The sequence below is a fragment of the Taudactylus pleione genome, unplaced genomic scaffold (genome assembly GCF_031769625.1).
Source record: "Taudactylus pleione unplaced genomic scaffold, aTauple2 ptg000734l, whole genome shotgun sequence".
NCBI classification, from domain to species: Eukaryota; Metazoa; Chordata; class Amphibia; order Anura; family Myobatrachidae; genus Taudactylus; species Taudactylus pleione.
The window spans coordinates 4,081,434-4,207,152 of record NW_028285136.1 but is presented as its reverse complement, the minus strand read 5'-3'; the positions used below and the strand labels follow the sequence as shown (position 1 = coordinate 4,207,152).

The window sequence follows — 125,719 nt, the reverse complement described above, 5'->3', positions numbered from 1 at the left end:
GTCAAAAAAATACGGGGATAAGCGGGCGCGCGCCCGATACTTTATCCCAGGTAAAATCTCCGATATGAAACGTAAACTTCGACAGCGAAGTTTACGTTTCATATGGAATTCCCCTCATAGACTCCTTGGTCTGGTGTAAAAGGCTTGTTCAGTCTTACAGTGTAACCCAGGATTGCTCAGGGTGCGGTGTACCAATATTTTAATTGATTTACGAGGCAGGGTTTATGATATTTTAAATTAATTTGAAAACAACTTCCCTTCAAAGTTTGTATCAAAACATCTGTCTCCTCGTAGAGATCGCATTAGACACCTGTAAAAATAGACACTCTTAAAAAGGACAGATCCGGTAGAGCTCCTGTCACCTTAGTTGGTGGGGGCCGCACTGGCGTATGCGTGGGTAGAGCTAGGCCGAGGCTTCCATTCAGGCCTCCAGTTTTTAGCAAGGTGTCTTTTTTTTTTCTGCCAATTGGTGCCGCCCACTTATTGGCCTTCCTGCTGTTTGGCCCCTCTCCAGGTAACAGCCTCCCTTTTACATTCGGAGCTCAGATTAGTCTTGTGCTGATCCGTCCCTCCACTTCCTTACTCCCACCCCCTCGTACTTCCATTAGATGGCAGGGCTGGGCAGCCCAGGAACAGTCAAGCACTGAGGATAAGTTCCGCAGTTTAAACAAGTTTGTTGGGGCTGTCCCAGCTGGCAGGCAAGCAGGGAGGACGGCCAGGCATCACAGAGGGTCTGGATACTGTGCTTTCATTGTCATTTTCTCGCCTCCCTCACTATTCCATACTAATAGACATTATACCCCCCTCCCTCCCATAGAATTCTTTCTATGGGCGGAATTCAATTAGAAACGTAAATTTAATGGGTGTGAAAAAGGGTGTATCGCTGAAGGCTATTCAATTAGAGCACATTTTTACTCGAGACCCTTTTTAATGCGTATCATATTAATGTGACAACTTCAGGGAACTTATGAGTGAACAGGATCCTATCACACGTTAACATGTTACTTACTGGACATTTCTTTTCGGGTCTGATAATACACCGAAAAAATATCCCTGTCACGTGCAGCCTTCGGGGCTAATTTAATAGCTCCAGGGGATTAATTAGCATGTGTGGTATTCCCCCCCTATAATTAATATATATATATATATATATATATATATATATATATATATATAGCGTTCCCGCTAGGCTGTTTTAGCGGGGCGCGGCGGCCTGCCCTCTTTCTGGAAGGCAAAAAGCGCCCTGCCCTCCAGAAGGAGGGCAAAAAGCGCCCTGCCCTGACAGCCTGCGGGAACCGTCTTCACCCGCGGGTCGCAGGGTCCCGCGGGTGAAGAAATGTGCGGTGACCCGGTCACCACCGGAGAATAGACACCCGGCATCTATTCTCCCTGTCTGCAGGGCTTGGGATCTGCCCGGCGTGTCCGTAAGTGCCGGGCACGCCCCCAAGAGTGACGAAAAGGGGACGCGTCTTATAGACACGCCTCCTTTTCGATGACCACGCCCCCTTCTCGGTCACACGCACGGGCATGCCCTCTCTAGCTCCGGCGCCCTGCCTCCCGCCGGAGCTAGAGGGAACACTATATATATATATATATATATATATATATATATATATATATATATACACACACACACACACATAAATAATACAATAATATACATTAGGGTATGCCAGGTCACCCGAGTTGGGCCCCCTATCAGCTGCAGTCTTTTCTTGCTGTTCCCTACATCACATTAAGGTGCACAGGAAACTTAGCCAAGATTCCTTCCTGTAATAAGAGGTAATATGTACAACAGCACATTGCGGAGAATTGAATTCCCCTCGCTATAGGTGTCGGTGACAAATACAAGGCAGTCAGGGTTATTTTATAATGACCGGTGTCGTGAAATGTGCTATAGAATATATGCGTTAAATGAGTACGCAACATAAATCCACAACCAGTGAAATCAAACACTTTAATAATAGTACAGCAGTTAAATGTACAGCATAGAAAATACAATGACCTAATGTATGGTGCGTTGCTTAATGGAAATTTCCCCCTACTGTGGACTCCCCCCCCCTCCCTCTCTTTAGGCAATAGACCCCGGCAGAGCCATTAGATACAGTCAAGCAGAGTTCATTGAAACTGATGATGAATCCTTTGTCTCGGGAGGGAGGGGGATCGTATCCATCCACCCACACCAGAGCACCATGACCAGTATTCAGATCAATGCCGTGTGTACCCTGGCAGATGGCACAGCAGTGTGGGCTAGGATCAATGCAGAGGAACCCATACGTCCGCATCGCTTTAAAGACCGTTTCGATAAGACAGGGGAACAGTTCCATAAAGATGGACATTTCCTATTGCAGAGGGGAATAAAATATATTTACTGTATCATTTACCCATTCCAGCAATGACGATGTTTTAACAACTAAACGATTTCCTTATGTAGTCAGCAAACCTGGTCTCCACTGCATTTGTGGAACTTCCATACCCAGATACTTCTGCATGTCATTTTTTGTTTGGGCATATTTACCAGGTGTATTTTATTAGAGGGGTTTAATGCAGTAATTGCCCTGAGTGCGTCATTAAACGTCCTAGCATTGGATCCTGGACAGGATAGGCTCTAAAAAATCTCCCATGTCAAGGATCACACAGGATAAGATCACTGAATATTACATCTGCCTTACAGACTAAATGGTAATTCCTATATTATCCTAATATTAGCACAAATCCTATATCTTAGCCTAAAATGACCCAATTCCTAGCAGTATCCCAACCTCCTCCCCAAATTCATACACAAAGTGCCATGTGCCCTATAGGATACTTGCCCTGGGAGCATTAATGTCTCCCAGCCTGTCCCATAGTCTCTTAACTGTCACTGCAAGTGTGGTCATGTTTTCAGGATATCTGAAATGGTGTATAAAAGGGAAACGGACTGGCAGATTAATTATCCAGTTACCAGCGGGCCGGCACGTGAGGAAAGTTAACCACTGTAATATGACTGTAATAAAACAGCAGGTGGGGAGCTATGTGATTTGAGGCTAACTTGAAACCATAAAATACAGGAATAGGTTTGGTCCCATAAAAGGTAAAAAGTATAAACCAGAGCAAATTCTAGAGTCTGTAGACTATTGAGGGTTCCATATGTGTGTGTGTAATTGTGCTTTTATGTCATACATATTACACAGTGCTGGCGCAAGCCACCAGAAGTGTTATATATAGTATATGTAATAAGAATTGGCCTATCCTATTGAACAGCGGGGTCAGGTCTCCTATACATCCATTACAGCTCGTGCAGTTTTGTAATATGGTTTTGCTACAAACTCTCCCAAAAAACCCAAAACCCATTGTCTCTGAGTTACGACGTGTTAAATTATATAAAAAGTCTCTGCCGGGTTTTCGCTCTTCCTCAAACATCAGTTGTGTGCACCCCTTCCAAAATAATATTACCCGCCTGCCACGTCTTACGCGTTCCCAAGGGTTTGCTAAATATCTGACAAAAGAAATACCCATAGACGGATGAATAGATACTAAATAACTATCTATCTTAGGGGAGATAACTGCAGAGTAAATTTACTTTTTTCCAGAGTAAACGATTTTTATCTATACTAAAAAAATAAAATAAAATTAAAGAATACCGAGCATTTTACCAACACTTTAATATGAACAATAGGAGACTACCCCACAGTGTGCAGGTGTCAGGATCCTGAGAATACACGTGTAAGTTCCCCAGTGTGCTCAGTGTGAACTTTGGTTACTATTTAGATTAAGGGGTCTATTTACTAAGCAGTGTTAGGAGACAGAGTGAAAAGTGATAAGAAAGTGATAAGGTGCCAGCCAATCAGCTCCCAACTGTCATCTCACAGGCTGTGTTTGAAAAATGACAGTTAGGAGCTGATTGGCTGGCACCTTATCACTTTCTTATCACTTTTCACTCTGTCTCCTAACACTGCTTAGTAAATAGACCCCTAAGTCTCTGAAAATGTTCTGTACAGTAATGAAAAGTCCCCAAGCATGCTCTGTGCAGATCTCCCGCCACCCACCTCCAGCTGTAACATAATCCCGGTGGGCTTACATGTAACCAGTGCCAGATCATTAACTCCCACTATTTGTTCCCCATGACGCGCCAGTTCCCATCTCCTGTTACTCTTTGTAGCTGAGCTCTGCTTTCAATCTTATTACAGATGGCCCAGACCATTGTCCTGTCTCTCTATGATCCTGTCCTACGCCTGCCCATTGGTCAGTGTGTGGTTTCAGCCATTGCTGACCTCATTCCTACGATTATTGCTTGTGGCTTGACTCCTGAAAGCTCCAGGGCCAGCTGGGCCTGGGAACACAGATACCTTTATCCTGCCAGAATAAACAGTATTTAAGTCTGGCTCCACCTGTATTCATTGCAGGACGGTTACTCCCGAAGAAAGACATTCATTTCAATTTAATGATACTCTTCAGACAAGTCATTATTAGCCTTCATTCTAGCACCCTGCACCTGTCATAACCCGTGCAGTTCCTCTTACCTGCCTGGGCTGTCGTCTGCTCTGGTGCTTCTAGCACACACAGTTGATGCAACAAACTGCTGAGATTCAGACCAGAGCGTGCTAGAAGCACCAGAGCAGAGAGCGACACTGATTGTGACAGGATGCTAAAATGCACACTAATTATAAGTCACGTTGATTGCAATAATGAGACCTCAGCACTGCGGGCTATGTCATCCATTCTATCCAACTTATCATACTTCCAGGGACTCTGGAATTAGGGCAACCGCAAGCGACACCGAACAGGAAACATTACCATTAGGCAATCATGTAACATGTCAAAATCCGGGTGTGGATCATGTTCAACCATTCCCTACCTACAAGTTGCATGTATGTATGTAAGGAGACAAAAGGGGTACATTTACTAAGATGGGAGTTCTATTTAAAAAGTGATGTTGACCATAGCAAACAATCAGATTCTACTCATTTATCTAGCACCTTCTAGAAGATAATACCTGGAATCTGATTGGTTGCTATGGGCAATATCACTTTTTAAATAGAACTCCCATCTTAGTAAATTGACCCTGAAATGTAGTCAGGTACATCAGTTAGGATTAAACCCATGTTTTAATAATAAACATATGGTACCGACTTTCTATAGAGACCTGTGACGTAGTGGACAGTAAGTCAGTAACTAGAGTCTTGTGTCATGTTCGGAGGCAGAAATACCCTTTTGTGAACAAGAATATGTATCGATAGATTGAAGAATATTTTCGGCAAAATAGATGTCAACCAACAGCAGACTGTGGCCCAAATGTAAGATTCTGCGGGTAGTGGGCAACAGCGAGATTTCAGCGATGTAGCCGCTAGATTCAAAAGGCAGGAATCTGTATTAAAGGCAAAAACCAATCTGCTTTTGCCATAAAATAAAAAAATAAAAAATACAAAACAAAGAAAAAAATGCAGCTTTTAAATCTAGTGACTAGACAGACAGCGGGACACTCGATGATGCCCAGACCTCGCAGACTATTACAGGTTACATGTGGCAAGGTCTTTTGCCTTCCAGTTTAGAAAAGGAAATTAGATCAGAGTCTATCCAGCTACCTGGTGGCCCATTTTCATAAATGGGCAGGTGTATAAATGAAATATTGCAGCATTGGTGTTAGACATCAATCATTTAACTAAAGTAAGGCTCTGAGGTTTAGTTTGATGATAGTATATAAATCCTCTGTGACTTCCTTTGTGTACTGAATTCCCATTCTCCAATAACACAGAAATATACCCTGTGCATTTAGCTCAGGGGCAGCGTAGGAGGCCTGACTGATGACCATTGGCTTGTGCAAGCTCAAAGTGAGCTTCATACTTTCACAACTAGAACACAATTGTCATGTAGCAAAACTGTCAGGTTTCGGATTTCTGTTAAACTGTAATCTATATGTGTAACATTTTACACTAAAACTCACAATCACCGCAGATTGCTTTAGTTCCCTGCCTTCTACTTTTTAGATTATTGTTCTTAAAAGTAGCTTAGACTTTTGAGAATATAAAATTAAAATATTAGTAATTTAGAACTAAGCCCACGTTGCCTTTTCAAATGTGACCACTAGGGGTCTCACTGTACTATTGTTAACAAAAAACAATCTCTTATTGCAAATTCTATATGGTGACAAATAACAGGTTTTGAATGATGTCCCTTTCCTGAAACCTATCAATGCATGGTAAGTGTCTCAGTCACTGGTTCTCATTCTCTGAGAAAGAGAAAACAATGAAAGGGGGAAATTAAATTTCGGAGGGATGTGCCACGAAGCATCACTTGGCACAGACGCTCTAATTCAGTACCCGCAACATCGCAAATTCTGCTGCGCACCCCTAAGGGCGTGTGCTGGACACGATATGCTGTTCAGAAACGGCACATTGCATATAAATAAATCGCCCCCCCTCCCCCCCACAAAATGCTACACTGGGCGTACAGATGAGTCTTTACTCAGCTTTGCTCTCGGTGCGACATATTCAATAGAATAGCGCCAGGTGGCGTGCTCCATTTTGCGAACCTGTAGCGTATATGTTAGCAATACATATGTTCAGACAGACACTGCTGTTACCATGGCCGTATAAAAACATAGCACTTTCAATTGCAAAAATTCACACAAAAAACAACAAGAGATTAGAATTAAATTAGCGCAAAAAAAAAAACCAGATTAGCAATTTTGCCACATACGTCTTAGATCATTGATCTTCCGCTTTTAGCCACATTGTTAAGGTGCGTACACACAGTACGATTAACATGGACGATATCGATCATATCGTTATCGTTCATATCCTGCATTTTTTGGTGCCCAACGACCTGCGATGCGCGGGCACGTATGGTCGTTATCGACCATCGCCCGTGCATGCAGTCCAACCTGGTCGATATCGACAAGGTTACTATAGGGACCCACGATCGTTGATCTCGGATCGCTATAGTTGTTGGTGAGTTGGCGGTGTGCTGGATGATCGATATCGATCGTCCAGCACACCCGGGAGATCGAACAACGATGTGATTATCGATCATCCTGTCTGCACGCACCATTAGTCTTATTGATTTATTTAATTTTTTTTGCTAATCTATTGCAAATTTTTGGATTTTCTTTGCACGGATTTGCAAGCAGGAATCTTTTGGGACAGCTGGCAGGTTACAAGCACACACTGGCGTTTGCTCTCTGCATTGCAGTATGGAGAGCGGCCCGTGGCGTTGTGTAAGAGTGGTCCTTGGCGCGACTTCGGCAAAGCTAAGTACAGACACATCTATAGAAGGAAAAAGTTCTCTAACGCCTGCAGCATCATTCCCCTCCCGTCTGCACGGTCATACGTCTGTTCTGTACAGTATGATGCACTAATTCCAAACTTACACGTATAAAAATAACGCAATGAAACAATATTGAACGTATCAAAGGAAGAATACAAAATACTGGAAATAGCTTGTGCCAGCACCCTGCTGCCAAATAATATACAGATGATATCAGGACCAGCTTGTTGTGAGGTCACTGCGTACACAAAATATAATCTAAACATTGCAGGGGAGTTCACGTGTCTTTACCATTTACTAAATCACTGCTGCTCTAAGCAAGTCTATTCCACAGGAAGCGCTCTCCAGACGGAACCCGAATCCTAACAAACAGTGAAATCGATTATCACCATCAAGGACTGGAGGACAAAAATAAACAAATTAAAAAACTATTTACATTTAAATAGAAATCTCTGTTAAGTAGTCATAGGTTCAAGAAAACCCCCTTTAACCCCGTCCGTGCCTGAGAGAGTCAGCATTGACAGGCGTCCTTCTGCTCACAGGGCATTCAAAAAACACATTCGAAAAACAAAATTAGTACGGGAGCCTTCTGTGCTTTGGTGTTTGGATTAAAAGGTAAAATAAAGGCGGGGAAAAGAAATCCCGTTAAAAAGCTCCTTGTAATTTCCTTATAAAAAAAAACACTGTATTGAGGTCTTATTTCTGGCAGAACAAGGTTTTCTGTAAGCTTAAAAAACAAAAACCTGTATTTGGCAGTGATCTTGTTAATACTGTATTTTGTGTCCCTTAATCAGCAGTTCCGCAGTCTCTTCCGGCCACAAAGGTTCCCGTCTCGTGTTCCAGCTGAGGGCGGACTGGTTATACTTTGGCAAAACATGTAAAGGGTCCATTCTGATGTGTGCTCGTCGCCCTGTGCAGTGCAATCTGTTTTCTGGCAGGGGAAGGTGGATTTTTCAAAGTCCCTTGTCCACGCCATTTTTTTTTTAGATGACAAACGAGGATTTGTGTCTGAAATCTCCCTGGAAGATAGAAGAATCCAGATTAGTCTAGTCTAGAAGTTCACAAACTCTGCCATTACAGGCCAGGTTTTAAGGATATCGATGCTGGAGTTGAGATGGTTAAATCATATTGACTGAGGTACTAAGCAAACCCCTTTACACTGGCATGATAGTTACGGGATTTTGCACGTGAACGCGCATCAATCTGGGATTTTTGTAAGTGTAAATGGATTCACCCGGGTCCAGTGACCCAGGGATCCAACACTGGTAGATTGCAGGGATGGGCACGGTTCGTTCCCGTGTCACCCTGCAGTGTAAACAGCACAATCCGGCAGACACTCCTATACAGTGTACAGCACACAGTACCGACAGACACTCCTATACAATGTACAGCACGCAGTACCGGCAGACACTCCTATACAATGTACAGCACGCAGTACCGGCAGACACTCCTATACAATGTACAGCAGGCAGTACCGGCAGACACTCCTATACAATGTACAGCACACAGTACCGGCAGACACTCCTATACAATGTACAGCACACAGTACCGGCAGACACTCCTATACAATGTACAGCACGCAGTACCAGCAGACACTCCTATACAATGTATACAGCACGCAGTACCGGCAGACACTCCTATACAATGTACAGCACGCAGTACCGGCAGACACTCCTATACAATGTACAGCAGGCAGTACCGGCAGACACTCCTATACAATGTACAGCACACAGTACCGGCAGACACTCCTACACAATGTACAGCACGCAGTACCGGCAGACACTCCTACACAATGTACAGCACGCAGTACCGGCAGACACTCCTATACAATGTACAGCACGCAGTACCGGCAGACACTCCTATACAATGTACAGCACGCAGTACCGACAGACACTCCTATACAGTGTACAGCAGGCAGTACCGGCAGACACTCCTACACAATGTACAGCACACAGTACCGGTAGACACCCCTACACAATGTACAGCACACAGTACCGGCAGACACTCCTACACAATGTACAGCACACAGTACCGGCAGACACTCCTACACAATGTACAGCACGCAATACCGGCAGACACTCCTATACAATGTACAGCACGCAGTACCGGCAGACACTCCTATACAATGTACAGCAGGCAGTACCTGCAGACACTCCTATACAATGTACAGCAGGCAGTACCGGCAGACACTCCTATACAATGTACAGCAGGCAGTACCGGCAGACACTACTGTACAATGTACAGCACACAGTACCGGCAGACACTCCTATACAATGTACAGCACACAGTACCAGCAGACACTCCTATACAATGTACAGCACGCAGTACCGGCAGACACTCCTATACAATGTGCAGCACGCAGTACCAGCAGACACCCCTACACAATGTACAGAACGCAGTACCGGCAGACACTCCTATACAATGTACAGCACGCAGTACCAGCAGACACTCCTATACAATGTACAGCAGGCAGTAATGGCAGACACTCCTACACAATGTACAGCACACAGTACCGGCAGACACTCCTATACAATGTACAGCACGCAGTACCAGCAGACACTCCTATACAGTGTACAGCACGCAGTACCGGCAGACACTCCTATACAGTGTACAGCACGCAGTACCGGCAGACACTCCTATACAATGTACAGCACAAAGTACCAGCAGACACTCCTACACAATGTACAGCACACAGTACCGGCAGACACTCCTATACAATGTACAGCACGCAGTACCAGCAGACACTCCTATACAATGTACAGCACGCAGTACCAGCAGACACTCCTATACAGTGTACAGCACGCAGTACCGGCAGACACTCCTATACAATGTACAGCACAAAGTACCAGCAGACACTCCTACACAATGTACAGCACGCAGTACCGGCAGACACTCCTACACAATGTACAGCACGCAGTACCAGCAGACACTCCTATACAATGTACAGCAGGCAGTACCCGCAGACACTCCTATACAATGTACAGCAGGCAGTAATGGCAGACACTCCTACACAATGTACAGCACACAGTACCGGCAGACACTCCTATACAATGTAGAGCACACAGTACCGGCAGACACTCCTATACAATGTACAGCAGGCAGTACCAGCAGACACTCCTATACAATGTACAGCAGGCAGTACCAGCAGACACTCCTATACAATGTACAGCACACAGTACCGACAGACACTCCTACACAATGTACAGCACAATCCGGCAGACACTCCTATACAAAGTACAGCAGGCAGTACCGACAGACACTCCTATACAATGTACAGCACACAGTACCGGCAGACACTCCTATACAATGTAGAGCACGCAGTACCAGCAGACACTCCTATACAATGTACAGCAGGCAGTACCCGCAGACACTCCTATACAATGTACAGCAGGCAGTACCGGCAGACACTCCTATACAATGTACAGCATGCAGTACCGGCAGACACTCCTATACAATGTACAGCACGCAGTACCGACAGACACTCCTATACAATGTACAGCACACAACAATTACCGTAGGCCAGAATGTGTGCACAAATAAATATATTGTGACATTCTGACCGGATTCTTGTCATTAACAGATCACATGAATGAATAGTAATCCACATTTAGATCCCTTTGCAATAAGAAGAGGGCACAGGTGAGAGACCAGGAGATGTCGGGGCTTTCTTACCTCATCACTTGTCCGCAGGTAGTTCACCCCGTCCGTCTTTGTTGCATTCTTGTAGCTGCACAAGGAGGGACAGACAAATCATTATTATCACTATCTTAAGAAAACGTACATGTAACGCAATGCTGATATTATAACGAATTAAGATCTGAACCAACCAATCCACAGCTCTGCTATAATGGGGTTTAAAGGGACTAAATTACTTTTACACCAATTTTAAAGCAAGCAAGAGAGAAACAATAAGGTCAGTGAAAACAACTGATGATCCCTCAGAAGCCCCAAAAACTTCTAGAGGACGGCGCCAAAAATATTCCTTAAGGGTATTCTCACCGACTCCCTGTCTCAGTGGCCGATTTACTAAACCAATCAAAAACGTGATCGCCGTTTACTATGGCAGGGAGTGTAGGAGATTGTTCAGTCATGTAACACTTGCACAGATACATATCCAATTGCTATGTGAAATCAGCATTAAAGACTCAAGGTCAGCTTCTGAGTATTTCCACCATGCTATAAATTAGGTTCTGCATACGTTACATATAGATACAGGTTTTATAAGACATCTTTTTGTACCACCTGACTTACAGTACTCGCAGGGGGGAACCTCTTATTGGCCCTTTCCCAGGCTCCCCCAAAACATGACCATGCAGAAACCCATTAAAAGGGGACGTCCAATGTTATATGTAGTAAATGGGGACTCCCAAGAGGGCGGCTATTCAGCTCTATTGAAGAGCCCTCGATGGATGAAGTGGCCCAAGTGAGAGCCGCAGCACTATACAGTCCCACCATTTCCTATATGGGGGAACAACAAATGGACGACCCCCTTTAAAGCCACGGGGGACTAACGAAGAATGGTAATGGCGCACCTCTGTCCATTGGGTCTGCTGTTACTGGCAAAGTAACCTTTCCGATAGGCACAGCAAATGCCTACTGTGATCAGGACAAGCACCACCACCACCACCAGGATTCCTCCTACGATGCCACCAATATTCAAGTCATCTGAGAAGATAGAAATACTTATTACTCCAAAGGAAACATGCAAAACAAATGCTAGAAACAAAAGAGAATCTAATTATTCAATGTACATAATATTAACGAGATAGATTAGGAAATATCAACTGGAATCACTGGTGGCCATTATTAAGTGGAGCCCTTGTCCAGTAACTGAGAAGATCCATCATCCATAAGCTGCACTGACGATGCATAAAACAAATGTTTGTTCCTTGGTTTCAAGGTTTCCTTGAGAGGTCTTGGGGATACATCACAATAGGGGACCTAGGTTGCATCATCTGCGCCTACTCAGATCCTGGTCTAGAACGGATAATATTTTACCGCTGAGGTGAAGCATGACGGACACAGGCAGCAGGAGAGGGGAGGAGGTTTCAGAAAAGTTTAGGCAAATTAATGAGCCACTGAACACAAGGCACAGCATGTATTATGTGGTCCCCATTCACAATTCCTCATCCCTGCCAACATTGAGAACTTACAGACTTCCAGCAGCTGAGCATCACACTGTGCCGAGCCGGCACCATTGCTGGCAATACAGTAATACTGCCCCATGTCGCCTTTGTTCACTGCAGAGAACACCTGCGGAAAGAGGAATAAAAGGATGAGCTCAGTGTCAGGTGCCGCAGTGCCAGCCTCGCAGCCCAACCACCAGGCACTTACCACGGTACCTGTATTGACATTGAGTTTGAACGACGAGTTGATGAATTTTGGGTTGTCTTTGGAGTCTGCAGGAAGAGAGTCACTGTAGCGGAACCAGCTGTAAACCGACTTGGGATAACCCTCATTCTCCTGGCAATGCAGAACGGCAGATTTACCCACAGGGACAGACTTGGGCACTTGGCATTTTGGAGCCACTGGTTTCACTGAGGAATGGAGCAAAATAAAAGTCAGCTCTATAGTGATAATATAGTTGGGTAATCTAGGACAGTTCCAGAAGGTAAAAAGTAGCCACTGACATACATGTACCCATATGTTAAGCCACAGTACGTCCAGGCTAACATTAAAGTTTCAGAAGCGCATGTGGGAGCTAACTGACCTAACCCAAGGAGCCTCCATTACCGCTGTCCTAAACACAATCTATACATATACATGGGCACTAACTGACCTAACCCAGGGAGCCTCCAGCACCGCTGTCCTAAACACAATCTATACATACATGTGGGAGCTAACTGACCTAATCCAGGGAGCCTCCAGAACAGATGTCCTAAAACACAATCTATACATATACATGGGCGCTAACTGACCTAACCCAGGGAGTCTCCAGAGCCGCTGTCCCAAACACAATCTATACATACATGTGGGAGCTAACTGACCTAACCCAGGGAGCCTCCAGAACCACTGTCCTAAACACAATCTATACATACATGTGGGAGCTAACTAACCTAACCCAGGGAGCCTCCATTACCGCTGTCCTAAACACAATCTATACATATACATGGGTGCTAACTGACCTATCCCAGGGAGCCTCTAGTACCGCTGTCCTAAACACAATCTATACATACATACATATGGGAGCTAACTGACCTAACCCAGGGAGCCTCCAGAACCAATGTCCCCAACACAATCTATACATACATATGGGAGCTAACTGACCTAACCCAGGGAGCTTCCAAAACGATGTCCCCAACACAATCTATACATACATATGGGAGCTAACTGACCTATCCCAGGGAGCCTCCAGAACCGCTGTCCTAAACACAATCTATACATACATACATACATATGGGAGATAACTGACTTAACCCAGGGAGCCTCCAGAACCACTATCCCCGATACTACATATGTGTGCAGGACCTAATAGATCACCATTTCTGACGCAATGTTCGTGTTGTGAGATTTACCTTTCACTGTCAGACTGATAGTAATCTCGGCAAACTTGCTTTCATCATTCATAGCGGTCACCTCACAGCGGTAATTCCCGGTGTCTGAGCGGCTGGCATTGAATATAACAAGCGAACTTTGTGACTCTATTTCAGCCCGATTTTTCAGGTCTCCTGAAGAGAGGTAAAAACAGTTTTAGCGGCCGGCAGAAGAGGAGTCTACAGACGGCATCATCACAACAAGAACAGTAACTGAATGGAACCCTACAAACCTGGTAAAATAATGGCAAAACATACAAATATACATAAATATTATAATTATAGAGCATAAATATTTTTATATACTGTACAAGGACACTAGAAGAAGGCGTTCCAATGTCAGTAATATTCTGCAGTAATGGTTTTACTCCATCGAATACATAGGGTTTACACTGAAATACATAAAAATGGTCTTCATTGGTGGAGCTTATCTGGTATTAATCCACACTGCGTACATTCCAAAAATGAGCAAACACAAGTACGGCTGCATTCAATTGCCATTCACACACAAGAAAGAGAGAGGAAATATCCTGCATGAGTATTTTATGTGATCCTAGAATAGATTTCTTCTAGAAATCCCTTCCCACGTTATCTGCATTGTTCATTATCTGAATACTATTGTGGGCTGTTACAACTGAACTCTAAAGAATATATTCACACAACGCCAAAAGAACAAAGCAAAAGTGAGATCATATATGTTGTACATTTGGGACTACTTATTTACTAAACATTAAAACTTATTAACTTAATTTCAAATTTTAACAGAAAAAAAATTTAAAACAATTTTTTTTTTTAAAAAATCACAATTTTTGAATTGTTAATTTTGGTGAAAAATTTAAAAACATTCCCCTCCATGGGCTTGCTGTATTTTTGCACATTACAGGTTGAGTCTCCCATATTCGAAATGCTTGGGCAAAGAAAGATTTTGGATATCGGATTTTTCCGTATTTTGGAATATTAGCATACCTGATGACGAGTTATTAAACTCGAAACGTTGACCCAGTGACCTGGTTTTGGCTATTTCACTGAAGTCCGGAGAGTGACACCCACCTGGTTTGTTGTCTACCCACTACGAGTGTGCACCACGGCGCGTATGCCTTTGTATTAGGAGTGTCTGCACCATGTGTGATATATATATATATATACACACACATACATACACAATCTTGCGTGTATATAAATGTGTGTGCATAAATATATTATATATACGTATATATAGTACAAGAAAAGCTCTTATCTTGCGCCAAAAATTGATAATGCTGCACCTCTAAAGGTGCCTACACACTTAGCGATATTTTACACGATTTACCCGATTCAGACGCACTGTGATGACAAATCGTGTAAAATATGCCAAAATCGTGAGCGTCCATTCACGATCACGATGCCGATGTGCGTCCCCCCAGGTCGTACATCGCATCTTCAGATCTGCCGTGCTGTAGGGCAGATTTGCCAATCTGGGACGATGCACTGGAAAAAGTTAAGGATGCACGATCGATTGTCATATTGGACAGTTTTTACACCAAATCGTGCCCACGACTGCCAGGGAGCTGCTGGGGAGAGTTCAAGGGAAATCGGACACAATGTCGGATCGTGAGCACATCGCCTAGTGTGTAGGCACCTAAAGAGGATCCTCCGTTAGCCGAACCCCACAAAACAATATAAAACCAATACTGTCAGAGGGCGCTAGAACAGTAATGAAAATATTATATTTTTGTTTGTACACAATGTTTAGTCCGTAACAGCATAGTGTGGGCTGCTTAATTCTCTTGATGCCATCAATCAACTCCAGAAGGATGAGCTTGATTACATCACAGTCATCTGTAATTATGCCCACTCACCAAAAATAATTCACCCAAAAAATGAGGCCAAATATGAATACACACCAATAGAACTTCTTCCAGTGTAAAATATTTTTAATATAACAATAATTGTTCTTACATAAAATGATGTCAAGCTTAAATGTCACTTTGTAGATTATCGAAATTTGTGATTCTTTGGACTTGACACTTTTTAAAAAGTAGCCATTAGCTTCGGCATAAAACCCGAAGCGTTTTGTCCCCTTGGGGACTTCATCAGGGGTAATCAAACAAGATCACAATCAGTTCATATTTGGTCACACTGGATCTTGTAAAAATGGCTCACAGATCAATGGAGAATAGATCCTTTATACAGCCCTTAGCCAATAAGATCACAACTGATTCATATGCAAAGTCTCAGAAAATAAAGAAGGGCCTCCAATTCAGTGTAGATTAGGTCCTTTGTGCAAGCTTTAGCATAGAACTGGTCCAGCTCACTAGTACACCATGGGGAAATTACACCGTTCAGCTGCTACAGAGGTATTTCAAAATACAGTGACATACAGTAGTTAGGCTTATGGTCACAGCCTCCTTGGTAGTAACACGTCCAGCAGCATGAAGTCAGATGGTAAAAATGAATACTAGGTAACACACGTACTATGACACATAAATGCAGATGCTGATAACGTACCTTGTATTGTATTATCCAAGTAGACAATCGTAGTGTCACTATTTTTTAGCTTCTTCCATTCTATCCGGGGTTCGTTCGTGCTGGTGTGTTGAATGATACATGAGAGCTTAACTCCTGGGATAAAAAGAGACAACTATAAATTATAGATATGCTCCAGGGAGTTCTTATGAGTAATCACTGGCAGGTGAAGAGTTAATAAACCTGATGATATGATCTGCTGACTGATACTGAAGAAGCGAATGCTACAATACAGAGGTGTCCTCACCACCTAGCCTCAATAAACCATGCGGTGAGAGTGAGGCCCCAGGTTCTGCGCTGATTCAGCCTGCGCTCTTTTTCGCTCCCAGAAAAATGCGTCATAGTCGCAAACTGATGCAATAACCCACTTAATGAGACTGCACCAAAAACTTTGATATGCTACACTTGTATATCTGTGTCTGGCTGAGTCTGTATAGGAAGCGCAACGGAGCTTGGCGTGGAAAAAATCTGCGGTCGCTGCATCGCAGCACTTCCAATACAGATTCATACTCCGTCGCACACAGATATAGAGGTGTCGCATATCAAATGAATCATCGCAGTCTCATTAAGTTAAGCGGTTTATCACATCAGTTCGCAACTTAAGCTCCGTACACACGGAGCGACGTAACGATCATCGTCCTGCATGTGCTGGATCGAACATCCAGCACATGCAGTAACCCCCCAACTACTTTAACGACCCGCGAACAACGAACACGGGTCCCAATAGTAAACAGGCTAAAATGTTCAATATCAACCATGTTGGCCTGCATGCACGGCAATGGTCGAAATCTATATCGAACATTCGTGCCCGCGCATTGTTTGAGGGGGCCAGAAACAGGACGATATGAATGATAATGATATCGTTACCGTTGATATTGTCCTGTTTAATTGTACCGTGTGTATGCAGCATTAGACGTATTTTCAGGCAAAAAAGATGCTCGGCGTAAGCCAAGTCAGACAGGATCCGGCAAGCCGGAAAGGGCTGTTTGACGCAACTTCAGCAATAGCGTATGAGGACACATCTGTAGATAAAGGCTTTATGGAGACATGTTTAACTGCTAACAAATATTTAGCGACTCAGAGATCCTTAAATTTGGTTCCTCCAAACTCGAGCATACGGTCTGCTTCAGATGCTGGCTAGATAAATTCCGAAAAAACCAGAACAAATGTATACTATATATTCGACTCACAAAAGGGGACAACCGAAAGAGAGCTCTGCTAAGTCTACTCTCTGAGAACTGCGGCTGGGTAACCCGTCCCAAGGACAACAAAATGGCGGAGGGATGGTTGCACCGGGGAGTGTAAGAATGTAAAAATAATAAACATTTAATGGAACTTCTATGCACCGCAGCCACGGACCTACCAGCTGCGGCACTCAGCACTGCAGGCGGTTAAGTGTAAACGGCCAAGGATGTACAGTAATAGCATGGTCACGGGTAAATGTATGTGGACTGTGGTGCTGGATAATGTCCGGTGCTGCATCATGATAAGGGGAAAATTTATTTTCTGTGCATTCTTTTTGGTCCTGTACCACCCAAACTAATTGTTCTGCCTAATACAGACACTCCAGATATATGTTTTACTTTCAGTGGCACGTTGTAACTTTTTATTAGACTTTGTATTGTGTTTTGTTTAGTTCACCTTGAAAATGTTTCAATAGTCTTTCACAATTTAAAAAAAAAGTGCACCACCTGTGGTCCGCTGCGCCGTACAGAGGGCAAACAAGACAGTACATGTAGTAACAGTACAATACAGTAAACCAGGCCTGGTCAACCTGTGGCGCTCCAGCTGTTGTGAAACTGCAAGTCCCAGCATACCCTCCCATTGATCAGCTGGTAAAGCTTGCTGGCACTTGTAGTTTTACAACAGCTGGGGAGCCACAGGTTGGCCAGGCCTGCAGTAGACAAATCACAAATAGCACTACAACTTACAAAACAGCTATTGATGCAAGGGGTAAATTCCGTGCAAGCTGAAACCTGTGCCCATTATCGTGGGTGCAACTGACAGATTTAGAGCCATTGAGAGAGGTGCAAAGACGAGGAAAGAGTGGGGCCAGGGGTTAGCGAGCCCAAGGAGGAGGTGTAGCGTGTAGCTGGTGTGCAAGGGTTGTAGGTGATGAGAACAGGAGGGAGAAGCTTACAATCTAATCTGCAGAGCGCTGGGGACTGGGAGAACTAGACCTGGTTAATATTCCACAATGGTTGTAACACCTAACAGAAAATCATCTAGATCTGTTTTAACGGGATGCAGACATAATCCTGGCGGTCGGGATGGCGACGATCTGAAAGCCGGCACTGGAATCCCGACACTAGTCAGAATCTCGGTGCCGGCATCTCGACAGTAAGTAGTGGGGTTAGTGGGAGGGTTAGTTACTGGGGGGTGGTGGGGCAGGTTTAGGGTGCAGGGGGTTCGAATTAGGCACTAGGGGGAGAGATTAGGTTTAGGCAGCTGGGAGGGAGGGTTAGGGGTAGGAGACTGATCGACAAGTGTCGGAATCCTAACCCTGTCGGGATGCCGGTGCCGTTATTTTGACCGCCGGGATGTCGAACGGCGGCTTCCCATACTCAACTAGTTTTAACATTTCAATACAAATTCTCTAAACATTTAATACTTTATCTCTCTCTCTAATATATATATATATATATATATATATATATATATATATATATATATATGCAGGCAGCACAGACTTCGGGATGGTTAGCGTTACTGCCTCGCAGCAATGAGGTCATGGGTTCAATTCCCACCATGTCCCTGTGTGGAGTTTGTATATTCTCCCTGTGCTTGTGGGTGCTCTGGTTTCCTCCCACACTCCAAAAATGTACTGGTAGGTTAATTGGTTCCCCACAAAAATTAACCCGTGTGAGTGCGCATGTGGTAGGGAATATATAGTGTAAGCTCCACTGGGGCAGGGACTGATGTGAATGACCAAATATTCTCTGTAAAAGCGCTGAGGAATATGTGAGTGCTATATAAATAACTGGTAATAAATAAATAGTGTATATATACACACACTCACACACAGAAGGAGAGAGACTCATGGAATTATAACTTTATGCCAATGCTACTCACGTAATAACTATATCTTATAATGCTCAATTTTATATTGATCTTTAATTGCTTTCGGAAATGTCAGCTCCTCGTCCCCTTTGGCATGATACCAATTTCTCTTGGATTGAGTTCTTTTCAACTAATTAAATATAAGCTAAAACTTCAAGGACAAACACCTAGCAATTTGTATCAGCAATTCAGAGCAGACAATGAGAAATATGAACAACAAAATGTAATTGTGCTCATAAAATATCTCATGTTTGACACCATCTATTCTCCGATGAGCTAGAATAAAGACAAAGACATCGTCTTACAGCAGAATATGTACAGCAAAGGTATTACATTACCATATAGACATATGAAAACAAGATGGAGTCTATAATGATTAAAAACTTTTTGTATTCAATTATACAAAATGAATATGTTCATTTTATGACACAAATCAGACACCGACTGTTTATTAACTAAAGATAAATAGGTAAAGCAGAGAATAGGGAAAATATTCGTCATGCACTCAGCAGGCCCTAGACCTAGTGATAAAAACTGAGGAGCGTAGTTGACAGACACTTTAGGACAGAGGTTCCCAAACTACGCCATGTCACTCCAGGTTTTAAGGATAACCATGCTCCAGATCGTTCAATCAAATTGACGGAGTCACATGTGCTCAAGCACGGTATCCTTAAAATGTGGACTGTAATAGCGGAGAAGAGAAGTGTATAACACCCAGGGAGGGGTTTCCTAGCTAGTGTTGCAGTACTGATTGCCATTTCGCTATTGGATGGTGGGCAGTCAATTTAACAAAAATATGAGATATGGTAAGAACTTAACTTTGTTATCTCTATTTCTACGAAGTCCATAGGGTTCCACAGGACACCTTAGGGTATAGGTGATGTCGTCAGGCATCGGGCACCATAGAGTTAAGTTTTCAGCCTCCCAGGATGCACCAGGGTCCCTCTCCTATACCCCGCCCCCGAGCCAAGGCATCTCAGTTACGTACCAAGCCATAGGCAAGAGGAGGAGAAGGAAGAGAGAGAAGAAAGATCTGGGCACACACAAGAATCACATTCTCACCAGAGGGAGGCGGAAAAAAAACGGTGACCAGAGCAAAGCCCATCTGCAGCACAGGTGCAACAGGGCGGGAATCCTGTGGAACCCTATGGACTTCGTAGAGATAACAAAGGTAAGTTCTTACCATATCTCATATTTTCTACATCAGGGTCCATAGGGTATCCACAGGATACCTTGGGGATGTCCCAAAGCAGTATCCTTTATGGGTGGGGACGCTCCTGTGCTGAAAGGAGAATCCGCCACCCGAAGGAAGCATCCTGAGAGGCAAAGGTGTCAAAGGCGTAATACCTCACAAAGTTATGGACAGAGGACCATGTGGCAGCCTTGCAGATCTGGACTGCAGAGGCACCACGTCGAGCAGCCCACGAAGGACCCACAGACCTAGTGGAATGAGCCCTCACAGAGGATGGAACCGGAAGGCCTTCATGAAGATAAGCTTCTGAAATTGCCATACGAATCCAACCTACCAAAGTTTGCTTTGAAGCAGGCCAACCCTTTTTACGGAAGCCACAGAGGACAAACAAGGCGTCCAACTTCCTAAACGAAGTGCGGTCAACATAAATCCTTAAGGCCCGCACAACATTCAAAGTGGCCTCACCCACTGAAAGATCAGGTGAGTTAAAAGCCGGCACAACGATTTCCTCGTTGATATGGAAACTTGAAACAACTTTCGGAAGGAATCCAGGACGAGTGCGCAGCACCGCCCTGTTCCTATGAAAAATCAGAAAAGTGGGTCTATTGGAGAGAGCCCCTAAGTCACAAACACGTCTGGCCGAAGCAATGGCCAGAAGGAATATTGTTTTAGCTGTAAGCCATTTAAGGTCCACTGAGCCCAGAAAAATAATTGTCCGCAAACGGATAAGCCACAGCTAAGCGCCTCTGAGGCGGATACCGTTTACCAGGGTGTTTCTGACCCGAAAGAGGAAACACTGTGGCGTCACCCTTAATATCATTGAAAAAGGCATATTTGGTCTTGGACATCGGAGGATCGTCATCCTCAATAACTAAAGCCATTCGGACTGCCCGAATAAGGCCAGGAATATAAACCTTTGACTTAGCATCCGACTCTTTAGTTCAGAGAGGTTCTTGGTCAGATAGATCCAGAATCTCCCCATCATCGGACGTCACGTCGTCATCCTCATAAGGAGCAGACAGAGACGCCACGGGCCGCTTATGTGGCCGCAACACGGACTCCCCGCGCAGGTGGCGGAGCTAACTGGCCCACTAGGGTTGTAAGCGCCTTAGCGAAACAAGCCAAGGGAGGTTCCTGTACCGGAGCCGCGACAGTAATTGGCCACACCAATAAATAACACATCCGACATAGCCGCTCTGCGCTACCCTCCCCCTCAGCTATTGGTACATTGCACTTAGTACACATAAGCTGGAGAGGAAATTCACTCCCAGACATGATGGTAAGTATGTGACCCCTCTCACTGATACTCGTTAGTATAGTGGGAGAACCACCCTGCAATCACCACACCGCAAGGGCTTTAGCAGAGTAAGAGCAGGGACAGTAAAATGGCTGACAGTAGAAAGTGAAAGTACAGGCAGCAGCTCTAGCAGAAGTCACATACAATGCAGAAGAAATTAATCCCTGCACTATCAGCGCTGTTTCTCAACTACACAGACAGAGAGTCTGGTAGGACACAGTGCTGCATACATAGACCTGTAGTCAACGGAGGAGAGGTTTGCCGGGGGACCCAGACCGTGATGCCACCGATCAGCAGCTCCAGCAGCGTTCACCATACAAAGATGGCCACCGAGGAGCAGAGAGGAGGCCGGCCTGGGGGAGGAGTGCTGCCACAGGACCAATCGGCAGCGCAGAGAGGGCTGTGTGCAGCGGGGGAGGCGCCGGCTGTGTAAAGGGAAGGCGCGCTCCCCTGGCATGCAATTAACCCCTGGGGCACCGCAGCGCTTGCCGCTCAGCTGCGGCCCGCTGTCCCAGGGGGGTAGTGGAAGCGCAGGTTAGTACCTGGCTCCACGCTGCAGCCAGTCCCCAGGGAGCCCCCTGCCTGGGGATTGTGGACCATGTACTCAGCAGGGACCCACCGCGGGACCCCCGCAGTTTACCTGCTCCCCTTGAATCCGGCCATGGGCTAGCCGTGACCCCAGATGCTTACAAGCATCAGTACCGGCGGTGTAGGGGAGACAGCATGGACGTCAGCAGTGACTGTCCATGCTGTACTCCCAGATGTGCAGCCACAGCTGCCTTGAAGAAACTTCAGGGGCTATTCTTAGCCCCCCTCTAAACATGTGCTCCAACTCCGAGCTGGGCACCAACAAAACTGATATGCCTTGGCTCGGGGGCGGGGTATAGGAGGGGGACCCTGGTGCATCCTGGGAGGCTGAAAACTTAACTCTATGTTGCCCGACGTCATCACCTATACCCCAAGGTATCCTGTGGATACCCTATGGACCCTGACGTAGAAACATTGACTATATTATTATTTCCTGTAAAGGATTGTAAGCTCCTAGGGTCCTCCCTCCCTCCTGTTCTCACAGCCTTCACCTTCCCAGCTGTATTGTGGACTGAGAATTGTGCTAATTGTTACTTGTGCTCTGTTTATGTTCTGTTACTGTATTGTAATGTAATGTTATCTGTACACATAACAGTCTGAAAAATCAGACTGCCACCTCCTTAGCCTTTCTCCACGGTTTCTACCTGCAGTTTTTTATAGGAGGTCGCCCCACCCCTTGCGTTTTAGTTTGTCCCCTCTGTAATGCTGATCTATAGGTTTACAGGTCTAGAGATTTGATCACTTTGATACAGATGGTGTAATGATTAGCATTACTGCCTCACAGCACTGAGGTCCTGGGTTCGATTCCCACCACAGCACTGTGTGGAGTTTGTATATTTTCCCCATGCTTGCATGGGTTTCCTCTCACTATTCAAAAATATACTGGCAGATTACTTAGCCCCTGACAAAAATTAACCCTAGTGTGTATATGTGTGTGTGTGCGTACACGCGACAGGGAATATAGATTGTAAGCTCCACTGAGGCAAGGACTGGTGTGAGTGGCCAAATAGTCTCTGTAAAGTGCTGCAGAATGTGTGCGCTATATATAAATAATGGTATTTATTGTACGGTTTTCACACTGACTAGAATTTGCTTTATTGCATATTGCTTTTAGAATAACTGATTTACATATAAGGGCCTAATTCATGCGCCGGGCGCACCTGCTGACACTTACGTACAGCCGTAGCAGATAGCTTAGTACTTTATACTAAGAATCAGCCCGTCTGTGCCAGTCATCCGCCTGTGGAAGGCTGCACCACCCACTGTTTATCCTTCCGCAGCCGTCATCTATACTACCATGGCTTACGCCCATCCCATGCCAGGTGCAAATAGAAAGTTAGAAACTGGGGGTCCCGCTCCATATGGGCGTGTGTTAGCCAGCCTGCAACTCCCATGCCAATCACACCAGGCGGATCTGTGGCGTGCAGAGACAAGAAAACAAATCACAGATGCACAACTCCAATTACCTACCCTACAGAGGTTACCTGGATATGGTGGGTAGACCCATAACCTTGGCCATGATTATGCCAAAAACCTCTATTGTTTGCAAAATTTTATTGCAAATGAGTTGTGCATCTGTGATTTGCTTTTTGTGTGTCTGCATTAACAGTCTCAACAGGTAGCACCTCCCATTATATATATTCAGGGTGTGCAGTCTAGGACCCCTTTCCCACAGGATCTGTGGCGTGCTTCCGCGTAGTACACGTTCAGTTGCCACCCAGAGAGAAGGCCAAGATCCATCAACGGACGGGACAATCCGTACATTACATAGTACAGTCGTGCTGTCCGACTGAGCATCTGGTGCCGCAAGACCAGGATCTGGCACCATCATCCCTCCCGTGTGGTGCTGCATGAACTTCAGGACCTTTACCTCACCCAGTCTGCGGCAAATTAAAAAACATTAGCAGAGACGAGGCAAAGGAACTTTGAGGTCCTGGGCGGAGCTTCAAACACCTTTATGTTACCACATGCTCCTAAATATTCTGCTGCAAAATACAAAATATATCACTGCAGTGTGATCTGTACACGTCTGCCTTTAAATAAACAGTTGGGAGAACAGGGGCTCCTGTTCTCGCCTGCTCACACGAAGACTTCTGAGGAACGGGGAGTGTAGCTCTCCTCCCTAGTATTACATTTAAAACGTCAATTTACCTTACTGTCACTGCTTTCCTGATACTACACTATGTATTCAAAAGTGCTTGGACAATCCCGCACAAGTGAAATGGTTCCATGCATAGCGTTGCACACGAGTTCCAAATGGTCACTAATGCGGCGGTTTCGACAACACCACTTGGTAGGGAGGTCCATGCACTTGCAGTTCTATGGAAACAACAAATGTTTTTATCGGGACAACAATGCTACCTGTCATGTTTCCAGGGCGACGCTGGACTGGTATAAAGAAAATTTGGTAACCCGGATGGGCTGGCCAGCTCAGGGTCCAGATCTTAACCCCACTGAGAACCTCTGGGACGAATTGGAGCGACGGTTAGTTGGTCACTGTACGTAAGGCGGAATGGCAGAACATACCGCCTGGTGCTGTCTAGGAACTTGTGGACAGTTTGCCAAGAAGGGTGTCAGCAGTGATCACTGCACGAGATGGACGTACAAAGTACTAACGTCAATAAAATATTGTTGATTTATTTGCCGTCGGTGTCCAAACGCTTTTGTCTACATAGTGTATGTCACTGATTAATCCATCTTATTGCACATAAAAGATCCATATGAATGCCCGGCCCCAAGCAGAACATCGCCCAGAGCATCACACTGCCTTTATCGGCTTCTCTTACTCTCATAGTGCATACTGATGCGATCTCTACCCCAGGTAAACGACCCACGCACACGGCCATCCACATGATGTAAAAGAAAATGAGATTCATCAAACCAGGGCACCTTCTTCTATTGCTCCATGGTCCAGTTCTGACGCTCACATGCCCATTGTAGGCACCTTTGGCAGTGGACAGGGGTCAGCATGGGCACTCTAACCGGTCTGTGGCGACACAGACCCCATAAGCAGCAAGCTGCAATGCCCTGTGTGTTCTGCCATCTTCCCATCATAGCTAGCATGAACGTTTTCTGCAATTTGTGCTACAGCAGCTCTTCTGTGGGATAGGAGCAGAGCGGCTAGCCTCCCCCTCCCCACGGGCATCAATGAGCCTTGGGCACCCAATACCCTGTGGCCGGTTCACCGATTGTCCTTCCTTGGACCACTTTTGGTAGGTAGTAACCACTGCATACCAGAAACACCCCCCTGGCCCAGTCCCCTAGCCATCGCAATTTGGCCTTTATGAAAGTCGCTCAGATCCTTACGCTTGATCATTCATCCTGCTTCCAACACATCAACCTCAATAACTGAGCGATCACTTGCTGCCTAATATATCCCAGGCCTTGGGCAGATGCCATTGTCATGAGATAAATCTTCACCTGTCAGTGGTTTTAACATTACGGCGTGTGTGTGTGCGTGTGTGTGTGCGTGTGTGTGTTTTTATGGCCTAGGAAAGATTCAGTAAAGGTCTTACTCTGATATTCGTTCACCTCCGGATTTAGATTATCAGTAATCAGCTTCACTGCCAGCACACTGCAACCTGCAAACAGAGAACACACGGTTTACACTTATTGTACATTAGTTGCACACAATGACATAATATAACACTGTAAACGGTTTCACTCATAATACTTTTGCTCTACTTTTTATGCTGCCATCTATGTAGAGAAGATTGGCACAGATTAGTTCTATCACACATACAGGCAGAAAATACCACCTTATCCTCTGTCCTAAGTCAACTGCCTGCCTGTATGTCATCCTAATCTGTGCCCTGTCCTACATCCTCCATATTCAGGCCCTTTCCCAATCTTGCCACTTGCACCTTCAGAATCAAGAAAAGGGCCTCCACAGTAAGAAATCCCGGGCCTGTCTCACCTAGATTACTGCAACCATCTCCTTAATGGCCTCCCCCCTTCTTTAGCCCATCTTCAACACCGCTGCCTGCTTAACTTGTATCGCTCATCAGTCCACATCTGCTGCCCCCACACGCTCTCTGTTTTATCCAGAACCAAGTTCAAACTACTCACTTATCCACAAAGCCCTCAACCATTGTTCTCCTCGCTACATCTCCACCCTCATTTCCCCACACACTCCGGACCTCATTCAGAGTCGGTCGTAAGCGACTGCTCAGTCGTACGCATCCGATGTTTCCAAACCACGCATGCGTACAGTTTGTTGTGCGCATGTGCGTACGAGACCTTGCGATCCAAAATGCTGTCGATCGTACGGCTTACGAGCAGGAAGTGGCTTCCGAGAGTTGATTGACAAGAAAGGCCGTTTGTGGGTGGTCTAAAAACGCAGGCGGTCCTCACCGTTTTCAGGGCGTACATATATTTCCTGCTACGACCGACTTAGAAGGCCAGAAGTAGTAAAACGTAACTCTGCGAGCAGGTTAGAGGCCTGGCTGATCGTACAGCTTGAGGTTGGGTACGTGCTCTCGCAAGCCCCAGAGTACAATCGATACTATCGAATGTGACTGATGTTAGGAGTGATGTTTCTCTTTTGTGCCACACAATGCAAGTAGCTAATAATCGTTTGTTGTTGCTAATAACACTGCTAATTGGCATGTAATTGATTCAGTTGCGTTTGCATTAGAGAAGAATAAATATATTTCATGGGGATGGCTTATTCTATGCGTTTTTTTGTTAGGTTTTGGTGTAATCTGCACACAACACAAGCGGCCGCAACCATCAGAAGAAAATTAACATACAGCGACTGACAATGACTGACAACGATTGACTCGATCGCTAGCTGCTATCACTCGCTAGCTAGAGGAGGTGCATTGTTCACGTATGGGCGTCATTTTGGTTGCGGCCGGCCGTGCGATTGCTTCCTTTTTCAGTTTTGCGGTCGTTAGGCGTATGACCGAGCGGCCGCTTACGACCGACTCTGAATGAGGGCATCCATCCTTCTCACTTCTCTCTCCCAATGAGTTCCGCCTCTCCTCTTCCCTGACTACGGCTTTCCACTCCCGCCTTCAGGATGTCTCCCATGCTGATTTTATCCTCCTGAATGTCCTGACCTCACCCAATAAGACTTTCACCCAGCCTCCTAGCCTTGAAACGTGCCCATAATACTCATCTATTCATTCAAGCCTACTACCTCTGAGTTTCCCGACTCTGCTCCACTCTATTGGTGTCCACCCACATTCCTTCTAGAATGCCAGTAAGGACCTCTCTCCTTTTGTCTCCTCTACGTTATTAAGGAACTTACCGGTTAAAATTATGCCAACGTGTATACTTGTAAAGATACAAAAACATGACAGCGCTACTGTCCAAAACCTATACAGGTTGTATACACAAGAAATCTATTAACCAATGAACCTTGACGTCTTTGTAAAAGTCCCACATACAATAACGAAACACGTTGGTCTATTACAAAGTGCAATAGCATTGTACTCCGTATCGCATGGCGGAGCTGCAACTTTGTGGCTCATACTAGACAGGTCTGGACCAATAACATTCTTTACTAGGGAACTACTACTAACCAAACCCTAGCAGCTTAGACACAGTGCTTACACGTGCAGGAGCCTTTGATTGAAAGCCATCACTTACTATACGGATCCCTTTGCAGACTCCCGGCGGACATATGATACAAGTGTATGATTACACTCTAACATTTAACATAGGTTTCTACCAAATTCAGTGGTTATTTGATTTCTAGCAGAGACCACCTATACAGACCACTGGCACGGTCATCTTTCTTTATATTTGAGGAATGGTGACCTCTGATGACTGGTCACTCTTACAGTCATTACTACTTTTTGGGATTCTCTGCTGTATTTTATTCTATATTAGCGGCCCGCTCGTATATTTTTCCTTATCAATGTATACGTATAAAATTGTCGGTAGACGTCTAATGTACTTAAATTATTTTGTTGTATGTTCTATCACTTATGTACTATGCTACAGAACCCTAGTGGTGACATATAAATACAAGATAACGATAAAGTAATCTATATAATAAAACTAAGTGGTGATAAAATTGATGTCTTCCACAGCCTCGAGGGTTAACGGGGCACGGCAGCTACATGCAGAAGATCGGGGCACACTTCAGTGCACTATTGGGTAAATCCCATTAAACTCTGCAGTGGGGTCAGAGGTAGGTTGGGTCATTGACCAACAATGATTAGAAACAATCAATGGTTTATGGCAAATGTTAGATAGTTTTGCCATTGATAGCTACTTAGACACGCCAAAACAGAGATGTTGCCCATAGCAACCAATCAGATTCTAGCCATTATCTTCTAGAAGTTGCTAGTTAAATGTTAAGTAGAATCTGATTGGTTGCTATGGGCAACATCTCCACATTCCAGGAGAGATTGCTGCATAAAGACGCCCACCGTGGCGAGTCTGTTTTACTACGCCTAATACCGGCTTTTATGTAAAGTGCACTCTGCACATCAGTGACATTTTGGATTAGAAAAACATAAATTAAAAAATACATGTTTTGAAAAAATCCAAGGAAACAAGAGACATAGCAGCCAGTAACAAAAAAACAGTAGGAAGAGAAGCTGGATAGGTCTGGAAATATCACTACAGCAACGTAATAAAAGTTCCTTACTTCTGTTTTTCTTGCATGTCAAGAATGACGTCTAATATTTCCTGTGTATAACTAATCTGCCTCTGGCACCAGGCTTTATGTTGTACAGTGTCCATTTCACGATCTGCACATACAGACCCATTACACAGTATAGATATTTATATACAATTGGCCTTTTAATTCGCTTTTTTTTTTTTGGAGATGAACTTGAGGTAAATTCCAGTCACACGCTTTGTATTTGATTTTGTTTTGTCCTGCCATGCGGTTGGATCTATGCGCATTACTTGAATTCCAGATGAATACACGCCACACCCCAATATGATTCAACTACTTAAAATGGCGATAAGACAGCAATGGCAGCAACAATCGCAAAGCCAGCATTGGATGGAAACATTTCCATAGAATCGGGACATCAATCGTTGCTAAACATCGGTTTCTGATGGCCGTTGCTAATACGGAGGATTACAGTCAGCATACAGAGGAACACATTAAGAACAGACAGAGAATTACAGCAAGCATCCAAAATAGCCACTATCTATACATACAGACTAAGGGCTTGATTCACTACGGATCGCTATTGCGATCGCAACTACGAGGACATACGCAGACCTGCTGCGTAAATGTGCTAAAGTTTGCAATCGCAAAGCCAGCATAGAGATGCCCACTACCGCTTTCGCACATCCGTAAGACCTCAGTCTTGCGTATACAACGGGAACATAGAGTAACATCGGCCCCTCACGCACAATTACAGCAGCTCTGACCTAATTCAGAAATTGCCAACATCGTCACATGCAGTGAGTACACAAGCTGCGTATGCTGTCGCAGTGGCTAATTTATGCGCGCCCAGGAAACAGCGTTCAGATGGACAGGCATGTCTGCATTTCTCCTACCACTCCTGACGTCCCGTCCCTTGATCTGCCATGGCTTTGTATGTGCGTAGGTGATCGCAGTGCGATCGCTATGCCAACTTACGCATGCGCTCTGCGGTGCATACGCAATACACACCATCGGCAAATTGCGTACGCCGTTACAGATGCGATCTGTAATCAGACCTTCAGAAAAGATACTGAGAATTAAGCACAGGGCCGTTTCTAGGGGCAGGCGACCCGTGCAATCGCACACCCCATTTTTTGAGCGCGCGCCTCCTGTCTATCTTTTGTTTAGCTACATATATTTTTCAGCGCTTTGCCTCTGACAGGTTAGACACCCCTGTACTCAGTAGTCACGGTGGCTGTCATTCTGTGGTCTTTCTAGATCACGCTCCCTTACTGTGATACCACACCCCCTCACGATGACGCCACGCCCACTCCACAATATTACTGCTTCGAGGGGGGGGGGGGGGGGCGCATTTTGACTGCTCGCACTGGGAGCCTCAGACCCTAGAAACTGCCCTGATTAAGCATACAGAGGAGCTGTGGTACCGTGCCACTATCTATACATAGAGAACAGATACTGAGAATTACAGCCAGCATACAGAGGAGCTGTGGTACCGTGCCACTATCTATACATACAGAGGAGCTGTGGTACCGTGCCGTTATCTATACATACAGAGGAGCTGTGGTACCGTGCCACTATCTATACATAAGAACGATACTAAGAATTACAGCCAACATACAGAGGAGCCGTGATACAGTGCAGTTATCTATACATACAGAGGAGCTGTGGTACCGTGCCGTTATCTATACATACACAGCAGATACTGAGAATTACAGCCAGCATACAGAGGAGCTGTGGTACCGTGCCACTATCTATACATACACAGCAGATACTGAGAATTACAGCCAGCATACAGAGGAGCTGTGGTACCGTGCCGTTATCTATACATACACAGCAGATACTGAGAATTACAGCCAGCATACAGAGGAGCTGTGGTACAGTGCCGTTATCTATACATACAGAACAGATACTGAGAATTACAGCAGCATACAGAGGAGCTGTGGTACCGTGCCACTATCTATACATACACAGCAGATACTGAGAATTACAGCCAGCATACAGAGGAGCTGTGGTACCGTGCCGTTATCTATACATACACAGCAGATACTGAGAATTACAGCCAGCATACAGAGGAGCTGTGGTACCGTGCCACTATCTATACATACACAGCAGATACTGAGAATTACAGCCAGCATACAGAGGAGCTGTGGTTCCGTGCCACTATCTATACATACAGAACAGATACTGAGAATTACAGCCAGCATACAGAGGAGCTGTGGTACCGTGCCACTATCTATACATACACAGCAGATACTGAGAATTACAGCCAGCATACAGAGGAGCTGTGGTACCGTGCCACTATCTATACATACATAGCAGATACTGAGAATTACAGCCAGCATACAGAGGAGCTGTGGTACCGTGCCGTTATCTATACATACAGAGGAGCTGTGGTACCGTGCCGTTATCTATACATACACAGCAGATACTGAGAATTACAGCCAGCATACAGAGGAGCTGTGGTACCGTGCCGTTATCTATACATACAGAACAGATACTGAGAATTACAGCCAGCATACAGAGGAGCTGTGGTACCGTGCCACTATCTATACATACACAGCAGATACTGAGAATTACAGCCAGCATACAGAGGAGCTGTGGTTCCGTGCCACTATCTATACATACAGAACAGATACTGAGAATTACAGCCAGCATACAGAGGAGCTGTGGTACCGTGCCACTATCTATACATACACAGCAGATACTGAGAATTACAGCCAGCATACAGAGGAGCTGTGGTACCGTGCCACTATCTATACATACAGAGGAGCTGTGGTACCGTGCCGTTATCTATACATACAGAGGAGCTGTGGTACCGTGCCGTTATCTATACATACAGAGGAGCTGTGGTACCGTGCCACTATCTATACATACACAGCAGATACTGAGAATTACAGCCAGCACATTCTTCTAAACATACAGACCTCCAGCCGGTGACAGAAATGCAATACGCAGTCACCATAACAGCATTATCATCCCCTAATTATGGGTGAGTATCGCTGTGCAGGGTGTTTGTGTATATGTCTGTGTTCATACTTTGTGCATATTTATTACACGACACATAAGAGACAGGATAAATATAGGGACTATGGGCTTCATTCAGAGGCGGCCGTACGGTCTACAACCGCACGGCCGCCTCGTTGTTTGTCCAGTGCGCATGCGCACGAGGGAGCCGGCTCCTTCGTGCGCATGCGTGAGACAGCTACGACCGACAGAGCCGGTCGTAGCGGGTCTCTTTCCAAAGGGGGCGAGCTGTCGATGTTGATTGACAGCTCGCCCCGTTTGGAAGGCGGGCCAGGGGGGTGGCAGCCCAAACGGAGGCGTTCCCATGGGAACGCCTGCCGTTGGGGGAGGCCCCACTGACATCACTAGTGATGTCAGTGGAGAACTTACGGCTCTGACAGAGCCAGAAGCTCTCCGGGGCTTACGACAAGTGAGACCCTACCCTAGGGTCTCGTCGTAAGCCCCGATGGTCGCGATGGTCTATGACCATCGCGACCATCACCCTAGCGGTCATTAGAGCTGTGGGTGTAAACCCACAGCCTAACGACCGAAACAGAGGCGGCCGGTCAGGATGCAAGTGGCCGCCCAGTTTCTGAGCGACCGCTTGCATCCTCCGACCGCCTCTGAATGAGGGCCTATATCTGAACTACGCATATGTAAATTCATTAAGTAGGATGAGCATATTTAGAAGAGGATTATACAGCAGCCCCATTCATGTACTGTATATTACAGAGCCAGTGTAAGAGTCTATTCCTTGTACAAAGGAAGCAGAACCGCACAAGCTGGAATAGAACAGCCAAAACATATTTGTAATAATGTATATTAAGTTATACGTTCCAGCTGCAACGTCCCTGTATGTCCCAGCATGCCTTGCCAGCCTTGTAGTTTTACCATAGCTGGAGACCTCCAATGTTGCCACCTTCTAGTTTACTAAATGTTGAAACACATCCACAAAAGTTACCGGTCACAGCAAATATGAAATAACCCATAGATGTACATTATATATACAGTCAGTAGTACATGTGGTGGCACGGTAAATGTAGCCGATTGGCCTAACCCCGGAAACTTTAGGGAGTTTCAGAAGTTTAAATTAAAATTCAGCCCCAATTTTAAAATCTCTTTAACACTATTTAATAAGATATAATTGCATTCTAAATGTTGGCGTTAGCACTTAATGGGGTTGATTCAATTAGTCGCGAAGGACTGAGTTGATGTTTCCCGACGACGTGGACGCGCTGGCAAAGGCACGTTATCTTGCGGTTTATTGTACGCAGCCCTGTGAGGACCACAAGGGAAGGACCTGTAGGCACAGCAGCTCTAAGGGAACCAGAATAGTGGTGTTCTCGCTGGAAAAGTAAACTACAGAACCTGGGATTTTCAGTTATCTTATGTAATTAGATTGTGTACCTAACCTAAACCCCCCCTTCCCCTAAACTTCCCCAGGGGGTGCCTAACCCTAAGTAACCCCGAGGGTCCCTAAACCTAACCCCTCCCCCGGCTAAGTGTATACTCATCCCCGGCAGAGGACGATCGGGTCGGCGTCCTCTCGGCGTTCCGGCGTCGGGGTTAACATAGGCATCGGTATTTCGATGCCTATGTTCAATCCCTTGCTGGGATTATAGTGTCGGGTAGAGACCGGATAACTACGTCCGTGGAGAGGGTAAAAGATTTGAAATTTCTGGGTATTATCTCCAACGATTTATCCTGGCAATCTAATGTGGTGACCAGATCCAAGTGATGAAACGGTAGCATAATTCCGCTGGATGCGCCTCGATCCCCAACTGGACCACTTGGAAGAGGGGAAGGTCCCACCAGAACACCAAATCTAAGGGATGAAACGGTAGCGTAATGCCGCTGGGTGCGCCATGATTCCCAACTGGACCACTTGGAAGAGGGGGAGGTCTCAACAGACCACCAGCTCTAAGAAAACCAGAGAGCCAGACAGTTAACCCAAACTATGTCCTGTTTCACGTGCAGGGAGCAGGAAAAGTACCCATCCACACAGGACAGTATGAAATGAGCAGGATATCATGGAGGGAGGGGGGGCCTTCTGCGGTAGGACGGTAGATATATATTCCAGTAGGACAATTGTCCAATGCATATGTCAAACAGGAGCAGCTTAAATATGAAAATAAAAATAATATAGTGTCCCTGGAGTTACTCAGCCCACAATTTAAGTCCATTGATCATAGAGAACCTTCTATGTATAATGCATGGTTTTCTTAATTCCATGAATTGAATACAAAGCTGTAAACCTGATCTTTTATTGCTTTATGACAAGGTACAGTATTGTGTGTTGATCAATGACAATCCTTCCCAAATAAATCAATCATTCTCATACCAAATACTAAGGAGCGGAGTACTAGTTACTGCGGCTGTAGCCCAACATGTGGTGATGTAGGAGATGCGGAACAGACCTAAAAAGGGTGATCATTATATCTGCAATAAATCTACTTCTTTCCAATTATTAGCACACTTGGATTTGTGGTTCCACATCAGCCACCTATTGCATATATGCTATACAGGATATACAACGCTAGGGTTGTCAGGAAGCCTATCCGGCTGCTCCAGACCTGTGTGACTGAATAACGGCAGCTGTAAGAGGACGTCCAGCACTGTAAGGAAACTGATAGCCTGTGTGTTTCATCTCATGCCTGGTACCAGTAGGCAGGAGAGACATAGGATGACCTGTGGGGTGGGAATTTCAGTCCAAGGCACTTCCCTGCAGCCGTCTACTCTTGGTGGAATTCCCTGTATGTTATAGAGTCCGGGCGTTGAGCCTGATTCAGAGCTGTACGCCATTGTCCCCGCAGCCACGATACCGTAATCAGCTACTGCGCAAAATTATGCAAATGTCGCAGACACGGACTTGACTTCTGTATTGAGACGCCCACTCGTTCAGTCATTAATATGTATAGTGCCGCATGCGATATTGTGTGATTGGACGTGCAGCCAGGGGCGTATCTATAATGGGTGCAGGGTGTGCGATGCACACGGGCCCCGCACCGTACACCCTGCACCCATATTATCCAAAACTCACCTGTCCGTGGTCCCGCGTCGGGTGTCTGCGCTGCACAGAATACCGGAAAATGGCCGCCGCGGCCATTTTTCCGGCGTTCTGTGCATGCGCTGTAGACTCTGCCCAGAGTCTACTGACTCTGCGGTGGCCGGCCTGCCGCGTCAGTCGGCTGCAGGCCCGCTCGGGAGAGAGGAGGGGGCCCGGCCCGGGGAATGCACACGGGCCCCCTCCTCTCTTAAGACGTCCCTGAGTGCAGCACAGCCAATATCACAATATCGCATGTGACCGCGGGAGGGCGCAAATTTTGCATACACTGAACGATATGCCAGATTTGTTCAAATCTCTCCAGTGTGTACCCAGCTTAGCCTCATTTATGCCTTGCCCTGCAATTTTCCGTTAATGTCTCATTTTGAGATGATTAAAAATAGAATCTAATGTCACAATTTGTCACCTAAGACCACTTAGGGGCCTATGTAATTAGCAGCGATGTTCGGCTGCGCACATATCTGCTTATCAGAAATGCCTATATCATCTGTCTTTAACTACGAAAGACTTAACATCGCTACTTTTCCTGCACCCTTTTTACCAGGAAAAGCACAACACAGACAAATTAATTGGCCACTTAGTGGAATTCAATTGTTTTTTTTTTTGGGTAGTGATAATTAATGGGTGCCCGACGCAGAAATTTAATTGTTCTTTGCGTCCATTAATTATCACGCCCCAAAAAGACCGGGTTTAGCCCAAACCACTGACTTTTTGCACATTTCTGCATAGCACCCCCATCATCTCAAACACATGCCCTCATTAGTACATGGGGGAGAAGCGGTATTAGTGCACATAACGTGCGCTGATACCACTAAACCCCATAACACCGGATAATACACCCCCCCATCAGTCCTGAACAGTATCCTTTGTGGTCTGTTATTTACATATTTTTGTATATGTATACAGGAAGTAACTTACAAATACAACGGTCGCATATCAAATGAATCAGTGCAGTCTCGTGGTGCATCATAGTTGCACAACTTTTTGGACAAAAAAAAAAGACGCTTTGAGCTAGCAGAGTCCCACAGGACCTGGCACGCCGAGAGAGGCCGTTTGGCACGACTGCAGCAATAGTGCGCGAGGACACTTCTGCAAAGTGGGGCTGATGGCCGGTCCAAAATTGAATGCGCACTGCATAGTGGTCATTTTGTGCTTGGCCGGTGACCTTCAGAGTAAGCAGTCTCCGGTCATGCACCACACACATGTAATTACATATTACATCAATAAGGGGACAGTAAACATAAATGTAGTCTATGAATATAAATTATTCGGGACGTGAAGCACAAATCAGCGGTGTAACGCTGCGATTCGTCGAGTCAGAAGAAAACAAGGTCATGCCCTGCTGGCCCGGATACCATCCTGATGAGGTTGTCATGTAGGGCAGCGCTGCAGGCGAAACAGCGATCAGCAGCCACCTGCCGACCTCTTTCCCTTCATTCATACTGTCAGGAAAATGTGTGGCCGGAGCTTAATGGGGATCAGTCAGGCGTGCAGCCTTTTCACCAGGGATCCTACCAGGATAATTCTCTGTCTGTCCATTAATCCTTATTCTGCACAGTAGGAAGAGGGCAGAAGAAGCTAAGGGAGGGGGGCAACCTCCTTAGCGTTAGGTGGGAACCGTGGTCTGACCCTGTAACAGCGCAACAAGAGAACACAAAACACAACACTACCATTAAAGACAAGACTACAGGAGTGACTGTGTAATATAACATGATGCGAGGCTTAGGTCTTACATACTGTCATGAACAGGTGCAGGAATAGCAAGCTCGAGGGTTATACCATAAATGTGGTACAAAGACCAGAAGTTCCGTTTCCATCTCCGTTGTTCTACCAGTCCCACTTCTGTTCCCATTTACCAATGTATGAATCCCCCTGCTGCATTTGCGATCCCAGCACTGCGACCGATGTCGCAGGCTGGGATCACCAGCGCGACCATAGGTCTCCGCCCCTGCACATAAAAGGGTCTGCGTGTGATCACGCCGCTGTTCTACAATTTCGCAGAACGGGTTCTGTGCATGCGTAGGTTACCGATAATCGGGATTCTGATTCCCACTAACCGGTAATCTGCGTGCGATGCTGACTCAGGCCCTCTCTTAGGTTCCCCAGAAGGTTTATACACTGATTCGGAGTCACCAAAACAGACAAATCAGCCAATACTTTTCTAGGAACTCTTAAGAGGGCAATAAAAACGTTTTGAACGCTCTTTGGGAATGAAGGAATAAATAATCGGTGTACGATGCAGGCGCCAGCATAAAAAAAACCTGAATTGAATAAAAAAATAAACTGAGCAATGATTTTTTAATAATTTTATTTAAATCTTGAAAAAAAAAAATTATCCAAATGTTCTTTATTTGTAACACATGTAGGTTACAGTTCAGGGATGGCTGTTGTTGTCGCAGTGGGATCATCACTAATCAGTATCTTATCCCCCATCCCACCCCCACCCCGCAGTCACTGCTGTCTCACATGTAGGATGTTCCCACGCTCCAGTGCAAGAATGATGAAGATATACAACTTTACAGGCCTCCTGATTGGCTAACAAAGTATCTAGCTACAAAGTTTTAGAGCAGTGGTTCTCAACTCCGGTCCTCAAGTACCCCCTAACAGATCATGTTTTCTGGATTTCTTTTAATCATACACAGGTGAGCTGTTTCGCTTTGTCAGTCATTATCCCACAGATAGAAATCCTGAAAACATGATCTGTTGGGTGTACTGGAGGACTGGGGTTGAAAAGCAACTATTTACAGGGAAGCACAAAATGCATCTCGTTAAACAGATGCTGGAAACCTCTACGGTGTAAAAGGAAGTTAAAATCCTGCATAACATGTCACTGAATTTTACAATATAGCAGGCGTGAGCATATAGAGGCCGGGGTCCAAGATGAGAGAGCGAGAGATGAGAAAATGAGGGAAACAGAGCGAGATGAGGGTATAGTGGCAGAGAGATGGGGAGGAGAGGGAGGATGAGGGGGAGAGAGAGGGAAGACATGGGGAAGAGAAAGGGAGATTATAGGATGAGGGGGAAAGAGATGGGAGAGAGGGAGATGGGAGGAAGAGGGGGAAAAGATGGGGGAGAGGGAAGCAGAGGGGTAAAAAGAAAGGGCGATGATAGGAAGAGGGGGAAAGAGATGAGGAAGAGGGAGATTGAGGAAGACGGGGGAAAGAGAAAGAAAGATGGGGGAGAAGAGAGAGGAAAATAAATACTAATATAGCCGGGCACAGTTGCTAGCGACTCAGTAAATGACAGGTCCAAAAACTAGAGAGTGTGGTTTGTGTGTGGTGTGTGTGTGTGTGTCTGTGGTGTGTGGTGTGTGGTGTGTGGTGTGTGTGGTGTGTGTGTGGTGTGTGTGGTGTGTGTGGTGTGTGTGTGGTGTGTGTGGTGTGTGTGGTGTGTGTGTGGTGTGTGTGGTGTGTGTGGTGTGTGTGGTGTGTGTGGTGTGTGTGTGGTGTGTGTGGTGTGTGTGGTGTGTGTGTGGTGTGTGTGGTGTGTGTGGTGTGTGTGGTGTGTGTGGTGTGTGTGGTGTGTGTGGTGTGTGTGGTGTGTGTGTGTGGTGTGTGTGTGTGGTGTGTGTGTGTGGTGTGTGTGTGTGGTGTGTGTGTGTGGTGTGTGGTGTGTGTGGTGTGTGTGTGGTGTGTGTGTGGTGTGTGTGTGGTGTGTGTGTGGTGTGGTGTGTGTGTGGTGTGTGTGTGGTGTGTGGTGTGTGTGTGGTGTGTGTGTGTGTGTGTGGTGTGTGTGTGTGTGTGGTGTGTGTGTGTGTGGTGTGTGTGGTGTGTGTGTGTGTGTGGTGTGTGTGGTGTGTGTGGTGTGTGGGTGTGGTGTGTGTGGTGTGTGTGTGGTGTGTGGTGTGTGTGGTGTGTGTGGTGTGTGTGTGGTGTGTGTGTGGTGTGTGTGTGGTGTGTGGTGTGGTGTGTGGTGTGTGTGGTGTGTGTGCGTGCGGTGTGTGTGTGTGGTGTGTGTGTGTGGTGTGTGTGTGTGGTGTGTGTGCGTGTGTGCATGTGTGCGTGCGGTGCGTGTGTGCGTGTGTGCGGTGCGTGTGTGTGCGGTGTGTGTGTGTGGTGTGTGTGTGTGGTGTGTGTGCGTGTGTGCGTGTGTGCATGTGTGCATGTGTGCATGTGTGCATGTGTGCGTGTGTGCGTGCGGTGTGTGTGTGGTGTGTGTGGTGTGTGTGTGGTGTGTGTGGTGTGTGTGGTGTGTGTGGTGTGTGTGGTGTGTGTGGTGTGTGTGGTGTGTGTGGTGTGTGTGGTGTGTGTGTGTGGTGTGTGTGGTCACAATAAATAAAAATCTCTCACCATGGGTCTAGCACTATGGGCCATATTCTATTTGAGGCGAAAAGCCAGAGGTCGGACGTTTCGCTGTCAGTGCCATTTTTCCTGGGGGTAAAGTATCGGGCTCGTCCCTGCATTCAATTAGGAATTGGCGACAACGGGACCCGGTGGAAAGGTAAGTATCGAAAAGTCCTGTCACTTTTGGGGAAATCAGCCTGTCACCCCCCAAAAGATGGTCTGACATTGGGGATCACTATGGGTACCCCCGAATTGGCCTGTTAAAGGTATTTGGGTCTTTAAACGGTCCCGGCAGGTGCTTTTATGCGCCTTGAAAGAAGTGGTGAATAATAGCATTTAGCTTCATTTAAAAAAAAAAAAAAAACTAGTCCCATCAAATTTGGGGTACATGAAAATGGGTGCAAGCATATTTTTAAGTCCCTAAAGTGATTTTTTTTATTTTTTTTTTAATTCTTTCAAATCCACCTGCCGTAACCACCCGCATTCTAAAAAACACCCGCCGCATAATTGGGAACCCCTCCAGAGTCAATATCGCTAGTTTAGAAGTACGTGCCCCAAAATTTTTTTGACCTCCCCAAAAATAAAAGTACCTTTTTTGGGGTGTCCTGTGGAAATTTTTTTTGACACAGAATACCTTTAGGGGACATTCCAAGGGGTGCAGGGTACTTTTTTTTTTATGTTTGCACCCCAAAACCGCCCTATTTTTCACCACCTATTCAGTGGTGAAAACATATTCCCGTTTTTTAACAAAGGCTTTTTGAACCTGAATATGGGGATAAGTGAAAATGGCGAAAATGACGTCATTTATCGTCGATAACTAGTTTTCGCAGCCTAATTGAATTCGGCCCTCTATCTGAATGAACTTCATTGTTTCAATGTTCTTCCTCTAAGTAGTCTAATACATGTAATCTCACAGAATTGCTACACCACTTATCTCTATTTTGGTGATCCATTTATAGAGTATCACGATCAGCTTGTCCCCAGATAATTCAATCTGAAACAGCTGTCAGTGACTTAATAGTTAAGTCAAAAAGTTCAGTGAATAACCTGTTTCGGCTGCCACCATTATACATTGCCCTTAAGGTGCGTACACACGGTGGGACTTTTTTAAACGATATTGCCATTTTCGACGGATTGGAATGACAAATCATTTGAAAAGAGGCATGTCTAGGCACGATAATGATGCCGATTCGCGTTACCACTGGTTGCTAGTCTGATCTCTTGAACATGCAGAAAGATCATGACCAATTTTACACCATTTGGCAGACATCGTTCCGTGTATACACACGATGAACGATTTCATAAGACGACGAACGATTTGTTGGCACTGTTCCTGCCCACTCCCCTCCACTATTGTGCCAGCCGACGGGGAGACAGAAGATGCATCATGAGGTTGTCTGCTGCCAAACGATAACGATGTATCGTTAACAACCAATCTATAGCGGTTGCAAAACCGCTCCATATTTCTGTACAATATCATTTGTCCGGCAGTGTTCAGGAGTTCAGGGGAAATCGTTAACAAGATTTTATCTTGGCCAAATCGCACTGTGTGTACGTAGCTTTAGATTCTTCTTCACACAATTATTAATTTACAAACAATATTGTCCCACGTGTAGTGTTCACTCTAGGTCCGGCGCCGGATCTACAGGAAGGGTTTGTGCCAAAAAGGGGACGTGGCCAATGAAAAGGGAGCATCTTTAAAACGCGTCCCCTTTCCATCGCTATTGAGTGCGTGCCCGGCACTTACGGACATGCCGGACAGCCTGTGCCTGGCATCCATTCACCGGCACTGACCGCTGCACCGCCGTTTTCCCCATCCGCGGGACACTGCGCACCGGAAGGGACAGAACCTGCAGGCTGTTTCAGCGGGGTGCAAAAAGCACCCTGCCCTTTAGAAATAGGACAGGGCGCGGCGCCTCACTGAAACAGCCTAGCGGGTACACTACACATGTATGTAGCATGGATCTTGACAGGTTCATCAAAAAAGACTGAGAAAATTATCAAATTAAACATGTAACTTGAAGTTCATATTTCCAGGACAGAGGGGTCTATTTACTAAGCAGTGTTAGGAGACAGAGTGAAAAGTGATAAGGTGCCAGCCAATCAGCTCCCACCTGTCATCTCACAGGCTGCGTTTGAAAAATGACAGTTAGGAGCCGATTGGCTGGCACCTTATCACTTTTCACTCTGTCTCCTAACACTGCTTAGTAACTTAGCTACAAAAATACCTTAAATAAACTGACAGATAATAATGGTGTCAGTGTGTAGGAACCGCCATTATCAATACGACCAGGGGTTAGATGACAGAATGCTCACCAAAATGGCTATTGCAGCAACACTCGACACAGGAGACCTGGGTTTTGGGAATTTACACTAAAGGACACTGCAGCTGCAGGGGTCATAACCCAAATCCACAATTATGGGATCTGAGGGCCAGAATGCCCGTTTGAAGTAGCTCCTGTGTCAGTACAAGTGATTTCAATCACCCTCTGTTACAACCCATCATAAAAGGTGCTGGGCTTGCAGACATGTCGTCTCATCAGACCTGTCATTAGGTCAAATACTGTACAGTGCATCTGAGCACATAAAATAGGACACACACAGATCAATAGAATACAGGTATTACACACAAGTTATAATGTGAATGATCACAACACAGAGTATCTAACATTTAGCAATCATTTTCTGGGATACTGTTCTACATTCAGGTGCATCCATCCAAGCACGAGTGTAACAGCCGCAGTCGGTATTGGCGTATGACAACCCCCATCTCGGCTTAAAGGCCCCCATACACGGTGCGATACAGCAGCCGATCTGACGGCTTGGTACAATATCGCTGATATATCATACCGTGTGTGGTTATGATACCGGCCAGAGCGCGCTCCCGTGGGATCGTACATCGCACTTCCAGATCTTTCGGCATGTTCAGTTGCTCTGGGGGAGCGATGTACGATCTCATGCAGCGCTATGCGGGTTGGGTGATGGGGGTGCCGGCAAATCGGGGCGGTCGGCCACCTGATCACTGCGTGTGTGGGGACCGCCTGATATATCGGCCATCGGATCAACTGTCTCATATCGCACCGTGTATGGGAGCGTTTACATATTGACAATGGTTATAAAGTAGCGGTTTCATCATTGGTCTATTTATACTCACAGTTTTCAACTTAATATTTGTGAAGATTATGAAGCGTACACTATAATTGCTATACCTACTTCACGATAACTGGTGGATTAGAAACATCTGACAATTTTCTGGACCGTGCACACTTAAGGGTGTGATGGCTTTTGGACATACTACACTATAGGGTAAATTTACTAAAGTGAGGGTGTTTAGAAGTGGAGATGTTGCCCATAGCAACCAATCACATTCTAGCTATTATCTTCTAGAAGGTGCTAGTTAAATGTTAAGTAGACTCTGATTGGTTGGTATGGGCAACATCTCCACTTCTAAACACTCTCATTTTAGTAAATATACATTTGTGTCTTTTTTTTCTTCCATATATGAGGGGGCTGCAATGAAGGACGTAGAACTGACATATAACTCCTTGGATCAATTTGGATGGACTAAGCATCATCTATTTCGGACATTGCGTTTTTCCATTTTGCCTCATCTGGTACTGGGCAGTGCGCCAGGCCTGTTATTTTGTTTTGTTGCCAAAACAAGGGCTCGTTCCTACTAGGTTTTGATGAATGCATTACATGCAGATGAAAAACAGTGAAGTAAAAAAAAAACATAAGAGGTCTCTGGATATAAATGCGAAAACAGTAAAGATTTTCTTTCGTGAAAACTTACTTATACCACTTTCAGACAGAAAAATCCCTAAAACCTGGGTTTTTCCCATATCTTTCACCCCGGGAAGGACCCGGGAATTTGCTCCTAACCCCCTTTCACACAGCACATAATTCCCGGGTCAACCCCTTTCACACAGAACACAGACTATCCCTGCAATATACAGTATGTCATAATAAATGGACTGCTTTTATGGCACATAGAGATGAGGTCATGAAAAGTGCAGCCCGTGCACCGCCATCTCAGCCAATAAGCGCTGCTTACTATGCCCGGAGTAGAAAAACCCGGGTCGGCACCTTTCAGACAGCCGCCAACCCGTGTAAGACCCGGGAAAAACCCAGGTAAATACCTGGGTCGAAGTACCGGGAATTAGGTCCCGTGTTGACCATTTCAGACAGAAAAAAAACCCGGGTCGACCCGGAAAATTACCGGGTTCTTTTCTCTGTCTGAAAGGGGTATTATAAATACCTGTGGCAATGGCAAGAACACTAACCGCTTCGTCGGACAGTCCCGGTCCCCACTGCGCATGCGTGAAATGGTTTTGCCTGTTCACAAATGCACAATGCACTGGAAACCCGGACTAGGCTGTCAGCTGCAGAGTCATTGAAAACTGAAAAATTATTTTATTAATTAAGATTTTTTTTTTTTCTTTCCGGATAGTTCATCTCATGCAGAAGAACATAATTGAAACATAAACAAAGTTTATTGGACCAGCACTTTATTTAGAGAAGCCTCCACATAAATCGTGCCAGGTTTTATTAGAAATTGCAGCTAACTAGAGGCCTTTATCTTGCCAAACGTCACATCAAGAGTGATAGAAAAATTGCCGGCAATCATGTAAATGTCAAAACCTTGCCACAAATATTTTGAAGCGTTTAGTGGCTGAGACCCACGCGTTCCAGTGTTAGGTGACGTCTCTCTCTGTCTCGATATCTCTACATCAGACAGAGGTCTCTCTAGCAGGAAGGTTTTGTTTCCCTGGAAAAGCTCAAATTGTAATCAGACAGAATCTGACAGACAGGCCAGAAATCCTCTAAATCCTTTCTAATTCCCAGGCCCTGTTTTACTGTACCTAAATCAGAGGGCTAAGCTGTATTTGGCACTACATTGGGACTGACATATGTACGCTCATAGTCGGATATACAATATACCCCCTTCTGATATACAATATACCCCCTAGTGTTCCCGCTAGATGTGGACAGGGAGCTGGCTCACGAAAAGGGGGCGTGGTTGTCCAGGGAGGGGTGTGTCCTTGTGACACGCTTACATTTTGTCACAGTTTGGAGCGTGCCCAACACTTACGGAGGTGCTGGGCCTCCTCCAAACTCTGCCCTCACGTTGAATAGACAGCTATAAAATATATCCCCATTCCACTAGACAGCTATAGAATAATCCCCATTCCCCTAGTCAGCTATAGAATAATCCCCATTCCCCTAGTCAGCTATAGAATAATCCCCATTCCCCTAGTCAGCTATAGAATAATCCCCATTCCCCTAGTCAGCTATAGAATAATCCCCTAGTCAGCTATAGAATAATCCCCTAGTCAGCTATAAAATAAATAATCCCCTAGTCAGCTATATAATATATCCCCATTCCCTAGTCAGATATAGAATAATCCCCATTCCCCTAGTCAGCTATAGAATAATCCCCATTCCCCTAGTCAGCTATAGAATAATCCCCATTCCCCTAGTCAGCTATAGAATAATCCCCATTCCCCTAGTCAGCTATAGAATAATCCCCATTCCCCTAGTCAGCTATAGAATAATCCCCTAGTCAGCTATAAAATAAATAATCCCCTAGTCAGCTATAAAATAAATAATCCCCTAGTCAGCTATAGAATAATCCCCTAGTCAGCTATAGAATATATCCCCATTCCCTAGTCAGATATAGAATAATCCCCATTCCCCTAGTCAGCTATAGAATAATCCCCTAGTCAGCTATAAAATAATCCCCATTCCCCTAGTCAGCTATATAATATATCCCCACTCCCCTAGTCAGCTATAGAATAATCCCCATTCCCCTAGTCAGCTATAGAATAATCCCCATTCCCCTAGTCAGCTATACAATCATCCCCATTCCCCTAGTCAGGTATAGAATAATCCCCACTCCCCTAGTCAGCTATAGAATAATCCCCATTTGCCTAGTCAGCTATAGAATATATCTCCATTCCCCTAGTCAGCTTTAGAATAATCCCCATTCCCCTAGTCAGCTATAGAATAATCCCCATTCCCCTAGTCAGCTATAGAATAATCCCCATTCCCCTAGTCAGCTAGAGAATAATCCCCACTCCCCTAGTCAGCTAGAGAATAATCCCCATTCCCCTAGTCAGCTATAGAATAATCTAGGGCTTGACAAATGTTTCTAAACTCTAGGATCCTGGATGAAAGTGTAGGAGCGAGACTCCCCCTTCCCCCGGGGAAGCATTACTGAGCACCTACGCCCCGGCAACCAACCCCCATGGCCACACCACTAATGGGGTTCCCCAGGTAAACCACCCTCCCACAGCCACATTACTCTGCAGCCAAAAATCCCCGGGCAAGCAAAGCCACCGCCGGCCGTGGCCGAACTAGAGAGTGGTGGGCCCAGGTGCAAGAATATGCTTAGGGCACTCTTATGCAGTGCCCACAGTAATGCCCCATAAACAGTGCCCCTTATAGAGTGCCCCCCGTAGTGGTCCCCCCTATGCATTGCCCCCCAGTAGTAGTCCACACTATGCACTGCCCCTAGCAGCGGCCCCCCCATACAGTGTCTCCAGTAACGGCCACCCCCCCTATGCAGTGCCCTTTACACACACACAAAAAAAAGAAAAACAAAAAAGTTACCTGATTCCTGCTCCTGCTGACGACTGCCGCTGTTCACTCCTCCAGGCTCGCTCTCGCTCTGCACTATGGGATGGGAGAGACGTCATGACGTCTCTCCCATCACCCGCTGCGGGGGGAGCCTGAAGGCGGAGCTCATGAATGAGCTCCAGCCGGCTCCCTCCGTGGATGCAGCAGCCAATGAGAGTCTGTCTGACCCTCATCGGCTGCTATAACTAACACACAGCTGCCGCTGGCGCCTCTGTGTGTTTGTTCTGTAGTGTGGACCGCGGTCTGCACTACACTAGCGGCGGCAAGGGGTTGCCCTCAAATCTGGTCGCCATGGCGACCTGGTCCCCCGGGGTTTTGTCGAGCCTAATCCCCTAGTCAGCTATAGAATAATCTCCATTCCCCTAGTCAGCAGGAGACGTTTGTAGAGGAGATAAAAAAATAAATATCTATAATTGGGTTATTAATAGAAATTACAATCTCTTCAGGCAAAGAGACAATAGGAATATGAGAGAGAGAAGAGAGAATATATACACACACGTTCTCCAGGTAGTATTATGACACCGCTCGCAGCTGTCCTCCATACATCACAGAACACACTGTGGAGTACCTTTGTATACAGAAGTACTAATGACATGTCTGCCATCAAAAGCACCCGACGTACAGAACACTGGCTGCAGCGCTGATCAGGCCGCGCTGGAGACCTGCTGACAAATCCTATGTGGCAGCTTTGGACTTGCTGATTTTCATGCACATAGGGGATGTAGTCAGTATCCCGGCATGTGGGATGCAGACGGTCTAAATCAGTGGTATCAAACTCGGGCTCTTCAGCTACAATGGAACTACACATCCCAGCATGCACTGCCAGAGTTTTGCTATTAGGACTTGCTAAAACTGTGGCAGGGCATGTTGGGATATGTAGTCCCACAGCAGCTGGAGGGCCCGAGTTTGACACCACTGGTCTAAATACCAGTGCCAGAATCCTGACATCATTGGGATGCCGGCTCCAGTATCCGGACTGCCAGCATCCCGAAGGGAAGTATTGGTGGTTAGGGGCTAGGACTAGGCTCTGGGACTAAGGGAGGGTTAGGTTAGGTTTAGGCACCCCATATAGACATAATGAAATGGTATAATTAACCTCTTGGGTGCTGGACAGAATCACACTTAAGGAGTCTTGAAACTTGTGCATTAGTAGTTGGGAGATCTACAGATGTCAGTAAGAAAAGTTTGGGGAGAGAAATACAGTATTCTGAACTGAATGGAAGATTATATTGGGCAGCACTGGTACACTATAAACACACAGATTATATTGGGCACCACTGGTACGGTATAAACACAGATTATATTGGGCAGCACTGGTACACTATAAACACACAGATTATATTGGGCACCACTGGTACAGTATAAACACACAGATTATATTGGGCACCACTGGTACAGTATAACCACACAGATTATATTGGGCAGCACTGGTACACTATAAACACACAGATTATATTGGGCAGCACTGGTACACTATAAACACACAGATTATATTGGGCAGCACTGGTACACTATAAACACACAGATTATATTGGGCAGCATTGGTACACTATAAACACACAGATTATATTGGGCAGCACTGGTACACTATAAACACACAGATTATATTGGGCACCACTGGTACACTATAAGAACACAGATTATATTGGGCACCACTGGTACAGTATAAACACACAGATTATATTGGGCACCACTGGTACAGTATAAACACACAGATTATATTGGGCAGCACTGGTACACTATAAACACACAGATTATATTGGGCAGCACTGGTACACTATAAACACACAGATTATATTGGGCAGCACTGGTACACTATAAACACACAGATTATATTGGGCACCACTGGTACACTATAAACACACAGATTATATTTGGGCAGCATTGCTACACTATAAACACACAGATTATATTGGGCAGCACTGGTACGGTATAAGGACACAGAATATATTGGGCAGCACTGGTACGGTATAAGGACACAGATTATATTGGGTAGCACTGGTACGGTATAAGAACACAGATTATATTGGGTAGCACTGGTACGGTATAAGAACACAGATTATATTGGGTAGCACTGGTACGGTATAAGAACACAGATTATATTGGGTAGCACTGGTACGGTATAAGGACACAGATTATATTGGGCAGCACTGGTACGGTATAAGGACACAGATTATATTGGGTAGCACTGGTACGGTATAAGAACACAGATTATATTGGGTAGCACTGGTACGGTATAAAGACACAGATTATATTGGGCAGCACTGGTACGGTATAAGGACACAGATTATATTGGGTAGCACTGGTACGGTATAAGAACACAGATTATATTGGGTAGCACTGGTACGGTATAAGAACACAGATTATATTGGGCAGCACTGGTACGGTATAAGGACACAGATTATATTGGGTAGCACTGTTACGGTATAAGGACACAGAATATATTGGGTAGCACTGGTACGGTATAAAAACACAGAATATATTGGGTAGCACTGGTACGGTATAAAAACACAGATTATATTGGGCAGCACTGGTACGGTATAAGAACACAGATTATATTGGGCAGCACTGGTACGGTATAAGAACACAAGACAGTATTCTGATGTAGACAAACAGACAATGGTTATAGTCTATGCACCAAAAGTCAATATATCAACTAATAAGCGAATCAGGAGCCCCCAGCTCTATAGGTCTACAGGAAATTACCTTAGGAATTGGAGATCGGCATTATTATTATGTGTCACAACTCCTCATCGGTGTTTTAAACATTCGCGTGACTATTAGGCTTTTTACCCACAGCCTTGCGCTTTACTGGTAGTTTTATTCCTGCGCAGTGGTAAAGTCACAGACAAGTGTGCACACTACATGCAATTACTAACATGACTCCAGTGTTCCCCCACCCCCTCCCCCCCGGCAAACTACAAGTGCAGGCGTAGATTACCGCCACATGTCAGACCTGACTGCGTATGACCTGGGGGTCACTGGCGTTTATTTTTAACACCGGCCTTAGGAAATGGGAAACTTCCGAGCGAGAAGCTACCGCTGTAAAAAGACACGTGGAAGGATTATAAAGCATGTATAGGTATGTAAAGTATTTATAAATAATATGAGATATGGTAAGAACTTACCCTTGTTATCTCTATTTCTACGAAGTCCATAGGGTTCCACAGGATACCTTGGGGTATAGGTGTGACGTCAGTCGCAGGGCACCAAAGAGTTAAGCTTTCAGCCTCCCAGGATGCACTAGGTCCCCCTCCTATACCCCGCCCCCGGGCCAAGGCACCTCAGTTAGTTACCAAGCCATAGGCCGGAGGAGGAGAAGGAAGAGAGAGAACAAAGATCTGGACACATACAAGAATCACATTCTCACCAGAGGGAGACGGAAAACCGGTGACCAGAGCAAAGCCCATCTGCAGCACAGGTGCGACAGGGCGGGAGTCCTGTGGAACCCTATGGACTTCGTAGAAATAGAGATAACAAGGGTAAGTTCTTACCATATCTCATATTTTCTACTTCAGTGTCCATAGGGTATCCACAGGATACCTTGGGGATGTCCCAAAGCAGTATCCTTTAAGGGTGGGGACGCTCCTGTGCAGAAAGGAGAATCCGCCGCCCGAAGGAAGCATCCTGAGAGGCGAAGGTGTCAAACCTGTAATACCTCACGAAGGTATGGACAGAAGACCACGTAGCAGCCTTGCAGATCTGAACTGCCGAGGCACCACGTCGAGCTGCCCACGAAGGACCCACAGACCTAGTGGAATGAGCCTTCAGAGAAGGAGGGACCGGTAGGCCTTCATGAAGATAAGCTTCAGAAATAGCCATACGGATCCAGGCTGCCAAAGTTTGCTTTGAAGCAGGCCAACCCTTTTTACGGAAGCCAAAGAGGACAAACAAAGCGTCCGACTTCCTAAACGAAGAAGTGCGGTCAACATAAGTCCTTAAGGCCCGCACAACATCCAAAGAGGCCTCACCCACGGAAAGACCCGGTGAGTTAAAGGCCGGAACAACTATTTCCTCGTTAATATGAAACTGGGAAATAACTTTGGGAAGAAACTCGGGCCGAGTGCGGAGCACTGCCCTGTTCCCATAAAAAACCAAGAAAGGGGGTCTACAAGAAAGAGCCCCTAACTCAGAAACACGTCTGGCCGAAGCAATGGCCAGAAGGAAAACAGTCTTAGCTGTTAGCCATTTAAGATCCACTGAGCCCAGTGGTTCAAACGGCGGTCCTTGGAGAGCCCTCAGGACCACAGCCAAATCCCAAGGCGCCACAGGTGGAACAAAGGGCGGCTGAATGCGGAGAACACCCTGCATAAAGGTGCGCACATCCGGGATTGTAGCAATCCTACGGTGAAACCAGACAGATAGGGCCGAAACCTGTACCTTCAAAGAAGCAAGGCGAAGCCCATGATCTAGTCCCGCTTGCAGGAAGGCGAGAATCCGAGACAGACGAAACTCCCGCGGTGCATAACCTCTCGGTCGACACCACTGGAAGAACGTATGCCACACGCGATGGTATATCCTCGCGGAAGACGGTTTCCGAGCTCGTAACATGGTACGCACCACAGAGCTGGAAAACCCCCGGGACCTCAGCATGGCCGTCTCAACAGCCACGCCGTCAAAGACAGCCGAGTCAGGTCCGGGTGAAGGCAAGGACCCTGAGACAGAAGGTCCGGTCGTAGCGGCAACCGCAGAGGAATGTCCACGGACAGACCCTGAAGGTCTGAGAACCAGTGCCGTCTGGGCCACGCGGGAGCTATCAACAGGAGCGTCCCTCCTTCCTGTTTGAATTTCCGGATTACCCGTGGAAGAAGGGAGACCGGAGGGAACAGGTATGCGAACCGGAACGTCCACCGGACGGACAGAGCATCCACCAGAGACGCCCCTTCGTCTCTTGTGCGAGACCCGTACACCGGCAACTTGTTGTTGTGCCGGGACGCCATGAGGTCGATTTCTGGAAGACCCCACCTGTCCACCAGTAGTTGAAAAACGTCCGGGTGCAGGGACCATTCCCCCGGATGAACGTCCTGGCGACTTAGAAAGTCCGCCTCCCAATTGAGCACTCCCGGGATGAAGACCGCTGATATGGCCGGAAGATTGCGCTCCGCCCAAACCAGGATCCGAGAGACCTCTACGAGAGCCGCCCGACTGCGAGTTCCTCCTTGCCTGTTTATGTAGGCCACGGTGGTAGCGTTGTCCGACTGGACCTGCACCGGGCGACCCTGGAGAAACCGCTGTGCCTGCTGGAGAGCATTGAAGACCGCACGGAGTTCCAAGATATTTATTGGAAGCTCCGCTTCTGTCGGCGTCCACCTGCCCTGGAACAAGTGTGGACCCGAAACTGCTCCCCAGCCCCGAAGACTGGCGTCCGTTGTCAACAGGACCCAATTTGGAACCCAGAACGGACGTCCCTTGTTGAGGTGGGTCGTCTGTAACCACCACGTAAGGGCCGGTCGAACCTCCTGGGTGAGCACAATCGTCTGGGACTTCAGAGACTGAGTCAGCCCGTTCCACTTGGACAGGATCAGGTGCTGCAGAGGTCTGGAGTGAAACTGGGCGTATTCCACCATGTCGAACACCGACACCATGGAGCCCAGTAACCTCATCGCCGAGTGTAAGGACACCCGGCGGCTGTGCAGACAACTGCGCACCCTTGACTGTAAAGCAGAGATCTTGTCCTCCGTCACGAAGATCCTTTGCTGTCCCGAGTCCAATAAGGCTCCAAGATGCAGAATCCTCCGAGACGGGATTAGAGTGGACTTCTGCCAGTTGATTAGCCAGCCGTGCCGTTGCAGCAGTGCAATGGTCAGGTCCAAGTGGCGTAACAGGAGCTCTGGAGATCCTGCCACCAATAACAGGTCGTCCAAATACGGCAACATGCGGACTCCCTGCAGCCGCAGAGAAGCCGCCATGACCGCCATCACCTTGGTGAAAACACGTGGTGCTGTTGCCAGGCCAAAAGGTAACGCCCGAAACTGGAAGTGGTCGCTGCTGATTGCAAACCTGAGGAACTGTTGATGGCGCCAAAGAATAGGGACATGCAGGTAAGCGTCCTGTATGTCCAATGACACCAAGTAGTCCCCAGGTTCCAGCGCCAGAATGATGGACCGTAGGGTCTCCATCCGAAACTTCGGGACCCGCAAAGACTTGTTGAGTGCTTTGAGGTTGAGTATCGGACGATATGACCCATTGGGTTTCTGTACCAAAAATAGATTTGAATAGAAACCCTGGCCCCTCTGGGAGAATGGAACCTCCACTATAACTCCAGCCTGGAGCATAGTGTGCAATACCTTCCGCAGCTCCGTAGCCTTGTTCCGGTCTGATGGGAGACCCGTGGTGAAGAAGCGAGCCGGGGGTCTGTGCCGGAAGGAGAGGGCGTATCCGTGGGAAACCACCTCCAGAACCCAAGTGTCTGTCGTAGTGGTCGACCAACACTGGGCGAACTGTAGCAGGCGGCCTCCCACCCTGGGATCCCCCAAAGGGAGGCCCGGACCGTCAGGCCGCAGGCTTGTCATCTGGCTTGGGGGCCGGACGTCTGGTACTCCATGCCTGCTTCCGGGGCTTGACCGATTTCTTAGGGCCAGCCTGTCGAGGAAACGACTGTGGTTTGGGCCTGCCCTGGGCCCTAGATGACCGAAAGGACGATGGTCCCGAACCAGAAGGAGCAGCGGCCGACGGGAGACAGGCAGATTTGGCTGCCGCCAGCGTGGCCACAATCTTATCCAGATCCGGACCGAAGAGAACTTCTCCGGTAAACGGCAACGCTTCCAGACCTTTCTTGGAATCTGCGTCCGCCTTCCAGGATCGCAGCCACAAGGTGCGACGAGCAGCTACCGCTGCTGAAGAAATTCTAGACACCAGAGTACTAATGTCTAGAGCCGCCTCGTTGATGTAGGTGGCCGAATCACGGAGATTGCCAATCAACTCCGCCTGATCGGCCGGACAGTCGGATTCAAAAGAAGCCTCTAATGAATCCGCCCAGCGCTCCATCGCTCTGGCAACCCAGCAAATGGCCATAGCCGGCCGTGCTGCCCCCCCTGCAAGGGAATAAGCGGACTTCAGGCAGATTTCTACCTTGCGGTCCGTAGCATCCTTAAGGGAGGACATGGATGGCATCGGCAATGTGGCACTACGGACAAGACGGGTCACGTGAGAATCCACCTGTGGAGGGGATTCCCACTTAGCAAAATAATTATCCGCGAACGGATAAGCCACCGCCAGGCGTCTCTGCGGCTGGTATCTTTTGCCAGGTTGTTTCCACGCCTCCTCTAAATGGTCCACCAACTGACCCGAAAGAGGAAAGACTGTGGCATCGCCCTTCACATCTTTGAAAAAGGCATACTTAGATTTAGCCGCTGGGGGAACTTCGTCCTCAATCACCAAGGCTGTGCGGACCGCCCGAATAAGTCCAGGAATATATACTTTGGACTTAGCATCAGCGTCCTTAGTATGGAGAGGTTCCTGATCGTAAGGATCTAGAATCTCCCCATCATCAGACGTCCCTTCGTCATCCTCATAAGGAGCGGACAGAGACGCCACCGGCCTTTTATGAGACCGCATCACAGACTCCCCTTGCAACACATCCGACAAGTGCTGTACAGAACTTGTCAGGGAGTTAACCCACGCTGGCTCCTGAGAACCCGGGAGCGGGGAAATAGGGAGACTGTGGGGTACCACCAATTGTCGTGGGAACCCCTGCATGGGTGACGACACCACAGACTGCTGGGACAAACCCATCGGAGTAAACGCGGGCTGCGGAGCTAACTGGCCCACTAAAGCTGTTAACGCCTGAGCGAAACAAGCCCAGGGCGGCTCCTGTACCGGTGCTGTAACCGTAATAGGCCGCGCCATGGACAAACACTGCCGGCAAAGGCCCTCCGCGCTACCCTCCCCCTCCGCTAACGGTACTTTGCACGTGGTACACTGTAGCCGGAGGGGAAAATCACTTTCAGACATGATGGCACCACGTATGTGACCTCTCTCACCAATTAAGTATTAAATAGGCGAGAGACCACCCTGCAGCACCGCACCGCAAGGGCTTTAGCAGAAAGAACAGGGACAGTAATAAAGCTGACAGTTTAGAGAAGAAAAGATTACAGGCAGCAGCGCTAGCACAGTCACATACAATGCAGAAAAATAACAATTCCTGCACTAACAGCGCTGATCACTCAACTACACAGACACAGGGCCTGGTAGGACACAGCGCTGCATACACAGACCTGACCACAGCGGAGGAGAGGTATGCGGGGGGACCCAGACCACGATGCTTCCGTCCAGCGCTTCCAGCAGCGTTCACCATGCGTTCTGGAGAAGATGGCCGCCGAGGAGCAGAGAGGAGGCTGGCCTGGGGGAGGAGCGCTGCCACAGGACCAGTCGGCAGCATGCAGAGAGGGCTGTGTGCAGCGGGGGAGGCGCCGGCTGTGAGACAGGGAAGGCGCGCTCCCCTGGCATGCATTTAACCCCTGGGACGCCGCAGCGCTACCGCTCTGCTGCGGTCCGCTGTCCCAGGGGGTAGTGGAAGCGCAGGTTGGTCGCCTGGCTCCACGCTGCAGCCAGTCCCCAGGGAGCCCCCTGCCTGGGGACTTAGGACCATGTGATCAGCGGGGACCCACCGCGGGACCCCGCTGCTTACCTCTGTCCCCCTTGAATCCGGCCATGGTCCGGAGCATCTGGGGTCACCGCTAGCTGTGACCCCAGACGCCCACCAGCATCCCCGGATCAGTACCGGCGTTCTGGTACCGGCGGGGTGTAGGGAAGACAGCATGGACGTCAGGACTGACTGTCCATGCTGTTCATCCAGATGTGCAGCCACAGCTGCATGAAGAATAAGCTTCAGGGGCTCTTCTAGACCCCACTCCAACAGGTGCACCCGACTCCGGCCGGGCACCAAACTAAACTGAGGTGCCTTAGCCCGGGGGCGGGGTATAGGAGGGGGACCTAGTGCATCCTGGGAGGCTGAAAGCTTAACTCTTTGGTGCCCTGCGACTGACGTCACACCTATACCCCAAGGTATCCTGTGGATACCCTATGGACCCTGAAGTAGAAAATAAGTATTTCAACTGCTGGAAAGAGTTAAATCATAACATGAACAGCAGATGTAATAGGCTCTGTGAGACGGAAATATTAATCATATTCAAACAAACCCTGGAAATCAAGAGTCTAGGGAATGCGGAGTAAGGAGAAAACAGATTTAGGAACTAGGATTTATGGCATATTGTATAAAGACATATATATATATATATTTATACACACACACACTGCAACACAAGGAGGCATGACCTCATTTACTGGCTTAGCTTGTGTGCAAGTTATATCCCCCGTACAGTCCCCACCGCAAGGAGGGAAGTGTCCCAGCTATGATAAGACTTCCGCAATATGTACATGGAAGTAAACAAACGCAGTCTCCTGCTGTCTGCCGCGGAATCTCTCATAGAAAATACATAAACATCATATTATTCATGTACACGTAAAGCAAGCTGCAGCCATTCACATGGCACACACAGAGTTTTGTGGGGGCTGAGAGAGCTGGTCTTTGGAAAGGTAGTGACCTGTCCAGTCCTTTATGTTATGCATGCCACTACTATAGGAAAACACAATGTGTGTACATAACATCACTACAGACTGCGAGCAGCTCATCGGTAGTAATACCCAGTCTGGTCAGTCCCCAGCTGTAAGGCCTGGCAGAGTACGGCAGTGCTATGTAAATACAGCTCTGGTCTCTCTGGGGGAATTTAATTGAGCACGATGAGCCACGACGCCCAGTCGCACAAGTAGGCCATATATGGTAGGGCACGTTCTCCCTCGCACTTCTATGGGGAAAAACCTTGTGATGCTGGCAGGCAAGATGTGCCATTACGGAACAGCACTCCGCGTTGAATTAAATTTGCCCCACAAACCTTAGGAGATATAGGGGGGAATCAATTAAGTGCGATTATCTTGCACCTGAGGGGATTATTGGGGGTGGGGGTTAAGAGTTGCCATCGTGGCAGCATGTAAACAACGGCATCAGGACTCACCCCCTCACGCCTTGGACTCGTTGCTGTGGAACTACAATTCTTAGCATGTCCTGCCACTGTTTTGCTGTTAAGGCAGGGCATGCTGGGAAATGTAGTTCCACGGGTTGCCTATCCCTGATCTAGTAAAAAAGAGATCATGCGGGTTCCCACCAACCTACCCGGAGGCCTATGGTGACTGACATGTGTCCGTGTGTCCTGGGGCCCCGCTGGTTCTGTTACCCAGATTCAGTAAATTAATTCTACTCTCCATTTTAAAATGGTGGCGGAGTGAGGTTGGGCAGAGGAGGTCCAATCACGAGCAGAAATCTCACCCCCTCCCAAGTTTTTGCCCACCAATCCATCAAAGGAGAAGTCCCTGGAGACAGTCACCAAGAAAACAAATAGACTGTTCTAATTTGGCATGAGGCTTTGTTGCCAGTCTTCAGTTTGGCAAGGGACTGTGATCCCCGAGTTCTTCTACACTTAGCGATGCTCTTCATTATTTCATCACCTTGTATTGTAGAGTCAGCGTGTGCTTTCTGCATGGCAGGGTGGCACATACTGGGCAGGAGATACAAGTGTCCAAAACAATCTCCTGCTCAATTTTCCACAAACGTGCGATGACATCATTGCACACAGGCGGCTGTATTACGTGTATCTGATTGGGTCATCAAACACACGACTGGTCACATGCTAGGCATCCATATGCCACAGCACAGAGCTCTGGGACTGGTCTCCGCAATCTGACCTCCAGCCCCCCCCCCCCTCCTACTCTGCCTGACCTGTTCCTCCATACAGACGGATCTGTGCACGGAAACAGCAGCTCATATACTCTATTCTCTACACTCCCTGCAGCACCCATAATAATGAGCAACAAGACAAAGATAGGACGCGGCAGACAGAAGAGAAATGCAGGTAAATATGCATATAACACAGACTGCAAATGATATAGTATGTGTGCTGTGTGTAAGACTAGGTACTGATGATATGTTCTTGAAGTAATCTTGTAATTCTAGCGCTCCTGCTAGGCTGTTTTAGCAGGGTGCCCTGCCTGATTTCAATAGGGCACAATGCACCCCATGCCATTTTGTCGGCACCCCGCTAAAACATGGCCGGTGTCGTCCCCACCCTGTGGGCCGCAATGTCCCGCGGGTGGGGAAAAATTGTGGTGCAGCAATCTGGGGAGCACTCTGGTCTCTCAAGGTTCCAACACTTTGTCTCGTAGCACTGCTTAGTAAATAGACTCCAGAGTGAAAAGTGATAAGAAAGTGATAAGGTGCCAGCCAATCAGCTCCCAACTTTCATTTTTCAAACACAGCCTGTGAGATGACTGTTGGGAGCTGATTGGCTGGTACCTTATCACTTTCTTATCACTTTTTTTACTCTGTCTCCTAACACTGCTTAGTAAATAGAACCCATTTATTTTTCACTGATCCCCGTAGAAATAAAAAGCAGTTTAGCTATAATAGATGAATAGCTGCAATACGAGCACAGCAGACGTGTGAGTGACGGCTGTTTAAGGATTAGAGCATGTGAGCACAAGAGGCAGATTTTATACTCTGTATAACACACTATCTGCCTGTAGCTTTATTCTAATCCAGGAACACAGCCGTCTACACATCAATCATCTCACATGATAAAAGCAGCAGCGAGTACAGTATACACTACGCTGGGAAATATCCTGCCTGCAGAAATCCGGATCTTCATCCTGCCAGGATGACGTCAGTCAGCAGAATGTAACCAGTTTCTAAAGATAAATCCGTGTTGATTAATGTAACACCTTCTCTGACAGCAAAGTACTAGGAAAAGTGCTAAAAACTTAGCAAAGGCAGCATTATATAAAGGGCTTGTTTTCTTTATAGAGGGGAGAGGGGAATCAGTGGGATTACAAAGTGGTTTATGCGGAGCTGGATGGAATTTGCATCTAAATCACAAGCTCAAAAATGGAAGACGACAGCATTGGCCGCAAAATACGCCCAGCAATGGAAAGTTACCGTATGCGCCCGATTTACACCACCTGTCTGCACATGGATCATTAGTAGATGCTGACAAATACTGTGCACAATATAGGACGGGGGAGTGCAATAAGCATCCCTCCAGATACTGTGGCACTACATATCCCAGAAATACCTGCCACAGTTTTGCTATCAGGGAATGCTAAAACTGTGGCATGGCATGCTGGAATCTATAGTTCCACAGCAGCTGGAGGGCTGCTTATATCCCACCCCCGATACAGAGCATCTGTACATAGATATTAATACTTAATAAAGTTATATTTACCATGCTAATGGAAACTAGAGGTAAAGACAAAACGAAAGAACGACTTGTATCCCAGACCCGGGCCTTCCGGTGTTGTAGTGGATGCTTGGAGGTGCCGTAATCTCCAAGCGCCAGTAATGCCGACCAATCGGGTAGCATGTTTACACTGCAGGGTGACACGGGAACGACCTGTGCCCAACCCTGCAAGCTACCCGTGCTGGATCCCCGGGTTGATCCGTTTCCTCTGACAACAATCCCGGTTTGATGCGTGTTCACGTGCAAACACTAGGGACTTTCATGCCAGTGTAAAAGGGGTATTAATTGCTTAAGAGACTGAGTAGAGCCAGGATGATCATCTAAATATATTAAATAAAAATATGAGATATGGTAAGAACTTACCCTTTTTATCTCTATTTCTACGAAGTCCATAGGGTTCCACAGGATACCTTGGGGTATAGGTGATGACGTCAGTCTTCAGGCACCACAGAGTTAAAGTTTTCAGCCTCCCAGGATGCATCTGGGTCCCTCTCCTATACCCCGCCCCCGGGCCAAGGCATCTCAGTTACGTCACAAGCCATAGGCCGGAGGAGGAGAAGAAAGAGAGAAGAAAAAATCTGGACACTCACAAGAATCACATTCTCACCATAGGGAGACGGAAAAACCGGTGACCAGAATAAAGCCCATCTGCAGTACAGGTGCGACAGGGCAGGAGTCCTGTGGAACCCTATGGAATTCGTAGAAATAGAGATAACAAGGGTAAGTTCTTACCATATCTCATATTTTCTACTTCAGGGTCCATAGGGTATCCACAGGATACCTTAGGGATGTCCCAAAGCAGTATCCTTTAAGGGTGGGGACGCTCCTGTGCTAAGAGGAGAATCCGCCGCCCGAAGGAAGCATCCTGAGAGGCAAAGGTGTCAAAAGCGTAATACCTCACAAAGGTATGGACAGAAGACTACGTAGTAGCCTTGCAGATCTGAACTGCAGAGGCACCACGTCTAGCTGCCCACGAAGGACCCACAGACCTAGTGGAATGAGCCCTCACCAAGGAGGGAACTGGAAGACCTTCATGAAGATAAGCTTCTGAAATTGCAGGCCAACCCTTTTTACGGAAGCCATAGAGGACAAACAAGGCGTCCGACTTCCTAAAAGAAGAAGTGCGGTCAACATAAATTCTCAATGCCCGCACAACATCCCAAGTGGCGTCACCCACTGAAAGTCCAGGTGAATTGAAAGCCGGCACAACAATTTCTTCATTGATGTGAAAACTGGATACCACTTCGGGAAGGAATCCCGGACAAGTGCGAAGCACCGCCCTATTCCTATGAAAAATCAGAAAAGGGGGTCTACAAGAGAGAACCCCTAAATCCGAAACCCTTCTGGCCGAGGCAATGGCCAGAAGGAATATGGTTTTAGCTGTAAGCCATTTAAAGTCCACTGAGTCCAGTGGTTCAAAAGGCGGTCCCTGGAGAACTCTCAGGACCACAGCCCAATTCCAAGGCGCCACCGGTGGAACAAAAGGTGGCTGAATGCGAAGAACACCTCGCATAAAGGTGTGTACATCAGAGAGCGCAGCAATCCTACGATGAAACCAGACTGACAGGGCAGACACCTGCACTTTGAGAGAAGCCAGGCGAAGCCCATGATCCAGTCCAGCCTGTAGGAAAGCCAACACCCTAGACAGGCGGAACTCCCTAAGGGAATACCCTGTAGGTCTACACCACCGGAAGAAAGTATGCCACACACGATGGTATATTCTTGCCGAGGAAGGTTTACGAGCTTAGTATGGTTTGCACCACGGAGCCAGAAAAACCCTCTGGACCTTAGCATGACCGTTTCAACAGCCACACCGAGTCAGGTCCGGGTGAAGACAAGGACCCTGTGACAGCAGATTCGGTCGTAATGGTAACCTCTGGAGGTCGGAGAACCAGTGCCGTCTGGGCCACTCGGGAGCTATCAACAGTAGCGTACCTCTTTGTTGATTTGAATTTCCGTATTACCCGCGGAAGAAGGGAAAACGGAGGGAAACGGTAGGCAAACTGGAACGTCTACTGGACGGACAGGGCATACACCAGAGACGCCTTTTCGTCTCTTGTTCGAGACCCGTACACCGGCAACTGGTTGCTGTGCCGGGACGCCATGAGGGCTATCTCTGGAAGACCCCACTTGTCCACCAAACTCCGAAAGACGTCCTGGTGTAAAGACCACTCTCCCAGATGCACGTCCTGCCTGCTGAGAAAATCCGCTTCCCAGTTGAGGACTCCCGGGATGAACACTGCTGATAATGCTGGGAGACTGACCTCCGCCCAGACCAGAATACGGAACACTTCAGCGAGTGCTGCCCGACTTTGGGTTCCTCCTTGCTGGTTTAAATAGGCCACCGTGGTGGCGTTGTCCGACGGGACCTGCACAGGGTGACCCTGGAGAACCGGTTGTGCCAGCTGGAGAGCTCTTGACACCGCATGGAGCTCCAAAATGTTTATTGGAAGCTCCGCTTCCGCCCGAGTCCACCTGCCCTGAAACAAGTGTGGACCCGTGACAGCTCCCCAGCCCCGGAGACTGGCGTCCGTTGTTAACAGGTCCCAGTTCGCCACTCAGAACGGGCGACCCTTGTTGAGGTGGGTCGTCTGCAAACACCAGGTTAGAGACAGGCGAACGTCCGGAGTGAGCCCCATCGTCTGGGACTTGAGACACTGAGGCAATCCATTCCATCTGGACCGGATCAATAGCAGCAGAGGTTTGGAGTGAAATTGGCCGTACTCCACAATGTCGAATACCGACACCATTGAGCCCAATAACCTCATTGCCGAGTGTATCGACACTCGACGACACTGCAGACAACTGCGCACCCTCAACTACAAAGCAAGGATCTTTCCCTCCGTCACAAAGATCCACTGCTGCCTGGAGTCCAATAAGGCCCCGAGGTGCAGGATCCTCTGAGACGGGGTGAGAGTGGACCTCTGCCAGTTTGTCAACCAGCCGTGACGTTGCAGTTCCGCAATTGTCAGATCCAGATGGTGTAAAAGAAGCTCTGGAGACCCCGCTATCAACAGGAGGTCGTCCAGATAAGGCAACAGTCGGACTCCCTGCGTCCGCAGGAGAGCCGCCATGACCGCCATGACCTTGGTGAATACCCGTGGAGCAGTCACCAGGCCAAAAGGCAGTGCCCGGAACTGGAAATGTTCGTTGCAGATTGCCAATCTGAGGAACTGCTGATGGCGCAAAAGAATAGGGACATGCAGGTAAGCGTCCTGGATGTCCAATGACACCACGTAGTCCCCAGGTTCCAGTGCCAGAATAATGGACCGCAGGGTCTCAATCCGAAACAGAGGCACCCTCAAGGATTTGTTGAGGGACTTTAGGTTTAGTATTGAACGGTAAGACCCATTGGGTTTCCGCACCAAAAATAGAATGGGATAGAAACCCAGTCCCCTCTGGGAAATTGGAACATGCACTGAAACTGCGGCCTGGAGCATAATCTGCAAAACCTTCCGCAGTTCCGAGGCTTTGCTCCGGTCTAGCGGAAGGCCTGTCCCGAAAGGAGAGGGCATACCCGTGAGAGACCACCTCCTGAACCCAAGTGTCTGTCGTAGTCCTCGACCAGCACTGGGCGAACTGAAGCAGGCGCCCCCCACTTTGGGGTCCCCCAAAGGGAGGCCTGGACCGTCAGGCCGCAGGTTTGTTATCTGACCTAGGAGCCGGACGTCTGGTACTCTAGACCTGTTTCTTGGGCTTGGACAATTTCTTGGTCCCAGCCTGCCGTGGAAAGGACTGTACTTTAGGCTTACCTTGGGCCCTGTGAGGCCGAAAGGACGACCCACCAGCACTAAAAGGAATCGTAGCAGACGGAAGACATGCAGATTTTGCTGCTGCCAACGTAACTACAATTTTGTCCAGATCTGGACCAAATAGTAGACCTTCTAATCCCTTTTTGGAATCCGCGTCCGCTATCCAAGAACGCAACCATAAGGTGCGACGAGCAGCCACAGCTGCCGAGGAGATCCTAGAGGTGAGCATACAAATATCTAAGGCCGCTTCATTAATGTAAGTGGACGAGTCTCGGAGATTGCCCACCAACTCGGTCTGTTCAGCCGAACAGTCAGAGTCCAAAAACGCCTCCAAATTATCCGCCCAGCGCTCCATAGCTCTGGCTACCCAACACACGGCCAGAGCCGGTCTGGATGCTTCCCTGCAAGGGAATAAACGGATTTGAGGCAGATCTCCACCCTGCGGTCAGTGACATCCTTCAAGGATGACATCGAAGGCATAGGCAACGTGGCACTTTTGACTAGGCGTGTGAATCCACTTGCGTAGGGGATTCCCACTTAGAAAAATAATTGACCGCAAACGGATAAGCCACAGTAAAGCACCTCTGGGGCTGAAACCGTTTACCTGGATTTTTCCACGCCTCCTCTAAATGATCCACTAATTGATCAGAAAGAGGGAACACCGTAGCCTCACCCTTAATATCCTTAAAAAGGCATATATGAATGTGACCACCGAAGGATCAATATCCTCAATAACTAAAGCCGATTGGACCGCTCGAATAAGACCAGGGATATACACCTTGGACTTAGCGTCCGGCTCTTTGGTACGGAGAGGTTCTTGGTCAGATAGATCCAGAATCTCCCCATCATCTGACGTCTCATCGTCGTCCCCATAAGGAGCAGATAAAGACGCCACCGGCCGTTATGAGGCCGCAACACAGACTCCCCCTGTAAAACATCGGACAAATGCTGAACCGATGTAGTTAGAGTATTAACCCACGCAGGCTCCGGAGAAACCTGGGAATGGACAGGGAGACTGTGGGGTACCATCAATTGTCTCGGGAACTCCCGCACGGGTGATGACACCACTGACTGCTGGGACAAACCCGTCTGGGTAAACGCAGGTGGCGGAGCTAGCTGGCCCACAAGGGTTGTAAGCGCCTTAGCGAAACAAGCCCAGGGAGGTTCCTGTACCGGGACCAGGACCATAATCGGCCGTGACAGTGCCAGGCACTGGGGGCATATCCCCTCCGCGTTACCCTCCCCCTCCGCTATTGGTACCTTACATTTAGTACACATGAGCTGGAGAGGAAAGTCAGTCTCAGAGATGATGGTAAGTATGTGACACTCACACCTATACGTATTGGTATAGTGTGAATAACGTCCTGCACACCGCGCACCGCAAGGGCTTTGAGCAGAGCAAGATCAGGGACAGTAATATGGCTGACAGTAGAAAGTGAAAGTACAGACAGCAGGCTAGCAGATTAGTCACATACAATGCAGAAGAAACAAATCCCTGCACTATTAGCGCTGGTTCTCAACTACTCAGACCCTCAGGCTGGTAGGACTCAGCGCTGCATACACTGACCTGTGACAAACAGAGGAGAGGTATGCAAGGGGACCCAGACCGCAATGCCACCGCTCACAGGCTTCCAGCAGCGTTCACCATGCTTCAAAGATGGCCACCGAGGAGCAGCGGATGAAGGAGGCCGGCCTGGGGGAGGAGTGCTGACACACTATGGCCAATCAGACAGAGCAGAGAGGCTGTGTGCAGCAGGGGAGGCGCTGGCTGTGAGACAGGGAAAGCGCGCTCCCCTGGCATGCATTTAACCCCTGGGACGCCTCAGCGCATGCCGCTCAGCAGTGGCACGCTGTCCCAGGAGGTAGTGGAAGCGCAGGTTGGTCGCCTGGCTCCACGCTGCAGCCAGTCCCCAGGGAGCCCCCTACCTGGGGACTCAGGACCATGTGACCAGCGGGGACCCACCGCGGGACCCCGCTGCTTACCTGTTATCCCCTGGGATCCGGCCATGGTCCAAGACATCTGGGGGCACCGCTGGCCGTGACCCCAGATGTCTACCAGCATCCCCGGATCAGTACCGGCGTTCTGGTACCGGCGGGGTGTAGGGGAGATGGCATGGACGTCAGTACTGACTGTCCATGCTGTACTCCCAGATGTGCAGCCAGCGCTGCCTTTAAAAGAAACTTCAGGGGCTCTTCACAGCCCCCCTCTGCACAGTGCCTCCGACTCCGGCCAGGCACCGACGAAACTGAGATGCCTTGGCCCGGGGGCGGGGTATAGGAGAGGGACCCAGATGCATCCTGGGAGGCTGAAAACTAACTCTGTAGTGCCTGAAGACTGACGTCATCACCTATACCCCAAGGTATCCTGTGGATACCCTATGGACCCTGAAGTAGAAAAAAAGGTTTCAGCATTGTGACAATAATCCTGCTGCAGAGATGAATAGATTCCGCAGACCGTTACATGCAATGTGGTCATACAATAACACAACACGCGTAGCATGCATGATCTAACGCAATGATCTTTCCGTTATGTAATCAGAATATGTAAAAGTTGCTCCATGCACGTATACAAATAAAAATGGACCTATGCCGTACCCTGGCTTCTAGTGAATATTTCCCTAATATTACCCAGCGCACATTCAGTGATCAGCCCATTCCTTCCAAATCAGGACAACAGTTACGAGTGCTGGTGGCTACACGGCTTCTTTATCTGATCCGACATTGCTGCACCGTACAAGTAATCCATTGTGAGAACATTAAACAGCACAGGAACTGCCCCATGAATTCCAGCAGCGGGGCCACCATCAGATTTCAATCAGCTGCTGCATCCTCCTTCATCAAGGCATGCCCTGGGACGTGTCTGATCCCAGGATAGCAGTACGGCAGGCAGCTGGTGTGACAGTGGCATCTGTCGTTCTATACAGCGACAGGTGTGGGCCAGCTGAACAGACCCCCGAGCACATCAATGTCACCTGTCCTCTCATCGTGTGCAGCAAACTATTCTCACTACACCAGTGTCACTGCTGTGTTACATGTAACCATCGCAGTTACAGTCACTTATACCCCTTTCACATCGCCAAAATAACCCGGGCTATTCCCGTGTTGTTGCCGGGTCAACGTGAGTTTTAAATGCACCAAAATGAATAACCCGGGTCGACCGACCCGGTATTTCAACCCGGGTTAAACACGGGTCGGACCCGGGTTATTTGGCTCTTAAATGGTACAGACCCGGGATATTCGACCCAGGTCTGAGAAAATAGTGCTGATTGGCCTTTTTCCAGTCAACTGACCAGCCTGCACACAGAGCACATGTCTCTGTATTTACATTACTGTCCTGCACTGCACACTTTGGGGAAAAGGCAGCTATTAATAAGCTATATACAGACAGCACAGTGTACTATACTGCACTTTACTTTCACTGGAGGAATCATGGGAAACTGGAGTGATGAAGAAGTAATGGAGTTGCTGCGGATCAGGGATGAGGAAGAAATATGTAAACAGATAACTGGCACTGTCAGGGATGCGATAACTTATCGCAACATCAGCAAAATGTGGGCTGCATCTGTGACATGTGTTCTGTCGGCCATGATTGCTGCACTGCGAGCATTCCCCAGCCCCTCCTATTTCTTTACTGAAAACGTCATCATAATTGTGAGCCAATAAACTCCTTTAAAAATTACATCACACTGTTTTAACATGGGCAACCCGGGTTGAGTTAAAAGACACCAAATCTGCAATAACCCGGGAATAACCCGGGTTATTAAGGCGATGTGAAAGGCCCTGACACGGGTCTGACCCAGGTCGGACCCGGGTTCAAAACCTGGGTCCGACCCGTGTTTGCGATGTGAAAGGGGTATAATAGTAACAGGAAGGTCATTAGACTGCATCTATATTGGATGATTAGTTGCAAATGATAGCTTCAGGAGCTGCAGTCATTTCTGCCAAGGTTAATGGACGAGCATCTTCCTGCTGGCTCCTTAATTGTACATTATTGTGTGAAAATTTCTTTCCCTTTATACAGACACATTGGGGGGGGAAATTCAATTGTATATTCACATCCAATCTCCCATCAAATGTGACAGGAGAAAGAGGAGACAAATGTAATGGTTCTGGGAGCAAGTGACTTTTTGCGCAAGTCGAGCTTAAAAGCTCTGGGCTTAGACACGTAAAGCGGCCAATCCTGTGCAGAGTCCTCGTTGGCGCATCGTTGCGGAGTACAAAAAAAACCTGACTTTTCGCAGATTCCTGCTCAATACCTCATGAGGGTGCGAGCAGAAATCCTGTCGCCCGCGGCATTCGCATCCATTCAGAGCAAAAATGTAATTGCTCCGTCGGGCGCCCATTACTAACAACCGCGTGCAAAAACAACACGGCTAAGCCCGTGCATTAGGGCACGAGAATACGGTCGTCGTGACCAGTAAAGGGCTGGTCACACAAACAATTGAATAGTTCCTGGTCACTTTAGATGGGAGCAATAAACAAGTGAATCCCCCGCACAATCTCAACATATTGAATGCCGACACTGGGGGCGATACAATACATTGCAATGTGAATAGCGCCGGAAGGGAGCTCCCGGAGCTATACAATTCACACCGATGTTAAGTCCAACTAGAAGCACTTAAGTAGGAGAATGCCGGTTCTCGCGACTTAAGCAGTGTGTTTAGTCGCGAGAACCGGCATTCTCCGACTAAAGTGCCGGCCACGAAGACTATAGGTGGTGGAGAGGAGCTACCCTGTGAGCGGAAAGAGTGACTGTAAAGACATTCCAAGAAAAGGTATCCAGACCTGGGCCGAACATCAAGGAATACTATTACCTGTGATATCCCTGTTTTTTTATTTACTCTGTTCTGGTACGCAGTACGGCACACCGGTGTTATGTTCTGGTACGCAGTACGGCACACCGGTGTTATTGCACAAGCCTTGTTGATGTGTATGGCGATTGAATGATGTTATGCCGTGAGAAGCACCTTTTCTGCTCTTTTTGAGGTTCAAGGTCAAACTGGCTCAAAAAGCACTTGGAGGACGAATACTACACCATTAATGGAATTGTTTATTTATGAAGTTGGGACTTTGGGATTTATCTCGGGATGGTACTTTTTTTATGTCTATAAATTACTTTGTTGATGTTTTCCCGATAACGAGCGCATGTCCTTATTTCTCCCTGCCGATACCCCCAGCTCTACCCCAACAGCTGCTTGTCCTTAACCCCCTCTACCCCAACTGCTGCCTGCCCCCAGCACTGTCCCAACTGCTGCCTGCCCCCAGCACTGTCCCAACTGCTGCCTGCCCCCAGCACTGTCCCAACTGCTGCCTGCCCCCAGCACTGTCCCAACTGCTGCCTGCCCCCAGCACTGTCCCAACTGCTGCCTGCCCCCAGCACTGTCCCAACTGCTGCCTGCCCCCAGCACTGTCCCAACTGCTGCCTGCCCCCAGCACTGTCCCAACTGCTGCCTGCCCCCAGCACTGTCCCAACTGCTGCCTGCCCCCAGCACTGTCCCAACTGCTGCCTGCCCCCAGCACTGTCCCAACTGCTGCCTGCCCCCAGCACTGTCCCAACTGCTGCCTGCCCCCAGCACTGTCCCAACTGCTGCCTGCCCCCAGCACTGTCCCAACTGTTGCCTGCCCCCAGCACTGTCCCAACTGCTGCCTGCCACCAGCACTGTCCCAACTGCTGCCTACCCCCAGCACTGTCCCAACTGCTGCCTGCCCCCACCTCCTAGAATATGTGATGGGACCTAGAAACTGTGGCGTAGGACCCCAATTTTTCTTTTTTTTTTTTTTTTAAAGTGAGGGGTCCTTGGGACCCACAATTTATTTTGCTCAGAGTATAATAATAGACAATATTTTCCTTACGGGCTCAACCTCCCGACAAATTAACAGGCCCCGGTCATGGCGGAAGCAATCGCACAACTGACAGACCGAACAGGTAGATAATGTCCAATTTGGCCACCTACAAATGTGGAACATAGTTTCTTACACACAGAAGAACACTTCTGGGAGGGGGGGGGGGTCAAATGTTTTTTGGGCACCCAAAACGGAACTATTCAATTGTTACTCTGAACAGGCGCAAGAGCGCGTTATCACGCTTGTCGGGGCCAAAAGCACCACATTAAAATGAACTAGACCAGTCCAAAGTACTGTGCAGCGCGGCAAAACAGCAGTATGGCCGACATTACGTGGATTTCTGCTTACCACCTCAGGCGGTGCAAACAGACATCTGGCTAAAACAAAAAAACAATGAAATTCCCCACATCATGTACATAAGCCCAAAGAACACTGGGGGGAATTCTATTAAAAGCGATGTTGAACAGAGCTGGGAATGAGTGCCTGGAGCTATTCAATTGCCCACATATCGGGGTTGGCACTTAAGTCGGAAAATTCAGTTTAGCGCGACTAATGCCCGCGGTTTAGGTGCGGTAAACAGCATTTTTCTACTTAAGTGCCGGGCACGATACGGTTAGTGCACCCGGTAAGCCCGCAACTAGCATCGAGGCACTAGCTAAGTCGGATTTCCGCTTCCACCTCAGTAGGGTGCGAGCAGAAATCCGCTAATCGGGGGTTTACAGTGCGGCCAATCAAATAGCTCTGAGCGCTCATTCCCGGAGCTAAACATCACGTTCAATTGAACTCTCCCCCCACTGAGGCCAGATGGAAATAGCTTTTACTCCACAAATGTTACTGCAATGTTGAATATCTAAAGTTCTGTCATGATATGAGGACGTTTACACATATTTGTGAATGTTGTAAGTATTACTTTTATATAATGAAACTTGTATTTTAGTTTTAGTGGCTCCGATTACATCCTCTAGCATTGTTTCTTACAGAAGAAAACTCTGACAATAAATCATTGTGAATCATATATACAGTATAGTGAATAATATGAGATATGGTAAGAACTTACCCTTGTTATCTCTATTTCTACGAAGTCCATAGGGTTCCACAGGATACCTTGGGGTATAGGTGATGACGTCAGTCTTCAGGCACCACAGAGTTAAAGTTTTCAGCCTCCCAGGATGCATCTGGGTCCCTCTCCTATACCCCGCCCCCGGGCCAAGGCATCTCAGTTACGTCACAAGCCATAGGCCGGAGCAGGAGAAGAAAGAGAGAGAAGAAAAAAAAAAAAATCTGGACACTCACAAGAATCACATTCTCACCATAGGGAGACGGAAAAACCGGTGACCAGAATAAAGCCCATCTGCAGTACAGGTGCGACAGGGCGGGAGTCCTGTGGAACCCTATGGACTTCGTAGAAATAGAGATAACAAGGGTAAGTTCTTACCATATCTCATATTTTCTACTTCAGGGTCCATAGGGTATCCACAGGATACCTTGGGGATGTCCCAAAGCAGTATCCTTTAAGGGTGGGGACGCTCCTGTGCTGAGAGGAGAATCCGCCGCCCGAAGGAAGCATCCTGAGAGGCAAAGATGTCAAAAGCGTAATACCTCACAAAGGTATGGACAGAAGACTACGTAGCAGCCTTGCAGATCTGAACTGCAGAGGCACCACGTCTAGCTGCAAACGAAGTACCCACCGACCTAGTGGAATGAGCCCTCAGTAAGGAGGGAACTGGAAGACCTTCATGAAGATAAGCTTCTGAAATTGCCATACGAATCCAGCCTGCCAAAGTCTACTTTGAAGCAGGCCAACCCTTTTTACGGAAGCCATAGAGGACAAACAAGGCGTCCGACTTCCTAAAAGAAGAAGTGCGGTCAACATAAATTCTCAATGCCCGCACAACATCCCAAGTGGCGTCACCCACTGAAAGTCCAGGTGAATTGAAAGCCGGCACAACAATTTCTTCATTGATGTGAAAACTGGATACCACTTCGGGAAGGAATCCCGGACGAGTGAGAAGCACCGCCCTATTCCTATGAAAAATCAGAAAAAGGGGTCTACAAGAGAGAACCCCTAAATCCGAAATCTGTCTGGCCGAGGCAATGGCCAGAAGGAATATGGTTTCAGCTGTAAGCCATTTAAAGTCCACTGAGTCCAGTGGTTCAAACGGCGGCCCCTAGAGAACTCTCAGGACCACAGCCCAATTCCAAGGGGCCACCGGTGGAACAAAAGGTGGCTGAATGCGAAGAACACCTCGCATAAAGGTGTGCACATCAGAGAGCGCAGCATTCCTACGATGAAACCAGACTGACAGGGCAGACACCTGCACTTTCAGAGAAGCCAGGCAAAGCCCATGATCCAGTCCAGCCTGTAGGAAAGCCAACACCCTAGACAGGCGGAACTCCCTAAGGGAATACCCTCTAGGTCTACACCACCGGAAGAAAGTATGCCACACACGATGGTAGATTCTTGCCGAGGAAGGTTTACGAGCTCTTAGTATGGTTTGCACCACGGAGCTAGAAAAACCCTCTGGACCTTAGCATGACCGTTTCAACAGCCACACCGAGTCAGGTCCGGGTGAAGACAAGGACCCTATGACAGCAGATTCGGTCGTAATGGTAACCTCAGAGGAACGTCTACTGACAGACTCTGGAGGTCGGAGAACCAGTGCCGTCTGGGCCACTCGGAAGCTATCAACAGTAGCGTACCTCCTTCTTGATTTGAATTTCCGTAATACCCGCGGAAGAAGGGAAAACGGAGGGAAAAGGTAGGCAAACTGGAACGTCTACTAGACGGACAGGGCATACACCAGAGACGCCTTTTCGTCTCATGTTCGAGACCCGTACACCGGCAACTTGTTGTTGTGCCGGGACGCCATGAGGTCTATCTCCGGAAGACCCCACTTGTCCACCAGACTCCGAAAGACGTCCTGGTATAAAGACCACTCTCCCGGTTCCTCCTTGCTGGTTTAAATAGGTCACCGTGGTGGCGTTGTCCGACGGGACCTGCACAGGGTGACCCTGGAGAACAGGCTGTGCCCGCTGGAGAGCTCTTGACACCGCATGGAGCTCCAAAATGTTTATTGGAAGCTCCGCTACCGCCCGAGTCCACCTGCCCTGAAACAAGTGTGGACCCGTGACAGCTCCCCAGCCCCGGAGACTGGCGTCCGTTGTTAACAGGACCCAGTTCGCCACCCAGAACGGGCGACCCTTGTTGAGGTGGGTCGTCTGCAAACACCAGGTTAGAGACAGGCGAACATCCGGAGTGAGCCCCATCGTCTGGGACTTGAGAGACTGAGGCAATCCATTCCATCTGGACCGGATCAATAGCAGCAGAGGTTTGGAGTGAAATTGGGCGTACTCCACTATGTCGAATACCGACACCATTGAGCCCAATAACCTCTTTGCCAAGTGTATCGACACTCGACGACACTGCAGACAACTGCGCACCCTCAACTACAAAGCAAGGATCTTTTCCTCCGTCACAAAGATCCACTGCTGCCTGGAGTCCAATAAGGCCCCGAGGTGCAGGATCCTCTGAGACGGGGTGAGAGTGGACCTCTGCCAGTTTGTCAACCAGCCGTGACGTTGCAGTACCGCAATCGTCAGATCCAGATGGTGTAAAAAAAGCTCTGGAGACCCCGCTGTCAACAGGAGGTCGTCCAGATAAGGCAACAGTCGGACTCCCTGCGTCCGCAGGAGAGCCGCCATGACCGCCATGACCTTGGTGAATACCCGTGGAGCAGTCACCAGGCCAAAAGGCAGTGCCCGGAACTGGAAATGTTCGTTGCAGATTGCCAATCTGAGGAACTGCTGATGGCGCAAAAGAATAGGGACATGCAGGTAAGCGTCCTGGATGTCCAATGACACCATGTAGTCCCCAGGTTCCAGTGCCAGAATAATGGACCGCAGGGTCTCCATCCGAAACAGAGGCACCCTCAAGGACTTGCTGAGGGCCTTTAGGTTTAGTATTGAACGGTAAGACCCATTGGGTTTCTGCACCAAAAATAGAATGGAATAGAAACCCAGGCCCCTCTGGGAAATTGGAACATGCACTGCGACCAGCACCGGGCGAACTGAAGCAGGCGCCCCCCACTTTGGGGTCCCCCAAAAGGAGGCCTGGACCGTCAGGCCGCAGGTTTGTTATCTGACCTAGGAGCCGGACGTCTGGTACTCCAGACCTGTTTCTTGGGCTTGGACAATTTCTTGGCCCCAGCCTGCCGTGGAAAGGACTGTACTTTAGGCCTACCTTGGGGCCTGTGAGGCCAAAAGGACGACCCACCAGCACTAGAAGGAATCGTAGCAGACAGAAGACATGCAGATTTTGCTGCTGCCAACGTAACTACAATTTTGTCCAGATCTGGACCAAATAGTACCTGTCCAGACCTTCTAATCCCTTTTTGGAATCCGCGTCCGCTTTCCAAGAACGCAACCATAAGGTGCGACGAGCAGCCACGGCTGCAGAGGAGATCCTAGAGGTGAGCATACAAATATCTAAGGCCGCTTCATTAATGTAAGTGGACGAGTCTCGGAGATTGCCCACCAACTCGGTCTGTTCAGCCGAACAGTCAGAGTCCAAAAACGCCTCCAAATTATCCGCCCAGCGCTCCATAGCTCTGGCTACCCAACACACGGCCAGAGCCGGTCTGGATGCTTCCCTGCAAGGGAATAAACGAATTTGAGGCAGATCTCCACCTTGCGGTCAGTGACATCCTTCAAGGATGACATCGAAGGCATAGGCAACGTGGCACTTTTGACTAGGCGTGTGACATGTGAATCCACTTGCGTAGGGGATTCCCGCTTAGAAAAATAACTGACCGCAAACGGATAAGCCACGGCTAAGCGTCTCTGGGGCTGAAACCGTTTACCTGGATTTTTCCACGCCTCCTCTAAATGATCCACTAATTGATCAGAAAGAGGGAACATCGTAGCCTCACCCTTAATATCCTTAAAAAGGCATATATGAATGTGGCCACCAAAGGATCAATATCCTCAATAACTAAAGCCGAGCGGACCGCTCGAATAAGACCAGGGATATACACCTTGGACTTAGCGTCCGGCTCTTTGGTACGGAGAGGTTCTTGGTCAGATAGATCCAGAATCTCCCCATGATCTGACGTCTCATCGTCATCCCCATAAGGAGCAGATAAAGACGCCACCGGCCGTTATGAGGCCGCAACACAGACTCCCCCTGTAAAACAATCGGACAAATGCTGAACCGATGTAGTTAAGAGTATTAACCCACGCAGGCTCCGGAGAAACCTGGGAAGGGACAGGGAGACTGTGGGGTACCATCAATTGTCTCGGGAACTCCCGCATGGGTGACGACACCACTGACTGCTGGGACAAACCCGTCTGGGTAAACGCAGGTGGCGGAGCTAGCTGGCCCACAAGGGTTGTAAGCGCCTTAGCGAAACAAGCCCAGGGAGGTTCCTGTACCGGGACCAGGACCATAATCGGCCGTGACAGTGCCAGGCACTGGGGGCATATCCCCTCCGCGTTACCCTCCCCCTCCGCTATTGGTACCTTACATTTACTACACATGAGCTGGAGAGGAAAATCAGTCTCATACATGATGGTAAGTATGTGACACTCACACCTATACGTATTGGTATAGTGTGAATAACACCCTGCACACCACGCACCGCAAGGGCTTTGAGCAGAGCAAGATCAGGGACAGTAATAAAGCTGACAGTAGAAAGTGAAAGTACAGACAGCAGGCTAGCAGTTCAGTCACATACAATGCAGAAGTAACAAATCCCTGCACTATTAGCGCTGATTCTCAACTACTCAGACCCTCAGGCTGGTAGGACTCAGCGCTGCATACACTGACCTGTGACAAACAGAGGAGAGTATGCTGGGGGACCCAGACCGCAATGCCACCGCTCACAGGCTTCCAGCAGTGTTCACCATGCTTTAAAGATGGCCACCGAGGAGCAGAAGATGAAGGAGGCCGGCCTGGGGAGGACAGCTGACACACTGTGGCCAATCAGGCAGAGCAGAGAGGCTGTGTGCAGCAGGGGAGGCGCCGGCTGTGAGACAGGGAAAGCGCGCTCCCCTGGCATGCATTTAACCCCTGGGACGCCGCAGCGCATGCCGCTCAGCAGCGGCCCGCTGTCCCAGGGGGTAGTGGAAGCGCAGGTTGGTCGCCTGGCTCCACGCTGCAGCCAGTTCCCAGGGAGCCCCCTGCCTGTGGACTCAGGACCATGTGACCAGCGTGGACCCACCGCGGGACCCCGCTGCTTACCTGCATCCCCTTGGATCCGGCCATGGTCCAACACATCTGGGGACACCGCTAGCCGTGACCCCAGATGTCTACCAGCATCCCCGGATCAGTACCGGCGTTCTGGTACCGGCGGGGTGTAGGGGAGACGGCATGGACGTCAGTACTGACTGTACATGCTGTACTCCCAGATGTGCAGCCAGCGCTGCCTTTAAAAGAAACTTCAGGGACTCTTCATAGCCCCCCTCTGCACAGTGCCTCCGACTCCGGCCAGGCACCGACGAAACTGGGATGCCTTGGCCCGGGGGCGGGGTATAGGAGAGGGACCCAGATGCATCCTGGGAGGCTGAAAACTTTACCTCTGTGGTGCCTGAAGACTGACGTCATCACCTATACCCAAGGTATCCTGTGGATACCCTATGGACCCTGAAGTAGAAAAAGAACATTTTCACACACTTATTGAAATTCCAGGCGTTTGTGATGTACAGCCAGAAATCAAGACAAATCCTGGAGGACATATTCCATATTTAATGCAACATGGACACCAACAAAATGCACGTGAAATACAGAGGGGGCCGATGCAATTATTTTGTAAAGCGTGGTAATTAATGGGCGCCCAATGTTACAATTCAATGGCTTTTGGGTGGCCCATTACTTATCGCTCTTGTCACACCCAATTAGATCGAGTTTAGCCGCATAAAACGGCTACACCAGTCTAAAGTCTAGGTTAGGGCACCCAAACGCACAGATTTAAAGGTGCGTACATACGGTACGATTAAAATGCACGATATGAACGATAATTATATTGATCATATCGTGCATTTTTCGGTGCCTCCAACGACCTGTGATGCGTGGGCACGCATGGACATAACAATATCGTCCATCGACCGTGCATGCAGACCACCCTGGTCGATATCGATCAGGTTACTATAGAGAAAAGTTGGCTGACGTTGATGGTGTGCAGGATGATTGATATCGATCGTCCAGCACACCCGGGAGATCGTTAAATGGTATAGTTATTGTTGAGGATCGTCCCGTATGTATGGCACCATTATTATGACACAATTCTGCTCAGTACCTCAGGAGGCTGTGAGCAGAGTTGCCGGCACCGACGGCTATTCGCACCTGAACGGACCAACAATCGATTTGCTCTGTCGGGCACCCATTAGTAGCAACCGCGGGCGCTAACAACTGAATTCCCCCCAGAGGCACCTGATATCACTAACACAGGGACGAACAAATAGCACCAGCACACTAGTCACTAGGATGACTCACAATGCTCTGGCCTGCGGTTTGAAGCAGATAACGGGGCAATCTGTCTTTGTCTTGTCTCTCTGTTCATGTACTCGCATTCACGTTGGTGTATTAGTTGGCATCTGCCAAGTAATCTAAGCTTGGGGGGGGGGGGGGGGGGGGGGGAGGGGGGCTAGGTTGTCATATAAAGAATAACAAACAGAAAGGCGATAATACTTTATCACTCACACTCAGGTATCCTGTCGCCATGCCCCTTCCTTCCGGGATAGGTATAGACAATAGCTGCCACAGCAGTTGAGGTTTTATTGTCCGGACATGTGAAGGTGAAAGGGTTAAACCCAGGTGCTGTGCATAGGGATATAAACAATTTAAGTGTTTTTTTTAAAATGCTAAACGCTTGTACTGTGCAGGAATGGTTATGATGTACCGTCGGACACATGGAATCCTGACACCAGCATCCCGGCAGCAGTGGAAATTCTGATCGTCCTCAAGTATTAGCTAACCTAATTCTACCCCCTAACCCTAACCCACCGTTAGGGGTGCCTAACCCTAACCTCCTCCCCCCCCCAGTACCTAACTCTAATCCCCCCTCGAAGTGCCTAACCCTGACCTCCCCCCCAGTACCTAAACCTAATCCCCCCTCTAAGTGCCAAACCCTAACCTCCCCCCCCAGTACCTAAACCTAATCCCCCCTCTAAGTGCCAAACCCTAACCTCTCCCCCCAGTACCTAACTCTAATCCCCCCTCTAAGTGCCTAACCCTAACCTTCACCCCCCCAGTACCTAACCCTAATCCTCCCTCCAAGTGCCTAATCCTAACCCCCCCTTCCCCGCTGCCTAAACCTAAGTCCCCTAGGGGGGTGCCTAACCCTAACCTGCCCCCGGGGGTGCCTAATCCTAACCCCCCTTCCCCTAGCCTAAACCTAAGCTCCCGGGGGGGGGGTGCCTAACCTAAACCTAACCCTCCCCCCTCGCCCAGCGGCTATCCGCACTCGGCGTCCCTTCGATCGGAATGCCAGGCGTCGGTCTCCCGGCGTATGTCTAATGACAGGCGTATAAATACATTTTTTTTTTTTTGCGCTTTATTTCATATGTTTCAATATGATTGTTTCTGATTTGCTATTAACATATTAAAATTGGTTGACAATTGTGTTGTATGACACCATCATTTTCGCCGATTTTACTTATCCTCGTATTCAATTGTAGCGTCTTTTCGCCGGTGCAAAAACGCAATGCAAAGTAATAGGTGATAAAGTTTTGCCTATGAATACCCGGCGGAAAAAAGTGCAGAATTGGGGTTTTGGGGTGCAGAAATCACTCTGCACCCTTTGTACACCCCCCATGACACTAACTGCGTCAAAAAACACTGACAAAAAAAAACACAAAAGGACACCTCAAAGAAGCACTTTGAAAATGTTGGTGAAAAAGTTCAAGGTGGGGGTACAAATTCAAAAACTAGCAAAATAGCCTTTGGGGGGGTCTGCAAGTATGGGGGAGGGTTTTTTTTTTTATTGCAGGTGCTTGCTGAATGTGTGTTTTGTGGTGCACTTTAAAGCTTGACTTTAGTGATTTGGAACTATGGGCCTGATTCAGACCCGGTCGCAAGCGCTGTGCGCTTGCAACAGGGTCGATGGTGGCCCAGAGCGCATGCGCACGACGGAGCCGGGTCCGTCGTGCGCAAGCGCGAGACAGGGATAGCGACGGGCAATCCATCGCTCCGGGTCTCGCACCAAAGGGGGCGTGCTGTCGATGGTGAGTGACAGCACGCCCCCTTTGGTGGGCGGGCCGGGGGGTGGCTGCCCAGACTGAGGCGTTCCCATGAGAACGCCTGCCATTTGGGGGCGGCCCCACTGACATCACAAGTGATGTCAGTGGGAGAGCTTTCGGCTCTGTTAAAGCCGAAAGCTCTCTGGGGCTTGCGGCCACGAGACCCTACCACAAGGGTCTCGTCGCAGGCCCGATGGTCTTGACCATCGCGACCATCATCCTGGCCGCTCGCACCCATTTTCATGTACCCCAAATTTGCTGGGACTACTTATTTTGGCCAAAAAAAGTTGCTAAATGCTATTCTTCACCACTCTCCCAAAGATGCTAAATAGCGCCTATTGAGACCATTCAAAGACCCCAAATACCTTTTGCAGGGCTATTCGGGGGTACCCATAGTGAACCCCCATGTCAGAGCATCTTTAGTGGGGTATCAGCCTGATTACCCCAAAAATGACAGGACTTTCATCGATTAGCTTTAGACGGCAAAACCTCCGATGACTGCGAAAAGTCCGGCAACGGATTTTCGCTCCAAATTGAATATGGCCCATAGTGTATTTATTGGTGCTATGTTGTACAAGTTTTGCACTGGTTTTTTTTATCCATTTTGGATTTTATGTCTAAATAAAAAGATTAAAAAATAATTCAAAAATGTGCCCAATGCATGAGGGTAAATAGGTGCTGTGCAGCCAGGAGCATTAAGTCTCAGGCCGCAATAGTGTGTCCTGCAAAGGCTGCTCCAGCAACACGTGAATCAACTGGCAGCCAATCAGAGTCCCAGCCAACAGCAATATGAGGGACTAACAATAGCGCTTCCTGTGTTTGAATGACCTCAGGAGGTGCGGTGCCTCAGGGGAGTCCCAGCTAGCTAAGCGCTACACCCACCTTAGACCGGAGTTATACTGCAGTCCAACAATTTGGCTGTCTTTCATCTGGAGCCCATTTTCGGCCAAAGGGGGAACCAGACCCTGCAGTAGAGCCTCCTGGGGGTATATTTAGGTGGAAATCGAAAGACTATAGCTTTACAGATGCCCTGGAGTGAAAAAGAGACTGAGCCTCCTCTCCCTGACAGCTCTGAACAGGTGTGAGGTACATATCCCTGTGGATCCAGTGGCTGTGGGTATATGCAGCTGCACACAGGTGAGTGTGACACAGGGCTATATGCAGCTGCACACAGGTGAGCGTGACACAGGGATATATGGAGATGCACACAGGTGAGTGTGACACAGGGATATATGCTGATGCACACAGGTGAGCGTGACACAGGGCTATATGCAGATGCACACAGGTGAGCGTGACACAGGGCTATATGCAGATGCACACAGGTGAGCGTGACACAGGGCTATATGCAGATGCACACAGGTGAGCGTGACACAGGGCTATATGCTGATGCACACAGGTGAGTGTGACACAGGGCTATATGCTGATGCACACAGGTGAGTGTGACACAGGGCTATATGCAGCTGCACACAGGTGAGCGTGATACAGGGCTATATGCATATGCACATAGGTGAGCGTGACACAGGGCTATATGCATATGCACACAGGTGAGCGTGACACAGGGATATATGGAGATGCACACAGGTGAGTGTGACACAGGGATATATGCTGATGCACACAGGTGAGTGTGATACAGGGATATATACATATGCACACAGGTGAGTGTGATACAGGGATATATACATATGCACACAGGTGAGTGTGACACAGGAATACATATGGAGATGCACACAGGTGAGTGACACACAGGGATATATGCTGATGCACACAGGTGAGTGTGACATAGCAATATATACAGATACACACAGGTGAGTGTGACATAGTAATATATACAGATACCCACAGGTGAGTGTGACATAGCAATATATACAGATACACACAGGTGAGTGTGACATAGTAATATATACAGACACACAGGTGAGTGTGACATAGCAATATATACAGATACACACAGGTGAGTGTGACATAGCAATATATACAGATACCCACAGGTGAGTGTGACATAGCAATATATACAGATACACACAGGTGAGTGTGACATAGTAATATATACAGACACACAGGTGAGTGTGACATAGCAATATATACAGATACACACAGGTGAGTGTGACATAGCAATATATACAGATACACACAGGTGAGTGTGACATAGCAATATATACAGATGCACATAGGTGAGTGTGACATAGCAATATATACAGATACACACAGGTGAGTGTGACATAGCAATATATACAGATGCACATAGGTGAGTGTGACATAGCAATATATACAGATACACACATGTGAGTGTGACATAGTAATATACAGATACACACAGGTGAGTGTGACATAGCAATATATACAGATACACACAGGTGAGTGTGACATAGCAATATATACAGATACACACAGGTGAGTGTGACCTAGCAATATATACAGATACACACAGGTGAGTGTGACATAGTAATATACAGATACCCACGGATAAGGAAAAACCCTGACAAGCACATTTTAGGTTTGCATTTGATGCAGCATACTGACATTGAGCCCTCAAATTCCTCTTTGTGTTTCTTAAGCCGAATACATTAGGGCGATGTCGGGCCGATATGCCTTATGACATTTCACCTACATCGCTCAGTGTGTACTGCACATTAAACCTAGCGATATCACTAGCGGCCAGTGCAATGCTAATGAATGACGAAACGGTGATCGTTCCGTTCATTAAAGTCATCCAGTGTGGACGCACAATCACTGTTCCGACGTCGGAACGAATGCCTTCGCTCCAGTGTGTACCCAGGCTTAAACAATAAGCAGATTACTGAGTGCATGAGCTATCCTGCGGGGACTGTAATAAACATATTTTCCATAAACTTTATTTTTGGTTACTTTACTTACAAGCAAACAAAATAAAAATGCACTGTAGAATCCGGAAGCCCCCGCACGCGTTACCCATTCCTGCACTACACACATGTACACCACATATAGTGATACATGACAAATGCCAGCCGGGAATCTAGATGAGCGCTGACAGGCAGGTAATAGCTACTGGCCATCGCCTTCTATTAGGCATAATGTGGATGAATATGTGGATGGTCCTGAACCCAGGCAGCTGGGGATGTGCGACCGTAGTGGCTGTCTGTCCTTTTCCAGCAATTGCTTGGTGGCCAGTCGTTTAGCCTGTGCCAGACGATCCAACGTCCTGTAGGCCAAGCTGTACAGACACACGGCATTTCATCGCGGATAGAGAGCTTCCTGCCCAGCCCAGCAGCTTTGTAAGTTAGTTAGTTTTAGCACTTCAGGGGTTAACCCAGCTCTATTGTCTCCTTTATCAGGTCACTTCCTCCATTAAAGTCCGTTTACATTTAAACCCACATTTCGGTCCCACTAATGAGTCCGTGGGACGCACTATCCCAGCATCCTCTCTGCCACTGAAAGGACAGACTGTCATGCAATTAAAGGGGACAATGTTTGTGGGAAGAAGCGCAGCCTTTGTTTGCTTGGCATGGACTAGAGCTGGCATCTAACACTGCCAGCACATTCCTAGCACTCTCCTGCCCGGGTATAATGCAAACTTGTGCTCTTAACCCGCGCCATACAAGGGCATTACACAAAACAACTATTTGCAACACTAAAGCAACACACTAGCTTTGTTACATGTACAAAACATGTCAACGCCGGGTATACAGAAGAGCACGCGGGGTAGCCGGCTGCCGCAGAGGGGGCGCTGCACCAGTCTGCGGAGAGTATGTTGTGCGAGTTCGTAATATTACATACAGAAAAGTATTATTGCCGGTGTGCACTGAACAAGCCTAACATCCATTCACCACCGCAGAGACACCATGGACCATATGTAATAAGGTTTATAAATCAGTACCAGCGCCAGGGGTTCTTCTTGTACCCAGAATTAAAGAAGCAAAATGACTTACGTATAGAAGAACAAAAAACGTGTGTATCTATTTGTAAGTGAAATCACACTGATATTAAAGTGACTAAGGGGGAGATGTCTCATTGGCGAAAATGCGGTAAAACCCCCGAAAATGCAGTTTTCAGGGGTTTTACCGCATTCCCTGTATGTATTAAGCAGCAGAATGCAGCTTCGCGTTGCTAGGTAACGCCACCTTCAGGTGGCGTTACCCAATAGTAGCCTATGGGCTTCTTAGCGTGACGCTCGTGGCTGGGAGGGATCCGAACGGATCCCTCCCATGAGCCCCCGCAGCCCGTGTCCTTCTGCGCATGCGCAGAAGGACTTCTAGGTGTCAAACCCGGAAGTCCCTCTGCCCTGCAGCATCGCAAAGGACACCTCTCATCGAGAGAGCTGTTCTTTGCGATATTCTTGGTACTTACCGCGGTAATTAACCGCAGTATGTATGCGAAGTTGGGGGGGATGTACCGCATCGGCGATGTCGCCGATGATACATCTCCCCCTAATACTGTACATATGCTTATGGGCACTTTTAAAAATACAACAAGGGGAATTAAATTGTTTTTTCACGGACACAGCTCCTGTGTAAAGTGAATGGGGCTATACAAGTCAGTGTTCTCCCCAGGCTGTTTTTTGCGGGTGCACCACACGGCACTTTGGGACTCTGCAAGTGGGGACAGTATCTGGGAGCTGTATAATAAGGACCAGATCCTACAGACTTTGCAGCTTTTTCATAAACCAGACGACTGGGCCTCTAATAAGAAGAGGAGAATTCATCTAGAAAATTTTATTTCAAGCTTTAATCATTATAAGGTCAGGGTTTATAACATTTTATGACTGCGAAGGCCCCCACCCGGCTACTTCTCAATGCCACATGGCTGGAAATAATTTCTGGGGAGAACACTGCAAGTGTTTGTGCCACTGGGCATGTGTGCTGCGGGCGCCCAGATGTTGCGCTCAAAATGCAAGGGATTAGACGTGTAAATAACCAGCGTCCTCTATAATCACAATTGTGAGGTAGATATTTAGTCAAGTGTCCTGAATATAGTTCATAAGTTGGTGCTCACCTGGCGTACTTCAGGCGAGTGTGCGTATATTATGGCAAAGCAGTGATCAGCCAAGCTCCTACTTCCAGGATGGGCACTGCCTCTTTGGAGAATGGGGACTAGGGGGCTTATTTAATAGGTTGTGAGCTGCAGCCGCTGCGGGAACGGTCGTGCTCCGGGGTAGCGTGCGCCCCCTGACGGGCACACAAAACCACTTTCATGTTTCTTTACCCTTCACAATCCCATCTGTGAGGACGAAATTCACATTTATCCATCTCTTACTATGACTCTCGATCTCTAAGCCTGATTCACTACCGACCGCAATTCAGCTGCGATACGCCAAACCTCTGCGTCACTCCTCATATGCAGTCCCACTAACAGGCCTGTCACCTACTCCTCCGCATGATTACCACAATATCTTCCTTCCTCACTGGGGGCGGGATGTACTAAACGGAAAACGCGGTAAAAACCCTGTTTCCGGGGTTTTACCGCATTTTTCGTATGTATCATCAGCCGGCCGCCGGGTCTCCGATGCGGAGGGTAACGCCAGCTTTCGCTAGCGTTACCCTATAGAAGCCTATGGGCTTTTACCGCATCGCGCTGCTATGAGGGATCCGATCGGATCCCTCCCAGCATGCCCCGCGTCACTCTGCGCATGCGCAGATGGACTTCCAGGGCATAAACCCGGAAGCCCACGGCACAGAGCACATCGCAAAGAACAGCTCTTATCGGAAGAGCAGTCCTTTGCGCTACTGATCGCATATATTAGTACATATGCGGTCAGTAGGAATGCGAGGCATGGCGGGATGTACTTCGCAAGGTTAGTACATCCCGCCCTGGGTAAGTAATTAAAGTCCTGCTGTAAAATGTAAGCTCTCGCAGGTAGGGTCCCCTTTAGTCTTCGGGTGAGCTGGACCAAACCTTTAAAAGAAGAAGAAAAAAAAAAAAAAAAGGGTACAGGTGGAGAAGCTGCCATAGTAACCAATCAGCTTCTTCTTATCATGTTATAGAATGTACTTGATAAATGATAGCTAGAAGCTGATTGGTAGCTATGGCAACTTTGTCATTTGCCCAGTACATCTTCCCCTATGTGTCATGTCAGCCATAGGGGGGAGATGTATGAAGCGTTGGAGCGGTATCAGCGCACGTTATGTGCTAGCGCCTCGGTAAAGAGGCGAAGCGGGAAGCGGGACTTAACGTGCCGCTATAATACATCTCCCCCTTAGCCTCTTTGTCTCCATCATATGTTACGGCTCGTGCTGAATGGTATATTCTGTTAGTTACTTAATCTATACACAATATGAGCTTTTATTTGTGCTACCTGTAATTGTTCTAGCATGTCACTTACTTCACTGTTTTATATGCGGACTGTACGGCGCTCCGGAAATTGTGGCGCCATATAGAGATTAATGATGATTCCAATATATTGCAGCCTTAATACATGAACGCCATAAGAGTCAGACATAGGTGCAGTATTTTATGTTCACAAAGACAGATGAGAAGGATTTGGAACATTTCCGTATGCCTGGTTATTATTTAATAGGTTTTATGATTTTTTTTTTTCATGATTGTTGAGGAATCCAGAAGGAATCATAAATGACAGTAAGATGTGCATTATTCTTCATAAAACACAAAGTATTTAAATAGAAGTCATCAGAGAATTCTGCCGCCATATATAAGAGCAAGGCTGTAGTGTCGGCGCTTCTCTGCAGGTCACGTAAACAATATATAACGCCTGCGGCACTAACACCCATCAGCAAATCTAAGCTTGAATTTAGCCAGCCACAGAGCCAGTGTAATTCATATATGCCCTGGATTAAAGGAATATTATGGCAATGGTCACCAGGCATCCACAGACAGACCCAATACACCCTTTATAGTCACCAGGCATCCACAGACAGAGCCAATACACCCTTTATAGTCACCAGGAATCCACAGACAGAGCCAATACACCCTTTATAGTCACCAGGAATCCAAAGACAGACCCAATACACCCTTTATAGTCACCAGGCATCCACAGACAGAGCCAATACACCCTTTATAGTCAGCAGGCATCCACAGACAGAGCCAATACACCCTTTATAGTCACCAGGCATCCACAGACCCAATACACCCTTTATAGTCACCAGGCATCCACAGACAGAGCCAATACACCCTTTATAGTCACCAGGCATCCACAGACAGAGCCAATACACCCTTTATAGTTACCAGGCATCCACATACAGAGCCAATACACCCTTTATAGTCACCAGGAATCCACAGACAGAGCCAATACACCCTTTATAGTCACCAGGCATCCACAGACAGAGCCAATACACCCTTTATAGTCACCAGGCATCCACAGACAGAGCCAATACACCCTTTATAGTTACCAGGCATCCACATACAGAGCCAATACACCCTTTATAGTCACCAGGAATCCACAGACAGAGCCAATACACCCTTTATAGTCACCAGGCATCCACAGACAGACCCAATACACCCTTTATAGTCACCAGGAATCCACAGACAGACCCAATACACCCTTTATAGTCACCAGGCATCCACAGACAGAGCCAATACACCCTTTATAGTCACCAGGCATCCACAGACAGACCCAATAGACCCTTTATAGTCACCAGGCATCCACAGACAGAGCCAATACACCCTTTATAGTCACAAGGCATCCACAGACAGAGCCAATACACCCTTTATAGTCACCAGGCATCCACAGACAGAGCCAATACACCCTTTATAGTCACCAGGTATCCACAGACAGACCCAATACACCCTTTATAGTCACCAAGCATCCACAGACAGACCCAATACACCCTTTATAGTCACCAGGCATCCACAGAGCCAATACACCCTCTATAGTCACCAGGCATCCACAGACAGAGCCAATACACCCTTTATAGTCACCAGGCATCCACAGACAGATACAATACACCCTTTATAGTCACCAGGCATCCACAGACAGAGCCAATACACCCTTTATAGTCACCAGGTATCCACAGACAGAGCCAATACACCCTTTATAGTCACCAAGTATCCACAGACAGACCCAATACACCCATTATAGCCACCAGGCATCCACAGACAGACCCAATACACCCTTTATAGCCACCAGGCATCCACATACAGAACCAATACACCCTTTATAGTCACCAAGCATCCACAGACAGACCCAATACACCCTTTATAGCCACCAGGCATCCACATACAGCCCCAATACACCCTTTATAGTCACCAGGCATCCACAGACAGACCTAATACACCCTTTATAGTCACCAGGCATCCACAGAGCCAATACACCCTTTATAGTCACCAGGCATCCACATACAGCCCCAATACACCCTTTATAGTCACCAGGCATCCACAGACAGACCTAATACACCCTTTATAGTCACCAGGCATCCACAGAGAGCCAATACACCCTTTATAGTCACCAAGCATCCACATACAGACCCAATACACCCTTTATAGTCACCAGGCATCCACAGACAGACCCAATACACCCTTTATAGTCACCAGGCATCCACAGACAGACCCAATACACCCTTTATAGTCACCAGGCATCCACATACAGACCCAATACACCCTTTATAGTCACCAGGCATCCACAGACCCAATACACCCTTTATAGACACCAGGCATCCACAGACAGACCCAATACACCCTTTATAGTCACGAGGCATCCACATACAGACCCAATACACCCTTTATAGTCACCAGGCATCCACAGACAGACCCAATACACCCTTTATAGTCACCCGGCATCCACAGACAGACCCAATACACCCTTTATAGTCACCAGGCATCCACAGACAGAGCCAATACACCCATTATAGTCACCAGGCATCCAATGACCGAACCAAAACACCCTTTATAGTCACCAGGTATCCACAGACAGACCCAATACACCCTTTATAGTCACCAAGCATCTACAGACAGACCAAATACACCCTTTATAGTCACCAGGTATCCAGAGAGGAAATGGGTATGAAATACCGCCGGTTCGATACCCGTCAGCGGCAGCCCGACAGGAGCAGAGTGTGAAGCAGCGGAAGCCCGACAGCGCTGGAAATTCCGATCGTGGCTAAGTAAGTATCTGCTAACCTAACCCCCTAACCCTAACCCTCCTTAGGGGTGCCTAACCCTAATCCCTCCTCTAAGTGCCTAACCCTAACCACCCCCTTCCCCGCTGCCTAAACCTAAGTCCCCCGGGGGGGGTGCCTAACCCTAAGTCCCCCCCGGGGGTGCCTAACCCTAACCCTCCCGGGGGGGGGGTGCCTAACCCTAAGTCCCCCCCCCGGGAGCCCTAAACCTAACCCTCCCCCCCCCCCGCGGCTGTCCGCTAGCGGCGCCCGGCATCACTACGATCGTGATGCCGGGCGCCGGTCTCCCGGCGTCGGGGAAATGCGGGCGTCTACATCTAGACACCCGGCATTTCACCCATGCCGGGATAAGACAGTCGGGAAGCCGGCTGTCAGTATTTAGGCAGTCAGCTTCCCGATTGCTTCCCCCAGACAGACCCAACACACCCTTTACAGTCACCAGGCATCCACAGATAGACCCAATATAGTCACCAGGCATCTAATAACAGACAATACAAGATTTTAAAATAAAATAGAACCATGGACCATGAAATGTATTTACCGTTATTGCTGTGTAAAGGTAAAATACTAAATGCTTTCAGCACTGGATTGTTACTGTGCTGACATGAGCCTTGTAACATTGGGGAAAAGTTCAGACAGCTTCGAAACAACCAATAATATAAAATCATGGACTTGCTAGAATGTAACTCTCCCACTAGGCACAGGTCTTGCTCATAGAAATAGCAAAGCATCATATAATGCAGAATAAAGAGGGCAGAGCGGCAAAGAACTGGCTGCTGTCATGAGACAGAAGGTGCTAACAAAGACCCCTGTATCCACAAGTCCAGCTCCCAAACTTCCCTCACACAGAACATATCCAGCTGTATTATGTGCCACATGTAACCAGCTCCCATACAGCCAATATTGCATAATATGTATAGCATCACCTGGGGGGACACCCCTTGGCCATCCAGGATTTGGGAACAATGGGATCTGCATCCTTTGTGTGATCTACAGCATGCAACAGCTGTTCGTCCATCCTGAGGAAGCAGTATGTACAGATAATCCCAATATCCCCATTACACATATGGATCAGGGAGCTAACAACGTCCCCGGCTTTCCCAGGGGGACGGACATGCCAGGGATCATCCATCTAACTGTAATAAATACAGAATACAGGATCATCCATCTAACTGTAATAAATACAGAATACACGTATCTGATGGGAAACAGTGCAACTCGCCCCAAAGTCACCTCCCAAGTTATACACATCATACACAGGACGAGGGGACCCAAAATCACACATATGCACATCATACACTGTGTGTGTGTGTGTGTGTGTGTGTGTGTGTGTGTGTGTGTGTGTGTGTGTGTGTATATAATTAATAAGTGTGTGTATGTGTATATATATATATATCTCACACATGCATGCATACACACATAATACATACATACATAAAGAGAGAGACAGCACATGGCTATTATGGATGACATCACTGAGAACACAGCTATTATATATACACCACACTCTCCCCGTGCTTTTAGTCAGACAATGAGCCTGCCCAGCTCACACCCTGGCACAGTAGCCCGTGCTGACGGTCTCGGTGACTCACCCTGGAGGAGGAGGAGCAGGAATCCCGATGTCGCCATCTTGTACGCTCCAGAAGACGGGAAGAGACGGCCAGAGACTGCGGACACCCGACCGTCAGACAGCCCCGGTCCGCGGGAGAGCCCCGCCCCTCATCCCGAGCCACGCCCTGATCCCCGGGAGAACCCCGCCCCTCAGCCCGAGCCCCGCCCCTCGTTCTTATCCCCGGGAGAGCCCCGCCCATCATCCCGAGCCCCAAGAGAGCGCCGCCCCTCATCCTTATTGGCTGATTGCCCGAAGCGTCCTAACGGAACCTGCAGCCACGCCCATCCTGGAAAACCGTTACTTCTTGTCTCATTCGCATCAGCAGCCAAACACAGCGCTCTCTGCCCCCGTCTGCCCCCTCGCGGTCATCACTAGTATTACACGCTTCATGGTCCTACTGCCTGTTAGCAGTGATCGTACAGTGTTCTGCCCCCGCCTGGCCCCCTCTGGGTATGGCACTAGTGGTGCTTGTCAGCAGTGATTATACAGCGCTCTGCCCCCTCCTGGCCAACATTTATGTTATGAATTTTCTCATAATTCAGGTCTCTAGTGCTACAATATCTTTTGGTCGTTGTCCAGGGCATAACTAGAACTTTTTGGGCCCCATAGCAAAAGTTTTAAGGATCCTCCCAACTCAGGTCTCCATCAGAGTGGGTATGGCTAGTGCCGCACAAGAGGCGTGGTTAATGTTGCCTACCATTCGGGGATGGCCATCCGAGGGGGGTGTCCATCGATGGTTACGATCCATTGGTTCATCGATGGTTAGCATTGATGGCACACAAAAAATCCAGAGTGAACCATCGATGGTTTGCACCCCTCGATAGCCACCACTGCGGTGGGAAACGGTGGGCTGTGGGCCAATCAAAAACAGGGGCGGGCGTAAGCTCCATCCAGTCCAGAAAAAAATAACTCGTCTCATACTCATCCATCGATGGCAGAGAACAATTGCATACCTCCCAACTGTCCGCATTAAGCGGGACAGTCCCGTTTTTTTGGGACTGTCCCGCTGTCCCACATGCGGGCCGCAGTGTCCCGCTGTGGGGGGGAAGTTGGGGGCTGCACGCGCTGCTGCTCTGCATAGCAGAGCAGTGGGTGAGCAGAGAGAATAGATGCCGTGCGCATGCGCACAGCATCTATTCACAGTGCAGGGAGGATCCCGTGGGCAGCCCAGCATCTCAGAGATGCTGGAAACGCCCATTAGTGATGTAAACAAGGGGGGGTCCCACTAGGCCACACCCTTTATGGACAGGTCACGCCCCCTTTTTGGGAGCGAAGTCCCGATCCCGGAGACTCAAATGTTGGGAGATATGCAATTGGCTCTCTGACACCGATGGTAAAAGTATTCAACATTGGTCATAAACCATCTATGATGGCAAAATAGAAGGCAGCCATCGATGGCTACAACTATGCAATGGATGACAATCAATGGTTTCACCAACCGATGGTCATCCCTGTTTTTTTGACTGATTGGCCAATGGGCCAATCAGAACCTGGGGACAGGGCCTCACTGGTTCTGAGGGTGGAGCAGTGCTCAGTGTCCTAGCACCTTGTAAAACAAAACAAAAAAAACCATTTGGTTATGCTTAGACATCGATGTAGGGAAACCATTTGGTTCTCCCACATCGATGGCAAAAGCATGCGACATCGGCCATGAACCATCGATGATTATGAATGATCGATGGTCAGCCCTAACCAACTATCATTTTAATGCATTAACATGCTCACTCTAGCGTTGTCACGTCCTCTCATCATCTTCCATCAAATAAATACTATGAGTATACTGTACAATATTACTGTGCATATGCAATTAACAGTTTATTTGCATAAAACTGCCAATATCAATATAGCGGGGCAGATTGTATTCAGCATATTGTATTTCCTGATTGTAATATACAGTACAGTTATTAACAAAGGGGTCTATTCATGAGAATATGAAGTGTCTACTGAAAAAATCACTATATATCGCATCACATTGATACAAAATATAGTGATGTTTAGTAGCCATTTATGGACACTTACCTCTCTGATGTCTTCATGCGCTATCCGGCCCCTCCGCGATCCTGGAAAGCAGTGAGAAGACAGACATATCGGGAGCCCGATATGCCTGCTTCTCACTGCTCATGAGCCGGTGTCGGAGACCTGCTGCAAAGGACGCTGGGCAAAAGGGAGGGAGCCAGCGCCGGGTGCCGGGCAGAGAGCATGGAAGTATGCAGCTTCCCTGCTCTGTTCGGTTCGCAGCACAGATTACGCTATCCTGGATCTGTACGCTGCAGAGGAATAGAACGCAGAGCTTTCTGTTCTTCTATGAATTGGTCTCCCCATTCAAAAGTATTGTAACGGCGGTTCATACACGAAGTGGGCGTGCCGCTGGACGAGGAATAACCTTCTCCATGGTAACCCCCTGTATGATTTGCCGAAAGCAATGAAAAGTCCTGATTTCAGCTAATTAGGACTTTTCACTGCTATAGTATGAATAGACCCTTAAGATTGTTATAGTCAATTCCGGTCCTGGTGCACCACAAGCACAAGCAGAATAAACTGAGGGCCTGATTCAGAGCCGCTCGTAAGCGGCCGCTCGGTCGTTCCGAGCGATGTTTGCCCAACTGCGCATGCGTACGGATCGTAATACGCATGCGCGAACCAGTCAGTGCGGCCGAAAATTGTTTGTTCGCTAAATAGAGAACGCCTGCTGTTTTGAGTGACAGGAAGCGGCGTATGTGGGTGGTAACGGGAAGGTGCTTGAAAACGGGGAGTGGAGATCCGAACGCAGGCGTGCTTAAAGGTCAAAACGGGCGTTTTATGGGTGTGCATAATTAATACAGCAGCGTCATTGACCACGTCACTGGGTTATTTTATAGTCAGAACTGCTCGCAAGATTGTGGTTGGAAAAACCAACCACAAGAATAGCGAGCAGTTCATACGCATGTCGATGTACTCGATTAATCTAATAAATAGCGGACATGACGTAGGATGCGAGCGGCCAGAGGGCGTGGTTATCCAAAAAACGACCGCAAGTTTTGTTCGCTCGTTCAGACATAGAGGCGTGAACAGACCGCAAAGAGCGAACGGTTCATTTGAATAGCCACCCTTTTTTTCTGAACGAACGACCTCAAATAGCGTCCGGCTCTGAATGAGGTCCTGAGCCAGAAGATTGTTTCTATATGCAAGCCTCAGTGCCAGCGGCGATTGTACTGACCTGTTGTAAGGATCAGCCTCAGCCGCCTCTACAGTTATGGCGCCTAGTCACTCCTCTATTCCTCTCTGCAAAGACGCTGATGTCATCACGTCAGTGTCTGGATGATGTCAGCATCTCTGCAGAGAATGATAGAGGAGGTGGCACCGGCTAAGCAGCGCTGTGGAGAATGCCCCCATATCTGCCGGATCCATTGCGCAGATGCAGCGGCAGGGAAGCTCCCCTCATGCAAGAGGGTATGAACCGCTGCCGGATACATCAAACGGAATCTTTTCTGCACAGCCTCCATCGGTCTTTGGGCCTGATTCATTACGGATCGCAATTGCAACCGCGTACGCAGATCTGTCGATGGGGCGTACTGCGCATGCGTGCGCAAGGTAGCATTGCAATCGCTCTGCATTCCCCTACACAGATACAAAGCCATCGCAGCCAGAGGGACGGGACGGCAGCGATTGGGGGTGGTGATGGGGGAGTGGTCTGAGAAACACAGGCGTGTCTGTCCGTTTGAACGCTGTTGCATGGGCGTGCATAAATTAGCCATTGTGACGGCATACGCAGCCTGTGTACCCACTGTGTGCGACAAGGTTAGTAATTTCTGAGTAAGGTCAGACCTGTTGTAATTGTGCGTGAGGGGCTGATGTTACTCGATGTTCCCGATGTATACGCAGGACTGCAAGGTGTTACGGATGTGCGAAAGCGGTAGTGGGCGTCTCCATGCTGCCTTTGGGTGTCTCTATACTAGTTTTGCGATTGCAGTCATTAGCATATTTTCGCAGCGGCCTGCGTGCTTAATCGCAGCTGCGATCGCAATAGCGATGCGTAATGAATCAGGCCCTGAAAATCTTTGAACCAGACTCTGATCAATTAAGTTACCCATATAATCTTAATAAATGAATGCTTCTGTAACAAAATGGAATTATATTTTTTAATAGAGACTATGGGCCTGATTCAGAGATGTACGTGAATCCCAAGATTAACTTACATCTCTTATGTGGAGGGTTCTGCGCATGTGAAGAATGGGTCCTGCGATCTCACTCGCAGACCCCTCCCTCTCCCTCTTAAGACTCAGCATGACTGACATGCTGCAACGTTTGGGGGTGGAGCTGGGGCGTGCCTGGTCACCATTCCTGGAAACGGGGTGTGTTGCACAGCTGGTGCTCAATACAACAACATGGAATTTGTACCTGGTACCGGTCTGAGGGCCTGATTCGCTCGCAACTGGCCGATTTTCGCAGTCTGCGCATGCGTAGGCATCGCACTGCATGTGCGCAAGTCAGTCACTGCGATCAGGAAGCGATCGCACGTTAAGCTCAGACGGCTCGCAACATTGAGTCACAGGACAAGCCGTTTATGGGTGGTGACGGGAAGGTCAATGAAAACGGGGGTGTGGATGTGTGAACGCAGGTGTGCCTGCGCGTTCTAACAGCGTTTCACGGGCATGCATAATTAACATGGAGCATCATTGTACACGTCACCTGGCTGTGTTTCACACTGCAGCGATCGCAGTGCTTGCGGCGGGGTAGAGTCAACCACAAGTGCTGCGAGCAGCTCCGATGGCTCTCAATGTTACTGATAAATGCATACACTTCCTGGAGATGACGTGTGCTGCGAAGGGAAAAGGGGCGTCATAAGACTGGCTTGCGATCGCACTTCCGTCGCACGCTAAGACATAGTGGGCATACTAATGTCTTACAGTGCATATATTAGCAGCTGACGGCTGCATGCAAACTCATCTTGCGAGCAGGTCTGAATCGCGCCCTCAGTGATTCCTTCACACCTCCCTACATTAATACAGTTTTACCACTTTTACACCTAAATTCCGGGTCAGACCCGGAATTTAGCCGGCGCGAACCCAGGATATTCCCGAGTCGGCGCCGTTCACACCGGAGTCGGGTCTGCATAGACTCGGCTTTTCTGGCGTTGAAGTGCACGCTTGGAGATGACATCATCTTCAAGCACCACTGAAGCCGTACCAATCGGCCGGCAGGCGGCGCGCTCCAGGCCATCGTAACCCGTAGCGCGCCGTTCACACTGCAGGGTTTCACGGGTTACTCCCATGTTAAACCCTGCTAGTTACCTGGGTTGGATTGCTGGGTCACTCGACCCTGCGATCCAACCCTCTCCCCTTTTACACCAAGGAGCTACCCGGGTTAACCCTGCAATAACCCGGGTTTTAGCTCTGGTGTAAATGGGGTATAAGTTAGTAATGTATATGGGTTGGTGGCAGTGGCGTAACTAGGGTATTTGGAGCCCAGGGCAAATTTGAAAACGGAGCCCCCCCCCCTCACTAACATACCGATATGTGCGCACGCCGAAGGCGCGCGCTTGAAAAATGGGCGTGGTCACTTAAAAATGGGGCGTGTCAACATGACACACCCCTTTATTTTCATGCTGAACATTCCTATCCATATGCACCTTAACCCCAGTAGTACCCCTTACACAGTACCCCCAGTATGCAGTTGTGGTCCCTCTTATGCAGGCCCATAGTAGTGCCCCTTATACAGTATCCCCAGTAGTGGTCCCGCTTATACAGCCCCCAATTAGTTCCCCTTACTCAGTACCCCCAGTAGTGGCCCCCCCAAATGCAGTGCCCCACGTAGTGTTCCCCCTTATGCAGTGTCCCCAGTAGCAGTCCCCACAATGCAGTGCGCCCAGTAGCAGTATCCCCTTATGCAGTGCCCTTTATATGGTGCCCCCAGTAGTAGTCCCCCCCCCTATACAGTGCCCTTTATATAGTGACCCAGCAGTAGTCCCCCCCATGCAGTTTTCCCAGTAGTGGTCCCCTTATGCAGGCACCCTGTAGTGATCCCCCCTATCCAGTGCCCCCTGTAGTGGCCCTTCCTATTATTTCCCCCCAGTAGTGGTCCCCCGAGTGCAGTGCCTCTAGTAGGCCCCTTTTATAATGCCCCCAGTGGTAGTTCCCCCCCAAGTAGTAGTCCCCAGTAGAGTAGGTCCTCCCAATGGTGCCCCCAGTAGTAGCCACCCCTCCCCCAGTAGAGGTCCCCCCAGTAGTAGCCACCCCTCCCCCAGTAGAGGTCCCCCCAGTAGTAGCCACCCCCCTCCCCCGTTGTGCAGATAGGTTAAAAAAAAAATATATATATATATATATATATATACATATATCTATAAAATTATACCTACCTGAATCTCTGCTCCTGGTCCTGGTCCTGCTCCTGCTCTTGACGCCGCTCCCGCCCGGGCGGGCGCGCTCAGCATTATGGGACAGCCGTCATGACGTCTGTCCCATTACCCACTGCAGGAGCCGGACGGAGGTCTGGCTCTTGCAGTGGGTGCTGCAGCAGTCAATGAGAGTCTATCTGACTCTCACTGGCTGCTGTTTAACACACGCATCGCCGCCAGCGCTGACGGCGATGCGTGTGTTATGCACAGCCTGAGCCCGCCTCCTGGCGCTATTGGGCAAGCACTCAGGGGGAGGGAACGGGCTCAGGCGTGCAGCACAGGACCGGCGCTGGAAGCCTAGCGCCGGTCCTGTGTAAATGTGTAGCGCTGACCGCACTCACTGCGGTCAGCGCTACACTGGCTAACTAGGGCGGGCTGACCGCACCGTGGCCGGCGGCGCCCCCCCCCCCGCACCGCCGGTCCAGCGGCGCCCAGGGCATGAACCCCGCCCGCCCTGCCCTAGTTACGCCACTGGTTGGTGGACAGGTATATAATAATAAATGTTTAATAATAATGAACAATATGAATACAATGCCTAGTGTAATATAACAATTAAAATTGCAGACAATCCTATTACACTAAAAACAAATAGTTTAATTTAATAAAAAAATTCTCTAGCCAAGTTCCAGCAAAGAACGTGTTAGTATAAACTATAATCACTTTGCTAGTAGCATCATCTCTTAACTTGTTTGCCCTCTGAGGAAGTCATCGATTAAGTGGTTTACTGTACATAATTGCCTGAGGCTTTGATTACACTGTACAACAAATTAATACTTTTAATTTGTTTCCTTTCTAAAAATAGTCATACATTACTAATTTGAGGTCAAGAAAAACTAAAATGATTTCAGAATGTTTTTACTAGCTCTATTTTTTGAGCTACACTACTTGCACTATACTGTATGTACATTAGTAATATAGTCATAGGGAAAAGCTATTTTAAAATAATCTGATATTTTCTTGATAGAAAATAAATAACAGTTGTTTTAATTCAATCAATCACAAATAAGAACACAAAACGAAACAAACATACAGCATACAAAACAAACATACAGCATACGAAACAAACATACAGCATACGAAACAAACATACAGCATAGGACACAAACATACAGCATAGGAGACAAACATACAACATAGGAAACAAACATACAGCATAGGAAACAAACATAGAGCATAGGAAACAAACATACAGCATAGGAAACAAACATACAGCATAGGAAACATACAGCATAGGAAACAAACATACAGCATAGGAAACATACAGCATAGGAAACAAACATACAGCATAGGAAAGTACTATGTAATATAGTGGCCTAGTCATGGGGGTGCTTTCTCTTTGCTTGTCGCTTGTACTCCTCTTCTGGGCCATCTCTTGTCACTGTTACCTACCCTGATATCTTTGTTCCATTGCTGAGATGTCTTGGTGGAATCGCTCACTATGCTTGTCACTCAGTGCACCACAGTTATCTTGTGTGGGTAATCCCGTGAATCGCATATATTTGAATAGGGGAGGGGACAAATAACTGATTCATTTAATTGGGTCATTAGGCCCCGCCCCCTCTGCGAAAGCCCCACTGCGATCGCAGAGATCACGCAGATCCATCGTAGAGTGACTGACAGGAAGTGAGCGTTTGGGGGTGGTGATTGGGGGTAGTCGATGAAATGCAGGCGTGCCAGTGCGTTTGACCGCCGTTACAGGGGCGTGCATAAATTAGCCACTGCGATGCCCTACGCAGCTTGCGCATTCACTGCGTGCGATGAGGTTAGCAAATATCTCAGTAAGGTCAGACCTTGTGCAAGTGTGCGTGAGGCTGCGATGGTACTCCATGTTATCAATGATTTTGCAGACTTAGCAAAGTATACGGATGTGAGTAAGGGGAAGTGGGCGTCCTTATGTTAGGCTGCGACGGCATTGCCATTGCAAACATTAGCATATTTTCGCAGTGTGAATCCGTGTGTAATCGCAGCTGCGATCGCAATAGCGATCCATAATGAATCATGGCCCATAGCCCTGGAAATTTTGTGAGTTTTGATCAGGGATGTGCAGAAAAGGTAGCCAGGGGAGGCAGTGCCTCACCTGAAATATAAAAAGTCACCAACAGGTCCAACGAGCACTACTGAGTAGTTGCAACCGATATGATAGTCAGTTTCCAGATGTATGATACAGAAAAATCAATCTCCTCCAAACGTCATCTTCTATCAAACACTCGGAATAAAGAAGGAAAAAAACGATAGTGTAAAACCATATAACTTAGCATTTTCCTCTTGTATTTTTAAATAATTGTGTAAAGTCGCATGAGGTGAATAAAAAAGTGTTACGCTATTCCTTTCTTTTTCACATGGACAACGGAGGAAATTAGGGCCTCATTCAGATCCGCTCGCAAGCGGGTCGATGGTGGAGCACTGCGCATGTGCCGTATGTGCTGCGCGCGTGCGCAAGCCCCACAGCGAGTGAGAAATTCACTCGCTCCGGGGCTCGCTACAAATGGGGCGGCTGTCGATGTTGATCGACAGCTCGCCCCATTTTGTAGGAGGGGAGGGGGGGTGGCTGGTCAAACGGAGGCAGGTGCGAAAAGTCTTTGTAATAAAACGGGGATAAGTTTTCACCATGGAACAGGTGGCGAAAAAAAGTGCAGAATTGGGGTTTTGGGGCGCAGACTTTAAAAAAGTACCCTGCAGCCTTTGGAATGTCCCCTAAAAGTTATCTGTGTCAAAAAAAAATTAAAAATTAGCATAGGACACCCCAAAAAAAGTGGTTTTGTTAAGGGGGCAAAAAAAAAAAGTTGGGGGGCAAGCTTAAAAACTAGCAAAATTGACTCAGGGGGAGTCCCCAAGTATGCGGCAGGTGTTTTCTAGAATGCGGGTGGTTGCGGCAGGTGGATTTTTGAAGAATTTTTAAAGTTTACATTAGGGACTTCAAAATATGCTTGCACCCATTTTCAAGTACCCCAAATTTGATGGGACTAGTAGTTTTAAAAAAAAAAATGCTATTCTTCATCAATTATTCAAAGACGCATAAAAGCACCTGCCGACACCGTTTAAAAACCCCAAATACCTTTAGCAGGCCAATTCGGGTGTACCCATAGTGATCCCCCATGTCAGACCATCTTTTGGGGGGTGACAGGTTGATTTCCCCAAAAAGTGACAGGACTATTCGCTACTTACCTTTCCGCCGAGTCCCGTTTTCACCAAATCCTAAGTGAATATGGGGATACGTGGGCACGCGCCCGATATTTCATCCCCTGGAAAAACGGCGATGATGGCGAAAAGTCCGACCTCCGACTTTTCACATCTAATTGAGTATGGCCCTTGGTCTTTTGGAGCAACTGTTTAGGGTGCACTTACCCGTACCATATGATGTTTTATGTAGTACCTCACCTGCCATTCACTTTTTACTAAAAAGTTTTGACTATAAAAATTATTTGAATAATACAAAGAAGATATTTATAATATTTTCTTTACATTTTTCTTATAATTTTTATAGTCAAAACTCTGGAGTATACCTAAGCATGAGAGGAGAGGCTCTGCCTCACCTCACTTCACATAACTGACATGTTCTCTATACAGTTAGAGTAACTAGATCATGTGATAGCATTGGAATCTTAAATATTGAGCAAGTGTTTGCTTTCCATCATGGAGAACAGTGGGGATATTATTCACTATCTGGAATGCATGGTGTTGCCCAGGTTGAAAACTGGACCCTGAAGTACACCTGCAGCCTTTAATTATTTACATTGTCCTGGTCTAAAACCCCATTCCATTGATCCTGAAAAGGGCCCCACTGTTTGCTTCACTGCAGGCAAACAGTGGCGTAACTACTGTGGGTGCTAAGGGTGTGGCTGCTATGGTGCCAGCGATGTTGGTTTGGTGCCCGCCAGCTGGCACACTGGCAGGCAGTCATGGAGAGACAGTGCTGCCAGTCGTGAGGCAATCAGAGCTCGTGGACCGGCAGCCAATCAGGAACTGCAACTGTTGAATGGCTGCTGGTCTGTGCGCTCCGAATTGGCTTGCAATCGACACCAGATTCAAATGCGCCGGCACTATCTGTTCATGTCTGCCGCTGCCTACTAGTGCAATAGCTGTAATTAGCTAGCGGCCCAGCCCCAAATCCACATCTGCCGGCTGCTGATGGTACACAGGGGGAGGCAAGCGGCTGCTGGAGAGACACAGGGAGGTGAGTTTTTGGGGGGACACATAATGTGTAGGGGGCACTACTATTATGTGGACTAATGTGTTATATGGGGCACTACTACTATGTGGTATAATCTGGAAAGGGAATTACTGTGTGATATAATGTGTAAGGAGCATTACTGTGTGGCATAATGTATAAGGGGCACTACTACTGCGTGGCATAATGTGTATAAGGGGTACTACTGTGTGGCATAACCTGTATGGGCTCTGTGTGGCATAACCTGAATAGTGTCTGTGTGGCATAACATTAATGGGCTCTCTGTGGGGGAAAATGTGTGGGGGTTTTTTACCTCAGGGGGCTCTTTTAAAATCTTGCTGTGTGGGCCACAAAGTTCTAGTTACGCCCTTGCATGCATTGCAAACACAGAGGCTCTGGATTTAATATGATCTTGCATGAGTCATCAAGTTTGCTCAGACTGAGGTTAAAAGGATACTTTTGTAGCTTTCTCACAGGCTTTTGGCAGACTGACAATTTCCACTGAAGCCAGCCCTGGAAACCTGTGTAATTTAAGAGTGTCCCCATTTTTAGAGATTGTGTGGCTCTGTGTGGCCTTGACAAAGTTCAAACCTAGGCAAAAACCTAATCCTGGTCAAACTACACCACCCTGCCAAATTTGGTGGAACTAGGGGCTCGATTCAGACCCACTCGCTAGATGTGCATGCAAATTCAGCTAACTAATGGCAAGGCAGGCGAACGCACGGCAAGGCATTATCACCCCCACTATGTCTTAACATGCGATCGCAGTGTGTATGCAGACGCCCACCAGCCAGGCTTAAGACGCCCACTTGCGCACGTCATCTCCAGGTAGTGCATGCAACCACCGGTAACACTGAGTACCATCGGATGCCATCGCAGCACTTGTGGTTGACCATACCCTAACGCAAGTACTGCGAGCACTTCAGTGTAAAATTCAGCAAAGTGACGTGTCCTATGACGCTGCGTGTTAATTATCCACGCCTCCGAAACAGAGTTAAGACGCTCAGGCACGCCTGCGTTCGCACCTCCAGCCCCTGTCATCACCCACAAACGTCTTCTCCTGTCACTCATTCAGCCGGGCTGTCTATGCGCAGTGAGAGAACGCTTCCCGATCGGACTGGTTCGCTCACACGCACTGCGATGCGTACACATGCGCAGATTGCAAACATCGGCAGCTTGCCTGCGAACGCATCCTAGCGGGCGGGTCTGAATCGGGCCCTAGGTTCAAAACTCTGGCAGTGCATAAAAGACAGACAGACATGCTTTCTCGCTTATTATATAGATGTTATTAGGGGGTTGGTGTAAATATTAATACTATGGGCCATATCCAATTAGCCTCAAACACTGTTCGGGCGCTAATTGATCCCCGCGATCCGCGAAAAAAAGGGGATTTTTCACCTATAATCCCCGATTTTAGCCGATATTTTTTTTTTATCCCTATCCTATTAATTTGGGCGAGTTAATAGGGTAGTTCGCCCGTTAACACATAGGAGCAGCGATAAGCTCGTGGCCCTATGTGTTCTCGCCTTTCTTTGGGCGAAAAAACGGCATTTATCGTGGATTATTTTTCGGGACACATCAGGTCCCGAAAAAAACGCTGATAAGTGCCGTCGTCATGCCGACTACGGGTCTAATTGGATAGCCCCGAGCGAGCTAATTAGCCACGGGAATTTACCGCAGCTAATTGGATATGGCCCTATGTGTAGCTGGTGAGGGAAATGAATCTAATGTGGGGGCTATTAATGTAAGTGAAATTAGAAGGGGCTATTATTAGCTTGCAGAGTCTGTACAGTAAATTTAATGTGGGTACAGCCTTTACCAATAAGTAAATATGACTACTGAATGTCATGGTTCATTGAGGGAAATTTGAATGCAATTAATATTAGGACTAGTGAAGCTACGGAAATATATACATTTATTAACTGGAAATGCTGTGACTTTGATGTCAGGGTATGTGGGGGAGGGGGCTGGTCGGGAAGTAAGTAGGCCTATTCAGCTTGGGTCCTATTGATTTAATGTCGGGCTGGTTTTGTGAGCATGGCTTAAAGTACTGACTCACAACTCACAAAAATGTAAAGAGTCTGCATCTCATTGCCCAACATAGGGGCTGATTCAGCAGAGGATGGAACTGCAAGTCCGCATACCAGCAGCTTCACATTTCCGTCCTTGCTAAAATGCTAATTTAGCAGAAGGTGTCTCACACCTCCTGCTGCATCTGCGAGCCGAGCGCTGCGACCGAAGTCGCAGTCTGGGATCATCATAGCGACAATCGGCCGCAATGGTGGACGGCGCCGGTCAGCTGAGTAAGCCTCAGCTTATGCACGCTGTCCAGCATGCGAAGCCAAGAATCAGCGTCCTTGAACGCAGATCCTTGCCTTGCCACTTCCAGAAAAGGGGGATGACGCGCCATCTTTTCTGGGGACGCACGCCATCCCCTCACCGCCCAGTAAACGCAGAACAGGTCATGCGCACGTGCAGATTCTCACTTGCGTGCACTGCTGAGCTAGACCCAGAGAACCAACATTCCATGATGTGGCCAAGCAGTGACTTACCATCATAAATTACCAACAGCACCAATTAGTCACAATTACAAGCACGGGTAGCAAAGAGCAGCGGTGTCTGCCAACTGTCCTGATTCGGATGGGAACAACCAGACTTTGCTAGAATATCCCACACTGTGTGGCAGGGGCGTCTTAAGAGAGGAGGGGGCCCGTGTGCACGCCCTGCGCGGGGCCCCCTCCTCTCTCCCCGATGGCCAGCAGCCGACTGACGCGGCTGGCCAGCCACCGGAGCCTTAGTAGACTCCGGGCAGTAGATTGTGCCCGGAGTCTACTACGCATGCACAGAACACCGGAAAAATGGCCACGGCGGCCATTTTCCGGTGTTCTGAGCAGCGCTGACACCCGTCGCGGAACCACAGACAGGTAAGTTTAAAATAATATGGACCCGGGGGCCCGTGTGCCCCGCACACACCGCACCCATTACAGATACGCCACTGCTGTGTGGAACTTGGGCCTGATTCAGTGATGAACACAAAGCGCCTTCGCTGCGGATCTGAGTAGTTATGCAAATGTTGCAGCCGCAATATATTGTATAGAGACATCCAGCGGCAGCTTGTCAGATCTGCCTCTTCATACACAGACGCATTAATGAATGAAAATCGGTCCCAACATTGGACCCAGAACGTCCATCGCAAGTAAGAGGTCGGGGCCAGAAGCTTTGTGTAAGAAGTCGCAGCCACTGCCCGCGACATGAAACCAATTGAGTCGCGACACGCCAGCGTTTTAGTAACCACTCCTCCAAACAGTCCCTGCCTGTCAACCACTTTGCGAATAAATCCTCATTGCGACCGCCGTCGCAAGACCATGACGGCAGATACAGTAGACAAAGCATCGGACAGTTGCAAAAAAAAATAGAAACTGGGTCCACCAATCAGGCTCTTTGTCCTAACTTTCCCACTTCATGCTGCTCTGCCAGAGAACAGGGCGCGTACATTAAACAAAGCCAGACAGGGAGAAGGCTGTGCCTGTTTGGAATAAAAACCATAACAACTATAAGATTGCCGTCACCTGCTGTGCAAAAAACAAACTTTTTGCAGGGAGAGAAGCAGACACCTGTGAGCAGTTACAAGAGGAGAGAAGCTAATAAGGCACCTGGGCGCTGAACAAGAAGGTAATGGCTGATATGGTAAAATTTCAGTCTCCTAGGATACTGTATATGGTTGCCATAGAAACACAAGGTTCTGTGGTTATCCCGAGAAATCGGGTTACAAATTTGTGATAACGGTTTGTAAGTTTTCTTTTATCAAGTAAATGATGTCTGATATTAGCCTGAAGAAATGTTCTCCTGCACATTCTCCATTAAAGCAAATAACTTTTCAAAGATGGCAGCATTTGATTTTCTGGAAAGGCCTGGACTAGACCAAGATAAAAGAAACGTTCCCCACAGACAACCCTAAGAACACATCTCCTGATTTATGAACAGCGCTTGTATTTTAATAAGGATAACATCATATGGTAATCCATGGTAATCCATGGTGTCCTTGGTCAGAGGTTAGGGGTAGGTGTGGAAAACACACACGGAATGGGCAAAGCATAGGGGTTTCTGGTTCAGCAATGTAGCAGGGAGACCATGCTATCACTTCTCCTGCACATCTCAGTCATTTGGTAAAACCATTATTGCCCTATGATATACAGGGCCGGTTCCAGGGGGAGCCACGTCCTGTGCCGAACGAGACTTAGGTGCCCGTTACCTGCATGCTGGGGCATGGCCTAATTACCATGCCCCCTAAATGCCCCTATTTGAGGGCGTGCCCGTATGGCATGCCTCCAGTTAACATCAGGCTGGGGGCAAAGCTAGCACTACGTCAGTAGCTGGGCTGCCCCCAGCCCTCCTCCTGCTTCTTCTCGGGGCAACAGCGGGGCAGTGCCCAAAAAACTTGACTGTCCCGTTGAAATCAGGATTGGATGGGAGGGGTGTGCCCTTTATGGGGTGGTGCCCCTGTTCGACCACACTGGTCGAACATGCCTCGAGCCGGCCCTGATGATATATTTATAACCTCTGAGTAATCCTGGACACCATCTTTAAGGACATTATTCTTCTTGTTTTTTACTTTGAAAATATGAATTGGTTGTTTATTTCTGTTGTCTCAGAGACCAGAGGTTCCTCAATTCATCTACTGGGGAAAATGTACTTGGAGAACATGGTCTGTTACTTCTGGAAAAATAATTCAGCTTGAAAATATGCCCCTATAAAAAAAAGTCTAACAACCATGCTGAACGTACTCATTGAATGTTGGACATAAGTCTGTTTTTACTTTTGTGAGTAAAATACACATTTCTGGATTGTGCATGTTCCCCCTCAATGTGCACGTATACTTGTATATGGAGGCTTTTGCATATTTTTGACTTGCATTATTTTATGCCTGAAGGGGCAGAATGGAAAGGAAAAGTGCTGTGAAACAGACTGAGCACACTCAGTGTGACAAAATTAGATATGGAGCTCATTTAGAGTTGGGCGCATAAGTCTTTTGATTTTGACATATATAGGTAAAGCCGTATGCAAAAAAAAAGCTTTCTGGGTTGGATATACAGTATAGAGTCAGACACATCGCAGTAAGGCCCTGATTCAGAGCCGGACGCTCTGACCAGAGCGCTCGCTCTGAATCAGGGCCCACCTCCATTAATATGGAGCGTCCTCCTGGACGCTCGTATAGCTGTGGGTCACCACCCACAGCATATACGAGCGTGCAGGATGATGGTCGTGATGGTCTTGACCATCGCGACCATCGAAACTGCGAGCAACAGCCTGCGGTTGAGGTTTTCAACCGCAAGGCCAGGAGTGATTTTGGCTCTATCAGAGCCAAAATCACTCCCACTGACATCACTAGTGATGTCAGTGGGGCCGGCTTCAGACGGTAGGCGTTCCCTTGGGAACGCCTCCTTCTGGCAGGCATGCCCCCGGCACGCCCACCAAAGGGGGCGTGCTGTCAGTCAACATCGACAGCACGCCCCCTTTGATGAGACACTACGAGCGAAGGAAAGTCCTTCGCTCGTTGCGTCTCGCACATGCACACGACGGAGCTCCCTCCGTCGTGCGCATGCACAGTGCAGACCATCGACCCACTTGCGAGCGGACAGCCGCTCGCGAGTGGGTCTGAATGAGGGCCTAAGTTTCCCTCTCATGTTTGTCCCACAAAAAAAAATTCATAGCAAGGCCAACTCATTCATGCAATTTAGATACTATATGATCTTGATTTGGTGAAGTTATATTGATGACATGTAGAAAAAGGGAAAGAAAAAGACCTGCGTGCCTTTATACAGCGCAGCAACAGCTGCAGCAACATTAACCACAATCTGCATTTTACAGCCAAAATGAGCCTAACATAAGTGGGGTTCTCAGATTTTGCTACCATCTTTGAAAACTGGTTTAACCACACTAAGACATAGATCAAACCAACCGACTTAAACAACTATGGGCCTGATTCAGAGCCGCTCGCTAGCGGCAGTACGCTCGTTCCGAGCGATGTTCGCACATCTGCGCATGCGTACGGTTTTTAGTATGCATGCGCGAACCAGTCAGTGCGGCCGAAAATCGTTTGTACGCTATATAGCGAGTGCCTGCTATTTTGAGTGACAGAATGAGGCGTATGTGGGTGGTAACAGGGGAAGGTGCTTGAAAACCGGGGAGTAGAATTTGAACGCAGGCGTGCTTAAAGGTCAAAATGGGTGTTTTAAGAGAGTGCCTAATTAATACAGCAGCGTCATTGACCACGTCACTTGGTTTTTTTTAACTCAGAACTGCTCGCAAAATAGCGGTTGAAAAAACCAACCACAAGAATAGCGAGCAGTTCATACGCTGTACGATGTACTCGATTAATCTAATAAATAGCGGACATGACGTATGGTGCGAGCGGCCAGGGGGGCGTTTTTATCAAATAAACGAGCGTATGTTTTGCGCGCTCGTTCAGACTTAGAGGTGGGAACAGACTGCAATTTGCGAAGGGATCATTTGAATAGCCACCCCTTGTTTTTGAACGAACGACCGCAAATAGCGAACGGCTCTGAATCAGGCCCTATATCCTTGCAACCACCACAACACATGTCTCTGAAACATTCAAATGACCATGAAGAGTCTGCTTCAAACCCCAGCAAGTCAAGAGAAATGCTTCTGCGTGAATAAGCAAATTCATACAAATCCAATATATGATCTGAAACTGGATTTGTCTCCAATGCCAAAAATGGAACACACAACATACAGTAAGAAGAAAACACAAAAAACATCTAACTACACAAGGAAATTAGCATTTATTTCTGAACACGAGAAGCAGACAGAATTGTAACCGCTTTACATGCAAATCTGTATCAGCCCCATAGTGTATTGGAGAACCTCACAGATCACCACAACCGTAACCCCAGTCTGCAATCCCTACTAAGAGTAAAGAAAGTCACCAAATGTTGGGAAACTACACTCCCCAGAACCGTGACCCCAGTGTGCAATCCCTACTAAGAGTAAAGAAAGTCACCAAATGTTGGGAAACTACACTCCCCAGAACCGTGACCCCAGTGTGCAATCCCTACTAAGAGTAAAGAAAGTCACCAAATGTTGGGAAACTACACTGCTCAGAACTGTGACCCCAATGTGCAATCTCTGCTAAGAGTAAAGAAAGTCACCAAATGTTGGGAAACTACACTGCTCAGAACTGTGACCCCAGTGTGCAATCCCTACTAAGAGTAAAGAAAGTCACCAAATGTTGGGAAACTACACTGCTCAGAACTCAAGAGAAGAAGCAGGATGGATGCACAACTTTGGCCTGGGTACATTTCTCTGACGTTTCCAAAAAAACACCCTGGCCTACTGTCAGCATAAGCAACACATTCATTATTTTCTATATTTACTAAATTTTTTTCCTACATGGTATTTTTATTTATTTAGGCCTATTTAGTTATTTTTTTTTTTTTACCATCTTAGCGCCTGATTCTGCACAGATCGCAATTGCGATCGCAGCTCCGTAATCACATGCAGTCCTGCTGCGAAAATATGCTAATGTCTGCTACCGCTCAGCCAGCATAGAGACGCCCACTACCGCTACCTCACATCCGTAATACCATGCAGTCCTGCATACACATCGGTAACATAGAGGAACATCGGACCCTCATGCACAATTATAGCAGCTCTGACCAGTCTCAGAGGCTAATTTATGCAGGCCCATGCAACGGCGTTGAAAAGGACAGGCACGCTTACCTTTTCTCCGACCACTCCCCCGTCACCACCTCCAAATGCTGATATTCCGTCACTCACTCTGCGATGACTTTCTATGTGCATGTTTGATCGCAGTACGCACCATCGGCCGATCTGCGTATGCGGTTGCAATTGCGATCCATGCTGAATCAGGCCCTTCATTTCTCCTGATTCAACTACAAAGCTTTTCTTTAACCAGCTCAATGTATGTAAATGAGAGAATATGCTAATTTGTCTTCTTTCTGTTTAATCTTTATTGAGGAAAAAAATGGCAGTAATAATAATACATACAAGCAGTGCATATAGGACCTCATTCAGAGTCGGTCGTTGCGGCCACACGGTCGTACGCCACCGATGTTCGCTAAACTGCGCATGCGTAAAGTTCGCAATGCGCGTGCGCAAACTAGCTGCTACGATCAGAAATTTCTCTCTCCTTGAACACAGCCAGGTCGGTAGTTTGAGTGACAGAATGAGGCGTTTGTGGGTGGTAACAGGGGAAGGTGCTTGAAAACGGGGGAGTGGAGATCCGAATGCAGGCGTGCCTAATTATGCGAACGGCGTTTTATGGGAGTGCATAATTAACAAAGTAGTGTCATGGCACACGTGATAGGGGAGGTTTGTACACTGACCTGATCGTAGTGCTTAAGAGAGGGTATGGTCAACCTTAAGCTCTACGACCAGTTCCGATGGTTACCGATGGTCTCGATTAATCCTTATATGGCCGGAGATGACGTGTAATGCGTACGAGAAGGGGGCGTATTTTTTGTCTTACGGCCGCATCCTCCCCTTGGTCGGCCAGCTAACGATCCGATCTTAAGGACACAACTTGCGAGTGCATCATTTGCATATCCTTTTCCCTTACGACCGTGCGGCCGCAACGACCGACTCTGAATGAGGTCCTTAGTACCAACATTTCTCACATTTTCTTAAAATATACATAAAATTCTGGGCCTGATTCAGAGCCGGACGCTATTTGCGCTCGCTCGTTCAGAAAAAGGGGCCGGCTATTTAAATTGAGCGCTCGCTCTTTGCGGTCTGTTGACGTCTCTATGTCTGAGCGAGCGAACGAAACATGCACTCGCTATTTTGTAAAGACGCCTCCTGGCCGCTCGCATCCTACGTCATCTCCGCTATTTATTAGATTAATCGAGTACATCGAAAGGCGTCTGAACTGCTCGCAGTGCTTGTGGTTGGATTTTCCTACCGCAATCATGCGAACAGTTCAGGCTAAGAGACAAACAAGTGACGTGGCTGATGACGCTGCTTTGTTAATTATGCACACCCTTAAAACGCCCGTTTTGACCGTTTGACACGCCTGCGTTCGGATCTCCCCTCCCCGTTTTCAAGCACCTTCCCCTGTTACCACCCACAAACGCCTCATTCTGTCACTCAAATTAGCAGGCACTCGCTATTTTGCGAAGACACGATTTCCGACCGCACTGACTGGTTGGTGCATGCGCATTACAACCCATACGCATGCGCAGATGTACGAACATCGCTCGGAGCGAACGAGCAGCCGCATACAAGCGGCTTTGAATCAGGCCCTCTGTACTTCAAACAGATGCAGAGCAACATAAACCGGAAGGGGAAAGAGTAGGCTTCCCCAACCTCCCGATTTGGTCGAGAGCCTCCCGAATATCAGGTGCCGCTCCCGACCCCTGGAAAGACAGTTAAGCCTCCCTGCTGCTGCCTGCCCCCCCGGACTACTTATAGAAACCCCTGCAGTGGGGGGAGGCGATGGCGCGATTCGCACTGAATCGCGTCGTCGTAGCCCCACCCCTTGCTTCACAATGCCTTTAACTTTGGCATTGTGAAGAGGGGGCGGGGCCACAATGATGCAATCGTGCATTCACACCCCTGGTCCTGCCCCCAATACGGAGTGATCACCCGGCCACGCCCCCCGCTGTATGCAGGCATCAGCTCCCTCCCTGAAGGAGGGAGCTAAATGTCGGCAAGTATGGGAAAGAGGAAAACCTATAGCATCCCATGGAAACTATCCTCATGTAAACTCCTGTGAACTACACCTTGCCCAATTTGGCTAAGCCAGGTTTGTGTCTTATTATTCTCGCTGTGGACTCAAAGTATTAACTATATCAACTCCAACATATATGATTAACAAGGCACAATGTCACACCCAACAGGGGAAATACAGATGGTCGACTCCTTAAATTAAACTCACTTCAGTTTGGTTGCAGTAACCTAATACCCCTTTTAGACCAGAGCAAAAACCTGGGTTGCATCTCAGTGTAAAAGGATCCCTGAAAAATACCCGAGTCAAGCAATCCAAACCAGGTAGCTACCAGGGTCAGACCCAGGATGGACCTGGGTAATGGTGCAGTGTAAACAGCACAACCCGGGTTATCCGACCTGAGTCATGTCTAAAATGAGCTGATTGGTGGTTGTGGAGCAGTCACCTCATACTTATTATGACCTCACAAGTTTAGCAGGGCAGACCTGGGTTCAGTGTGAACGGGGCTGACCTGAGAATAACCCAGATCGATGTTGCTGTGTAAACGGTGTCTGACCTGGGTTGGAACAATGGCCCTCATTCAGAGCCGTACGCTCTGAGCAGAGCGCACGCTCTGAATGAGGGCCGTCCTCCATAACTATGGAGCGTCCTCCTGGACGCTCGTATAGCTGTGGGTCACCACTCACAGCCTATACGAACGTGCAGTTTGATGGCCGCAATGGTCTTGACCATCGTGACCATCGAAACTGCGAGCCGGAGCCTGCGGTTGAGGTTTTCAACCGCAAGGCCCGGAGTGATTTTGGCTCTATCAGAGCCAAAATCACTCCCACTGACATCACTAGTGATGTCAGTGGGCCGGCTTCTGACGGTAGGCGTTCCCTTAGGAACGCCCCCGTCAGGGAGGCACGCCCCCGGCACGCCCACCAAAGGGGGCGTGCTGTCAATCAACATCGACAGCACGCCCCCTTTGATCAGACACAACGAGCGAAGGAAAGTCCTTCGCTCGTCGCGTCTGGCGCATGCGCACGACGGAGCTCCCTCAGTGCAGTGCAGAACATCGACCCACTTGCGAGCGGACAGCCGCTCGCGAGTGGGTCTGAATCAGGCCCAATGTCTGAAAACCCAGGTCGGACCCGGGTTTTTGGTGGAAAATAGATATTAGTGCAGTAATCTAGCCCTAAAAGAGTGATACTGGGCCTGATTCAGAGCCGCTCGTAAGCGGCCGCTCATTCGCTCCGAGCGATGTTCGCTCAATTGCACACGCGTATGGGTTGTAATACGCATGGCGAACCAGTCATTGCGGTCGGAAATTGTGTGCTCGCAAAATAGCGAGTGCCTGCTATTTTGAGTGACAGAATGAGGCGTTTGTGGGTGGTAACAGGGGAAGGTGCTTGAAAACGGGGAGTGGTGATCCGAACGCAGGCGTGCCAAACGGTCAAAATGAGCGTTTTAAGGGTGTGCATAATTAACAAAGCAGCGTCATCGACCACGTCACTTGATTCTCTTTTAGCCTGAACTGCTCGCATGATTGCGGTAGGAAAATCCTACCACAAGCACTGCGAGCAGTTCATACGCCTTTCGATGTACTCGATTAATCTAATAAATAGCGGAGATGACGTAGGATGCGAGCGGCCAGGGGGCGTTTTTTACAAAATAGCGAGCGCATGTTTCGTTCGCTCGTTCAGACATAGAGGCGTCAACAGACCGCAAAGAGCGATCGCTCTGTTTAACTATCCGGACCCTTTTTCTGAACGAGCGAGCGCAAATAGCGTCCGGCTCTGAATCAGGCCCACTGTCCACACTGATACAGTAACGTACTGTGGGCCTGATTCAGCAAGGAATGCAGTTGCTTATACGCAGGGGTTAAAGTGGGCAGGAACAGGGTGGAACTGAGGGCCTGATTCAGAGCCGGACGCTCTGACCAGAGCGCTCGCTCTGAATCAGGGCACTCCTACCTAAAATTGGAGCGACCTCCTGGCCGCTCGCATAGCTGTTGGTGACCATCGGGCTTGCGACGAGACCCTGCGGTAGGGTCTCGCTGCTGCAAGCCCAGGAGTGCTTTTGGCTCTATCAGAGCCAAAATCACTCCCACTGACATCACTAGTGACATCACTAGTGACATCACTAGTGATGTCAGTGGGGCCGGACCCAGATGGTAGGCGTTCCCATGGGAACGCCTCCGTCTGGGCTGCAACGCCTCGGCACGCCCACCAAAGGGGGCGTACTGTCACTCACCATTGACCCCTTTGATGCGAGACCTATAGCGACAGCTTGGCTGTCGCTATGCGGGTCTCGCGCATGCGCACGACGGAGCTAGGGCACCATCGACCCGCTTGCGAGCGCTCAGCGCTCGCGAGTGGGTCTGAATCAGGCCCTGAGTTCTGTCACCTCTAATGGTAGGTGGAACTAGTTTCTTCAGAGGTCCCTCATTTCAGAGAAACCAGCATATAAGTAAGGAAAGAATGAAGCGAAGGAAATACATAGGGGTTGCAAAAAAACATTGGGCATCCAAGTGACATAGACTAGTTTGTGGGGACCCCATATAAAAAACTCAGAGGCACGGCAGAAAAATAACACTGATGATATAGAACTTTTTTTTCTTTTTAAGTGATCAAACATTGTAGTCTCAGCTGATGCAGGAGTGATAAGAAAAGCATCTAATATGTATTTAATTTCACACTGTCATAGCCCCAAAAGCTTCTAGGGCCGAGGCGCCCCGAGGGCTATTCACTTTACTATCTCCTATACATAATAGGCTGTGTGTAAAGAACAGTTTTCACACTTGTTTTGGCCTGTCAGACTAGCTTTGGCGGGGAGAGGGGGAGCAGACGGGGGGGGGGGGAAGAGTTCCGCCACCTCTCCAGGACCACTTTAAGCCCTGCTTATATGCACCTAATCGGCCGATTGCTGCGTAATGCACAGGTGTATGCATAGCAGTGCGCGATCTAGCCCTTGTGATCGGGACTGCGATCGCAATGACTACACAGACCCATCAAAGAGTGATTGACATGAAGTGCCGTTTGTGGATGGTAATGGGGGGGTACCAGTACGTTTCAATGGCGTTGCAGGGGCGTGCATAAATTATCCACTGTGATACCCTACGCAGCCTGAGGCCTCACAGTGTGCGCATAAGAAAGCAATTCCTGAGTAAGGTCTGACTTGCCTTACCTGTGCGTATGGGTCCGATTGGTAGTCGAATGTACCGACATTTTCACAGTCATGCTTGACATTACGGATGTACGTGTAACAGTGGCGTAACTAGGGCAGGGCGAGCGGGGTGCATGCCCTGGGCGCCGTTGGACCGGCGGCGCGGGGGGCGTCGCCAGCCACGGTACCGGCCCGCCCGCCCTAGTTAGCCAGTGTAGCGCTGACCGCAATGAGTGCGGTCAGCGCTACACATTTACACAGGACCGGCTCTAGGCTTCCAGCGCCGGTCCTGTGCTGCACGCCTAAGCCCGTTCCCTCCCCCTGAGCGCTTGCCCAATAGAGCTAGGAGGCGGGCTCAGGCTATGCATAACACACGCATCGCCGCCAGCGCTGGTGGCGATGCGTGTGTTAAACAGCAGCCAATGAGAGTCAGATAGACTCTCATTGACTGCTGCAGCACTCACTGCAAGAGCCGGACTTCCGTCCGGCTCCTGCAGTGGGTAATGGGACTGACGTCATGACGTCTGTCCCATAATGCTGAGCGCGCCAGCCCAGGCAGACTGGTGGGCGGGAGCGGTGTCGCAGACAGGAGCAGGAGCAGCGTGGATTCAGGTAAGTATATTTTTATATATATATATATTTTTTTTTAACCTATCTGCACAACGGGGGAGGGGGGTGGCTACTACTGGGGGGACCTCTACTGGGGGAGGGGGCTACTACTGGGGGCACCATTATTGGGAGGACCTCTACTGGGGGGGCTACTACTGGGGGCACTTAATCGGGAGGGGGAACCTCTACTGGGGACTACTACTTGGGGGGAACTACCACTGGGTGCATTATAAAAGGGGCCTACTACTAGAGGCACTGCACTCGGGGGACCACTACTGGGGGCAATAATAGGAAGGGCCACTACAGGGGGCACTGGATAGGGGGCATCACTACAGGGTGCCTGCATAAGGGGACCACTACTGGGAAAACTGCATGGGGGGGACTACTGCTGGGAGCACTATATAAAGGGCTTACTGCTAGGGGCACTGCGGGGACCACTACAGAGGGCACTGGATAGGGAGGATCAGTACTGGGTGCCTGCATAAGGGGACCACTACTGGGAAAACTGCATGGGGGAGGGACTACTGCTGGGAGCACTATATAAAGGGCACTGCATGGGGGGGGACTACTACTGGGGGCACCATATAAAGGGCACAGCATAAGGGGATACCACTACTGGGCGCACTGTATTGTGGGGACTGCTACTGGGGGCACTGCATAAGGGGGAACACTACATGGGGCACTGCATTTGGGGGGGCCACTACTGGAGGTACTGAGTAGGGGGAACTAATTGGGGGTTGTATAAGGGGGACCACTACTGGGGATACTGCATAAGGGGCACTACTATGGGCCTGCATGAGAGGGACGACAACTCCATACTGGGAGTATTGTATAAGGGGTACTACTGGGGTTAAGGTGCATATGGATAGGAATGTTCAGTTTGAAAATAAAATTTGCCCTGGGCTCCAAATACCCTAGTTACACCACTGACGTGTAAGTATAGTGGGCGTCAGTATTTTGTGCTGCGGCAGCATTGCGATCACTATAGATTTGCATATATTAGCAGTGAATCTGCGTTCGTACGCTATATTGTGTTCCTTGCTGAATCAGGCCCGGTGGCTTAACGTGGCTGGAGTGGACCTGAGTGGAGACTTTTTCTCATGGACAACTTTATGTGGCCCTTTTGCGTGTCACGTCAAAACTAAATCTTTTCGTGTTGACGTCAGAAGGAAAAACAACTAATGTCGTCTACAAGGCGATCTTCTAAGACCTTGATTAAAAAAAGACTATTGCCGTAAATTGCTAGTTTGATACAAGTAAAACCTGTACAGCTGCTGTCTCTGATTGGTGGGTTAAAGTGTTACAATATACCACGAGCTTTTTCTTGATTAGTCTCTCTTTGGTGGTGCCTCCACCTGAGCTATCTTCTGTCTTCCAAGGAAAGGGGTTTCGCCAGGGTTCAGCTCAGGGACACCCCTAATGAAGGCTTGCCTACCCTCCCGATTTGGCCAGGAGCCTCCCTATTTTTAGGTGCCGCTCCCGGACCCCTGGAAAGGCAGGCAACCCTCCCGGAAGCCATCAACCCTCCCGACCTCCCCCCCAGAAAGAACTAGAAACCCCCGCAGTGGGGGGGCCAGTGACGCGATTTGCGCTGAATCGCGTCATTGTGGCCCCTCCCCCTGCTTCACAATTCCCAAATAACGGCATTGTGAAGAGGGGGCGGGGCCACAATGATGCAATCACGCAGCTCCTCCCCCAATGTGATACAGAAGTCCGGACACACCCCCCGCTGTTAGCTGACAATCGGCTCCCTCCCGGAAGGAGGGAGCTGATTGTCGGCAAGTATGCCCTAATGGTCTATCCTTCCAATACCACCACTGCTCAGCAGATATTGCTGCCGATCCTCTCTAGACTTCTACTGCTCCACTACTCGCGGATGCACTAAGCCTTGGAGAGTGATAAAGTGGAGAATGATAAAGTACCAACCAATCAGCTCCTAACTGTCATTTTACAGGCTATGTTTCACAAATGACAGCTAGGAGCTGATTGGTTGGTGCTTATCTCTCTCCACTTTATCACTGTTCATGGCTTAGTACATCCCCCCCGAGACACTACGAAGCAATTGCTGCCCCTTCACTGGCTTGTGACACTGACTGACCTGAAAGAACATTGTGGTAGGCTAACTCTCTAGGGGTAAGAACAAAGGGGGGGGTTGAGATAGCTGCACTATAACTCCTATAAGCCTCTGTGATGCTGCCTGGGGATGAAGAATAAGAAGGAAAATCATAGTGTCCCAAAACACTTTATGGAAGCACATAATGGGGATCCATCAAAACTTTCATTCACAGGTCTGAAACAAATCAAGGTACGGTGGAGAAGGGGTGATTTAAATACCTACCTATCCAAAGAGGAAACCAAAATGATCTTTGAGTTGGAGACATTACAACCTAAAGGTCTCAACATTGACTTTGAACTAACACCCTTTTTGAAGGGTTAGATCCATATTATACGTCTTACCCTTTATTACGTATCATTTTTATAGTGTTATTCTTAGTGGCCCTTTATTGCCTTAATTACCACAATATATGTAATTTTTATATTGTTATCTCCCATTGTTTTATAATATGTCAGTATTTGTTTTGTTTTTGTGTTTATCTACGTTTAATCATTGTCACATGAGAGTGCTAATAATTTTATGATTAAGAACCAATAGACCAGTAGGACATTGACAACTTTGGATTACTACCTGAACCCAGTTTAAGGGCGTAAGCTACAAGCACATGAACTTCAGAAGTTACGGGGCAGAAGTGACGCCTATGGCATACAGACGGGCAGCGCTTGTGCTGGATTATATCCAGCAGTGAAGCTTAGCCGGAAGACGAAAGTGACGCATGTGACTGACACTGTCCGCTAACCGGAAGTGACACTCCGTCGCTGGGTGGACATGACGTAGACTGCACTACCCGGGCGGAAGTGACGTCACCGGAAGTTAACACACAGAAGACCGGCGGAAGCGAGGGGGATGGCCCACAGTCAGTGGGTACTTAAGGAGGAGAAGAGGGACGCTCTCTCTATCCTGACGAAGACCAAGGTGTGGGCGAAACGCGTAGATCCAGTGAGGTAAGGGACATCTAGAGACGTGGTTCACATGTTCTCCACCCTTACAAGTTTGCCGGCAAACGACCTCAACCTCTACAGACATCCCTGACACACAAGGAATTTGGGCTATTAGCCCTTGTTGAAGGTACCCCTTTATATACAGACATTGACTTTTGTCCAAAAGGACATTGGAGTAACACACCCTGGAGGGTGTTGCATACCATTTATTTAAGAGGTTAAGAGTAAAACGCTATTAGCGTATCTCCTCATTGTTAACCCGTTTTAAAGGGTTGCAACCCGTAATATATGTTTTATGTGGTTTGTTTTTATATGTTGTCTACTAGTAGTAGTTGTGTTTTATATATTTACTTATAATGTTTGGAGTGCCTTTTTACTGAAAATAAATTTCATATATACTGTATTTTTTATTCATGTTCATTGATTCCTTTACAAACCCTCATACTGAAGCGCCAGGGATAATTCTATTTCATAACTCTCTAGGGGGCCTATTCATCATCGGAGGCCGTATGATGATGAACTCGCTGCGAGGGATAAATTAAGTATCCAACGTGCAGCGGGGGATAGTTTACACCGGAGCAATTCAACATTGCTCCAGTGCGAGGACAGCTGCTCCGAAAAGCAGCTGTCCCCTCGGTTAGTATCACACTAGTTTTGTAGCTGCGTTCCTTGCCTGCCCCCCGTCGGCATGGCTACGTATGCGGGACCCGAGGCTTCACTTAGTCTCTCGCTCTCAGCGCGTGACTGATACTTATGCGCTCACGCAGCCACTAATGTCTCTCTAGCAGCACGTGTCACACAGCGCGTGGGCAGGCTCTACCAGGCAGGTCTCCAATGTTGGCATTAACCTCCTCACTGCCTTTGGTGGGCCATACCAAGCAGTAGGGGGTTTACGCACAGAATACCCACAATGACTGTAAGCACAGATATCAGTATGTACTATTGTGCAAAAGCTCAGATAAGTCAACCTGATGATCAGTGTGATGATTTTAGTTCCTGTACAAGGGTATCCGGTCATTAGGTCTACATTGTCTAGATAGACAATGTTTGGGTAGACAATGGAAGATAGACAGGCAATAGGTTGACAGTGAATGAAGGTCGACAGGGTCTGAAGATCGAGGCACTAAAGGTCGACTAGTAACAAGGTTGACAGGTACTGAAGGTCGTCATGGTCATTAGGTCGACACTGATATGGTCAACATGCAAATGGTTGACACATTGTTTTTTAGGGTCAGGGTTAAGGTTAGACACTTACCGGAGGGTTAGGGTTAGGCACTTACCCCGACAGTTAGGGTTAGGCACTTACCTTGAGGGTTAGGCACCAGGAGGGAGGGTTAGGGATAGGCACCAAGGTGAGGGTCAGGATTAGGGTGAAGATTAGGGCTTAAAAAAAAAACATGTGTCGACCATTTGCATGTCGAGCATATCACTGTCGACCTAATGACCATGTCGACCTTCAGTACCTGCCAACCTTGTTACTAGTCGACCTTTAGTGTGTCAACCTTCAGACCCTGTCTATCTACAGTCCCTGTCGACCTATTGCCTGTCCATCTTCCATTGTCTACCCAAACATTGTCTATCTAGACAATGTAGACCTAATGATCCACACCCTGAACAAGCCCCTAAGAAAGTTGGGGTCCCACTATGAAGGATAGTCAACTGGCTTGCCATTTTAATCAATTCATAATCAAGACATTTTTTATTATATTATCAGCAATTGTTCTAATGCTACACACCCACCCACCCGCCCAAACACACCCACACACACACACACACACCCACACACCCACACACACACCGACACACACCCACACACACACACACCATTTCTATAATTAGCATTAAATTCATAGAATGTATATTAAATAGATTATGTACATGGAACAGCCTCAGGTGACATTATGATAACAATCTCTTTGTGATTTGAATTCACAATTGATTCTCCCCTTGAATGCATAGAAGCAGAGTCTTATCTCCGACTTGACTGAGGTTATCTGTGAAGAACTTGGCAGCTCATCTGATATATATTGACAGATCTGTCAAACACTGCATATCTGTTAGCACCTGTGAGTCACAGTCTGCATTAATGGTCTCAAGAAGTTTAATGCAAATGTGCTTCCATCCAAATCTGCATAATCACCTCGCACCTTACTGATCGGGATCTAGCTTACACCGCATGGGCTTGAGCCCGAGGTGGACCCTGCGTGGCATCGGACGCAAGAGGATGATGTTTTCAGTCCTTGTATTCATCTAAAGCTGGGTACACCTGTGCCGACGGATCCGCTGACGGGCAGATCCGCCATTATATACCGGTCGATCAGGTAAGCTATACAAACTTACCGATGTGTGTCCCCTGACATCACAACAGGGTGGGCATTTGAATTTGCCCGCCCAGTTGAGCTGTCAGTCACCGGAAGTCCCTGCAGCTGAGCGCCTGTACACATCGGCAGATGCACCGATGTATCTGCTGATATATCGGCCAGAGAAGATGAGATATGTCTGTGAATGATGTAGCTAACAGACATATCGGGGGTACACACCCACCAACGCACCTGCTGGATGTGCCACACATCGGCACTCTGCTACGCTGTCATGACCAGGGGTAGTGGGCAGGAGGGAGACGCTACAGGGGACGATTGCCATAATCGCCCCCTACTGGATCCGCAGCTGGCGGCTGGATATACTATGATGTCCGAACATAAGCATCTCTGAGAGATTCTGAGTCAAATGCAACACGGCCGCCTCTCCACCTTCACCTGAAAGGGTGTAATTGGTTGGTCGCAGGGTGTGCGCACCCAGGTGATGCTTAGTGAGGGCAGGTCACTGATGTGTCGATGCATCTGCAGGTCATGCAGGGTTGTGTATACATGAAGATATAGATGTGTCCTCAATCACTTAACATTTTTGCTCTATATGGGGCCAGGCGCCTGGCGTGACTGAGACACTCTGCCCAGGGTAGCAATTCCTGTACTTTTTCCTGATTTTGCATCTAATTCACATCGTAGCTACATACAAAGTTGCTCATAGTGTACCAGGAACACTAGAATAGTACTTTTGTCGCAAAGGAATTGGTATAAGTAGCAGATTAAGCATAAAAGAGTAGGTGCGAGGCGTGGCGTGGCGCGGGTCGCTCATATCGGAACTCTGTACCGCAAAGAGAAGTACATGTAACACCAGACTAAGTAGTCCGGGTGCCGGTGTATTGTGAAGCGAATAAGACGCATATTAAAAAAAATAAACACTCTGGCAGGACGCTTGGCGCTCCCCATTTGGCGCCTTACAGTATTTGCGGGTTAGCAGCATCAAGGGAATCTGTATGAATTACTGCCAGACCTAAACCTGGCGGATGAAATACCGATGATGGAAGGCCGGCACATGAAGATCCCGACAGAGGTAAGTAAGACCCCTAACCCTCTCCCCCCCTAACCCTCTCTTAGGGGTGCCTAACCCTAACCTCCCCCCTAATGCCTAAACCTTACCTCCCCCTAGTGCCTAATCATAACCTCCCCCATGGATGCCTAAACCTAACCCACCCTCCCCGCACCCTAAACCTAAGCATCCCGGGTGGGTGCTTGAACCTAACCTCCCACCGGGGGTGCCTGACACTAATCCCCCTTCCCCTAACCTGACCCTAACCCTCCCAGGGGGTTGCCTAACCCTAAGACCCCCGGAAGTCCCTAAAACCTAACCCTCTATCCCCATGGCTATCACCTTCCGACGCCATGCTTACGTTCGGAATGCCGGGCATCGGGATTTCAGCGTGGGGCTAATGATAGGCACCGGTATTTAGACGCCTATCATTAGTCCCATGCTGGGATTTCACTGTTGGGAAGACAGCGATCAGCACTACGACCACCGGCTTCCTGACTACAAGGTGAATGCGGACGCATCTGTAAGTCCGATTTCAGACATATTTTGTAAACCAAAGACAGGGCCGGTGCTAGTGCGCAGTAATAATGACAACAACTATGAAACCAGGCGCACGGACGCATATCCAGCACTCGTTTGCCATCGCACATGCGTATAAGCCGCACTGCATGTGCGCAACAATCGCACTGCGATTACGGACGCACAGAGGAATCCATCGCAGAGTGAGTGACAGGACGTCAGCGTTTGGGGGTGGTGTCGGGGGAGAGGTGGGAGAAACGCAGCCGTGCCTGTCCGTTATAAACGCCGTTTCCTGGCTGTGCATAAAGTAGCCACTGCGATTGCTTACGCAGCTTGAGAGCCCTCTGCGTAGGAGGAGACTTGCAGTGTCTGTAGCTGGTCAGACCTGCTGTAAATGCTGCATCGATGGCACCGATGTTTACGCAGGGGGTGCGTCTGTATGCCGGTTGAGCTTTGGCAAGCATGAGCATATTTTCGCTGCTGCATTGTGTGTGAAATCGCAGCTGCGATCTGTACTGAATCAGGCCCTTAGTTTTGTTTACTCAATTGTGGCTGACTTGGGTTCAATCCCGAATCAGCCCCATAGAATGCTCGTCCTCTAGACTCCTGCAATAACACAGCACATTGGGTTGTTTGCTAATCCGGCTCTCCTGGCGGCAGATGTCCCATTTCAAGTTACTTGGAGACCGTGCACCTGACTGCTAAATGAGCATGATTTAAAGTTGTGCGCTAATGCCACCGCCGCTGCTGCTGTAGCATCTTTGTACCTAGCTGCTGTGCAAAAATATGCAAAGGTTACAGACGCCGAAGAATATATTAAGATGCCCACCTGCGGCTTCACACATCCAGGCGTCTAGGTACAAAAACGCAGCATCAGACGCAGACCCTTCAATATTCACCATCTGAGTAGCCCTATTGCCGTGCATAATGGCCGCGTGTACTGGGACGCCTGAGCCATGTCTACTGCCTTCAGGGTCGCAGACGCGGCAAGTAACATACCTCTGAAATGGTCGCGACACACCTGTGTTTTTTGATGCCACTCCGTTACCTTCCCCAGATGCTCCCTGACTATCAGTCACAGTGCGAGTAAGTAGTCGCTACTAGCAACTACAGTAATGCCCCTTGACATATGCGCAGTGCGACTTAGACGCATGCGCAGTTTACCAGTGATCGCTCAACTCCGTAATTGTGTACCTCTCTGAACCAGCCCCATTGTTTAGTAAAGCATTAAAAACAGCATCAGTGCGGCTGAATACACAGTGTATTTTTCAGTTGGGTACGGGATACCGACGGTCAGAATCCTGATTGATTTTTGTGAGTATTATAACCCTTACCCTAACCTACCCCTCACAGAGCCTAACCCTAACCTTCCCGTCCCGCAGACTAACCCTCCCCCTAGTGCCTAACACTAACTACCCCTCCCAAAACTTAACCCTAACCCTCCCCCCCACAACCTAACCCTATCTCTCCCATCCCGCAGCCTAACCCTAACCCATCTCCTAGTGCCTAACCCTAACCTTCCAGTCCCACAGCCTAACCCTAACCCCCCCACAGCCTAACCCTAACCCCCCCCACAGCCTAACCCTAACCCCCCCCACAGCCTAACCCTAACCCCCCCAGCCTAACCTTCCCCTCCTGCAGCCTAACCCTAACCTACTCCTCATGCAGCCTAACTCTTCTCCTCCCCTCCCACAGCCTAACCCTAATCTTCCCGTCCCACAGCCTAACCCTAACCCTCCTCCTAATGAAGGGGTGGGGAACCTTTTTTCTGTCGAGGGCCATTTTGCTATATATAACATCATTCGCGGGCCTGGTGCAGGCCGCGGTCCCTCAGTGTGATGTCACACGGGGCGGGGCCATAATCGCCGTTGATTACAGCAATGGGGAGGTGTAAGGGCAGCTCCGGGGAGCTGTAAGGGCAGCGGTGTGACCGTCAAAAGGGTCCTAAGGATGCTCCAGGCGGCACTGCTGCATAGATTCTTGCTGCAGGGTGCCATTCTGGGCACCCTGCTAACCAGATGAGGCTATCAGAGAAAAGCTCAGAGGGCCAGACCAAATGATTCCGAGGGCCTTATACAGCCCCAGGGCCTGAGGTTCCCCATCCCTGTCCTAGTGCCTAATCCTCCACTCCCGCAACTTAACCCTAACCCTCCCCCTCACAGCCTAACCCAAACCTATTCCTCACGCAGCCTAACCCTCCTGTCCCGCAGCATAACCCTCCCCCCAGTGCTTAACCATAACCCTCCCCTCCCGCAATTTAACCCTAACCCTCCCCCGCAGCCTACAGTAACCCTAACTCTCCCTTACCGCAGCCTAACCCTAAACCTCCCCATAACCTTAAGCCACCCCCTAATCCTAATACTTACCTCCACAATCCTTCGGTATTCTGTCAGTCGAGATGGTGCTGTCGGTATTGTGACCCTCGCCATCCTGACTGTCGGGATGCTGACTACATTCTGTATTTTTATATGTTAACTAAAGTTACAAGTTGATACACAATTTATGATAGTTTCAAGGACAGAACTTCCGATGCTTATTTTATTCACTTCAGACAGGATTCCACCGATTTCTTCCTGTTCCTGGAACTAGGTATAAAGCTGCATACACACACAACGATTTTGTTACCAACGATTTTATGAACGATTTTCTGTCAGATTATTGGTGCATACACACGATCAGATTTTTTCTTCAGATATGGACGATAACGATTTAAAAATCGTTCAGTCGTTCATATCTGATGGAAAATCGTTCATATCTGACATGCCTGAACGATGGACGATCAACGATGCGCGTTCCCGTTTGTCAGATAACGATATCTGACATCTGATGGGTTTGCAGTCAGACTTGGACGATTCCATTCATTTTAATGCAGTCAAAAATCGTTCAATCGTTCAAATCGTTCAAAACTTTGGTCAAATCGTCCAAATCGTTTAATCGTTCAGTCGTTCATCTGACAAATCTGACAAGTCTGACAAATCTGACCGTGTGTACGCTCCATAACTTTCAGATTTTTTAAAGTGTAATGAACGATTTTTATGAACTACAAACGATTTTTGCATATTCCCTTAATGATAATCGTTCAGTTGACAAGTCTGACTGAACTACAAACTACAAACGTGAACGCGCATGAACGATAATCGTTCATCATTTGAGTCAGAAAGTGAACGATTTTTTCAAACGATTATCGTTAAACGATATCGTTTAACGATAATCATTAAAAAAATCGTTGTGTGTGTATGCAGCTTTAGAATTAAATATAGGTGTCAGAACTTGCGTACCATTGAGTGCCATCATTACACAACACCCAGCCCTGTGAATGTCTGTTGTGCAGCCCAGTTCTACAACTATATTGTGGGGGGCGGGGGGACTACTACTGTACATCCACAACCCATAGCCAGGAAGGAGGGTTTAACTACAAAATCCAGAACAACAGAGGACTAAAGAAATGTTCCTTAATCACAGGTGGGCTGAACAATAGTTAATTCTGCAATGTAGGACATTGTGGGGGAGATCTTTTTATGCTACATGCAGCCAATTTGTGAAACTAACTTCATTTGTCAAACAGGTTTATATTAAGTAGTGGGTTTTTTTTGTTTTTTTTTGCAAGTAGGTAAGTGTTGCCTCTAATGACAATTCAGTGACTTGGATGAGAACATGATCTATATATGTAGGATGATGCAGTGCAAGTAATCAGCAGGGGCTGACAATTGCACATCAGTAATAAATGGCTTAAATTACAGTACCCACTAAGCACATGACTCACGTGGGACTTGTGACATGTATGATGACCCATCCACTATATAAACTCTATATCTATGGAGACAGAGCCAGAACCTGTGCTGTGCGTGGCTTTCAGTAGGGATGACTTAAGATAGAATTACAGAGCTGGTGTGTGAAGGCGATGGAACTACGTAATCATCGGTACTCAGATGTGTTTCTAAAAAAGGGTCAGGCCAAGCCATACGCTTCCTTGTTACCAGAGAAACGGCTGCAGGCGCTGGTCCTGTGGAAAAAACCTTTAAGCTGCTATATATTGTTACCCACTAGGGGGACTCCAAGGCAACGAATGGCCCTCTACTTCTTTTGTTATATAAGAATGCCTGCTCCCTGCAAAAAGCGTACACAGAGGCTGAGATAAATTCTTTTCATCCACAACTACAGGCTGAATCGTGTGAGAAGTAATTTACTTGGCCCTGTGGGAGATGAAGATATGCTGAAGGTCAAGGGGAGTCTGTATCATTCACAGAGTTTAGGAGGCGGCAATAAGGAGGGGGGGGTATGGTGGGCATCCCTGTGCGGAGGCTTGCAGCTCCCACCACCCTCTATGTGATGAATAATCAGTGTATATATTAGTAAGACACACAATGTAGCTACAAGGGCCTCTCTGATTGCAGAGTGTGGAAGTGGCATGATGTGTAATGCCAACACACAGTGGAAGTCATATATTGAGCGCAAACCAGGTCAGGTGCAGTGCAAAATCCTCTTTATAGCTCTTGTGCCACCATGGATGTGTCCTTTTATACTGTGACTTCAGTCATGCCAAACAGCCCCTCTTGGCGCACCAGATCCTAGGTTTCTGCTCAAAATGTGCATCCTCGTCACATCAATAAAACAACTGGAAGTGACAAACCGGCATTGTTAGCATACACCCGCATACCTCCCAACATGACCCTCTCCAGGAGGGACACTGGACCTTATTCATAGTCGGTCGAAGCGGCCGCACGGTCGTATAGAAAAAGGGGCCGGATATGCAAATGATGCACACGCATGTTGCGTCCCTAAGGTCGGATCGTTAGCTGGCCGACCAAGGGGTGGATGCGGTCGGTTCGCTAAAAATACGTCCACTTCTCATATGCATAATGTCATCTCAGGCAACATAAGGATTAATCGCGAGCATCGTATGCCATCGGAACTGGTCGTAGAGCTAAAGGTTGACCTGACCCTCTCTTAAGCTCTACGATCATGTCAGTGTAAAACCTCCCCTATCACGTGTGCCATGACACTACTTTGTTAATTATGCACTCCCTTAAAACGCCGTTCGCATAATGAGGCACGCCTGCTTTCGGATCTCCACACGGGCGTTTTAAGGGTGTGCATAATTAACAAAGCAGCGTCATCAGCCACGTCACTTGTTTGTCTCTTAGCCTGAACTGTTCGCATGATTGCGGTAGGAAAATCCAACCACAAGCACTGCGAGCAGTTCAGACGCCTTTCGATGTACTCGATTAATCTAATAAATAGCGGAGATGACGTAGGATGCGAGCGGCCAGGAGGCGTCTTTACAAAATAGCGAGTGCATGTTTCGTTCGCTCGCTCAGACATAGAGACGTCAACAGACCGCAAAGAGCGAGCGCTCAATTTAAATAGCCGGCCCCTTTTTCTGAACGAGCGAGCGCAAATAGCGTCCGGCTCTGAATCAGGCCCAGAATTTTATGTATATTTTAAGAAAATGTGAGAAATGTTGGTACTAAGGACCTCATTCAGAGTCGGTCGTTGCGGCCGCACGGTCGTAAGGGAAAAGGATATGCAAATGATGCACTCGCAAGTTGTGTCCTTAAGATCGGATCGTTAGCTGGCCGACCAAGGGGAGGATGCGGCCGTAAGACAAAAAATACGCCCCCTTCTCGTACGCATTACACGTCATCTCCGGCCATATAAGGATTAATCGAGACCATCGGTAACCATCGGAACTGGTCGTAGAGCTTAAGGTTGACCATACCCTCTCTTAAGCACTACGATCAGGTCAGTGTACAAACCTCCCCTATCACGTGTGCCATGACACTACTTTGTTAATTATGCACTCCCATAAAACGCCGTTCGCATAATTAGGCACGCCTGCATTCGGATCTCCACTCCCCCGTTTTCAAGCACCTTCCCCTGTTACCACCCACAAACGTCACAATCTGTCACTCAAACTACCGACCTGGCGGTGTTCAAGGAGAGAGACATTTCTGATCGTAGCTGCTAGTTTGCACACGCGCATTGCGAACTGTACGCATGCGCAGATCAGCGAACATCGGCTGCGTACGACCGTGCGGCCGCTTTGACCGACTCTGAATGAAGTCCACAATGCTCTGGTCCTGGTCTTCCCTGGTAAGAGTTGGGGCTGCAGCACAGTTCAAAATTCAAATAGGGGAGTCACACCAACTGTCATTTCACACACTGCCAAACATCACTGGCTGGGACTCACTGGCAGTTGGTGTGACTCCCCTATTTGAATCTTGGACTGTACTGCAGCCCCGCCTCTGTAGGAGCCACCAATCATAAGTTACCAGGGAAGTCCAGGACCAGAGCGTTGTGTCCCTCCTGGAGAGGGTCATGTTGGGAGGTATGCACCCAGCACTGGGGCTTACGTCATTTGTACATCCGTGTGCAACTGATACCAGATCTGTGTAAAAAGGGCTCCGATGCGAGCAACTTTTCCTCACGCCAAATTCTGCTGTGCTTTATCTACGACTTTGTACATCTGTAAAACCAATTCCTGGCATTTCGGTAGGAAACACATTTATACAACAGGCGCACTTTTCCCAATAAAAAAGAAAAGCTATAAGAACTAGAGGCGAGCCGTTCGGATTTGCAGAAATCCGACAGGACCAAATTTCAGGGTACCGAGTTGAACCGAGGCATGGCTTGGTGCCTCCCATCAAATTCGGTTGTCAAAATGAGGCATAACATAATTTTCCCAGAAATGTTGGTGGTCGCATGTTTTGGATTGCATTTAAGAAGGGGGCATGGATAGAGTTGTTGGCTGTAGCTGTGCTGCAATAGTAGCCATTGGAAAGAGTTGTAGGTAGTTGGAGTGGGCGGAAAAGAAGGCATCTTTAATTTGTGTGTCTGTGAGCCAATCAGCAGTGGAGGCTCCTGTTTGGATGCTGGTCCACAAGCTCTGATTGGCTCACGACCGGAGCCAGATTCACTTTGCGCCAAAGCTGTCTGTCCATGTTTGTCAATGCCTGTCAGTGCCCCAGCTGCAATTAGCTGGCGGCATGGCCCCAAATCCACACCT

The 125,719-nt window shown here is 48.1% G+C and overlaps 1 protein-coding gene across 1 annotated transcript; it reads right to left on the bottom strand.

Annotated features, from left to right (window-relative positions):
* Positions 1 to 6,409: 6,409 nt before the first annotated feature.
* On the bottom strand, positions 6,410 to 87,891 carry JAM3 (junctional adhesion molecule 3). The gene is made up of 9 exons (XM_088457046.1): positions 87,743 to 87,891; positions 25,936 to 26,001; positions 16,266 to 16,379; positions 13,761 to 13,913; positions 12,580 to 12,782; positions 12,399 to 12,498; positions 11,778 to 11,910; positions 10,918 to 10,972; positions 6,410 to 8,264 (listed from the first exon to the last, which is right to left on the bottom strand). The coding sequence occupies exons 1-9, from the start codon at positions 87,777 to 87,779 to the stop codon at positions 8,229 to 8,231; spliced, it is 897 nt and encodes a 298-aa protein (XP_088313172.1). The 5' UTR covers positions 87,780 to 87,891; the 3' UTR covers positions 6,410 to 8,228.
* Positions 87,892 to 125,719: the final 37,828 nt, after the last annotated feature.

Coding starts and splice junctions, on each gene's coding strand:
- JAM3 (XM_088457046.1), bottom strand. CDS start 87,779: ATGGCGACATCGGGATTCCTGCTCCTCCTCCTCCAGG. Junction 13,914..16,265: donor CTTGGATAATACAATACAAG/GTACGTTATCAG, acceptor ACCTCTCTTCAG/GAGACCTGAAAAATCGGGCT. Junction 11,911..12,398: donor TGCTCAGCTGCTGGAAGTCT/GTAAGTTCTCAA, acceptor CTATCTTCTCAG/ATGACTTGAATATTGGTGGC.